At 41.0% G+C, this 144,179-nt stretch overlaps 1 protein-coding gene across 1 annotated transcript; it reads left to right on the top strand.

Moving 5' to 3' along the window:
• Positions 1 to 47,481: 47,481 nt before the first annotated feature.
• On the top strand, positions 47,482 to 100,953 carry LOC136882639 (uncharacterized). The gene is made up of 3 exons (XM_067155141.2): positions 47,482 to 47,580; positions 75,450 to 75,549; positions 100,480 to 100,953. The coding sequence occupies exons 1-3, from the start codon at positions 47,509 to 47,511 to the stop codon at positions 100,659 to 100,661; spliced, it is 354 nt and encodes a 117-aa protein (XP_067011242.1). The 5' UTR covers positions 47,482 to 47,508; the 3' UTR covers positions 100,662 to 100,953.
• The last annotated feature ends 43,226 nt before the right edge of the window (positions 100,954 to 144,179 follow it).

Raw genomic sequence — 144,179 nt, 5'->3', positions numbered from 1 at the left:
TTTGGGAGATGGAGAGGTAATTTTATTATGGAGTGTTATGGCGGATTGAAATGATATGAAGCAATGTTAACGCTGATTGGTAAAAGCTGTGGTATGATGGATTGGAATGTTATGACGGAATATTGTTGTTATTATTTAGACTTGTACTATAGGAGGTGGAATCTGAAAGATTGAATGCAGTGTTAGTGTCATGGCTGGTTTGGTATGCAATAGTGTAATGTTGCTGGTGTAGCTTATTTTGGAGTAGGTCAGGGAACAATAGAGGTGATGGAATTGCTGAAGCAAGAAGGTCGCGTGATGAGTGGGTACGTGTGAGTGATAACAAGCAGCAAGTTGCAACACCAGCAGCAGATTGTAAACATAGAACAGGCTGATGAGGTGTTCATTTCATTTTATTTTGTATGTGGTGGAGGGTGGTGGCTTGGGTTGGACTGCGTTTATTATTAGTTATTTATTTATTTATTTATTATTATTGTGAACGTGTATTCGGGGCTGAACGCCTGTTTTGTTCATTAATAAATACTAATACTAATACTAGCAATCCACGTATGTAAATAGTGGTCTCGTTTCCAGGTCGGCTATCTCCTGGCAGTCCAGGTTGGGCGGAAACTGGGATGAGATATCCTTGAGACTAACGATAAAGAATCCATATTTATCTTTGGTTTATTGTCCTACAATCACAGTCATAAATCTCCATGGCTAAATGCTTAGCGTGCTGGCCTTTGGTCACAGGGGTCCCGGGTTCGTTTCCCGGTGGGGTCAGGAATTTTAGCCATAATTGGTTAATTTCCCTGGCACGGGGTCTGGGTGTATGTGTTGTCTTCTTCATCATTTCATCCTCATTACGACGCGCAAGTCGCCTACCGGAGTCAAATCAAAAGACCTGCACCTGGCGAGCCGAACCCGTCCTGGTATCCCCTGGCACTAAAAGCCATACGCCATTTCATTTACAGCCATAAATGAGGCTGAAAAGTCAGAGAGAGCTGAATCTTTCTCCGCCGTCTTCTTTTACTCTGCTAAATGGTCGCTTAGGAGTACGCGGAATCAGCTTTTGTTGGGATTTCCTCCACCTCGCTATCCTTCCATACACAAGAAGTGGGTGCGTTTCTGGACATCAGACCATGTAAGTCCTATAATATTTCCTCGAAACCTCATGTTTATATGATTCTTCTTGTTAGGTAATTGTTTTAGCCAGCTATGGACTACAACTACAATTATTTTCTTGAGTTACTTTTCCTTTTCTTCCTTTTTCTCCTATATCCCTTCATTCTCTGGCTCACCTTACCTCGTTCCCCTTCTGATAATATTTGTTGTTTTTGATTTCTCCTCGTACCGATCCTTCGCTTCCGCCATTTTCTTTATCAACACTTTTAACCCCTGCGGGTGGGAGTTGTAGAATAACACCTGCGGCACCCCCCTTCCTGTCATAAGAGGGCACTAAAAGCGGCCCCAGAGGCTCTTAACTTGGGAGCGTTGGTTGGTGACCACGGGACCTTTAGCTGAGTTCTGGCATTGCTTCCACTTACGTGTGCCAGGCTCCTCACTTTCATCTATTCTATCTGACCTCCCTTAGTTAACTCTTGTTCATTCCTGACACCGACCATATTGGGTTACGAGGCCTAGGGAGTCTTACATTTTCAAGTCCTTCGTGGCCCTTGTCTTCTTTTGGCCGATACCTTCATTTTTCGAAGTGTCGGATACCTCTCTTTTTCCTCCTCTGACTAGTGTTAATAGAGGATGGCTACCTAGTTGTACTCTTGCATTCGGGAGATAGTAGATTCGAACCCCACTGTAGGCAGCCCTGTAGGTGGTTTTTCGTGGTTTCCCATTTTCGCACAAGACCAATGCCGGGGCTATACTTTAATTAAGACCACGGTCGCTTCCTTCCCACTCTTAGCCCTTTCCTATCCCATCGTCGCCATAAGACCTATATCTGCCAGTGTGACGTAAAGCAGATTGTAATAAATAATAATAAAATAGTTGACTTCCTCTTAAAATAAAAATCACCACCACCACTTATCAACACTTTTCTATTTTCTGTCTTTTGCTTTAAGCTCACATTTCTTGTAAGGCTTTGTCGACTTCTTTCATCCACGTGACTTGGATTTTCCTGTTCTAGAATATAAAGATCATTTTTGCAATTCTTTCTAGGTTCATATTTTAATGCGCCCATAAAAGAACCCGGCCCGCGGTGTAGGGGTAGCGTGCTTGCCTCTTACCCGGAGGTTAACTTTTCCACAAGGACACACACGAAATGCTGTCAGTTGGTACAGTTATTTATTTACAACTATTTATAAATTAACACACACATAACTTTAATCACAGTACAACAAACCAAACACTTCACTCCGAGAACATTAACAGCCGCCATTTTAACAATTGCGTATCACAGCACATAGAGATTACGACCTTAAACCACAGTTGAAACACATGAGCACCGACTGCTTATCTCGGCATGTCAGTTAACACGTGTTCACCAGTGAAACTTACTACACGATAAGATTACTAAACAATAGCTCGTCGTCACCTCCTTATATACGCGCCTTGCCAGGCTTCTAGAAAGCTACACAACGAAAAATACCTTCTCGAAAATTCTAGAGTGCCTAATACGTAGATTATAACGTACAGAATGTTCTACCATCATCTAGTGCATTTCTGGGAGTTACAGTGTGTTTCAAAATACCGTAGTGGATTACAAATTATATATACAGGTAAGAATAAATTATACAGTATTAATTTACAGGTATTTACATTAACTGAACTCATAGAAATATGTATATACAACACATGTTTCAAGACATAACCTCACACACAATACGATCATTCGACTACGTAAATAACAATAATACTAGTACTAAGTGGATGTATGTACATCACAAATAATAATAATAATAATAATAATAATAATAATAATAATAATAATAATAATAATAATTGTTACGGAGTTATCCGTGGAAGGCCGAGGTGAAAGAAGGTGCGGGCTGGAATGGGTCTAAGTACAAAGATGAAAGATGAATTAAAATTTCAATAAAGGCTATATTTTCAATAGTAGAAAAACTTAACAAATTTCACATAGAATTTAAACAAATAACAACAACTCGACCACTATCCACTAATCAGGTACAAGGTATAATTTTACAAACGAACGCCCGAGTTTCGGGGTCTTTACAAGTTCTGAGCTTCGAGCCCCAATTACACAATCCTTGAGCTATTAGCCCAACTTTACCAAGGGACACTCATTTGATCAAAGGGCAGAAAATCCTTTCATTCAAGGAGCACTTGCTCCCACCTAGTAATGTCAAGCCTCCTAGAGGCACCTTTCAAAACACCAGAAGGAGCTGACCCGCTCTCAATCTTTCAAGCCTATTCAAGGCAATACCATACCTTACAATCACTTGCCATCAAGGCACGACTTACAAGAATTAAACAGGGGTATCTCGTACCCATCTTACAGGGCCTTAAAAGAAAAGAACAGAATAATTAAATGGCCCAAAATACCAAGATGAAAGGAGGCGTTGCTTGCACTCCTACATGAAACCTTATAACATCTAAGGGGCACTAGGCCGATGACACAGGGGCTATTCCCAAACTAGGGAGGTGGCTCGTATAAGAAAACATTTTAACACATTAAGAAGAGAAGAAAATCGGTTATGAAAACGTAGTCACCTCAAATCAAAAAGGAAGGGGAGCTCGAGAGGTAAAGCACTCTCTAACCCCAATTTACAGTTAAAGTAATAAGAAAATTTTACATTAGCCGGCACTAAGTTACATTTTTAGACAAGTAGGTTACATTGAAAATGTTTCGGACCTTTCCCGAGGGTTACACTGCTGAGCTAGCAAGAAATAAAGATGTTAAACGGCCATTACCTTTGTTGAAGAGCTACTGCCCGAAGGAAGAGGCGCTACTCGCCCCCTGCTACACTTCCATACACTAGGCTAGATGTTGTTCGAGTGGCGAATAGCCTTGAAAATCAGCAGTTTTATACCCTCGTGGAAGATTCGAGACCTTTCATGAATAATTAAGACACACCCACAGGCGTTTATTGGCTGACTAAAATTTACACACCATAATTGGAGAAGAAAGACACGATTGGCTGAAAATTAATGACAGAAATTATTGATTGGCTAACTTCAAAACTGGCGGAAAGAAAAGATTTATATTGCCAACCCACAAATGAAAGAACGAAATTTAGTAAGGAACAAGCTTATGAATACAAAATTTCTTCAAATAAAGTTCTACCACTTCGCACCAGGGTGCATGGTCATAGTTTTGTAGAGACATCTATCAGAGAATGTCTACACTTCTTGATAATTAGCAAAAAAAGCAGTTCGAAGTTAACGCAGTGACATCTTCTGAAAAGCTGTTGAGATAATTCAGTTTTTAAAGTTCCGAATTTCTGCTGTAGGGGAGTACTTTAAGGCGGAAAATTCAAAAGTGCGGCGTAGAGGTGTACCAACCGGTACAATAATAATAATTCGAGCTTGATACTTGTATTATTTACCCATGGGTGAGGGAATATTGTTTTCAAGTTATATCTGTTTATCACACATGCGTTAAGGTCCTGAGTTCTATTCCGAGCTGGATCAGCGTTTTTACCTGGTTTTGAGAGTTGGTTTGTGGTCTACTCAGCCTATGTGATTACAATTGAAGGGCTATATGACGGTGAGATAGCCGCTACGATCTAGTAATTCACGAATAACAGCCGAGGGGATTCGTCGTGACGACCACACGAATCGTCGTAATATGCAGGCCTTCGGGCTGAGCAGCGGTCGCTTGGTAGGCCAAGGCCCTTCAGAGTTGTTGTGCCATTGGAGGGGGAGATTAAAACGAGTTCACTGTAGTTTAGATATTTTCGAATTTTTCGTACGTGTGTTTGTTTGATCTCAGTCAGAATATAAACTCATTCTCCTAGTATATACTTGGTTCCAGTGATCTTCCTTTTAATAAATTGTATTTCCGACGGTCCCTTTGTAGATATTGTTTCTGACGCGTAGGCCAGTTTGACCACCGTACTGTAGTGCCCGAATTTGGCCTGATAAGATGAGGATATTCATTTATAAGTCTCCTGACAAAGTCTGAACACCAGCTCTATCTACCTCACCCGTCTCTTCTTCGATGTTCGGGGTCAAAATCAAAATAACCTCATTTTCAAAAGGTCGAATTCTTTCTCCGGTTTAGTATTTGGACTTTTCAGTTCGTCTCATTTAATAAAGTTACAAATTAATTTGGCCAATAATCATTTAGCACATGTTCGGCTCGTCTGATACAGGTTACCTGTGCACCTGGGTGTGAGATTATGATAATGAGTTGGTAAGAGAGTGTGACCCAGTGACGGCTCATAGTCGACTCCTGTTGAATAACATAAAGGGGTCTGCTCGAGGCTTAACTTCTCCATCCGACGGACGAACCACCATCAACAGTGTCATATGTCCTCACTCCATATGAACTCCACGGAGAAGTTTGGAATTGAATCCAGGCTTTTGGTACGCAATCTAGTGATTAGAAAGTGTATACCACCATATCTCCTACCCTACCACCCACATTCAGATGGGGATTTTTTCCACCATTGCAACTTGCATCAGCTAACCTGACGCTTTACCAGTCAAGGCCACCAGGCGGGATAGTAATCAAATAAAGCTAGTAAATATGCCCGTCGGATAACTGAAAAAAACCCTAATGCGTAATAGACAAGAAAATAATTTTATGGCTGCAGAAGGAATAACTACAACCATGCACGGATGCGGATATCCGCGAAGTTAGTGTTGATCCACACCCCCGCCCTTACCGACAACACACCTATGCTTAAACGCACACGTTGGAGATTCGAGGTGTGGACCTCGACTAGGAAAAGCCAAACACAGCCCTGAACTGGAAACGGTGCTCATATCAAAATCATAACAGGGAAAACACAAAGCTACAAGCAATAAAATACCAAGAAAATTTAAATTAGGGTTTATTATAATAATAAAATCAATTGGAAACAAGAAATGAAGCCAGCAATAAAATAAAATAAATAAATAAATCAATAAATAATAATAAATAATACGTACATGTACACAGCCCATCCAGTTGAAGTCATGACGCTAATGCGTGAGCATAAACTTATCAAATAGCAACCTCAAATTATTCATAACACTGGCTCGCCGTTATATTCTCAATCTCACAGCATAATCTGGTAATGCAAATACAATACGTACGGCTTATTTCGGTCACTCTTTCCGCGAGATTGATAAAATTCATTATTAACCCGTCTATTTAACTTCCACATCCACAACAATTACAACACAGATCAAAGCTTCCACGCAGCATGGAGGGCAAAAGTACAGAAAAATGCGAGAGATCGCGACATAACAATAGAGAAACATCTCTGGACCACGGAAGTAAAGTTTAAACTCAAGGAGCATCACAGGCACGCGCATGGCCTGAATAAGAAAAGAAAATGGCGGCCTCCTAGGCAAACAACGGCCGCGATAAAAACCAAGGCAAAACAAATATTATCGTGCCGGAAACAAACATGAGGCACAGAAACAAGGTTAAAATACAAAATAAGCAGATCTATATGTCATCCCTTCTCCCCATTCAGTTGCAAGCACACTCCCAAACATTCAGACATCGCTGCAACGGCAAAACTCTGAGCATTAGCTCTCATAAATAAGTCGAACTCAATCACTGGTAGTATGACACACACGGTTACAAACCAGGGTTTCCCGTATGACAGAGCAGCGTCCATAGAGCGCACAATTACCAGCAGGATAATACATACTCAGTAGTCACACATTACACCATCATCTCACGCGCTGCGTACAACACGAATGGATCTTCGCGTCGACACGCAGGGTGTGTATGCATTGACGGCTAGACACAATACCATGAAGTGCACGAAAATAATCAATCAGAGACCCAGCTATTAATATATCGCAATCACATCAACCACAGACTCACGGCCCATTCATGCAGTGGAGCACAAGGATGCATATGGCCATCATTACTAAAAGGCGAAGGGCACAATTTATGCATAGTAATAATATAAATACAAGATTTACTGTACCTGCCATATCAATACTCAAGACATCAAGAAGAAAGGTAGTACGGATCAAGTTTAAATCTGTTAAAGATCCATTTGTGGCACAAAAACGCCACTCCAATATGCATGGGGTCCATGTTTACATTTCACACACGTAACTATGCAAGGAAGAGCTGCAAAGAGATTAAACTACTCTCTCGCCGAAAGAATGATCTCCCGTGCTCACGACCGAGTGAGCTGCCCTCTCTGATACAAACACGGAAACACTTAAGTGAATTGAGGCGAGGCCGATACAAGTTCTTTGTAATACGGGAAACAGCATCTCAATGAACATGCTATATTAGCATGGTTCAGTGTCTTGGCGGATACACATTGTATGGCAGTGCGGATAATTTTGCTGATAATTCTAAATAATGACGTTTGTTGATTTTCACTCAGTTATACTTTTGTTCTTGCTTGTGGTTAGGCAACCCGTGATACTTGGTATGGGAGAATAGTGATATATAGAGCCTTGAGAACATACAGCCGAAAATCTGACCTAAGTCTAGCTGGCTCTGTCCTCAATTAATGGAAGTAAGAAACAAAGGTCAATACGTCGGTAGTTGTAGCAAGAGAAAGTCCCTCATAAACCTGTGACTGTAGGGATTCTGGTGCAAGGCGTCAGGTATTATCTTAACAGATCTATCCGTTTCAATATCTTGGGTGTAATATACTGTAGTTAAATAATTACAATATCTGCGGAAAATAATTTTGCGGATGCGGATATTATTTTGTATATCTGCGCCGAGCTTTAATAATAACATACATCATCATTTTAGACTATTATGTATTTCAGCGTTCAGTCTGCAAGCCTCTGTGAATTATGTGTCCGGCTCCATGGCTAAATGGTTACCGTGCTGGCCTTTTGGTCACAGGGGTCCCGGGTTCGATTCCCGGCAGGATCGGGAATTTTAACCATCATAGGTTAATTCGCTGGCACAGGGACAGGGTGTATGCGTCGTCTTGATCACCATTTCATCCTCATCACGACGCGCAGGTCGCCTACGGGAAACAAATCTTAAGACCTACACCTGGCGAGCCGAACATGTCCTCGGACACTTCCGCCACTAAAAGCCATACGCCATTTAATTTGTGAATTATATGAGTGTCTCTACTATTTTATGTTTGCAACTAGCTCTGTGACCTGCTTTAGCTCCACACATATTATATTCAAGTTATTGAAAACTGTGTGTAACCATTGTCAGCTTGGTCTCGCTCTTCTTCCCTTACCCTCCATGGGGGAGTTCATTCTTCTTCTTCTTCTAGGTAACCCATCCCCCTCCATTCACCTCTCATGACCCTATCATCTAAGCCGATGCATACGCACATATAACCCACCACCACCTCCTACCCCTCCTATTTCATTCCTAACATAACCTTCATCTGCTAATTACGAGTATCCTCCTGCACAATACTGATATAACGCGAAATGTTTATAATGGCTTGCATTTTCTATTTTCAGTTTTTGTGACTTGCAAACCACTTTTTAATGTGTTTTGAAGAAGTGATAAAATGCGAAATTGACTCAAAGGTGCAAAATTTGTGCTAAAATACTATATAAATGCGAAACCAACGATTTTTGAAGAAAAACTATATAATTGTTATGAAGTGAGGGAATATGACGTTGTTGACAGTGATTCGTCTCTAGAATGGAAATGTAAAGCCTTGACCAGACAGGAGTAGGCTATGTTCCGGTACGGGGTTTCACCCTCTCCCTTCCTACTATTATATATCAAGTCATTCATTTCATCTCATTAACTCCTCTGGTGAGGTTGTGGTCAGGAAGGACATCCGGGCGTAAACAATTGCTACGAAGATTCATCTCACTTCATAGCTGATCCCAATAGAGAAAAGGGACAAGGGTTGGAGAAACACACTATTTTTCTCGAACATCCGAGGAGTTTTGAACTGAGAGGAAAAGCTAAGCTACAAATACACTTTTTAAAGAACATTAAACTTCGTTACTCTATTGTATGAATAATTTCAAAAAAACTGTACTCTGGCAGTACTTTACTAGAATGCAGTAGATACATCATAATGTGCAAAATACATACAAACATTCAGTAGTTCATGGTTTTGAAAATGATTCATTTGGATGTGTCTGGTTTGGAAACAAATTGAATGGATGTTTCCCGTTAAACATATTAACTCTCGAGGGTGACCCATATTTGAAGTCAAAATATATTCAAAACATAAAAAAACACTGGGCAATAGTGTAAAATATAAATCGTATGGACCAAGCAAGTAGCTGTCATCTTGCTTTCAGGAGATAGTGGGTTCGGACCCCACTGTCGGCAGCCTTGAAGATGCTTTTCTGTGGATTCCCATTTTCACACCAGGCATATTAAGAAAAGGACGTAACATAAGTCAAAATGATTATTTGATAAACTGCATACGGCCGAATGGGAAATATTTTCACATTGTCATTGAATTAACAACGTCGTTGCAACGGAAGCTGTTATCCTGTGTTATCATTTCCGAAACATTCCTTAGTCATTGAGGTGAAATCATGCTTGACGTCACGAAAGTACAAGGCTACATGGAAGCCGCTCGGTCTGCAGTGTATGTTTTCATTCAGAAGCCGGATGAATATGTTACGACATCTGTAAATCCACTGACCGCAAGATGATCCGTCTCTTTCGGTCCAGTCATTATTACCGGAATCTCTCAGGCAGCCCAGTGGGCTACGTGACGGGATGGGTTCAATGATTCTTATTTGTCATCCTTCTCTTGAATATACACAGTTATGACCAGAGCTTCAATTTCTCTGGAGAAAAAGGTGATGAAACTCACAGATCTACCGTAATGCTGAACGAGGGGTTTTTACGTCCATTGCTGGGGAATATTCTTGTGTTAGACCTATGAATAATTTTTCCAAGGCATGTTGTTGTTGTTGCTATTTTTGTTTGTGTCTTCACCCCATAGACTGGTTTCATGCATCTCTCCACACCACCCAAGCCTGCCCTAACCTTTTCATTTCTTCTTATCTACCATATCCTACATATATTCTAATTCGTCTATCATATTCATGCCTTGGCGCACCCTTGCCGTTCTTACCTTCTACACTTCCCTCAGAAATTAACAGAACGAACCCGGATGTCTTAAGACGTGTCTAATTACGACCAATCGTTTTCTCTCTCTTTTTTGTTTTTTTACAATTTGCTTTATGTCGCACGGACACAAGTAGGTATTATTGCAACGATGTGACAGGAGTGGGAAATACGTAACCGTGGCCTTAATTAAGATACAACCCCAGCGTTTACATGGTGTGAGAATGGGAAACCACGTAAAATCATCTTCTGGGCTGCCGACAGTGGGGTTCGAACCCACTATCTCCCGGCTGTAAGCTCAAAGCTACGCGCCAACTCGCTCGATTCTCCTCTCACCAATTCGATTCAGTATCTCATCCTTCATGATTCGATCTACTTATTTCCCTTCAGCATTCTTCTGTAACACCACATTTCAAAAGCTTCTATTCTCTTTCTTTCTGTGCTAGTTATTGTCCATGTTTCACTTCCATACAATGCCTCACTCCGGACGAAAGTCTTCAAAAACATATTTCTAATTTTTGTATCAATGTTCGAAGTGAGTAAATTTATTTTCTAAGAACAGGCCGTGCTTACTTGTACTAGTCTGCATTTTATGTCCCCCTTCTGACATCGTCAGTTATTCTACTACTGAAGTAACAATATTCATCTACTTCCTTGAAATCTTCATTTCTTCTTCTTAATCTGCTTATCCTCCACGGCCAGCTTTTCCCTCAGACTCGGCGAGGGATCCCACCTCTACCGCCTCAAGGGCAGTGTCTTAGAGCTTCAGACTCTGGGTCGGGGGATACAACTTCGGAGGATGACTAGTACCTCTCCCAGGCAGCCTCACCTGCTGTGTTGAACAGGGGCCTTGCAGGGGGATGGGAAGATTGGAAGGAATAGACAAGGAAGAGGGAAGGAAGCGGCCGTGGCCTTGAATCAGGTAGCATCCCGGCATTTGCCTAGAGGAGAAGTGGGAAACCACGGAAAACCACATCCAGGATGGCTGAGGTGGGAATCGAACCCGCCTCCACTCAGTTGACCTCCCAAGGCTGAGTGGACCCCGTTCCAGCCCTTGTACCACTTTTCAAATTTCGTGGCAGAGCCGGGAGTCGAACCCGTCCCTCCGGGAGTGGCAGCTAATCACACTAACCACTACACCACAGAGGCGGTCGAAATCATTTCTTAATCTAATATTTCCTGCGGCACCTGACTTCATTCGTCTGCACTCCGTTACTTTTGTATTTATTTATTTATTTATTTATTTATTTATTTATTTATTTATTTATTTATTTATTTATTTATTTATTTATTTCCATATTGTACTCCTTCTCCATGCCTGTGTCCTTACCAATCAGCAATTTTTCTTGATAATCTGAAGACTCAGATAAAATAACGATATCATCGGCAAATCTCATAGTTTTGATTTCCACTTAGATTGTGATTTCCTTTCCAAATTATTCTTTGATTTTCTTAAACATCTGTTCTATATAAACATTGAAAAGGAGAGAGGACACATTGCAGCCTTGCCTCAGTCCTTTCTAGATTGCCGCTTCCTTTTCATAGCTCTCGAGTCTTATCACTGAAGACTGATAATTGTGCAGGTTGTTGATATAATATTTTCTCGGTGTCTGGTCCCGTTCACCTTCAGGATCTAAAAATAACTTGGTCCAAACAACATTATCAAATGCCTTTTCTGGATCTACAAATTCCATATACGTGGGCTTGACTTTCTTAAATCGATCCTCTGACATAAATAAATAAATAAATAAATAAATAAATAAATAAATAAATAAATAAATAAATAAATAAATAAATAAATAAATAAATAAATGTTATTTCTGGCCCTTTTTCCCTATTTACTTGGGTCGACTCTAAAAGTGGATTTAAGGCCGATGCCCTCGATGGCCAATTTTATACGGAAGAATGTATTCACTATCACATGCTCATTGGTGATGGTGGTGATGGTGGAACATTGTGCTGTTTCTAAATAAAGATAAGCGTATTAAGATGAGCATAAATACCCAGTCCCCGAGTCAGACGAGTTAACAAGACGCGATAAAAACCCTCGACCCGGCCTGGAATTGAACCCAGTTACTTCCGAACGGAAGACCACGACGTTGATTATTCAGACAAGAAGCCGGCATTTGTAATAGTTACTTTGCATTTTAAGCTCCTGAACAGATATTTTACTGCAATATTGGAAGTTCCAGGAGAGCCCCCGTGGCTCAGGCGGCAGCGCGCCAGCCTCTCTCCGGTGGGTTCCGTGGTTCAAATCCCGAGGACTCCATGTGAGATTTGTGCTGGACAAAGCGGAGGTGGGACAGGGTTTTCTCCGGGTACTCCAATTTTCCCTGTCATCTTTCATTCCAGCAACACCCTCCACTATCATTTCATTTCATCTGTCAGTCATTAGTCGTTGCCCCAGAGGAGTGCGACAGGCTCAGGCTGCCAGTACACTTCCTATCCTCGCCGCTAGATGGCGCTTCATTCATTCCATTCCTGACCCGGTCGAATGCCTGGAAACAGGCTGTGGATTTTCATTGGAAGTTCCAGTTTGTTACTTAATTTTGTAAAGGCAGAACGAAACTTTACTGAAACTACTGAAACAGTCAAAATTATAATAGATGATTCTACTGTATTGTTTTTTGTTAACTTGCCCAGTACTTAGCAGTAAAAGTAGCACTTAGCACAATTAATAAATGAAGAAAAGCACTTTTCGTTGAAACTAATAAAGAGACAAAGTCACCTCCGTACAGGCCATGAAGGCCCTTGGGGGAGTGGAAGATAAAGTCTTCCACCATTGTTAACCGCGGCATGTGATGGGGTAGAGTGGTTAGCTCTACGCCCGGCCGCCTTTGCCCCCAGGAATTAATCTGGTACTCATTTTTGGTGTAGGCTGAGTGAACCTCAGGGCCATATGCACCTCCGGAAGTGGAACTCTCGTTTCTTAAATTTTACGACTTCCTGACGGGGATTCGAACCCACGTCCTTCCGGGCGAACCGAGCATGCCTTTGCCGCCTCGGCCAGACAGCCCCTTGAAACTAATAAGGCAAAGAAAAATATTCAGACTACCTAACTTCAAGGTCGTGCCATCCCTGCTACTATTATGACTCGGAAATATTACCCCGACCCTTTGTAATTCTGTATTACTGTAACTCCTAACACTCGTGCATTTTTAGTGTTTTTGGTATCGCGGTTAAGCCGCAACGCGGTTGATCCGATTACGGTAAATCGAGAGTTGAGTGTAGAGAGAAAATGACCTCTCAACCTGCCCGGGTCCCTGTCTAAATGGTTAGCATGCGGGCCTTTCATCTAAGTGGTCCCTGGTTTGATTCCTGGCCGGGTCAGGGATTTTAACATTCATTGGTTAATTCTTATGGCTCGGGGGACGGGTGTTTGTGCTTTCTTCATCATTAGAAATCATCTCAGGTAGGGCCCCACAACCCTCAGGGACGCACAGGTCGACAACGGAATGTCATCTCGAAAGATTTTCAACAGGCATCTGCGGAGGCCACACGTCATTATTATTATTATTATTATTATTATTATTATTATTATTATTATTATTATTATTATTATTATTATTTCTTAATCCGTTTACCCTCCAGGGTTGGTTTTTTCTCGGACTCAGGGAGGGATCCCACCTATACCACCTCAAGGGCAGTGTCCTGGAGTGTGAAACTTTGGGTCGGGAAAAACAACTTGAGAGGAGGACCAGTACCTCGCCCAGGCGGTCTCACCTGCTATGATGAACGTGGAGCTTTTGAGGGGGGATGGGAAGATCTTAAGTGATAGACAAAGAAGAGGGAAGGAAGCGGCCGTAGCCTTAAGTTAGGTACTATCCCGGCATTTGCCTGGAGGAGAAGTGGGAAAACACGGAATCGAACGCCCCTCTACTCAGTTGACCTCCCGACCCGCTCCAGTCCTCGTACCACGTTTTGTTTTTCAAATTTCGTTGCAGAGTCGGGAACCGAACTCGGGCCTCCGTGGGTGGCAGCTAATCATACTAACCACTACAGCATAGACCTCTCAACTTCACATGATATAAACTCTCAAGGAGATATATAGAAAAAAGCCATTAAAACGAAATGTAAGAAATAAGGATAACGTTTTGGGCACTTAACATTTTCTAAAAATTTATTTTACGTCTCACCGACACAGATAGTATGCCTGGTATGATAATAGGAAACCACGGAAAACCATCTTCAGGGCTGCCGACAGTGGGGCTCGAATCTATTATCTCCGGGATGCCAGCTCACAGCTGCGCGCCCCTAACCGCACGGCCAACTCGGCCAATAGGCACTTAACTAGTCAATTATCGCAAGATAGGCGCTATCGGTCGAAATGGGTATTTAGAGACACTAATAAGTACCTTTCATTCGTCATTATTTGCCCTCGAACGGATTTTTAACTTTCTTCTGCTCATTCTTATATTGTACGCAAACAGCTGTCGTCCATCTGTAAATAATAATTATTGCTAATTTAACTGTAGCTTAATACGCCGTGACATATTGCTCTTAGCCTTTCCTTCACGCAGGTGTGCGATGCAAATAATCTATCTGCCCCTGTGTAGTGAGAGGGAATGAAAGTACTGTATCGAGTGGAGAATCTACTTCAGTGTACAAGTACTGTATATCTAATAAGCAAGCAAACTTGTAGTGTTAGGTGACTGTTGATATCTTGATCATAACCACGGGACGTCCTGTTTTAGGTGCAATCCGAGCCACTGGGACGTGACCTTTCATATCAAAAATCTCACATGAATATTGATCGGGATTGGTTGGTGACTACAGGTTTCCTATCTGCCGCCATTTACATCCATCAGGCGCCTCACTTTCATGTTTCATATTTAACTTTCCTTGGTCATCTCTTGATCTCTCCTGACCCCGACGGTATTAGGTTTATGAGTCCTCGGGTATCATTCGTTTTCAAGCCCTTCGTGACACATCCTTTCCTCCTGCCGGGACCCTTATTCCTCAAAGGGTCCGACTTCTTCCATTTCTACCTCTAATTAATGTTAAGAGAATACGGTTGACAGGTACCCACTTGTACTTCGTTTTAAAAATAATTGCCACCACACACATTATTATTATTATTATTATTATTATTATTATTATTATTATTATTATTATTATTATTATTATCATCTGTTTACCCTCCAGGGTCGGCTTTTCCCTCGGACACAGCGAGGGATCCCACCTCTACCGCCTCAAGGGCAGTGTCCTGGAGCTTCAGAACCTTGGTCGGGGATACAACTGGGGAGAATGACCAGTACCTCGCCCAGGCGGCCTCACCTGCTATGCTGAACAGGGGCCTTGTGGAGGGATGGGAAGATTGGAAGGGATAGGCAAGGAAGAGGGAAGGAAGCGGCCGTGGCCTTATGTTAGGTACCATCCCGGCATTCGCCTGGAGGAGAAGTGGGAAACCATGGAAAACCACTTCCAGGATGGCTGAGGTGATAATCGAACCCATCTCTACTCAGTTGACCTCCCGAGGCTGAGTGGACCCCGTTCCAGCCCTCATACCACGTTTCAAATTTCGTGGCAGAGCCGGGAATCGAAACCGGGCCTCCGGGGGTGGCAGCTAATCACCCTAGCCACTACACCACAGAGGCGGACTATTATTATTATTATTATTATTATTATTATTATTATTATTATTATTATTATTATTATTATTATTATTAAAAATTCATTGCAAATGGGCAATATCCCGGTGCCAATGGTCACTTACATTACTGTAAAATAAAGTTAACATAATTATCCAACAACAACTACACCAACAAGAGTAGAACAAGCAATTCCATGGAAAGCACATATTACAAGAAATACTGCTAGTTTAACATTCTAAAGCCGGCATCATCACATACAAATTCACACACAACTTAAGTATTTCCAGTACTTAACACTACGGCTTACAATACTATAGGTTGAGCTTACTACTAGCTTAACATTACAAGTGCTAATAAAGTTAAGTTAAAATATCATACCCCACAACAACAACAACAACAGCGACAACAATAAAAACAAGTGTACAACAAGCAATTCCATGGAAAGAAAATATGACAAGAAATTTGCAAATTCATGACCGGTCTTCAAATCGCAACTGCGTAGTTGAGAAGCCAGTGACTATGTTACTGCGCTATGAACACCTTCCCAAACTCTACCTTTCCTCCCGTTTGCACAACCAATGTTCTTCAATGTATAAACTAGTGTGCAGAAATTCAGAACAATATATACAAATGGGCATGTCATAAGTAGCCATTAATTCCATGTTCTTGGTAGTGAACACTTCTCTGTACAGAGATGTGGGGGCGGATAATAGTAGAGAGTGACTTCGACTCTGAAGAGATGATAGGGTGGCAGAGATGGTGATGATTATTATTTTAAAGGAAAATGCAACGAGATAACCAGCTTCTGTGCTGCAGGGAAGGTAAGTGATGGTGGGCACTACGAATGACTTAGGTAGGGAAGGGAGATTATTATGGACATGGGACCGATGACCTCCATTAAAATGATCATTACAGCTATAGATTACTGACTGCTCTAGAACTTCGTTATTGTCGCTGTAAGACCTGTATTGTATTGGCGACGTAAAGCAAATAGCAAAAGGACATTACTTAGTTACCATAAGCTGTACATATTTCTCCACAAAAACTGGAATTGTACAGAACTTTATTTTTAACTCTTGACCGATGACAGCGTTTTCCTTCTCCGTTGACAGTCACGCGATAGTACCGGTTCTGTCCTTGCAAGCCGGTCGGGTGAGTGCTCAATCGAAGGTCGAAGCCCTGCATTGTTCATTTGAAAAGATGATTTAATTACAGCAGCACATCTTCGTGTGTAAAAAGTATTTTAAATACGAGTCAGCTCGTCGCGTACTTGCTAAATTTTTTTCGGAAATTTTCTGGTGAAGTGTCATCTTCTAGAGCAGCATTTCACAATACTGTAAATAAATTTGACAGCACTGACTCAGTGGAAAACAAGAAACACACTCACAAACGAACAGTTATAACAGGCGAAAAACTAGATGAAATTCGTGCAAATCTTGAAAAATCACCGAATAAATCTCTCCCGAAATTAGCACAACAAATGCAGGTTTCGGTTTTTTCTAAACACAAAGGAACAAAGGTGTTAAAACTCAAACCGTACAGATTTACACAGGCTTATTGTTTACTCTGAAGATAGCACAGAAATTCGGAAGGGGCTGTGCCAGTATCACAGCCACAAATTTTGACGTAGAATACGATTGTTAAAAGTAAAATACAGCTAGTCAGTTTAAAGTTTTATTGTTGAAGTTTTACTTATTAATTACGAGGGGTTGTAAATTAAGTAGTGGCAATATTGATAGAACGCAATATGTAATGACCTAACAAGTAAAATTGAATCACATTCCTTCAATGTAGCCACCCATTGTAGTCACGTATTGCCAAATGTCGGGAAGCCTCTGGGGGCCGTTGACAAGGCATTCTCTGTTGATGACAGTGACGGAACGCCCTACTATGCTGAGTACACATGCCACGGCAGAAAATCGGTGGCCTCGGAGGGTTTCCTTCAACTTATGAAACAGGTCGAAGTTAAAAGGACCCATGTCTGGTGAGTACGGAGGGTGTTCTAATACGTGCGTTGTCATACAACACGATAGGGCGATGTTTGTTGATGTTTGCGCCGCATATTCGGACGCAGATCTCGCACCAGAAGTCGGCAATAGTAGTCACTGTCTGTCAAGCACAAGTTGCTTAAGAATAACACCCTCGTAGTCGAATGCTACAATAAGTATAATGTTCAGCCGACTGGATTCCTGTCGAAATTTCTGTGGACGTAGCGAACATGGGCGACGCCATTCATTCGATTGATGCTCTAATTCAGGCTCGTAGGCTGGTGCCCACGTCTCATCAATGACGACAATACGCTGCAGAAACGCGTCTCCTTCGTTGCGGTATCTGTCGAGGTGGATGCCAGCCAGTGCATACCGGTGCCATTTCTGAACGTCGGTGAGTTGATGTGGAACCCAACGGGACGCAATTTTCCTCATGTTAAGACGTGCCACGCCGTTTGATGACTGAGACCAGCCTCTACGGATAATTCCCGCACAGTCCATCGAGGGTTTACGGAAACGAGACCTCTTACGATGTCAATCTGTGCGGTGCAAATCCGTGGTCTCACTCCGACCCACACGAAACGCCTTGACCCATCGTGCAACCTCCTATACCGTAATGCATTCTCGCCACAAGCTTCACGTAATCTTCGACAACATTCTGATGCATTTTTGCCCCGGGCAACCTCGATTTTAATCCACGAACGCTGAACACCTATTGAAAACGGGCTTTAGAGCGATGAAATCGACATTCTTCACTTTAGCACCATGCAGGAACAACACTCTCGACTGGATTCCCGGAAAATACACACTACACAACGATAACAGCGCCGCCTGACTGTCCCCATATCATAGAAGCCATTCACCACGAGGGAGTGAAGACATAAGTCTATGCGAAAGATATGGTTGTTGCATCGCCATCAAAGGAAACCTTACAAAATCGTCCGTTGATAAACTTGCCACATGGGCTCAGCAAAACGAGATGACGATAAACTGCACCAAGACAGTAATGCTGGCATTCCGTAAAGGTGGGAAGCTATCCACAAATGATCACATACTAATGGAAGGTCGTATGGCTTTTTTTAGTGTCGGGATATCCCAGGACGGGTTTTGCTCGCCAGGTGCAGGAATTTTTATTTGACACCCGTAAGCGACCTGCTCGTCATGATGAGGATGAAATGATGATGAAGACAACACATACATCCAGTCCCCGTGCCATTGGAATTAACCAATTAAGGTTAAAATCCCCGACCCGGCCGGGAATCGAACCCGGGACCCTCTGAATCAAAGGCTAGTACGCTTACCGTTCAGCCAACGAGTCGGACACTAATGGAAGGTAAACCCTTGCCTATCGTAAATCATTTCAATCACCTAGAAATAATACCACAGACGCAAGGGAACATCTTCATACGACATGTCAGGGAAAGAACAACATCATCCATAAAAGCCATGCACGATATAGGGCCTAATGCAATTTGGAAACCTATCCGTACGAACAGGAATGAAACTATTCAGAACAAAAATAACCCCAATAGCGACATGTGGCATACAGATAATTTGGGATCATTTGACACAAAATAACCTTAGAGAAATAGACAAAGTTAAGTCTTATTTCCTAAAGAAAATCCTACACATACTCAGACCATCTCGTCTAACGTACATAGTACCAAGGGAGACATTCTTCACAGAAGACCTGCCATTCCAGAACTCGCTGCCCTCAACAGTGCAGTACGAGAGTCTGATCCAAGAACTAAACACCAAGCGAAGTGAATTATGGCCCGATTTCTATTCCACAGAAGCTGTTATGTCATCAGACTGGATGAATGCCAACTTTGGCCTGCGACACACGATCACCCGCTTTTCAGTCCACGGTTTCCACTTCAAGATCTGCACAGGAAAAGGATATCACGAACCAGACTACAAGTGCGCTTGCGCTGTGTGTGGCGTTGTTTGTGATAGATACCACGCTACTTCTTGTGCCCACCGACACGCTTCTGCTCCGATTAACTGTAAAGTAAAGGACTCGCCAGGCGTATAGGAAATGCATATATTGACACTGTGGTGGAAAGATATGTCAGATATTCCAATATGTGTACTATTTATTTTATTTATTGGTTTTAGATCTCTGGTATGGCTATTAGCTGCTGTAAATAAATTATTATTATTATTATTATTATTATTATTATTATTATTATTATTATTATTATTATTGTATCGGGAGGTACACCTCAACGCCGCGAATTCAAATTCAGCGCCTAAAGAACTCCTCTATCGGTAAAACAGTGAAACTGAAACTACACCTACTTACAAATTTAATCAGAAGTCACCACTAAAATATCGAGTAATTTTGTTATTGTGCAGTTGCCTACACTGACTGAATTTATCAGTGTCTTGTTTGCCATTCATCAAGAAGTTTGGACATTTTCCCACAGAAGTCACTACAAAACTATGATCATGCACCCTGGCGCGAAGTGAAAGAACTTATGATTTAAAGAAGTTTTGTATCCATAAGGTTTTTTTATTGATTGATGTTCATTTATTTTTGGGTTGGCAATATTTACCTTTTCTTTCCGCCAGTTTTGAGTCCAACCAATCACTAATTACAGAAATTAGTGTTACTTTTGAAATCTACCAATAAAATTCTGTGGGTGTGTCTTGATTATTCATGAAAGATCTCAAACCTTCCCTGAGGGTTTATAAACTGCGGCCTTGCACGTCTCTTGGCCAATTGATCGTTATCTTACTAAGTGTGTGTGTCAAAGCAGGAGGCGGGCGGCTTCTTTCATCAGGCAGCAATACATCTACCAGCTAATGGCCACATAATATCTTTCTTTCTTGATAGCTCCGCATTTTAACCCGAGGGAAAGGTCCGAATCGTTAACTATGTAACCTTCTTTTCTAAAATGTATCTTCTGCCGGCTAATGTAAAAAGGTTCATAAAATCTTCGACTGTAAATCGAGGATAGAGAGTGATGTACCCTCTCGAGCTCCCCTTCATTTTGGTTTGAGGTGACTACGTTTTGTAACTTTTTTCTCCCTTTCCGTAAGGCATTAATTTATCCTTATACGAGTCACCTCAGTAGTTTGGGAATAGCCCCTGTTTCATCGGCCTAGTGCCCTTTAGGTTTTAAGAGTTCATATCTAGGAGCGCAAGAATACGCCTCCATTCATTTTGTGTTCGGGCCATTTATTTAACCGTTATTCTTTTTACATGAAGGCCCAGTAGATTGGGTATTAAATACCCCTGTATAATCATTTTCCAATTGTAAGTTGTGCCTTGAGAGGCCAGGAATTGTAAGTTGATGTTGCCTTGAGTAGGCGTGGAAAACTGAGAGCCTGTTAGCTCTTTTTCAAAGTAAGATTACTGAATGCCTCTTGAAGGCTAGATGTTGTAATTTTGGGAGCAAGTGCTCTTTGAATTAGGGAATTTCTGCCCTTGTATAAATTTGTGCTCTTTTATAAATTTGAGCTAGGAGCTCAGGAAAAGCAAAGCGAGGGCTGGGAGCCCACGATCTGTTAAAACCACTAATCTTGTCATTCCTAGACCTGTTTTATGATTACTACTTGTACCTGTAATATTGTCATGAAAAAATAGTTAAGTTTGAAGTTCTAAAAGAAATATAACCTTTGTTAAAGTTTTAAATCTACTCTTGACATTGTAGTTAGACCCATTCACTCCAGCACATTCTTTAACCTCTTTCTGCTCCACGGGTAACCCCGTAAAAATTATTATTATTATTATTATTATTATTATTATTGTATCCTATTTGGGCATGCCCGTACTGGACTACGTCGCCTCTAATTTATTTGCAGCCTCCGTATCAATGTACACATCTTCAAGACCAAGTCAACATGGAATGAGTTTGTGATGTGAGAAGTAACATACACATGGAAAGCGATCAATGTCAATATTGCGGACAAAAGTTAAATCTATAGTTGAACCACGCAGATATCTGGGAGCTTAAATGGTTACATCAGGTTTATCAGCATCGACATCCATGAGTTGCAAATCATTTTCTACCCCTGAGGCAGTAGTTGTGCTCGGCTGGAACTGCGGTAACGCCGAACTCGCTTCCCGACGCTCAGTTGTCTTAACTTTGCGACGTACCTGATAATTCTGTTGATGCTCGACATATTTTTGGACTTTTCGGAATTCTAAGAAGACCCTCTATTCTATCGAATGCATTTATGATAATTTCGAAGTCATATATCTACCTTTTTCGTGATATTTTTGAAAGAAGAAACCTTTCGCACTTATTCGCACCACATACAGTATAATAATAATAATAATAATAATAATAATAATAATAATAATAATAATAATAATAATAATAATAATAATAATAATAATAATAATTTTTCCGGGGTATCTGTGGAACGCAGAGGTGAAAGAAGGTGCCGGGGTGAATGGGTCTAACTACAATGTCAGAATTAAAAACTTAAACTGAAGGTTATATTTTCAGAACACAAATTTTAACAATTTTTACAGGTGCAAGTAGCAAACATTAAACAAGATTGGGAAAAATCCAAGATTAGTAGTTTTAACAGATCATGGGCTTCAAGCCCTCGCTTTACTTTTCCTGAGCTCCTAGCTCAAATTTAAGGGCAGAAATGGAAATAACTTTAATACATTACAGGAACAAAAGGTTACAAAAACGTGGCACCTCAAAAACCAAGATGAAGGGGAGCTCGAGAGGGTAATTCACTCTCTATCCCCGATTTACAGTTAAAGATTTTATGAAATTTTTACATTAGCCGGCAGAAGTTACATTTTAGAAAAGAAGGTTACATAGTTAACGATTCGGACCTTTACCTCGGGTTAAACTGCGGAGTTAGCAACAAAGAGAGATGATATGTGGCCATTACCTTGTAGACTTTCTAGCAGCTGACGAAGAGGCCGCCCGCCTCCTGCTTAACACACACACTCAGAACGATGACGATCAATTGGCCACGGGATGTGAAAAACCGCAGTTTATAAACCCTCAGGGAAGGTTCGAGATCATTCAGGAATCAATCAGCCACACCCTCACATTGTAATTGGTCAATTTCAAAGTTACACTCAGAGTCGAAGAAGAAGGCTGTGATAGGTTGAAAAATAATTACAGAAATTTGGGATTGGCTAGATTCAAAACCGGTGGAAATAAAAAGGAAATATTGCCAACCCAAGAATAAATGAACATCAATCAGTAAAAAAGAAACTATGAATACAAAACTTCTTTGAATTATAACTTCTTATACCTCCCACCAGGGTGCTTGAACATAGCTTTTAGTGGTGTCCTCTGTGGAAGACTGTCCAAACTTCTTGATGGATGTTAAACAAAACACGTAGAATTTTCATTCAGGTTAGGAAACAGTACAATAACAAAATTACTCAATATTTTAGTGGTGACCTGTTCTGATTAAATTTCTAAGTAGGTGTAGTTTCAGTTTCACTGTTTTGTCGATAGAGGAGTTCTTTAGGCGCTGAATTTGAATGTGCGGCGTTGAGGTGTAGCCCCGGTACAATAATAATAATAATAATAATAATAATAATAATAATAATAATAATAATAATAATAATAATTGTACCAAGGATTGGCAGCGATATGGAAAGGAAGGTGCGGGCTTAAAGATCGAAGCTGAATACCAGTTACGTAAAAGAGGGGCAGTAGTATAGCCAGCGAAAACCGAGGCGTATCTTATGCTAAACATTTATTACAGCAGACGATTCAAACAAGAATAAGGTTCGTATCCTTGGGGGACCTGCCCTTCTCACATTTCAAACTCTACTATTCTCAACTTCTTAACAATTTCAGGGGCCTCGGGCCACATATCAATTCGAGTCTAATGAGGGCAACTCTAATTTATCAAGAAACCGAGGCTCAGCCTCGTGAACAATGTCCATTAAATACAACATACCGAATTACATTAAAACCAGGCTCACACATTAACATTTTCAGAAGGAAACCCTCTTTCTAATTGCCGAGGCCCATAGCCTCTACTAATAGCACAACCAATATATCACATTCATAAGATTAAATTACTCCCTCCCTAGGCCAGAAGATAGTTCACAAACATCCTTCCTACCTCCACACTCACGGCTTGGTGACCAAGCGGCTTGCTCGCTCCGAGCGATCTCAAGGTTCTTAAACACTACTAAAGGTTGGGCCCAACGCGAGCCGAGCTGCTATTGGTTAACGAAATGACGTCACAATAAGAGCAAAGCAGCCGAGAGCAGAGCGCGCAAATCAGTAGGAACCTCGTAATATCAGCAAACATTACAGTTTCTCAGAACTAATTGCACACCAGACTTAAAGATTACTGCTGTTATAAGATTGAAAAAGAGTACAGCATAGTAACTTTTCATTATTTCCATTACGAATAAGGCGTAAATGTAACGTGACGGCACACTGACCAACGCTTGAAATTTATTAACATTTCCAAGTTCCTCTATTTAGTTTGAGGACGGTTACGCGCTTTCAAATCTGTAAACATAAATATTTAGAGATATGAAATCTTTGTCATATTAAATCTTTACAGCAGAAATTCCACGATGGAACTGCCGTATGTTAACATACGATATACTGACTCACTTCCGCAGGTATCGAGTTTAAAGCTTAACACATATTATAACAGCAACAGAAGTAAGTTTATATTCGAAACCATGCATAGATAGTCCTGGAAAACCTACAACCTGTTTTCCAGTCTTTGACCGGGTCAGGGATGTAATGAATGAACCATATATAAGCTATCATTACAATGGGGTCGCCACTCCCAAAGTGATTTATTAATGACTGATAAATGCTATGAAATTATAATGGAGAGTGTTGCTAGAATGAAAGATGACAGGGAAAACCGGAATAACCGGAGAAAAACCTGCCCCGACTCCACTTTGACCAGCACAAATCTCACATGGAGTGACCGGGATTTGAACCACGGTATCCAGTGGTGAGAAGCCGACGCGCTGCCGTCTGAGCCACGGAGGCTCCGCATAGATAGTCTACTTTTTTAAAAATTAAACAATAAGAAAGAACAGGAAAAAAACTTCATTAGAACACAGTCCTACCTGTGAGATTAGATGTCATGAAGTGGTTGCTTTTGAAGATGAAATCCACTGTCGTGCCTTTCGCCGATGAGCTGCTATGGATTTTTCAGTTCTTGTCCGAATGTTCATTTGTCGTATGCGTATAAATATTCTTAAATATTCACGTTCTAACATACATTTTTAATATTTCTGGTGGTACAGCTGGGAATTTACTGCTAATTATTTGACACACTTTGCGTATAATATTAGGTATGCGTCACAGTTCAGCTCGTCCGTGAGTGTCCCTGAAAGTTAACTCAAATTCCTTTATTTGGTTTACCATTCTAACGATGGAACGAGTAGACCTCCCCGAAGATAACATTTCTATCCATCCCACAGGAGCTGTACCTGGAGAAATGGAAAGCATTTCCTCAGTGGGACTTCGCATTGAACTGTCATATTTTCTTTCACGGTCGGCGATGTAGCCGGCGATGTACCGTAACGAAATCTCTTTGCTGAACAATCAGATGTCGCTGTAGATTGCGGTGAATCTTTTTGTTTTGTTATTTATTTACGTCGCACTGACACAGATAGGTCTTATGGCGACGATGGGACGGGGAAGGCCTAGGAGTGAGAAGGAAGCGTCCATGGCCTTAATTAAGGTACAGCCCCAGAATTTTCCTGGTGTGAAAATGGAAAACCACGGAAAACCATCTTCAGGGCTGCCGACAGTGGGGTTCGAACCCACTATCTCCCGAATACTGGATACTGGCCGCATTTAAGCGGCTGCAGCTATCGAGCTCGGTCAGTGAATCATTAACAGCACAGTTTTCTATTGCAATGATAATGTACTATGAACACATAAATTTCACTCCAGCTACTATTACACTGTTCACGTAACTAACGAAAGGAAAATAAGTGCACCTCACTGCACGAAACACAGCAACTTAACAGAGATCTCACAGAAACGAACTACGACACACACTACGCAAAATACAATAGGCCACTATATAAACCAACAGCAATATGCGGAAATAAATTACGTATAGTTATTACGTGGAAATCCTTTCTTTATAAGACAGACATATATAAACAACGAAATGAGATACACATACTATTATATGCTACACAGTCACGGTGCTCCTGTGATGATGTCACGAGCAGGACGAGGGAAAACTAACATCTACTGCGCAATCAATCTGGGCCACCCGTGGAGCGATCTGAACAACCTTCCCTAAGCAGCCGACAGCACCGTGCCCTCCCTCTCCACTCGGCGAAGAGGGGCGAGGCGGGGAAGTAACAAGACAAGTGTGGAGGCCGGAAGAAGGCCTGCCAACGTAAGGTGGAAATAATATCCATTTTCCCCGGGGCCATAAGGGGGATGGGATGACGTAAGTATATATTTTATTAAGGGGAAAATATGCTAGGTTCAAAATATACAATACATACACAGATCGATCTGGGTAAATAAAAGATGTAAGCAAATACGGCGGGGGAGAATAACTCTTGGTACAATAATAATAATAATAATAATAATAATTCTGGCAGATTACTTCAAGAATTTACTTAATTGCACTAAACCACAAAGCGCCATTGTGACCAAGGAACCCTTATTCAGTTACCCAGATTCCAGACCACCCGACAGAGCTGAAATCAAGCGCCACATTGCCCGTCTCAAAAATAACAAAGCGCCGGGGGAAGACTCAGTAGTAGCAGAACTATGGAAATATGCCCCAGAGGAATCACTTGATATCTTGCAAAAGCAAATAGAAGAAATTTGGAACAAGGAGACCCTACCCGAAGATTGGAAAATAGCTTTGATCCATCCATTACACAAAAAAGGCAGCATGAAGAACATCAACAACTACAGAGGAATGCTACCCGTGACGTACAGAATTCTATCACTTGCCACCCTGGAGCGTTTGGAAGCACAAGTCGAACATCAAATAGGTGAATACCAAGGAGGGTTCAGAAAAGATCGCTCAACAGTTGAACAGATCCAAAATCTCAAAACGATCATCAGATATTGTACACTAAGGTCCAAGCAGTATGTGTCTGTCTTTGTGGACTTTAAGAAAGCGTACGACTACATTGACCGGGAAGTCCTGCTAAACATCTTAAATGAATTTGGAATTGATTTGAAACTGCTGGCATTAATTAGAGCCACCATGACCGATACAAAATCCAAGGTGAAGTTCCACGGATGTCTCTCGCATTCCTTTGACATCAAAACAGGAGTCCGACAAGGTGATGGGCTATCCCCGATACTCTTCAACTGTGTTCTTGAAAAGATCATCAGAACCTGGCGGGTGAGATTACAGGAAACCAACTACAGTCCATTGAGAATGGGAACCAAATCCAAGGGGATCGCAACAGGTCATCTGAAAAGAATGGACGGAAGAAAGTTAACTAAAGAAATATTTCACTTTTTTTATTCAAACCCCAAAACCACAATTCCCTGGTTTAGAAATACCAAAGAAGACCTGCAAATGCTACATATATCAGCTGAAGACGCCCTTAACAGAGATCTCTTCCGCAAGAAAATATTGACGAACGGGCTAAACCGAGACGAGCAACCGAAGAGAAGAAACGGTGCCCCTTGGACAGAGGAGCGTAAGCAGGCCCACTCACAAAGAATGAGGGAAATTTGGGCTCTAAAGAAGGCCAAGTTCAGTGTCAAATGCAACAAGACTTAACGTGGTCCTTGATGGCCCCAGCGAATTATATATAATAATAATAATAATAATAATAATAATAATTGTACCGGGCGGTACACCTCTACACCGTTTATTTAAAAGTTGCGCCAGTTGAAACTCCTCTTCTGGAGGAAGGTTGAACTTTATCTATTCTATTAATTCTCTACTTACTCAGAAGATGTCACCACATGGAAAATTTTGAGTTTTTGAACTGTGTCACTTTTGATGTGTTTTTGTTCCGCTTGAAGTAAGAAGTGCGAACTTTCTCTTCTAGAGGACACTACTGAAGATCAACAATAGTGCGACCTAGTGCGAAATCAAAGAACTATTTTGTTGGAGAAATTTTTATTTCAAGAGTTTGTTCTTTGTTAAATTTCTTTCTGTCATGGTTTAAGTTGGCTGTATACCCCTCCTTTTCCCCTTATTTTGGATCTAGCCAATCCCGAATTTCTTTAATTAATTTTCCACCAATAATGTGTTTCTTTTCCTCTATGTAGGGGTTTCTTTTCCCGAACCAATAAAAACTTTGAGGGAGGGTGTTTTATTTCCCCTAACGCCTAGAATCTTCCGCGAGAGGTTATAAACTGCTGATTTTGGGGTCTCCGGGCCACTTCTGTTCCATCTTTCAGTGTATTAAGTACATAGCAGGAGGCGGGAAGCGCCTCTTTCCTCGGCAGCGATCTACTACCAGGTAATGGCCTATTAATATCTTCTTTTCTTGCTAGGTCGGCAGTTTGACTCTCGCGGCGGGTTCGAAGCGTTTTCCATCATGTAACCTTTTCCTAAAATGTAACTACTCTTTTCTTCTATTCTCTTGTAAAGATACATTATGGGATAGAGAGTGCTAACCCTCTCGAGTTCCCACTCACATCGTCTTGAGGTGAACTTATTTTTCTCAACCAATTCTCCCGTAATGTAATGTAAATTGCCATTAAGTCACCTCTGTAGTATGGGATTAGCCCTTGTATTAACGGCCTAGTGCCAAGTAGGTCTTAAGCAAAGTGTATTAGGAGTGCAAGTTCGCCTCCTCTCAAGTTGTATTTTGAGGTCATGTATTAATCTTTTCTCACCTAATAGACCTCAGTAGGTTGGGTATTTTACCCCTGTGTATATGTCCTTTGAGGACAACTTGAAAGTTGAGTTTGGTGTGGCCTGGGAGAGGCTTAACTTTAAGAGCGAGTGGCTCTTTTCTAAGACTGAGAGTTGTATGCCTCGAGGAGGCTTTGCTGTGTAATTTGGAGCAAGGGCTCCAGGGTTTGATTGGGGTCTTCTGCCCCTTTTGTTGAAATTGGTATATCGTAAAGTTGAGCTAGTTGCTCAAGAATTGTGTTTTCAGGGCTCGAAGCCCAAATTCTTTAATCCCTGTAATTGTACATTTCAAGTTGTATTTCGGCTACTAAGTACCTGTTCTATTTGTTGTTACCTAATTTTGAAAAGAAAATATAACCTAATTAAATTTTAAAATTTAATTTCTCTTTAGTAGCTTGAGACCTATTCACCACCCAGCACCTTCTTTCATGCTTAACTACCACAAAAACCCGGTAACAAGTGGTAGCAGAGCGTGGTTGAATGGGTCTCAATTTAGCCCCTTTTGACGGCTAAACATTGCTTTGATTCGAACTCTAATAATTGTCTCAGTTGCTGGAATTTTTTGAGTTTTTCAAAATTGTTCTGTCATCATGCCCGGCCCTCGCGATGTTCTCCTACTTAACTATTTGCGCAAAGAGGAGTTGATATACGAGTTAACTATCAGAAATGTGCAATCTGGAGGCACGGTTGCAATCGACACCAACAAGCTTAGAGAGTCCCTTGATTTGCCCATTTCCATCCCCAATTTGGGAGAGAAAGAAATTGATGATTCTCTTTCCACGATCGTCGAGAATATTACTGGGCTAGCATCTGTAGTCAGCTTTTTTGATGAAAACGATCCGTCTCCTAATCAAATTAAGCGTGTGCAAGGCAGGCTATATCACTTTTCAAATAGAGTTAATGATCTGTTGTCTCTGAAGGTGAATGACGTTCAGAGGAAGCAAGCTAATACGCTCCTTGAAACTATCTCTGAATTGTCTAGTAAAGTCACTCAATTGTTAACTGGGGAAGTTCCTCCCAAATCTGATCAGCCCACCGTTGTGAATGTAAGTAGTGAGGAAGATCCTGCTAAGGGAGAAGGCAATAGGATAACCGTTGCTGCTCAAACTATCTCTGCCCCATTGGACAACGAGTCTGAACGCCGCACATCGTTGAACAATGTACGTGCTGAATTAACTTCCTTGCCATTGAAACCTTTACCTACTATGTCGCCCGGGTTTAGCAGCTTGCCTCATCCATTGGCAATGTTGCTCAGAGGTATATCCAAGTTTTCCGTTAATACCACCAGTGACGTAATTTCATTTTTAAGATTTCTAGTGGAATTTCAGGATCATGCTCTTGTTTTTTCTCTTTCGCCATGTCAAATTTTGCAAATTATCTATCCGTATGCTATTGGTATTCTCTCTGATAAAATCGTAAGAGCCATTGCCGAGCAATCATCTATTGAGGATTTCCATGCCCATTTGCTAGCTAACTTCATCCCGGCTAGGGCCAGGTCCTCCCTGATTCAGAAGTACTATTACCGTGTACAGCGCTTGGATGAAAACTTGGCTGACTTCATCCAAGACATTAAGTTTTATACTAGGGTGTTTGCTCTTCACTTCCCTGAGGATCAAATTGTACAAGCTATTGTGGAAGGTATTTCACCATCCTATAGGTCATATTTGTGTTTCGCGGCGTGCCCGCAAACGTTCTCGGAACTTGAAGCATTGGCAGTCTCAGCGGAAGGAGTTAGATACGCCGATTCTTTGCGTGTCGCGAAAGAACCCCCGCCTTCCTTTAGTAACACTCGGCCTCCACCTCGCCGACCAGTCAATCCCCGTAAATGTTATGCTTGCGGGTCGCCTGACCATCTGCGGAATAAGTGTCCTCTGATCAAGTCAAGTGGGACAAGGAATGGAGCAGGGTCATCACAAGGCTGTTTTAAGTGTGGGGCCTTCTCACATATCGCCAAGAATTGCCCAAACTCAAATAGCACCCCCTCCTGCTCAACTTCTGGTGCAAATTCCAGCTATGCCAATAATAAAAAGTGACTAGTGGCGTCGGCTGAGCCGACTAATCCATCTTCCCGAGACTCAGCCCCTAGTAAACAGGTTGTAAATGCAGAGAACGACCAGCCTTCAAATTCATCGTTTGAATGCCCTAAAGAGTGTCTTAGGATTGCGGCGGATACCCCCGCACCTGTTCCTTTTCTTAAGATTGAGTTAAATAACGAGCCTATTACAGCTCTCTTAGATTCAGGCAGTGTTTGTTCCATTATTTCGGCTGATTGGTATTCTAAATTGAAATCTGTTTGTAAACTCCCTGACTATGTCTCTTCTCCTGTTCAATACGTTTCGGCTAATTCATCTCCATTAGAAATTCTAGGTTCCTTACTGGTCAAAATTCGTGTTTTTAAGTTTACATGGAAAGTTAAATTGTTTGTGGCTAAGCAATTGTCTTGCCCCATTATATTGGGAGCTGACTTTATTTCTCACACTGGTCTTGTGCTCGATCTGCAGTCTAGGTCGTGCACATTCAAATTTGCTTCTAGTTGTAAAATCCCACTATTAAAGTGTAATTCTGTGTCATGTTCATCTATTTCGCCTACCCAGGATGAGATGTTGTTAGACCTTAGACATCTACCTGAGGAGCAGGCTGATAGTATTCGCAAACTGTGTCAGTCGTTTCCCGAGGTGTTCTCTGATACTCTTGGTGTTACTGACCTTATTGAATACAAAATTGAGGTCACGGATTCTATTCCTGTCCGTTTTCCACCGTATAGGCTATCTCCACCTAAAATGAAGGCTCTGAAAGAAATCATCGATCAGATGTTGAAGGATGGTATTATTAGGCCCTCTAAGTCAGCGTATTCTTCGCCTATTTTTCTAGTACCGAAACCTCAAGGAGGCTTCAGGCCTGTCATTGATTACAGGGCTCTCAATCGGAAGGTGGTGTTGCAATCTGTGCCCCTTCCCGACCTTCATTCTTGCTTTTCATGGTTTCGTAAGGCCAAGTTCTTCACCATCTTGGACTTGAATCAGGCCTATAATCAAATTCCCCTTGCCGAAGAGTCTAAACATCTTACAGCGTTTGCCACGGACTGGAATTTATATGAATACAACCGCGTGCCTTTCGGGCTCCCCACGGGGGCAGCTGTGCTCACTAGGCTACTAGATAGGGTCTTCTCCGACATCAAATTTGAGTACTTATATCACTACTTGGATGATGTCGTCGTATTTTCCGAAACCTTTGAAGAACATCTAGATCATTTGCGAGAAGTTCTCAATCGCCTTCGTAAGGCTGGGTTAACTGTTAAGTTGTCCAAGGTTGCCTTTGCTAAGCCCTCTATGTCATTCCTAGGGCATATTGTGTCACCTGATGGTGTAGCAGTCGATCATTCTAGAACACAGGCCATCCGTGATTTTAAACCTCCCAAGGACATTAAAGGTATCGCCAGGTTCATTGGCATGGTGAATTTCTTCAGGAAGTTCATTCCTAATTTTGCTAATAGAGCGGCGCCCTTAAACCTTCTTCGTAGGAAAGGCATCAAATTCGAGTGGGGACCTTCTCAACAAGCCGCTTTCGAAGATCTTAAATTAGCTCTCTGTAATGCCCCTGTACTTGCTATGCCTGATTTCTCGAAGAAATTCATCGTCCAAACGGACGCGTCGTCGTCAGCTGTAGCTGCAGTCCTTCTTCAAGAGACTGAACTAGGGAGGCGTCCCATCGCCTATGCATCTAGGACTCTATCGGTTCAAGAAGCAAAGTACTCCATATATGAGCTTGAAGGTTTGGCAGTCTTATTCGCCTTAGAAAAGTTCCGTCTCTATCTGGAACACGTCAAATTCGATCTGGAGACAGATAATCAAGCCTTAAGCTGGGTCTTAGGTAGGCCGCGTCGTACAGGTCGTATAGCCCGTTGGGCCATCCGTATTTCTGCCTTCCAATTCGATGTACGGCATATCAGAGGTACTGAAAATGTGGTTGCTGATGGACTCAGCCGTATGTTTTCAAACGACGTTGAGAACCATGAACCGGTCGACCGTTCATCTCCTCCCGAGTCCACACTATTTGATGTTAATGCCATTTTAACTGATGCCCCCATGCTCTTTAGGGATATCGAGAAATACCAACGTGAAGATCCGACGCTGGCTCCGATAATGGAAACCCTTTCTTCTGGGGAGCATGTCGTCCCTTATGTTCTGAGGAATGGTGTTTTATGTTGCCCTTCGAGGCATGACAAGATGATGAAAGTTGTCGTTCCAGCTGTTCTCGTGCCTATGATCTTCAAATACTATCATGAGACCCCATTGGGGGGGCATCTGGGTATCTTTAAAACTCGTGAAAAGATTCGTGAAATGTTCATCTGGAAAGGTATGGACGGTGAAATTCGGGAACTTGTAAAAGCTTGTAAATCTTGTTTGATCAGTAAACCCACCATGTCCACTAAAGTAGGCCTTTTGTCTTCTCATCAAGCGTCGCGCCCCATGGAACGCCTGTATATCGATTATGTGGGACCCTTCCCCCAGTCAAAGGGTAATGCCAACAAGTTTATCTTTGTATGTGTAGATGGTTTTACTAGATTTTCCTGGTTATTTCCGACTAAGCTGGCTACCGCTCAGTCCACCATTACCTGCTTAAATTCTATTTTTGCTTCTTTTGGTCCGTGTCAATATATCGTATCTGATAATGCTAAGGCTTTTACATCTAATTTATTTCGTAAATTCTGTTTTGACTTATCAATATCTCATGTAACTACTTCTGCTTATTACCCGCAACCATCTCTGGCTGAACGAGTTAACCGTAATCTCAGGTCCGCACTCATTGCCTATCATCATGAAGATCCTTCCAGGTGGGACACGTCCCTGCATTGGATAGCTTTTGCTTTGAATTCGGCGGTTCATGAATCTCACAAGTTTACTCCAGCTTCCTTGATGTTCAAGTTTGTTCCCAACTCGCCGCTCTCTAACCTCTGGTCTTTGAATGACATTCTACCCGAGACAATAGATCCGGATAACATTAAAGATCTTTGGAAGAAGGCTAAAGCCAATCTTAAAGTGTCTCATGAAAAGGTTAGGGAAAGGTATGATCGTGGACGGAGACCCACCACTTTGAAGGTAGGTGACCAGGTTATGGTCAAAAATTTTGTTCCCGCGGGCAAGCTTGCCCCCAGATTTCATGGGCCTTGTATCATTCTCGATTTTCTTACGCCGGTTACCTTATTGTTAAGTAATCCAGCCACCGAGAGGATATTTAGAGTTCACCTGTCCCAGGTGAAACCGGTGTAATTTCTGTGTTAACTTGCTTCATAGTATTTCGAAAGGATATGAAGGTTATATTTTTTTTTTTGAGTTTCACTTTTAAGGCATTCTGCCCCTTCTGTAATATTTTGGTTTTAGATGTAAGCCTTATGTAAAACCTGCCCCGACCCGTTAAACTGCCATCCTGTTCTTGCCACGGCCATTACCACGCTCCCGTCTCCTGCTCCACCTTACACTGTGGCTTCATAATAGTAAATGCCATAGATATCTACACGCCGCTGGCCCCTCAACCTCTCCACAAGCCTGTACCCTCAAAGAAGATGATTGTCCAACACAATTCTGCCGCCTAGCTTTAATGTTTCAGCGCCCCCGCAGCCGCGCAGCGCCGTGCAGCGACTGGGGAGGGGGATGGGCCCCCTCCTCTCCAGCGAGGACGACATGTGCACGGCGAGCCGGAGCTCACCTCCCGGCCAAGGCTGATGTGCGGCGCACGACCTGCTACATGCCCGCAGCCTGTATCTGTTCACCGCGGGCGCGGCGTACTTCAACACCTCTGCTCCCCTCATAGTGCGGGCGAGCGGTATCTCAGGGTACTTGAGGGGTCCGAGCGGCCCCCGTTGGACGCAAGCTGCAATGGCCGGTCCGGCCATTCGACTCAATCTACATCAACTACATGGACAGTCACCTTAAGCGATAACTACATATGGGAATTTAACAACAATATTTGGTGGACATTGCAAAACTTTTCTTCACTTTTAAGCATTAAAGGTTTATCTTCAGAGATTCAACTACTACAACAGAAAAACTTTACTGCACCTGCAACAACAAAATTTTGAAATTGCAACTAACCAAATTACTAAAATCTTATAAATGCTTCCGCAATTAATCTTAATATACACATCAAAACTTGGACCTTATTTTGGAAACAAAGCTTATGTTCTTCTGTGTTACCCCTTGGAGGAACTTTTGGGGGGGGAGGTCTGTACCGGGCGGTACACCTCTACACCGTTTATTTAAAAGTTGCGCCAGTTGAAACTCCTCTTCTGGAGGAAGGTTGAACTTTATCTATTCTATTAATTCTCTACTTACTCAGAAGATGTCACCACATGGAAAATTTTGAGTTTTTGAACTGTGTCACTTTTGATGTGTTTTTGTTCCGCTTGAAGTAAGAAGTGCGAACTTTCTCTTCTAGAGGACACTACTGAAGATCAACAATAGTGCGACCTAGTGCGAAATCAAAGAACTATTTTGTTGGAGAAATTTTTATTTCAAGAGTTTGTTCTTTGTTAAATTTCTTTCTGTCATGGTTTAAGTTGGCTGTATACCCCTCCTTTTCCCCTTATTTTGGATCTAGCCAATCCCGAATTTCTTTAATTAATTTTCCACCAATAATGTGTTTCTTTTCCTCTATGTAGGGGTTTCTTTTCCCGAACCAATAAAAACTTTGAGGGAGGGTGTTTTATTTCCCCTAACGCCTAGAATCTTCCGCGAGAGGTTATAAACTGCTGATTTTGGGGTCTCCGGGCCACTTCTGTTCCATCTTTCAGTGTATTAAGTACATAGCAGGAGGCGGGAAGCGCCTCTTTCCTCGGCAGCGATCTACTACCAGGTAATGGCCTATTAATATCTTCTTTTCTTGCTAGGTCGGCAGTTTGACTCTCGCGGCGGGTTCGAAGCGTTTTCCATCATGTAACCTTTTCCTAAAATGTAACTACTCTTTTCTTCTATTCTCTTGTAAAGATACATTATGGGATAGAGAGTGCTAACCCTCTCGAGTTCCCACTCACATCGTCTTGAGGTGAACTTATTTTTCTCAACCAATTCTCCCGTAATGTAATGTAAATTGCCATTAAGTCACCTCTGTAGTATGGGATTAGCCCTTGTATTAACGGCCTAGTGCCAAGTAGGTCTTAAGCAAAGTGTATTAGGAGTGCAAGTTCGCCTCCTCTCAAGTTGTATTTTGAGGTCATGTATTAATCTTTTCTCACCTAATAGACCTCAGTAGGTTGGGTATTTTACCCCTGTGTATATGTCCTTTGAGGACAACTTGAAAGTTGAGTTTGGTGTGGCCTGGGAGAGGCTTAACTTTAAGAGCGAGTGGCTCTTTTCTAAGACTGAGAGTTGTATGCCTCGAGGAGGCTTTGCTGTGTAATTTGGAGCAAGGGCTCCAGGGTTTGATTGGGGTCTTCTGCCCCTTTTGTTGAAATTGGTATATCGTAAAGTTGAGCTAGTTGCTCAAGAATTGTGTTTTCAGGGCTCGAAGCCCAAATTCTTTAATCCCTGTAATTGTACATTTCAAGTTGTATTTCGGCTACTAAGTACCTGTTCTATTTGTTGTTACCTAATTTTGAAAAGAAAATATAACCTAATTAAATTTTAAAATTTAATTTCTCTTTAGTAGCTTGAGACCTATTCACCACCCAGCACCTTCTTTCATGCTTAACTACCACAAAAACCCGGTAACAATAATAATAATAATAATAATAATAATAATAATAATAATAATAATAGTTACGGAGATTCCGTGGTTATTTATTTATCGTGTCAGAAGTACAAAGTAAGAGAGACAAAAATTAAACCAAAAAATTTTAAACATTGGTTGACCAAAAATTGGCCACGACAAGCGCATTTGGAGTTGCTCTCATTAGATCTTTAATGGTACAAGTGGCTGGAGAAGATGGACACAGTAGAAGATGTTCGTTAGTCTGCTTAGTACCACACTTGCAGTAAACTGTCTCCACAGGAAGGCCCCATTTCTGTAGGTTGGTCTTGCATCTCGTGGTACTGGAGCGTAATCGATTGAGAGCCTTCCATGTTGTCCACTTTTCAGAATGTCCAGGAGGAAGTTCTTCCTTTGGAACCATCCATTCTCTCAAATGTTGACATTTTTCCCGCCACATTGAGATTCTTGCTTGTTGTGGAGTTCCTTTAAGAGCTTCAGTGGTTGTCAAGAAGCTCTTTCTTGATTTCAACCTAGGATGTGCTGGTTGACAGGCATACAAAGGATGGGCTTCCATAGTCATAGCCTTGCTTTTCTCATGCCTAGCAGCAATCTCACGTCGGATTTCAGGTGGTGCTATACCAGCGAGACAGTGGAGTTTATCTATGGGAGTAGGTCTTAAACAACCTGTGATAATACGGCAGGTGTCATTTAGTGCTACATCTATGTTTTTGGCATGGCTGGACTTATGCCACACGGAGCAAGCATACTCAGCAGTGGAGTAGCACAGTGCTAGCGCGCTTGTTCTCACAGTGCAAGGGTGAGCTCCCCAGGTGGTGCCTCGAAGTTTCCGCACTATGTTGTTTCTGGCAGACACTTTTTGTTTCACGTTTAGGCAATGTTTCTTATACGTAAGCGTACGGTCCAGAATCACTCCCAGATATTTTGGAGTCGAACAGTGTTGAAGAGGGATTCCTTCCCAGGTGATTTGTAAGGTTTTAGCTGCTTTTTTGTTATTGAGATGAAATACACAGCTATGAGTTTTCGCAGGATTTGGCTTCAAATCATTTTCATTGTAGTAGTTGGTAAATTCTTTCAGAGCTTTGGATAAAGTCTGTTCTACCTTTTCAAAACAGTTGGCCTGAGCAGTGACTGCACAATCATCAGCATAGATAAAACTCTGGGTACCTTCAGGTAGAGGCTGATCATTAGTATAGATGTTGAATAACAGTGGTGCGAGCACACTGCCTTGCGGTAACCCATTCTTCTGTGTTCTCCATCTGCTTCTTTTTCCCTGAAATTCCACAAAGAATCTTCGGTTTTGGAGAATATTTTTAATGTTGCACATTAGATGGAAGTCTTTGGTGATGTCATACAATTTTGTTAGAAGAATCCGATGGTTGACTGTGTCATAAGCTGCAGAAAGATCAATGAAAACAGCGCCTGTAATGAGCCGATTCTCAAAGCCATCCTCAATATGCTGTGTCAAGTTTAATACCTGTGATGTGCAACTTTTTCCTTCTCGGAATCCAGCTTGCTGTGGTATCAGAGACGACTCCACCTTTCCTATCAGTCGCTCAAGAATGAGCCTCTCCAGGACCTTGTACAGGTGACAGAGCAAGGAAATAGGCCTATAGCTTTTAGGATCCAGCCGATCTTTGCCTGGTTTAGGGATAGCAATGACTCTAACCTTCCGCCAGATTTTGGGAATCTTGCATTCTTGGACACAGATATTCATTAATTCCAGTAGCCAACGCCTCGTAACAGGACCAAAATTTTTGATTTGCTCTACTCGAATGTCGTCTAGTCCAGCTGCTTTTCCCAATTTGCACTTCCTCAGTGCTGATTCCAGTTCATCTTCAGTAAATGGTGGAGATAGTATGTTGCTCTCTTGGTTTGGCTTCCGTGTTATTGGTTTCTTATCTAGCTTTCTAGATCGGGAGAAACCTCCCAGTAGGGTGTATTTGCATGCGATATTGTTATACATCCGGGTGTCTCCTGGGCAACGGACTAGGACTCTTCCTAGACGGCTGATTCTCTCACACCAGAAGTAACAGAGTTATCTAATATGAGATTCCGTGGTGGCCAGAGGTGAAAGAAGGTACGGGCATGAGTGGGTCTATCTACTACAATCAAAAGATTAATAAAAAGCTTCAAAATTAGATTTATATTTCGTTCGGGCTGGGGTTGTTTTCAGAAGCTTAATTTTAACAAAACAAGTCGCTCGGCGACAGAACAATATTTCAGGTACAGTAGTTTAAATACAAAGTAGGAGAAATCAGAAAATCAACAAAAGTGTCAATTAATCATCTGAGCTTGAAGCTCCCAATTTATCAAATGTTACTTGAGCACCATTGCTCCATCCACTCAAGAGTCAAGGAGACAGGGCTCCCAATTTCATTTACGAGTTTTACTAACACCTCTACAAAATAGAAAGAGCGTCAATGCACTATGAATTATCTAGGAGACTGCGGCGCTCCGAACCTCCTCAAGGCAACCTTCCACATTTACAACCCGAGCCCCTTTGCTCACGAAAATTTACACTTTTCAGGCCTCTCGAGGCACAACCTACATTTTACAATTCAGATAGAATCCACTGTGTTAAACACTCAACTGTCTAACCACTTACTATAAATGATAGAATTTTACAGGAGTATCGAATACTCATTCTACCGGGCCGTTGTGGGAAGAAAAAAAAACTCAGGTTAATGTTACTGGCCCAAAATCAAAATAATGCGGGGGCAGACACTTGCACTCCTTGAAACTTAAAGTTCAAAACCCTAGTTGGGCTCACTGCCCGACGTTACAGAGGCTAATCCCATACTACTGAGTTGACTAGAAGGAGAAAATTTAACTTACAGGCTGAAAACGGTTAAAAAATCATAGTCACCTCGAAGTCAAGTTGATAGGGAACTCGAGAGGGTGTCACACACTCTATTCCCGAATTTAAGCTAAGTGTTTTTAGGCTTGTTTGAAAATTACAGTACAAATTTACATTTTAGAAGATTGTAAATTTGAGGTTACATTATTAAAGATAGCAAACCTTACCCTGAACCTGGCTTTCAGAGGCTATCACCTAGTTATTAAATGGCTGCACTGGACTTCTCACTGAAGGGCGAGACGCACCCACCTCCACTATTAGCACACACTCAGTATACTGGACGATCAATAAGACAAGATAGCTTGAAAAATTGCCAGCTTTTATACCCGAGAGGAAGGTTCTAGAGAGTTCTGGGCTAAAGCCCGACGCACCCCCAATTTTTATTGGATAATCAAATATGTACAAGAAAACGATGATTGGTTGAAAATTAAATACACAAAATTATCTATTGGCCAACATCTTAAGTTGGCGGGAAGAGATCGAAGTGTTGTCAACTTCACCATACCAAAAACAAAAGATAATCAACCCAGTGTAGTAAACCTTAAAATAGCAAATTACTTTAGGATTTTAATAGTTCCTCTTCACACTAGAGGGCATAACATCAGTTTTTATGGTACAGACATCTGTAGAGAAAAGTCCTAATTTTTACACAAGTTGTAGCAAATTTATTTTGAAGATGGCGTTTTTCAAGGCACTTCATGTGAATGAACGGGGCGGGTGTACCCTCGCGGTACAATAATAATATGTAGAATGGACAGCGACAGACTCACCAAAAGATTATTTAAAGCAATCAATTCAAAGAAAATCAAAATAAACTGGCTAGAAGAAACTAAGGCCGTCCTCCAAGAAATTAACATCACGGGTGACGTTATGATGATGATGATGATGATGATGATGATGATGATGATGATGCTTGTTGTTTAAAGAGACCTAATATCTAAGGTCATCGGCCCCGGGCGACATTGTGTAAGACCGTGGAGCTTTTAGTACAATAGTAGCCAAGCACAAATTCGTGGAGAAATCTAAAAAGAAAACTGATAGGAAATGGTCCACAGAACGCAAGATGCAACACAGTGCATTCATGAAGAGATTTTTGGAGGACAAGAAGGCGAAAACCATCAGGCGAATAAACTAACTCAAACGCGCTCTTTGAATGGGCATAACGAAGAAATAATAATGTGCCATTTCACCGTTCTATAGTTGCAGTATTAGGAACAAAAATGGCGCTCCAGCCATTAAAGAATTAAAATAAAGCAATTAGCAGCGGTACGAGCCGAAGAGACAATAAATTCAACCGGCAATCACGGAAAGAACCACTTTTAGAAGGCGGTGCGAAAGAATGACGAGAGCGGATTATTTAAACCGATTATTGAAAAAAAAAATCTTCCTTTAGAACAAATCTCAATTCAGCACTGCATCGAAGAAAGGACGGAGTCGAGTAAAGAAACCAGTACTTATCAGATTCTTTAATCAATTATTGGAGAAAAGATCAAATCTACGATAACCCACTTAACATCAGCTGTGGTTGACACATATACGTGAGATTATAGACCAGCTGTTAGGAAACGTCAAGTTGGATCTGTACTACGTCACGGTTGGGCTCGGAACATTGTATTTGCCCGATACTGCACAACGTCAAGAGAGCTGAATTAAACGGAAAATAGAGTGCAATTCTAAAAGCACGTAAAATTCACACCGTTTCGGCGAGCAAGGCAGTTGAAATAAGACGATATTTAGAGCTGTTATAAGCAAATTAGACGGACCAAATTACATATATACTTTTCGCATTAGCACTACTAAGCAGATTACAGCATGTATAAATCAACTAATGCCTTGTGTTATTCTGTCCTTGACGCAATGAAGACCACTATGATGTTCTAAGAAGCTGAGGCAGAGACTACTCCGACTATGGTGACGCTTCACGAGATTGATGACCCAGGAGGGCGGTAATCAGCTGTGAGGACGAGATGGACCCGATTACCTAAGCCGAACCATGGAGCGAGGCTTACCATCCCATGACGATTAACAGCGAGATGGAAATCACTACCCAATAAGCAAAGTTAAGTCCCCATTTTGAGTCGTGTCGTAAGTAGAAACCTTTATTCTTTTGGTTAATATATAATGTGCATTATGACATTGTGTGTGCGTAGTTAATATACGAGTGTACTTACAAGGAAATAGGTATTCATCTGAAGTTACCATAAATCCCAAACATAGGTGTAAAATACCAGTGAATGCCGTTCGTAAGTTTGTCAATATGGTATTGGAGAAGTGATTGATATTTTTCTTAAATCGTTGTCAGTGAAGTGTTAGAATATTAAGTGGAAGCTATATACATGCGTGATGGCTTTAACAAAATAACAAGCGTAAAGATCGTATTTAGGGAATGTTTACAATAAAATATAGTGGCACAGTTTTAAGGTTACGATGTGCTGTTCTTTGATACTATGACAGTAATGATAATGATTTATATATGTGTAGGTTATGGCACATATGTTGCGCATTTTGATGAAACGAGTGCTTTGATTATGAATGCTACGCGATAATTGAAATGTTAAATGGTGAATGTAATAAGCATATGAGTTGATAGTATATTTTGATGGTGATAGTTATTGTTATTTAGGAAGTTGGTCATAGTATTCTTCGAGAGACGGTAGTATGTGTAGGTTGCACATGCTAAGGTATAGGTATTGAAACATACTGTTTTCAATCGCTATTTTATTCCCTAATATATATATAATACAGATTAGGATTCGATCTCAATGCCATCAGTATAGAATTAATTGAGTACGTAGGATCATCAGAAGAGCCGAGAGGCCACCTACATCAATATTTAGGCCTTCACTGACATACCTACGATTGTTTTCATGCATTCTCACATACGGCAACTTAACTTTTGATTTTATGAGAGCAATTTAACACATCACTGGTAACTTAGTCTTTCATATGTGGATTTTAGATGAAGATAGAGTCTTCCTATGTGTCAATTTTTCCACCTATGGTATTATTCGTTGGAAGGTTAATTAGATACACTTGGTAATGCTATATTAAGTTATATACGCACTTTAATTGAATTTCAACCATGAATTTAAATAATAATTGAATGATTTAGCCACATAAGCCTTACGATGGAATTAATTTGACATTACTTACGACTTAAAGTGGACTTAGATTTGCTTATATGGAGGTCAGTTGAAATGAAATATGAAACATACAAAAATTTGAAACCTCAACTAGAGAAAATCCCTAATGGACAGACATTATTTTCTCACACGATTTTTCTACTGTGCGTGGACATTGATGTGAAGTGTTCAGCCGAGAGGTATGCATTTCTTTTATTGCATGTGAATTTAGGTTCAGACGATTGAATTTTGGTAATTTTCAGGAGCAATTCAGCTTAATATGGAAAGATTCCAGATCTTAATTAATTAATTAATTAATTGATTAATTATTGGCCACCTTCTTTGCGTTTTCACATTTTCAATTGAAACTCAATTTGAACATTGTATATAGTAGGGAGTATAGCTTGTTTTACTTAAATCATTTGGATGCATCCAATTATTACAATTATGTTGAATGATTTTACTTGATTATATGATTTGCTTATTTTCTTTTCATTTAATTTCCTTGGATACTACTTAATTATGATACAATTCTTTGACAGGCCAGGATTAAGACATAGATAAATGAGGCCTGATTTCATTTCTTTTCTATGTTAGAGGTTTCCCTAAACCTGTTTTCTCCAATGCAACATAATTACATCATTTAGAGATGCTGATTGCGTATGAGGCCAGCCACATTATATTTATAATTTCTCAAGATAATCTACGTTTATTTCAAAACATACTTAGACCAATTTATTAATAAAAGCTGAGTAGTGAAAACATTAAATTCTTTCAATGTCTACTTAGAATAAGTACTAGATATAAGCTTATAATGACTAATTCTGATTGCGATTATGATGATGACATGTACGGAATTCTTGACAAGCCATGATAATCTGATTTTTTACGATAAATTCCGGTATCATACAAGTACGGTATCCGACTGATAGCGTGTTGAAGACGTTCATCTACGTAGGTTGGGATTTACCGTAGGCCATCGGTGTTCTTTCTCACGCGGAACTCACAACCCAGCAATAGTTGGCAGATGGAATTATTATTAAGAGCTAGTCTGGAACTCGTGTATCCCCACCTGGACGCGGGAGTGGTGCAATAATAATAATAATAATAATAATAATAATAATAATAATAATAATAATAATAATAATAATAATAATAATAATAATAATAATAATAATAATAATAATAATTGTACCGGGCGGTACACCTCCACGCCGCTTATTTAAAATGTGCGCCAGTTGAAACTCCTCTGCTGGAGGAAGTCTGAACTTTATCTACGGTATTAATTTTCAAGTTTCTCAGAAGATGTCACTACTTGGAAATTTTGAAGTTTCTGAACTGGGTCGTTTTCGACGCATTTTTGTTTTACCTGTAGTAAGAAGTGTAAACTTTCTCTTCTAGAGGACACTACTGAAAAACTACAAGGGTGCACCCTAGTGCGAAGTGAAAGAACTGTTTTTTTTTTTTTGGAGAAATTTTTATTTCAAAAGTTTGTTTCTTGTTAAATTTCTTTCTGTTATTGTTTAAGTTGGCTGTATACCCCTTTCTTTCCCCTTGTTTTGATTTAGCCAATCCTGAATTTCTTGAATTAATTTTCCACCAATAATATGTTTCTTCCTCGTATTGAGTAGGGGTTTTCTTGGTGAACCAATAAAATCCTTGTGGGAGGGTGTTCTCATTCCAAAAACGCTTCGAACTTTCCGCGAGAGTATATAAACTGCTGATTTTCGGGTCTCGGTGCCACTTCAGTACCATCTTTCAGTGTGTAAAGTACATAGCAGGGGGCGGGAAGCGCCTCTTTCTTCGGGCAGCAGTTCAAGAACCAGGTAATGGCCATTTAATAACTTCTTTTCTTGCTAGCTCAGCAGTTTAACTCTCGGGGCGGGTCCGAAGCGTTTCCACCATGTAACCTTTTCCTAAAATGTAACTACTCTTAGCATCTATTATCTTTTAAAGCTACATATTGGGATAGAGAGTGCTTAACCCTCTCGAGCTCCCACTCATATTGTTTTGAGGTGAACTTAATTCTCACAACCGATTCTTCCTTAATGTAATGTAAATTGCTCTTTTCTAAAGTCACCTCTGTAGTATGGGATTAGCCCTTGCATTAGCGGCCTAGAGCCAGATTAGGTTTTAAACAAAATGTATTAGGAGTGCGGATCGCCTCCTCTCAAATTGTCATTTTAGAGGTCATGTAATTAACCTTTTTCTCACTTAATAGGCCTCAGTGGGTTGGGTATTTTACCCCTGTGTCTATGTCCTTAGAGGACAACTTGAAGGTGGAGTTTGGTGTGGCCTTTGATAGGCTTAAAGTTGAGAGCGAGTGGCTCTTTCTCGAAAATTGTGTGTTGTATGCCTCGAGGAGGCTTTTCTGTGTAATTGGGAGCAAGTGCTCCTGGGCATGATTGGGGTCTTCTGACCCTTTGTTGAATTTCTCTATATCGTAAGATTGGGCTAATTGTTCAAGTATTGTGGGCTTGGCTCTCGGAGCCCATCCTGTAACTCTGTAATTGTATATTCTCGAATAGTGGCTTTGCTACTCTGTACCTGCCATGCTTGTTATTTCTTGATTGTACAAAGAAAATATAACCTTGTTAAATTTTAAATTAATTTTAATTTCGTAGCCTGAGACCTGTTCACCCCCGCACCTTCTTTCACCTCTAACTACCACGGAAATCTCCGTAACAATAATAATAATAATAATAATAATAATAATAATAATAATAATAATAATAAACGTCTTGGAAAGAATCGCCACCCAAACAGGACTGAGGATCTCAGCAGAAAAGATCAAATTTATGACGAATATCAAAATGGGCCAAAATATCTGGAAGCAGAAATAGGTCGGATGGAAAGTGTCAAGAAGTTCAAGTACCTTAACGAGACCATACAGGAGGGTGGACTGAAAACAGCTGCAATCAAAGATCAGATCTCAAAAATGGAGATAGTATATGGCTTGACAAAAAACATTGCAGTAAGACGTGCTTATCCTAGTACGCCAAAATAAAACATTACAACAACTTCTTCAAAACAGAAAGCCAGTGAATGCCTGTCCAGGAACTACAAGCTGAAGAAGATAGAGATCTTGGAAAGAAGAATCCCGAGAAAAATTATTTGAGCTGTTCAAACTGAAAGCGGATGGAAACTTCGGAACAATATGAAGTTTACCAGAAAGTCGAAAGAATCTCGGAGACCATGAAGAAAAGGAGACTGGCGTTTCTCGAACATCTTTACAGAATGAACGCAAACAGGTATTTGATTACTTCTGGAGAAAAAATAGCACTAGAGCATGGATTAAGGAAACGAAGGAGGATATGGAAAGGTTAAACATTTCAAAGGTCCAACTGTTAGAAAGGAATGCATTTATTAACACAGTGAAAAATCTGGAAGGGGTTCAAGCTTCAGGAAGAACTAAGCAGACTGGAAGAGCGTGGACAGATGAACAACAGAAGCAGGCCGAGGAATGCATGAAGGAGTATTGGACACAGAGAAAACTCCGCACGATGAGAAAGAAATAAAGTTGTAGCGTGATCCTGAGTGGTCCACTCGCTTGTCTGTGAGGATGGAACCCTACCGAAAATGATCTCTAATTATGAAGACGTCACACACTCAGCCAGCTCCCGAGTTAGACGAATAAACCAATGAACGTTACTATCCCCGATCCAGCTCCATTTATTCTCGGTGATTTCCGACAAAAGAGTAGCGTTACGAAAATGTTGCAAAAGCTTCGGCTTGGAAGACCTGGGAGAAAGGAGACGAGCTACTCGGCTAAGTGGTATGTTCCCAACTGTCAGTGGAGAGACCGCGTGGAATGACATTATTAGACGAATAATTTTGAGTGGTGTTTTAAAAGTAGGAATGATCACACAATATGAAGATAAAGTTGACATTTAAGAGGAAAAATTGGTGCAAATATCCGTTTATAGGAAGTGGAGTTAAGGATTGGAATAATTTACTAAGGGAGATGTTCAATAATTTCCAAATTCTTTGCAGTTATTTAAGAAATGATTGGGTAAACAACAGATAGGGAATCTGCAACCTGCCAACTGCCCTAAATGTACATCATTGGTGATTGATTGATTGATTGATTGATTGATTGATTGATTGATTGATTGATTGATTGATTGATTGATTGATTGATTGATTGATTGATTGATTGATTGATTGATTGATTGATTGATTGATTTAATCGAACCCAGGACTCTCTGGATCAAAGGACAGAACGCTAACCATTTAGCTATGGAGCCGGACACAACATACGGTAATACCTACTAACATTTCTCTCTTATTTTTTTCACCCTATATTTGTATAGCTCACGGATACCATCCCGGAGTCCACAACTACACTACTGGCGCACGTATTAGTGAACATGTCTGTTACGCTGTAAAGGTCTGCAGTTCTCCTCTGTGTCCAGACTCCATTTTCTTGTGTCAGGCTCTTTATTTTCCTGAGAATTATTATTATTAGCTGAAGTTGTACCTGAGTGGATTTGGGGCATTGGACTCATTTTAAATTTATTTATTTATTTATTTATTTATTTATTTATTTATTTATTTATTTATTTATTTATTTATTTATTTATTTATTTATTTATTTATTTATTTATTTATTTAAACCTCCAGGGTTGGTTTTTCCCTCCGGACACAGCCTCAAGGGCAGAGTCCTGCAGAGTAAGGCATTTCGTCGGGATACAGCTGGGGAGGAGGACCAGTACCTCGCCCAGTTGGCCTCAGCTACCTTTTGGAGAATGGGAAGATCGGAAGGGATAGGCAAGGAAGAGGAAAGGAAGCGGCCTTGGCCTTAAGTTATCATCCCGGCATTTGCCTGGAGGAGATGTAGGAAACACGGGAAAGCACTTCGAGGGTGGATGAGGCGGGAATCGAACCCCCTCTACTGAGTTAACCTCCTGAGGCTGAGTTGACTCCGTTGCAGTCCTCGTACAACTTATCAAATTTCGTGGGAAAGCCTTCTTGGGAGAGCTGGGAATCGAACCCGGGTCCCCAGGGTTGAAAACTAATCACACCAACCACTACACCACAGAGGCGGGCTTAGATTTAATTACAATATTTTATCACTTTGAAGCTACTGTCTCTCTCTAAAAGAAAGAATAGCTTCGAGGCGAACGTTGACTACCCCTGGCGTGAACTCAGAATTACATACCCCTGTACGGGATGTGATATCAGTATACCCTGAATAAAAGCAGAATACAAAGGTTTAATAAAATAAAACATCTCTTGTGTCACAAATATTCTATCCGGAAGAGATGTCGCAGTGATAATGATCATCCGTTTCACCGGAGGTTCCTGTTGTCAAGTTGACATTTGAGGAGTACCTGTTAGCATGATCACAACGTGGAGACTGAACGTGGCTCTGGCGATATGTCTGTGGCTGGTTCTTGCTGGACAAGCTCAGGTATGCTATTGTACTCTCCTCTTTGTTAAGGGCCAGAGTGGTGATTCGGAAGGTGGTAAGGAAGACAACCAAGTCAAGATTTACAGTCCAGTTCACTACGTACCGTTCTTGTACTACAACTGTATACTGCTAAGACAGCAATTATCAGTTATTATTATTATTATTATTATTATTATTATTATTATTATTATTATTATTATTATTATTATTATTATTATGCGTGAATGGTCCTTTTCGGAACAAAAGAAACTTTATTTATGATTTCGTTTGCGGAGGATCCAGGATGCTTTCATCTGTTGACTAAAGATCCTAATCCTTTCTTCCCTCCACTTGGTACCTGCTCTTTTTGGTGCTTCATTCTCTGGAGTAACTTAACACTTGTCAATTTTCTTTCTGTATGTATTTCGATTCAGAATTTCTTCAGGTTGAATTTGTGCGTTCTTCCTGTCCACTTTTGTTTGTTGTATCCAAGGAAAATTCTTCAGTTTATCAACTCTTTCAAGAACTTGGTGGGTTAGTCTGATTTCTGGAAGCCTCTTACCATGTCCATAAGATTTTAGCCTTCTTTTCCTGAGGTCTGCCGCAATATTAGGTAATTTTTCTGCGGATTTTCGGGTTAGGCGGTACCCTTCTTCCGTCAGTCTTCGTCCTAAAATTTTCTTCATGATTTTTCTCTCTTCTTTTAGGATATTTTCCAGCTCGCCCTTTCTATGAAGCGTTAGGGTTTCCCCTGCGTATAAAGCCACAGGTTTGATTACAGTATTGTAATGTTTAATTTTATTATTATTCATGAAAGTAGCGAGAATGATTGCTGCTACAAGCAGGTGGGAACAATGGTAGAGGGTATTCGGAATGAGGAGATAAACGCTAAGTTATGAATGAACTCGATGGATGTAGCTGTACGCATAAACCGGCTTCGGTGGTGATGTGATGTGAGGCAAATGGAGGAGGATAGATTACCTAGGAGAATAATGGACTCTGTCATGGAGGGTAAGATAAGTAGAGGGACACCAAGACGACGATGGTTAAACTCAGTTTCTAACGATTTAAAGATAATAGGTAATGAACTAAACGAGGCAACAGAAGTAGAGGATTGTGGCGGCGTTTAGCAAATTCACGGAGGCTTGCAGACTGAACGCTGAGAGGCATAACGGTCTATAATGATATATCTATGTATGCATTATTATTATTATTATTATTATTATTATTATTATTATTATTATTATTATTATTATTACCGGGCGAGAGGCGCGCGTCTGTGAGCTTGCATCCGGGAGGTAGTAGGTTCGAATCCCACTATCGGCAGCCCTGAAGATGGTTTTCCGTGGTTTCCCATTTTCACACCAGGCAAATGCTGGGGCTGTACCTTAATTAAGGCCACGGCCGCTTCCTTCCAACTCCTAGGCCTTTCCTATTCCATCGTCGCCATAAGACCTATCTGTGTCGGTGCGACGTAAAGCCCCTAGCAAAAAAAATTATTATTATTATTATTATTATTATTATTATTATTATTATTATTATTATTATTATTATTATTATTATTATTATTATTATTATTATATAATTCACAAGTTTACAAGTGAATTTATGTCCATCTTCGGTACAATGCACATGGAAGAAGTACTATTTAGTACATATACACTTATGTTCAAAAAAACAGAACACCTTGAAAGACTGGAGATAGGAAGTTCATATTTACAGGACATGTTCACTAGTATATTTTGAAGAAACGATTAGCATTTCAGTCACCTAGGTTTAGTAGGTGCCTAGTAGGCACTTGGTCGTTACTTGTTACTTGTTCCATGTGTGATGGCATCGAAGCGTATAAGGCGCGAATGGCGTCCTGGAGTATAGCCATCAATGCTGCATACACCTGGTTCCACAGTTCATCTTTGGTGGTTGGCAATGGGTCACAGCGCCGCACCCGGCGTTTCACCATATCCCACACATTTTCGATTGGTGACAAGTCCGGTGATCAGGTGGGTCAAGGCAACAGTCTGACATCCTGTGACAACTTGAAGGCACGTGTTCGTGCCGCAACATGTGGTCGCGCATTGTCCTGCTGAAATATGGCGTGTGTGGTGTCGTGCAGAAAGGGTATGGCTACGGGCCCTAGGATATCAGTAACGTAGGTCAAACTGGTCACAATGCCCTGGACACGCACCAACTGGGATTTGTGGTTGTACCCAATAGCACCCCACACCATATGGTCTTGAGTTGGCACTGTATGTCTTGTGCGAATGCAGTCAATTTGGTGCCTCTCCTCCTGTCTGCGGCGAACCAAATGCGGCCATCTTCTTCAAACAAACAGAATCTGGATTCGTCCGAAAACGCCAGCTGTTGCCATTCCTGTCCACAGTGACGCCGTTCCATACACCATTGCAGTCTAGCATGTTTATGCGGACGACGCGCCTATGCCTTCCAATCCACCCCTCCCCCCTCCCCCACCCGCTCCGCCACAAGGCTCCTGTTCAGCATAGCAGGTGAAATCACCTGGGCGAGGTACTGCTCGCCCTCAGCAGTTGTATTCCCCGACCCAAAGTCTCACGCTCCAGGACACTGCCGTGAGGCTGTAGAGGTGGGATCCCTCGCTGAGTCCGAGGAGAAAACCAACCCTGGAGGGCAACCAGATTAAGAAAGAAAGAAAAAAAGAAAGAAAGAACGATTATTACTATTATTTTCATTACTACTTGAATTGTCAGATGTTTTCAAACTTTTGCTGTCTTGGCTCCTCTCAGAGCTGCCATAATCTGCTCTCTCCTCCTCTATCGAAACTGAAATATGTTCATAAATGGAATACATATGACCTTGAATAAAAGACCACCATAAAATTTGTTTAATGTGAGTTATATAATATTATTTACTACTGATGTAGACACACGCAAGTAACGTAAATGCTATGTTTGATTAACGCAGTTAACAGGTATCCACTTAGTAACGTTTATTAGCTGAAGTGAATTCAACCAGTGATAAGATAGTCATGTAAACAGTATTTCGGATCTGTCTATACACACTTCACAAGATATGTTATATTTCACCTGATACCAATATCTACACTGAAAAAGATCGCATCATGGCTACGGCAATTCGAGAGAAGGCAATAGCAAAAATCTCCTTTTACTGAATGGCCGGTTCCTGTCAAAAGCATACGAAAAGAAATACGTAATCTCGAACGGTTTGTTTTGTACAAGTTGCTTTACGTCGCACCGACACAGACAGGTCTTATGACGACGATGGGACAGGAAAGAGCTAGGAGTGGGTAAGAAGCGGCCGTGGCCTATTAAGGTACAGCCTCAGCAATTGCATGGTGTGAAAATGGGAAAGCACGGAAAACCATTTTCAGGGCTGCCGACAATGGGGCTCGAACCCACTATCTCCCGAATACTGGATATTGGCCGCAATTAAGCGACTGCAGCTATCGAGCTCGATACGTTTTGTTTTGTAGATAAAGTTCTATTAATGCAATTTACGTCCACCAGCTTTAAGAATCCCTCTTGTTGACTCTCAAAATCGTTTTCATTGAGCTACAAACTCTAGAGACCTAAAGAAGCCGGACTGAATAACTCAGACGGTTGAGGCGCTGGCCTTCTGACCCCAACTTGGCAGGTTCGAACCTGGCTCAGTCCGGTGGTATTTGGAGGTGCTCAAATACGTCAGTCTCGTGTCGGTAGATTTACTGGCACGTAAAAGAACTCCTGCGGGACTAAATTCCGGCACCTCGGCGTCTCCGAAAATCGTAAAAGTAGTTAGTGGTATCTAAAGTAAACAGCATTATTAGAGACCTAAAGCCAAATTTATATATTTTAAAAATATTTTTTTGTGCTTAATGGGCTTTCAAAGAATAAAATATGATCAATGTGTAAAATTAGAGCAGCTTAAAATTTGGCAGGTGGGTCTTTGGGAGGTATGTAGTTTCGGTTGGTGGGGGGGGGGTCGACATTTACATTGTTTTCTGTTAAGTTTGGTGCTAAAGGGTGGAATAAAATATACCTGAAGAGTAAGTATGTTGGGAAAATAATTTTTTTTGGGGGGTGTCTATTTTTTTACATCATTTATGTGAAATAATATTATTTTGTTCTTTCTTTCTTAATATGTTCACCATCCAGGGTTGGTTTTTCTCTCGGACAGCGAGGAATCCCACCGCTACCGCTTCAAGGTCAGTGTCCTGAAGCGCGAGACTTTGGGTCGGGGACACAACTGCGGAGGATGACGGTACTTCAGCCAGGCGGCCTCACTTGCTATGCTGAACAGGGGCCTTGTGGAGGGATGGGAAGATTGGAAGGGATGGACTAGGAAGAAGGAAGGAAGTGGTCGTAGCCTTAAGTTAGGTACCATACCGGCATTTGCCTGGAGGAGAAGTGGGAAACCACGGAAAACTTCTTCGAGAATGGCTGAGGAGGGAATCGAATCCCCTCTACTATGTTGACCTCCCGAGGCTGAGTGGACTCCGTTCCAGCCCTCGTACCACTTTTTAAATTTCGTGGCAGAGCCGGGAATCTCTCCCGGGCCTCCGGGGGTGGCAGCTACACACTAACCACTGCACCACAGACGTGGTCTTTATGATATACATCGGGATTATACACAGTCAGGGCCTTTACATGGTGCTCCCACGTATACCTCTGAATAGAAAACAAAGAATGTTACAAATATAAAGCACAGAGTGTATCGAATAAGATACTTCAGGACCCCACAAGTTAAACTTATTGCCTGAACCACAAAAAAGATAAAAGAAAAAAGTAAAGAAGGCACCTAAATGTGTGATACATGGGTCGCTTTAAGATAAAGGGTAGGCAATAGCGGAGGTGGTAAAGGCGTGCTCGGTTCACCCAGATGAACGCGGGTTGGATTCTTCATCAGGAAGTCCAAAAATGTGTATGTGTATGTCTAGTCCTCAGCCCGAAGGCTGGTTGGATCTTCAACAGTTCTACCATCAGCTGTCATAGATGGCCTAGGCATCACTGAAGAGGCGTACTATGGAAATGAGGAGTAGGGTGGTTTCCCGTTGCTTTCCTCGCCGAGCCAGAAGTTGCTATTGCATATCAGTCTGCCAAGCCCAGTGAAATGCATGCACCAACCGACCCTATGAGCAACATTTTCACACCATTCATTTAACAGGGACTGGCTGCAGAAGGAATGGCATTACTAGCATCGCTCATACCTCAGTCACTTTCATATTGTCAAAGCCAAGGATAAGACTGAAACAGATCAATGGAAGTAACAAAATTGCTCTAAGCTATACCAGAAGATATAGTACACTGTAAACACTAGGTCTCGCCAACAAAGGTATTCCAAAAATGTAAGAAAAAGCATTTCAACATTCGGAGGTGCGCATCGCCCTGAGGTTCACTCCGCCTGCACCAAAAATGAGTACCAGATTAATTCCTGGAGACAACGGTGGCCGGGCGTAGAGCCAACCACTCTACCCCATGAAGTGCCGTTTACGGATAGTGGAAGCCTTAAACTTCCACCCCTCTGGGGCCTTCATGGCTTGTACGGAGATGACTTTTTTTGGTTGCAAACGAAAATAGGAGAATATTTCACAAAGTAATCACTAGAATTGTTAGAATATGTATCCCACTCAGTCACACATACCGTCGTCGAGTGCAGACTGTTGTTCATGAATGTCTTTCTTCGCTCAAGCATGGTCCCACAATCATTGGACAGAGCTATGAAGACACGTTGTAGAAATTGAGGTGCTCTATAAGTTCAAAACACTCGAGCATCGTATCCAACGACATTATGCTTATTCATGACGACGCCTGCTTTCATACTGCCAACCATGTGAGAAATAACTTCAGAGATTTGGATGGAAAATCTTGAACAGCCTCCCTACTGCCCAGATCTCTCATCATACAATTTTGACATCTGTGGAAAGCTGAAGAATCAGAATGATCTTAGAAATAACGCAGAGTAAACGTAGAATTATATCAGAGACTTAACTTAATAGTATCGTTGTAAACTGAACGCACACTGGCGTAGTAGAGTGTATCTAACAACACACATAGAATGAGAAAAGAACGAAGTCGAAAATGTATTCGACTGTCGTGGCACGTCCACAAGACTGTGTCTTTGAATCACTCAGAGTGACAGAACGTCTTCCTGCCCAACGTTTAGTACTAATCTGGCACTTCCGCGGGCCCTTTAGGAAAATTCATTCGAACATCAAACATCCACTGACAGAGCTTGTTCTCATCAGCAGAGGATCATTTAAAATTTCAAAAGTTATCACTGTTTTCATTCGTCATGAATAAAGTTAAAGTCTTCCACTACGGATCCTGTTACTCAAATTAGAGTGACACTTTCCTTTGGCATATTATTTTCTACTCGCGTGTAGCAATATTTTCCGAGAATCCTACTAATAGGTTTTTTGTTTTGCTAGGGGCTTTACGTCGCACCGACACAGATAGGTCTTATGGCGACGATGGGATAGGAAAGGCCTAGGAGTTGGAAGGAAGCGGCCGTGGCCTTAATTAAGGTACAGCCCCAGCATTTGTCTGGTGTGAAAATGGGAAACCACGGAAAACCATCTTCAGGGCTGCCGATAGTGGGATTCGAACCTACTATCTCCCGGATGCAAGCTCACAGCCGCGCGCCTCTACGCGCACGGCCAACTCGCCCGGTCTCTAATAGGTTTTAATCGTCTTTCTTATTTATCTGAAAACTTTCCTAGTTCATTACTGATAGTTATTTTTACATTCTAGGTTTCATACAGACCTCACGTAATATCTTAAATGTTCATAATATGCATTATTTACGCTGTAAAACTGATATATTTTATGAGTTATTGCTCAATTAATTCATGTTCATATTCAGTGTTTACACATATTAATTTTTTTTTTTGCTGGTGGCTTTACGTCGTACCGACACAGATAGGTCTTATGGCGTCGATGGGATAGGAAAAGCCTAGGAGTTGGAAGGAAGCGGCCATGGCCTTAACTAAGGTACAGCCCCAGCATTTGCCTGGTATGAAAATGGAAAACCAAGGAAAACCATCTTCAGGACTGCCTACAGTGGGATTCGAACCCAATATCTCCCGGATGCAAGCTCACAGCCACGCGGTCCTAACCGCACGGCCAACTCGCCCAGTACATATTAATTAATACAGCAGATACATATCATGACATATCCTAGGTACGGAGTTTTATTTCCTGTACGGTTACAAAACTTGTACAATGTGGAGCATTTCCGCTTCCAACTTCCGCTATAGTTGAATTATCTAGCCGGAAATTAAAACAAAACTGACCTCTGCAGAAACATTGGGAAGGTCAGCAGATGACATGAGTAATCGACTAGGGGGGAAGTATTAGTCCTGATCACTGTAGTATATAGCCTGCATGGCTGTCAGTTTAATAATAATAATGTTATTTGGTTTACGTCCCTCTAACTACATTTTCGGTTTTCTGAGACGCCGAGGTGCCGGAATTTAGTCCCGCAAGAGTTCTCTTACGTACCGGTAAATCTACCGACACGAGGCTTACGTATTTGAGCACCTTCAAATATCACCGGACTGAGCCAGGATCGAACCTGCCAAGTTGTGGTCAGAAGGCCAGCACCTCAACCGTCTGAGCCACTCAGCCCGACTGGCTGTCAGTTTAGTTTATGATATATTCTAAATCACTTTCTTCTTGAAGTCGGGTGTTGCGATAATCCTAATGTTCAACTGCTCCAAGTATGGTAACGTTAAAATAAAGTCCAAAACACAATTATAATCCTTTGAACGGGACTATGAACGCAAGGGGGAAAGGGCGGAGGGTCACGGCTGAAAGTTTTGACGTGTGATAGGTACACTATTGTCAAAATGAATTAAGTACCCAGTCAATGTGGGTTTCAAATTGTAGTGGTGAAATTTTATTTATTCCATTTCTTCATTTCTTTCTTAATCCGTTTATCTCCAGGGTTGGTTTTTCCCTCCGAGTCAGCGAGGGATCCCACCTCTACCGCCTCAAGGGTAATATCCTGGAACGTGAGACTTTGGGACGGGAGGATACAACTGGAAAGGAGGACCAATACATCGCTCAGGTGGCCTCGCCTGCTATGTCGAACAACGGCCTTGTGGGGGATGGGAAGATTGGAAAGGATCGACAAGAAAAGGAGAAGGAAGCGGCCGTGGCCTTAATTTAGGTACCATTCCGGCATTTGCCTGGAGGAGAAGTGGGAAACCACAGAAAACCACTTCGAGGATGGCTGAGGTGAGAATCGAACCCACCTCTACTCAGTGACCCCCCGAAGCTGAGTTGATGCCTTTCCAGCCCTCGTACCACTTTTCAAATTTTTTGGCAGAGCCGGGAATCGAACTAGGGCCTTTGGGGGTGGCAGCTAATCACACTAACCAGTACACCACAGAGGCGGACTATTTATTTTATACGATGATGTAATTACCTTCTTTCCGCACTCAAGAGTACGGAAAATGACACTTTACCGTACTGTAACTACTTTCTGCACCGTTTTTATTAGAAATCGCGTCTGATTGGTTGAACTACGCTTCACAGGAATGTAAACACGCACAGTCACAGAGATTATTAATCAGCGAACACCAAGCTTGTTGAATTTTTCCCCCGGCTGATTGCAATACCGTACCCATCAACAACAAAAATGTCACCTCTGTATTCTCAGCTGATGTAATCTGCCACCATCACAGTCGAGGATAAGCTGGATCAGAGTAGTGCACAGACAAACGAAGTAATGAACAGTATAAAGATACTTGAGAATGAATGTAAGCAGGGGCGTGCGAAAGTCAAAGAACAATTTAAAAATTTTGACGGCAAATTAACGAACTTTGAGGTTAAGTTGAAAGAAAACCGTACAGAGACAAATAACATGATTGAGGAGAAATGAAGCTAATTAGCTGAGAAAATTCAGGCGCTCCAGCAACAGTGCGAAAAGGGGGCGCAGGATTTAAGCGATAAAATAGATGCCCTTTCGGAGGTTAACGCCGTAGTCGAAACGAAAGTCGAGGAAATAGGTGAGTGATTAAATCAGAATGAGACCAGTATTGAACAAGATGTAACTCACATTAATGGTGAAATTGAGAGGGTCAAAGGCGAAATCGATAAGGTTAAAGATAATATTGAGCCGTATCATGCCGGCCCAAAAGAGATATTCAGAATATTATTTAATATAATATATAAATTCTATTCATATAAATATCAGTCATATATGGTAGAGTAATGAATCCCAAGATAGCTAAGACCGGAAGTCTATGGAGCCATCAAGTCGCTGGATATTGCCCAACATTTCTTCGGGACCGTGCGAATAGCTTAGCGTCACCAAGCGTTGGCACAGATCGACACGTGTACAAGGTGCTACCAAGTTAAATATTCAGCCAATGAGAACGTGAGGATATGGCAAACATGGAGTCTACGTCGCGCCAAGTCAATAACCCCAGGTTGACCAACGTGTACAATTGCTTGAGTTAAATTCTGTCATTTGTCGGATTTCCACAGGTCTATAAGTGAAATATAATCAGGAATACGATATAAAAATTATAGGAAGATATTTGATATGATTTGAACTGTGTTTTATTAATGTGTTATAATTAATATTGTGTCCTTATCAACGGCAAGCATTCTGATTGGTGGTTTGTCTAGACAAGCGGGAATCCCATAGTTGAAACGGCGTTACCTAAGCGTCCTGAGCACCCCAGTCTGATCGCGGTAGCCGAGGCGATGTGAAGTTGTTCGGTGTGCTCTGAAAATTATACTTAAAAGTTGCCACAAGTATATATCAATAACAGTATATGGTTTTAAACAGTGTTTCAGTCGTGCAGTTGGATAAAGTAACTGATGCAGAGTTAATTGCAGATCATATTATCGCAAAGTTCACTACCAATATATAGACGGTGAAAATTAGCCGCAGTGTAGAAAGTACAGGAGAGACGTACCATTGTCTCATATTTTCGTGTCGGTCACGTTTCGCGAGGAACTCTCGATCCGTACCGCGTGCCGCTCTCAATAACTGTGTACATAAACCCTTAAGTGTAAAATTTGTAGTGTATTTATTTTATGTCAGTGTATTGGCTGAGTGTGTAGCCAAGCAAGGGTTGTTCGGCACGTGCAGAATTGAGCGGTGAAGAGATATTCATCCAAAGCCTTCTGTGTTGCAATGTTAAATAACTTTAAGCAAGAAGATGGCTTCGTCTATGGAAGAAGGAAGTGTATTTCTACGTGTTGAAGCAGTGATCGACATGGAGTAGAAACCCAATAAGGCAGAGATGTGAGCTGCTGGCATGTATCCAGAGAGTCGTCCAAGTTAAGATAAGATGCATGTGTTAATTATGGAATGTTATATGGGTTATGTTAAAATACTAGTTCAGTTTAGAATAGGGATTTTATTTAACGTAAAGTAAGCATGACGGCATGTGTTTATTTCACTTTGATCTTGTTGTATATACGGATAAGAGAGAAATGCATTTTCTCTATATTTTTATTTTGATTCATGACTAGATAATTGGGATAATGAGGGATTTGTTAGGATTATTTGTTGTTCATTTATGCATGATAATTTAGTTTAGTATTATTCCGCTTTTTCCTTGTATATTAGTGCTAGGAGGATTAGATTGACGAGTTCATCCAAGTTCAAAGTTAAATACTTGCTACGTTATTTTATTTTGGTCATTTAGAGAGACAGTAATAGTTAATTGCGTGACGCATGGCATTTCAGAAGCTGTACGTAAGGAGCTGCATAACGACGTTGAAAGAATAGGATCTTCGAATTTAGGTTGGAATCTGTTTTTGCCCAATGATTTGCACAGGAAACGAACCGGGTCTCATAATGTAAAAGACTGATGTGATTTGTGAGAGATATGAGAAGTTATGATGCATGCGGAGTTATAAAGTGATTATGCAGGCCGATTGCATGCCTGATATGTGAAAGAATAATGTGCAGTGGATATGTACATGCTATTGTCTTCTGAGAGAATATTATTATCAGAATTGACGGAACTGATTCCAGACCAATGAGTCTGATGTGTGTTAAATTGTCAAAGCATGCTAGGAAGGAATACGATTATACGTGAGTTCCCGTGTAGCCGACGAAAGATGATGTCTCGTTGCAAGCTGATATATTGGCCGTGTTCCTTAGACGGCGCGAATGAGATGGTTTTTCCGTGTTACAATCTTGGGAGACAGAATCCAAGCCTTAGTACAGTGTTGAGTTCAATATTTCCTTTCAGCTCACAGCCCACCAGGAAATACTTGACGGATGACCGCGCTGTTGAGCGCTCAAATGCAGCAGAAGAAGGCAATGTTGCCAATTGCTTTCTACATGATATTGATGGAGAATTATATGTTTTTCCCTTACAGGAGGATGTTTTATGATGTTTCATGTTGTTTGAATATCTTGTCTCGTTGTTAATGGGGAACAGCCCGAGTGCTGAGTTATATTGATGGTCAGTCTAGTTCTCACTAGATCCTTTGTGGTGAACCGCGATTCACGTAGAATCTGTCTATTATGTAAGACACTTTCTCTTTATACGATGTAAATATTGTGCCCTTTTCAAGGCAACAACTGCGGTGAACTCTTCCTTCTTCTGTGCGCCGGCTGCTCCTGTAATAAATGACAGGTAAATGATACTCACCGCTGCATGTAGACTCTTCTTCCTCAGTCGTGACCGTCCGCTATCCCCGAAGAGAGGCCACCCGTCGATCAAGGAGTGAGGAAATGAAAAGATGGGGTAAACTAAACTATAAATGACGGTACCCAAAGACTAAATTAAAATTTAAATAAAAGACTGATTTATTGAATAAAATGCAAAGTGCCAAAATGAACGTAAACTGAACTGGTGAAAAATGTAACAAAAAGTGAAATAAATGAGATTAAGAAAAATTAAAGATTGAGGATCTGCCTTACAATAACACCATTATCTGCCTAATAAACTGACTGAAGGTCAATCACATTAATTAAAATATCCCAGACTATGTTGACACTGTCTTCAAGTTGTTAACGTGAATCAATCTAAAACTCTGGTCAGAAAGACCACCTTCTTTGAACTACAGAATTATATTACGTAGAAAAATATCTCTCAGATAAATTTAAAGTAGTTGAATCATAATAAAGTAATTAGTTACGTCATCAAATCCACTGTCTCAGAGGAGTTATCAAATATTAACACATGTGGCTCATTTGGGAAAACACCCAACTTTAAAATAATCATGGACTGCACTAACCAAGTGTATCACATAAGGAATAATTCGAAGAAAACAGCCATGAACATCACACTTCATTTACCACATAACCATTGTCTTATTCAAACACCTCATGATTAAACAAAATAAATTATTGAAACATAAATCTGAGTGTCATAACCACTCATCTAATTTTTAAACTTCACTTGCCTGCCTGTGATAGACTGGACTTCTTAAAAATAATCCAAAAGATTAGGCCAAGTGCCTCACGTTAACATTTCAAATGACAGCGATCCTTGTACATTAAAATTTCTATTGAATTTGCCGCTAACTGCATTTCATTATGAATTCATAATTTGTGGTACCACCACTAGATGGAGGCAGATGCCATCTTGTTTACCTCATTCATTGCGGCAGTTTTTATACAATTGGTTTATTAAAGATCGCTTCACTTTCTAAATAAAATGTAGTGGATTTTAAAAGGTTTGGTAATTACTAAATGCCTGGTATGAGCATACCACTACTAAGGTTTCGACTGTGACTTAATCGATGATCCATTAACCTAACATCTGAAATCTTATTTACATCATTAAATCTGTTAACGGAGAAACACTGCTCCGACAAAGAAAATACAGAAAACAAAACTAGCCTATCTACACCTATCTATTTACCTCAGATCAAATATAAATAATTCACATACGCTTACGTCCTACAACAAACGGTAACAAAGTACACTCAGAAAGAAAAACAAATAAGCAAAACTAGATCCCACCATCGCGGCCTACTGGAAATTAATAAGGATGGAATGCGCAAAATAAAATCGGAGTCTCCAGAAAAATATACCCCGCTGCGAGTAGCAAAAATATAAATATTGTGAATTTGACGGCAATCTCTAATCTCAGACGATAAATGTCTGGACATGATACTATTTAACCTTTATGGACAATAATTACTGTTATTTCATGTCATCCATGACTTTACATGACTATCGAAAAACACATCGACTCGTCGCTCTGCTCACATTGTACAATGGCTAGCATATTTGCCGAGCATCTACTTTCCCTGGAATTACTTAAACAAATTCAGGCTTCTGCCTACAATCATAACCCATGTCGTAACACATTTAACACTCTTGGTTAAATTATTCATTTCACAATTCTATTTACTCATTAATTCTCGACGTCATTATTATTCATTATTCTCACAATACGGCCTCGCTCGTATCCGGCGGGCGAAATATCTGTCGTGCATATTACGATTTCTTACGACAGTTCATGACATGGTCCAAATATCACATTTCCATTATCAACGTAGATCATCAGGGATATTATTCATCTAGCTCGATCTCTCGATCATTCTCTGCTTCACATATCACAACATATCAGAGCTGACTCATCAATGGCTTCCTGGCACTCACTGTTTCTTTAAAAAAAAGTGACGAGATTGCCTCTCAAAACACAGATGTTGAAACATGTGTAACCGCAACTACACAGAAATAAATACTCGCGTCTACCAAAAATCGTCGCAAAAATACACGGGATTGGTACTATCAGAAACGGTCATCTGAAGGATGATCCCACAACATAAACAAACTGAATGCGCATAAAAGCAAAAATAAGCATTAAAAACAACGAGGCGGCGTCTACAAGATCAAAATTCCAACAAAATATGACTCAAAACCAACGATATAATAACATGATGAATATAATAATTAAAATGAATAAATCGGCGTTACACTCATAGATGAAAATAACATAGCTTCCTAAACTGTCAAAGTGACATACTACAGAAATAATCCATGACAACACGCAAACAACATCTACCTACACGAAATGCACAAATAACCCTAGCTGAAAGTGCGACATTATTATTATTATTATTATTATTATTATTATTATTATTATTATTATTATTATTATTATTATTATTATTATTATTATTATTATAGTAGTATAATAAAACTGTGAATTATTTACAATCCTACCTAATACTCTAAGCTACATTTGATCATCGATTAGTCACGGTCCTACATATTTATTTACATTATTTATTGATGCTCATACCTGGTGATGGAGGCATGCTGGCTCACCCTCCGGACTCGGTCATGGTGAATTAGAATACCATCTTGATGCTGCTGTGGTATTCCAGATTTTCACACACGCAAATTTGACACATTTTCGTCATGCCGTAACACACGCTTACATTAGCATAAAACACTCGCATTTCTCGCACTCCAGTGAAGGTTAGACGATACCACTGCAGACTCCTGTCGAAAAGTTGGCCGGTCGTCTCCGCTATCTACCTGAAAATCACCTGTTGGTCTGCACTCTGGTCTCTCAGCTTTTGTTTACCTAGAGCTTACCGAACATTAACCCCAACGGGACATAGCTGTTTGCTCAAGGTCTACCACTGCGGCCTTCATTAAAGAAAAGTCATTCTCCTCCCTGTCTGCCTTTACTAGTCTCTCCCCGTAAACATCTCGCTTGCCAAACAGTTTATTAAGTGGTAAAAGCAAGCTAAAATAAAGTTTCAAATGTTGTGGAGAAGTTTATGCTGATAACAAAATGTGAAACTACCCGTGGGTTAGAGAGGCTTTATGTAATTGTGCTGAAAACACGGACTTGTTCCTCTCGACTCGTGATGTGAGCTCATTTAAGCCAAGTGTTGAAAGTGTAGCTCTTGCCTGTTATTTCTGCATAAATAGTAAAAGTTCGTTGAAGTGTTCATTTCTGAAATGTTACTCTCCCAAGTAAAATAATACAAGGCTTTCCCAAAATGCCTACAAGTGTCTCTAATCGCTTTCTTACCAGCCAAAAGTAAAGCTGACTAACTCAATTAGCTGTCACACTGTCGCTCTGATTCACACTGTCAATCTGAAGTTTCACTGAGAATACTGAAGAATCACTGCGACTACTAAAGAATCACTGAGAATCTGAAGAAACACTGAGAATTCAACCCCCTGGTCGCTGGGTTTTGTAAAGAGTTCTCCCCCCACCTTGAAAATAGTTCAGTGGAAGGGATGTGGCGTAGTGATCTAGCCCTCGGGAGCGCTTTATCGTACATCCGTAGGTTCAAGTTTTCAAAATTTATGTACAAAACTTCCTAATTTTTGTCTGACTTACATGTAATATTGCGTCGTGGGAAATGATCACAGGATAATCCACACGACGGCGCGCGTCACTGGTGTTATTTTCTTCCGGTGAATGGCTCCATCCCGCCATGACAGTTCATTCTCCTGGAGACTACTACCCCTCCGTGTGGAGTTAAATTTTATTAATTAGGCACTAATTAACCACAGATTTGCACTGATAAATTTCCAAATATTATAAAGACGTCAGGACACTGTTTTTCACCACCACACCGGGCTTCAGATAGCGAAATACTGACTGTAGATTCCCGCTATGACAGTTCATTCAAATTTAGAATTTTGTGATTGGCTGAGACTTTCGCGCTCTTCGTAGCGTGGATGCTTCCATTTCCTCCCAAGGATTGGCGGGTATTGTCGTTGTCCCTTTGTCCTAGCTAAGTAGGTCAGGCCTCAACGCGTGATTTTCTCGTGAGAACCAGATAGAAAGTCGCCACTCCTAGGCGGTATCATAAAATTTATTGGAAGGAGTACTTAGGGCGGTTTACAAGTTGGTCGTGCTCTAAGAAAAGTTTCGAGGATTCTACTCGCCGTCACACTGGCGCCAGAAAGTTCCTTTGTGACTGCTAGTTTCCTAGCCAACTGTAGTATCCCATATGCGAAATATTCAACTTTTAATTTGTAAATTAATTAGGTAAATTCGCTTATGGGTGCAATATATGTGTTATTTTGCTCATTTTGTTCATTGTAAATATAGCGTAGGTGAATGCCATTGCGTCTTAGTTTTTCTTTTCATCGTAACTTTTCTTTATACTGTAATTTTTCCTTTTAACGTTTAATTTTGTGACGGCTCTCACTCTAAATTAAATTCGTATCCCGTATCGTTGTGATGATTTCAAGGGTGACTCCATTCGAAATAACTACGTATCTGTGTATGAGTACATATGTTACCATATATCATGAACAATGGACAAACAGAAGAAGATTATTTTTGAAAGTATGCAAGTATTCAATGTTGTGCTTGATACTTCATTTCACTTTCGTTTAACGTTGTTAATGTCCAGTTATTTCTTTAATTTTGAGATTTTTGTAATGACATTTTATTATTTGATTTATTTGATTTTTGAGTAGTATGATTCGGGGATATTTATGAATAAACTCATCCTACCCCGTATTATTGTTTCTCATTCGAGTTATACCTCCATTTTCCTGTCATTTACTTATATTAAAGTGTAGAACTTCGACTTTTAGCCTGCCCCAATTTACGACCAACCCACTCTCTGCCCAACCCTGAGTTAGTCGGATGTTCATGCAGGAATGGAGGCATCGTCCTAGAGGGTATTTACCCCTGGGTACGGTGCAATATGAAGCAGGTCAAGATCCACGCAGATAACCATAAAGCTAGAATTGTGGATATCAAGGAACAAATCGAGGACATAAATGTTGTTCGAGGGAGCAAAGATAGGACTCGGGGGGATGAAGGGAAGATACAAGTTGTTATGGAACGAACAGAAAAGGCATTGGTGGTAACTGATGAGTTAGACGAGAAAATTACGTCGGTGTTGGAAGCAATTACGTCCGACGTAAAATTGAACTTCGCGAAAGTACGGAAGGAGATTTCAGGACAAATAGTAGGAGAGACGGCCAAGCAGATAAATGAATAGGAAGAAGACAAGGGTGTTAAGATGAAGGTGAGATTGGAGATTCATGAGGACCAAATGAAGCAACTTCGGGAAGAAATTGATGGTTTGAAGAAATTAGATATTCAGGGAGAACCAGATATCAAAATGCAAGCGGATGGAATGAATAATATGGAACCAGGTAGCGAACAAAACCAATTAGGGTATAGTGTGTTCAACTACCAGGAAACGAGGGGTATAAGGTACCAGCAACTGACGAAGGACTTCGACCCTCATAGGTCCGAGTTTCATACCCATGTACTGTCTATTACGATCAGAGGACAATAAGCCAAAGAAGTACAAGCAAGGGGCATGGACTATGTCCAAAAGTTTCCTTCGCGATGTAGATGATTATATGACGGATCATCGAATACCATCAGACCGTTATTACGCGTAATGGAGAAGTTTTGGAAGACCAGGCTCTGGAATGGTTTAAGGCATTTCGTTGTTGTTTTGATAGCTACAAGGGACTTCAGAATCTATTCCTGGAGAAGTATTGGGGATTGGAGACACAGCAAGGACTAAGGCTGGAGCCCTATTCCAGAGGATATGCTTCTGGAGGACCAACCAGGTTCTGCGAATATTTTACTTCACAATTAGTGAAAATGCTCGAACTAGACAGTCCACCGTCTGAAAGTAAATTAATTTCGGTCATTACTAAGCAATTTCTGGTCGAAGTTCAGCGTATATTGATTGCCGCGAACGTTCGTACGGCAGTGGAAGCCAAGCACGTTCTGAGACATCTCGATCAGACGTCTCATGTCGGACATGCTCGAATAAGGAATATCGAAGCCGTGAATACCATAAAAGTAAGAGAGGAATATCAGTCGCCAAGCAGGAATATGCAAGGGACGGAAACCCAGACTGATACTTACCTGAGAAACCAAAAATAGGAGGAATGCAGACTGCCAGCCTCAAAGATGGGAAAAACTACAGATGGAAGTACAGAGACAGCCATGGCAGAACCAATCGGTGCCAACCCGGAAGATACAGTCAGGGACAAAACAATCAACGAGGGCAGCGGCCATACGAGCGGATGAACAATCCCAATTGGGGAAATAGAGGCCAACAAAGTTCCAGACCTCGAGAGTATTATCGGGGAGATTTAAATTATCGGAGAAATGAGTCACACCGTTATGTAAAGGACCTCCGTTATACCCAGGCCGGTAATGACGTATGGAAAGATCTGATACGGAGATTCGCGAAGACGGACGAATGCCGAGGGGCGGAATGTTTATAGTTGCAGGCTCACAATGCTGCAAATCGAGTCCTTGATTCTCACGCTCCAACATATCAGACTGGAGGCGTGGGCCAGCTAAACATAAATTAGGACCAAGAGTATATGTAACTTAGCGACGATCATACTATGTGTGTAAATATTTGTCAATAGAATCACCCAAGCGAATACCGTGTATAATATTTCATCGGAACAAAACAACATATCCCAGAAGGAGAAGAAGAAGTACCTTGATGGCACATTACGGAAGAAGGATAAGAAGACGGAGAAGAAGATCGTCACGACGCGCCGGATGACGAACCAGAACGAAGAAGAAGTGAACCATTTGGGTCAGCTGTTTTCACCAGAGGTGAGGGAGGGTGAAGAATGTCCAGAATGCCAGTATATGGAGAAATGGAGAGACACGCTGCAACAGTTGATCTATTATTTGGAGAGAAACATCATGAACTACTTCTGAGAGCCAGGAGTTGGAAGAAGTCATAAAAAGTCCTCACCAGTTGAAAATAAGATGACGAAATGTGTCCAGTGCCTGCACCTATTTCTACCCGGAGAGGGGGAATATGAACCCGACAGGGACGTGAACCAAGGGCTGGTAATCAAGGTAGCGAGTTCTCGGCACCTCCAAGAATGGAACGCCACAGGTGTGGCTGAGCTAGGGAGTCTCGGAACTGAAAATGAGGGAGAAGTCATCCCCACCATGTGTTGTTGCCGAATAGGAGAGGAACACTTTTTAGCATCGAAATATGGGAGCCATCGTTAAATCAGCACGACCAACTTCGTCTTCTATAATGAAGGAATTAACAAAATTTGTAATACTGGACTGCACTATGATTCAAAAGAGCTGTTCGTGATTTGAGAATTTATTTAGAATGTGTGTCGTCCTTTTTTGGTAATAATCCTATGCTAAAAGAAGGAATAGATGATTACGTAACAGCGGAAAGTTACAGAGGCGATGTGTTATATGCCTTCACACTCTCTTGACAAGAGGAATCCTGTAAGCGAGGGGTAAGTTGAAATAAGATATTTATTTATTACAAGAGATTCCACAATCGGATTTCGTACGAGTATGCCTTATCTATATTATAAGATTACTGGTCACCTGGTTGTCGTACTATCATGCCTCAAATACACCGAGAACAGGGCGTATACGAATTTTGAGAGGTGTGGTTTCCCATTTTCACACCAGGCAAATGCTGGGGCTGTACCTTAATTACGGCCACGGCCGCTTCCTTTCCACTCCGTGACCTTTCCTGTCCCATCGTCGCCATAAGACCTATCTGTGTCGGTGCGAAGTAAAGCCAATAGAAAAAATGAGAGGGGAAGCTTCTCAGTTAATATAAGGCTTTAGAAGCGTCACCCCAAGGCAGTCGGTGTTTTCTTCTCGCGAGGGACAGATGTACGTCCAGATCGAGCTCCAAGTTCTTTTGTCTTGTGTACCGTTAAAACAGCGAACAGGTAAAACGGCTTAATTCGGGTGGAATATAAAGTGAACTAAGAAGCGAAATACAATTAAGTGCGCAGTTAAATTTGGACGAGTGTCGAACAATAAATTCAACTCGCAGACTTATTATTATTACGCCCGTCACCCGAGACAAAGAAGGGAGGCATGTGATAGTATGAGTATTAGTACGAGCAATGATACAGGGTTTAACTCAGAGTCGAGCAATCAATAAGCTATACGATACGTGTAGAAATACCCTGTACTAATTTTCTTTGATTCCGGGACAATATAATCAGAGATCAGGTCGATTAATGTGCGGTGACGCAGACGAACCGAGCGGATACTAACTGTGTGTGTATCTGTGCCTAGATACTGAAGATTTCCAGTGTCAAGTAGGATGGAAATTAGCAGTCGCAGCCAGCAGATGGACTCGACTATCATCATTGTGGACATGAACCAGCACTAAACCCACAGGAACGTCCCATAGCTGACCAAGGTGTTATCCAGGGATAATAAGGCTGAGTAATACCATTCTATTATGCATGACGTAAGGGGTACGGAAAATTTATTTTATAATGTTGTAGCTATTAAATTAAGGGGATTTTAGTTTATTAAATTGTAAATATGCAAAGGCATGGCACAGAGTTATTTAGTAAAAAGTCTGAGTGACTTAAGTTGTAGATATGGGTAAATTTGTTTGTGGGGAGGTTTACTTTTCTTTACATTTTATATGAGGTTACGTTTCTGTGTTGTTGTTGTTGTTGTTTCGAATATAATGGTTAGTTTTATTAGTTTGGGGATGGATTGTGTAAGAGGGGCTGGTATTCAACCGGCGGACCTATCATGCATGCCGAGTAATATTAGTGTATATTAAGCTGTGTGAAAGAAGAAGTGTAGCTGTGAAGTCGTTCAGAGAGCCGAACTATGACCTCCAATGAAATATTTAGCTAGGGCCCATATTCATTTTTATGTGTTCATTTTTTCACGTGTGTTTCAATAACTTTGTTTTACAAGTTGCCTTACGTCGCAGCGACACAGATAGATCTTATGGCGACGACGGGGCAGGAAGTGGCTAGGAGTGGAAGGAAATGACCGTGGCCTTAATTGAGGTACAGCCCCAGCAATTGCCTGGTGTGAAAATGGGAAACCACGGAAAACCATCTTCAGACTGTGGAGTTCGAAGCCACTATCTCCCGAATACTGGATATTGCAGCTATCGATCTCGGTTCGATAACTGTAGGTGCCTAATTACACTATGAATCGTGTGAAATTAGTATTGTACTTGTTTTAATTAACGTGTGTGTTTCTGTTGTCATGATGTAAGGTTGAAGTGACGAATTAGTAACCATGTAAGTCACGTAGGCTCATCAAGTTGAGATTAGACCCATTTTAAAATAACCATGATAATAATAACAATAGCAATAAAAATAGAAGCCGGTGTTTTGTTATTTAGATTTCAGTATTTGATGGATTACTATCGGGCCACCTGTGTGAAAGTTTGTGTGTGTTGATAAGGAAATAGTTTGCTGACAAATGCGTCAGGCGACAAAGTTAGGATGGATTTGAAGTCAGGACCCACGGTGTGAAATTTTTGAAGTCAGGTAGCGTTTGTACACATGTGGAGGCATATGAATTGAGAGATGAATTATGAATCATCTCACAATACTGAGGGATTTATTTTATGTTACGATTTGATGTGAATGATATTTTAAGGGGACGAAATTGTTCTCCCTTGACAGCCGTAGGTTGTCCCTCTCTCACCCTCTCCCCCTCAGCCTAGAGGGTGGCAGACCGGGGAACCCGTATTTACGAGCCAGCCTCCTTCTAGTTTTTTGGTTTAGAACTTGGACTGAGAAATTATAATCCATCGTGTATTTGTCCCTGCGGGGTGTCCCATTGATTTATTTCCACAGCTGATTTAAATAGACTTCGGGAATCAGTGGCCCGGTTATCTTTTTCTTTATTGTTTTCTTGCATATAAAATCATTAGTAGGGCTTTCAGGTTCCCTGCGGACGTCGTGGACCCAGGTTTGGATCTAGGCGTGTGAACAGCAGTCTCACAACTTTGGAACAGATGACTAGTGTTTCACCTGTATTGTGTGTATAAAGTTTGTATTTCTCGTGAGAGTTTATGTGTTTATTGTGTTGTGATATTATTCAGCGTCAGCAATGGTGTCTCCCATTGGTGAGGTTAATCTGTGTATACGTGTGGGGGTTCGATCGGAACCCAAGACCTCTGAAGCTTGTGGTGGTTGTATTATATTATTTAAGGTTATTTCAATGGTAAATAAATTTGTCTTAGATTAGGTGTCACTCAGATTTGTTTACATTTGAGTATTATGATTTTGTTTGCCCAGTAAAATTGGGAATAGCTTCAGTGATTCATGCTCAATATTCCGTACACGTGAAGTCACGATATAATTCCTTAATGAATGGTAGTACTCGGTCTTATCCCTCAAACATAATATTGATCAACAGTCCGAAACGATGTGAAAATCGATTCATGTACTCACCTTGTATACTTGCATCATTCTTCTTTATTATCAGGATCCCATAAAGCCCCTTTGATTTGCTTAAAATTTAAAATATTGTTCTCATTATATCGTAGTTATAACTGACCGCACTTAAGCGACTGCAGTTATCGAACACCGAGCTCGATAGCTGCAGTCGCTTAAGTACGGTCAGTATCCAGTATTCGGGAGATAGTATGTTCGAACCCCATTGTCGGCAGCCCTGAAAATGGTTTTCCGTGGTTTCCCATTTTCACACCAGGCAAATGCTGGGGCTGTACCTTAATTAAGGCCACGGCTGCTTCCTTCCCACTCCTAGCCCTTCCCTGTCCCATCGTCGCCATAAGACCTATCTGTGTCGGTGCGACGTAAAGCAACTAGCAAAAAAAAGTAGTTATAACACCCGTATTTTAATACCCTTTATGCCGCTAAGTTATTTATATATATTTGATGCCCACCTGATTTCAACTCGGTCAACGACCCTGTAGATGTATCGTCGGAGACCCTATGGATAGGGGGCATGTACACTTCTTCTTGTTTCGTATAGGCCAGCTAAGGACCATGACCACGACTTTCAACTATTAAAATTTGGAATGGGCTTTGATATTTGCCCAGTAGTTGCGCATCCTCAGGCTGTGTTGCTCCTTACTCTCCTTTGTCCAAAGGGCGCCAGTCTTCTTTGTTGGTAGTCTGTCCTGGAACTCCTTATGTTTAAGTATCTTCCTGATTGTTGTCCGATCCTTTAAGTTTCCGTCTGTTATTCCCAGTTCCTGTAGATCTTTATCCACTTCCGTCAACCATGGTGACTTGGTCTTCCTATTTTGCCAGTAGCTGAGAATCCGGTTGGTCAACTTGGTCGGATGCATCCTATAGATGTGCCCATTGAAAGTTAGGCGTCTCTTCCTTGCTACATTCGTTATTCTTTCACAGTACTTGTAGAGCTCTTGGTTAGGTCGTCTTCTATAACTGTCACCTTCCTTGACTGGCCCCAGACTCTTCCTCATTATATTTCTTTTCCGGATTTCTAGTTTTACCATAAGTCCCTTCCTATTGAGTGTCAAACATCCCGTGTGCACTATTCTCTCGTCCTCTTTTTTTTTTTTTTTTTTTGCAACAGGTAGCTCACTCTTTTATCTGTCAATTGAGACATTGAACATAATCGTAAGTTACATACTCTTGCCGATATACGCGTTCTATCCACTAAAAGTGTCCTAAAATTTTTCTTTCTTTCCGTGTACCCGTTGTTGAGGAACGTAATTTTTTACAAGTTGTTTTACGTCGCACCGCATCTTACGACGATCAGAGAGGAAAGTGTTAGGAGTGCGAAGGAAGCTGTCTTGGCTTTAATTAAGGTACAGTCCCAGAATTTTCTTGGTGTGAAAATGGGAGACCGCATAAAACCATCTTCAAAACTAATAACAGTGGGGCTCGAACCAACCATCTCCCGATTACTGGATACAGGCCGCACTTAAGCGACTGCAGCTATCGAGTTCGGTGAACGAAAATCTACGTAAAAACGTCGCTGCGTGAGTCAAACATGGATGATTTGTGTTGCTACGAATTACATGTACTTATAATGAAGTATTTAATTTAAAATAAGTAAATTCACCACAGTCCTTCTCTGTGGTGTAGTTGTTAGTGTGATTAGGTGCCATCCCCGGAGGTCCGGGTTGGTTTACCGCCTCTTCCACGAAATTTGAAAAGTGGTACGAATGCTGGAACGGGGTCCACTCAGCCTCGGGAGGTCAACTGAGTAGAGGGGGTTCGATTCTCACGTCAGCCATTCTCCAAGTGGTTCTCCGTGGTTCCCCACTTCTCCTCCAGGCAAATGCCGGGATGGTACCTAACTTAAGGCCATGGCCGCTTCCTTTCCTCTTCCTTGCTTATCCGTTCCAATCTTCCCACAACCGCACAAAGCCCCTGTCCAGCATAGAAGGTGAGGCCGCCTGGGAGAGATACTGGTGCTCCTTCCCGGTTGTATCCCTCGACCCAAAGACTCACGCTCCAGAACACTGCCATTAAGGCGGTAGAGGTGTGATCCCTCGCTAAGCCCAAGGGAGAAACCAACCCCGGATTGTAAACGCATTAAGGAGGAAAGAAAGAAAGAAAGAAAGAAAGAAAGAAAGAAAGAAAGAAAGAAAGAAAGAAAGAAAGTATGAAATAAAATGTCACAACAGTCACTAAAGTGATTAGTAGAGTAAATATTTTTAGGCAAATATATCTGGACAAGGCGCAAGTAGCATCTAACGCAGGAGTTCCCAAATGGCGTCTAGCTAAGTGTTTAAAAAATATTTTACGAAATGTGAAGAAAATTTACAAAAAAGAAATCATAGATCATTCAAAAATGTATTAATTTGTATGCCCTTTATAGACCCAAGTCATAACTAATTCATCTTTAATATCATTTCTTGGTTTTAAGCATTCAATTTGTCTGAAGATATTATTTTTTATTTCAATGATTTAAACCCAAACTTCGGGGGGAAATGAGCCCTCACAAATGCCAGTGCTACGTCTTAATCATGATTAAAATGGCTCTGGGATCCATTCCAACCTCACTATGGACATTTCATACAACGTAGCATGCATTGAATAACAAGAAATACTTCAATTGCCATTGGTGTAAGAAGCGGTTTCAATTCTTCGTTTTCCTCTTGTTGGTAGGACTGGCTGGTACACAGAGCCGCACACCCGAAGAAATGTTCAGGAAAGTGCTTCTAGAAGTACGTTGTTGGGATTTTAGGTTCTTACAACTATACATCATTGTTCCTTTCACCCTACTCTGACTAAATCGGCCTTCTTTAACTTTTGTTTAGATTAATTTATTAATTTCAGTTTGTCTTTTTACTTTTTTCTTTTTTGTCATTTCTCAAATATTAATTTAAATGAACTGACATTATTGGGGGCTCTTCTTTCAGATTCAATTGACCTGAGTACAATAGTGTTTATTTTTTATTTCGCTATTTTATGAAACTGTAAAATAGTGTTTTAAGAAATAAAAAAATTAAGCATTCGTTTCAATTGAACTATGCACATTATTCCATACTGATACCTCTGTTCTATTTGTGGGATTTTACGAAAATTGGCCTATTGTTAAAGTGCGGCCCGTGACCATACCTAAGATTTGCAATGTGGCCCTCGAGCACTTACAAATTTGGAAACCACTGATCTAGTTGCTCTCTAGTTGTGTAAGTGAGCTGGATAACTTTTAGGAGTTCTGATAGTTCAGACCGCTAATGTTTATGCAAATCTCACTGCGGAACTGTTGTGCGGGCTAGCATACTCTTACGCCTTGGTTAAATGTGTTGGCATTTTAACCTTTCTCTACTGGTTAGTTTACATTTTAGATTCGAAATGTCTGTTCAAGCTGGAGGGCCGGCAGTCAGTGTAGCAACTACCACCATATCAGGAGCATTAGGTGGTCTTATTCCTGGGGTAAATAATAAGAAAAAATAAGGCTATCAAAGAGAAGAAAACCAAGACCAAAGTTCGGTGAAATTTGTCTTACTGCAGCTTTGGATGGTTCCAAATATTATTTTTGTCCAGACATGAGTTACAAGATGTGAGCAGCTGCAATATGACCCCAATAATGTTGTCAGATGGACAGCAGGCAATGTATGGTGATAAACGGGGTAAAAGGTCATGTTGTGAGTTTTACAGATAGTAGAGGTCCTCTCAGTTTTAATTACTGCTATGAAGGGATGAAAGTTCCTCATATGGATCACTGTAAGTATCTAGGTGTTAATAACAGGAAAGATCTTCATTGGTGTATCACATAAATATCATTGTAAATAAAAGTTACAAAACTCTTTACATAGTAGTGATAGTATTTAGGGGTTGTAGTAAGGATGTAAACGAGAGGGGATATACGTCTCCGGTAAGACCGCAATTGGAGTACGGTTCTAGTGTATGAGACCATCACGACGATTACTTAATTCTAGAAATGGAAAAATAAATTTCCGATAGAAGAGTAGCGTTTCAAAAAAGTTGTTAAACTTTGGCCTGGGAAAACTTGGGAGATAGAAGACGAGCTGCTCAACTAAGTGGTCAGTGGAGAAATGGCGTGGAATGACATTAGTACGAAATATTTGAAAGGTATTTTTTTAAGTAGGAGAGATCACAATATGAAGATCAAGTTGGAATGCAAGAGAACGAATTGGAGAAAATTAGTTTATATTTTTTTTTATATTAACAGGAGTTGGGGATCGGAATAATTTATCAAGAGAGATGTTTAATAAATTTCCAAAAGTATTTAATAATAGGGTAGATAACAGATAGAGTCTGCCACCTGGGCGACTGCCTTAAATTGAGATCAATGTTGATTGATTGATTGATTGATTGATTGATTGATTGATTGATTGATTGATTGATTGATTGATTGATTGATTGATTGATTGATTGATTGATTGATTGATTGATTGATTGATTGATTGATTGATTGATTGATTGATTGATTGATTGATTGATTGATTGATTGATTGATTGATTGATTGATTGATTGATTGATTGATTGATTGATTGATTGAACAACTCACTCGTAACGTAAAAGATTAATTCCCGTGGCTGTTGCGTAAATTATTCTTCTTAATTTAGAACACATTTACACATATTCTTCACTAATAGTTACAGATCATCTTCCTCCACTCGAACAGGTGCGCTCTACCCGGCGCTTCACCAGCTAGGAACTCCGGGTGTACGGGAACGATACGACGGGTATCGCGCTCTTGTTTACCGACAACCAGCATATACAGAGGACGGCAACCTTTACGTGACTCACCTTGGACCTAAGATGCCAGCACTACTGCATCACATGAAGACTTCATATTATGGTCGCACGTTTCTTGCTAGATACATATCTGCTTAAACGGAAACACTGAACACTGTCTTCGCACCTGTTTTGTAGAAATTATTTCGATTTCATACTTCCATGTTGTTTGTTTGTTTAAAGGGGCCTAACAGCTAGGTCATCGTCCCACTGTCATGTTTTTGTAACGCTCACCGACTAAAGTATAGTTCTGAAACGATAGACGTGTTATATGTCAAAATAACAGAGGTCATACCGGTATACAATATTAAATATTAGAAAAACATAATTCTACTCAAGAACTGGGAGCTCTGCCGTCCGAGGAAATTCCAGGGACCTACACTCGCATGACCACGTAACAATGCTTTGGATTAAGTAAGAGACATGTTCATGAACGACCGCTTCCTTCCCTCTTCCACAATCTTTCCATCCTCCTACAAGGCCCCTGACCTGCTCCCCAGTTGTATCCCCCAGACCCTTGAGGCGGTAGAGGTGGGATCCTCGCTGAGTCCGATAGAGAAACCAAACCTGGAGACTAAGCAGATTAAGAAAAAACAAACAAAAGAAAGAATATAGGGTGTGAATACTAAAGTGGCTTAGCCGCTGGCTTTCCACTCGGATGGCGGAGGTTCGATTCCCGGCCAGTTTTGGGTTGAAATTTTCATCTGAAAAATCTCCTTGTATCAGAAAGTGAATCTGGCCTTAAAACTCCACCCAAAACTAAAATGAGAGAGGTAGCTCCAGTGAGCGAGAAATTTTCTCGGATGAGCTGAAAAAAGTGTTAATAATTATAATTTTATCAGTCATACAAACTCCTCGAATGTGGCGTAGCTAGTTACTGATTATTCTCGATGTATTCAACAAAATGGCTGACTGAGTGTTTTACACTTTGAATAAAATCATTTATTCTATGCTGCTGTCGATGTTGTACCTTTGAAACTTATTTTGTTAACAGTCACCATGCATGTTACAGTGGAGATTTTATTGCTTTCAGAGTGGCGGAGCGGCATCAAGAGGTTTGGTGTCACAAGGTGATTTGAGCAAAGAGGCTGCTGATGGAGAAAAAGATATTCCTGAAGGAGGCTTCAATATAGGTAATGTATTCAAGGTTTAAACCCTTATAATTTTTTTTTTAATAATCTGTTTGCAAACGAATAAGGGTAGAAAATCTCCAGGACGAGGAAATTAGACAGAAGTTCATGGATATGATTAGTGAGAAGTTTCGAACAGTAGACAGTAAGCAGGTTCAGGATATAGAAAGTGAATGGGTGGCATACAGGGATGCTGTAGTAGAAACAGCAAGGGAATGCCTAGGAACAACTGTGTGTAAAGATGGGAAAAGGCGAACATCTTGGTGGAATGATGAAGTGAGAGCAGCCTGTAAACGTAAAAAGAAGGCTTATCAGAAATGGCTCCAAACAAGGGCCGAGGCAGACAGGGATTGGTACGTAGATGAAAGAAACAGAGCGAAACAAATCGTTCTTGAATCCAAAAAGAAGTCATGGGAAGATTTTGGTAATAACCTGGAAAGGCTAGGTCAAGCAGCAGGGAAACCTTTCTGGACAGTAATAAAGAATCTTAGGAAGGGGGGGAAAAGGAAATGAACAGTGTTTTGAGTAATTTAGGTGAACTCATAATAGATCGCAGGGAATCACTGGAGAGGTGGAGGGAATATTTTGAACATCGTCTCAATGTAAAAGGAAATCATCATGGTGGTGTAACGTTCCAGACGTTACAGTGTAATTATGTTAATTTTATTATGTGTAATTAATTCAGGAATTTAACGTCATGATATTTATTTGGTATGTAATTGTATTATAATTCATGTTTAATCATTTGCTCACTATCATTTCATTACTTTGTAACTACGACTTGTAAACGAGGGCTGAATATCCTAATATTCACTTAGATTCTTGCGACAGTTGGTTAAAATTAACTTGCAGTAGATTTCAGTTATCTTGCCACATCACCGAGGAGGAAGGAAGGACAAATTTAGATACCAAGTTCTGAGAAAAGCGAGCACGTGTTCACGCGTCCTAACGTAAGCTACCGTATTTCGACCAGAATTATTCGAACTGATCAACGCCTATATTTTCAAAGGAGCGTCATGTTGCCATGGATACTGAGTGAAAGGACGAATAGAAGAACAGTTGATATCATGGATATGGCCCGTCAACTCTAATTTCTAGAGTGGGGAGAGAAGTGTCATCTGATTGGACCACGTGTAGCGGCCTGTAATTAGCGCGAGAGAAAGTTATAAGAGGGCGTGTTGGAGCTCCTAGAGGGTCTCTCTACAACGTCTTATTCGCTTCTGCGAGTCTCTCTACATTATTCTACGATCTTCTACGAGGCTTCTACTTGATTTTCTACTTGATTCTGCGTCTCGATACTTAGAAATTCTGAATGAGGGGTGTATAGCCACTCTCATCAGGAAGTACGTACAGCACGGCTATAAGACCGGTTTGAACCAGTCTAAGTCAATAGATAGTTTTAATCTAGATAGAAATGAAACTTCAGAGAACATTATCAGTAAAGTTGGAAGGATTCTTAATTGAGTATCCTCTCCATATAACCCAAGGTGGTTCTTCTAACTGTGACATAGGGCTTATCTCCAATCTATGGGATAAAGCATAATAGGGAGTGTTAGTTTTGAAGTCATCTTCCAATTAGTGGTGGGTGCAATTTGTAAGGCAGGAATGGTACTGAGCTGCAGATGAAGAGATACCCAAGACGACCGTTGATGTTCCCGCTACAAGGATGGAAGCTTTCCAAGGACCAGCAGAACAAGACGACATGGTGAGCAAGCGAGTTAAAGATATTGCAAGTTTTCGCGAAGTAGAGTCATTCAATTTTTTTGTTAAATTCATTTTCGATGTTAAATTCAGTTCTCGTTAAACCGTCGTCATTCATATTAAATATAATAAATAGTATTTTTCTAGTTTACTTTAATCAATTTGCCTTAATTAGCCTTTTGATTTCTAATTCTCCTGCTTAATGATTAGTGTACTATCACCCCACCCCTGTGATAAGAGTCTGTCCAAGCTTGATTATAAATTTTTATCTTTAAGTCCTCAACTTAAAGATTGGCGCCCTTTGCTTGCTTGGTTGCATTTCTCGTTTGATGATTGTTCTCCGAGAGGGGAAGTCACATAAATGCCGCTCCAACGTGTGGCGAGAAAATCATTAAGTACGGAGCAGTTAATAACAGTAACGATATCAGAATTCGTATTATGGGCAAAATTTGAATATCCACGTTTCATTAAGAGTGTTTGATTGTGGGAAGGGTCATGGCTGATCAGACGAAAGAGGAGAGGATGTTGCGCAGTGGACGGGCGATAAAAGGCAATAACGTATTGAGTTCAGAGGAAGAGTTGTGTAGTCTTGTAGAGGAAATTGAAGATAGAAGTGTAAGTAGTATGGAGAGTGAAGGCAAACAGAAAGAAGTCAGTATGGAGTCAGATGATAGTAGGATGGGGGCGAAGCGGAAGTCAACACTAACAATGAAAGTAATAATAATGATCAGTTAATGGGAATGATGCAGTTAATGTTAAGTAAGATAGAGGACAGTAAAACTGAAATAAAAAATGAATTGGAACAAACTAAATCTGAGCTTAAAAGTGAATTAGAACAAACTAACACTAAAATTGAGAATATTAAATATGAACTTAAAGAACAGTTAGAGCAAACTAAAGCTGAATTAAGTAGGGAGATGAGGGAAAATAAGGAGGAAGCGAATCGGAGAATGGACGAACACAGTAGGCAGTTACGCGATCTGGTGGTAAAAAATGAACATTTTAATAAGCGATTAGAGGACCAGGAAAGTGAATATGTACGGCAAGGGAAAAAGGTAGAAGAAAAGTTTGCGGAACAGAGAAGTGAATTCCTGGAATTAATGGGGAAGGAAAACAACTCTACTAGGGAGGAAGTAATGAGGCAGGTCACTAGTATTGATAAGAGAGTTGAGACTCAAAGAGGGGAAATACGGGTATTTAAAGACCACGTCCAACAAGAGATTGACACGGTAAAGCTTAGAATAGAAGATGAGACCCGGGCAAGTGAAGAAAGGTTTGCGATAGCTGAAGAGAATAAGATTGAAATTAGGACATTGAAAGAGAAGCAGGTTAATTTGGAGAGAGAAATTGATAGGAGAGACAGAGATGTAGAATGCCGGATGGAGAAAGCAGAAAATCAGTTAAAACAGGTGGCAAAGGATAAACAGGTTTTCACGGGAAGGCAATGTCTAGGAAATAGCTACATTAGGGAAATTGAACTACCTAAATTCAATGGGAAACAAACGAACCCGCTAGATTTCCTTAAGATGATAGAGAAACGGTTTGAAAAGCGTCTAGAGGAAGGGTCTATGGACTGGGAAGACGTTATGGAAAATATTGACCATGCTTTTGTAGGAGAAACACGGTCTTGGTTCATGGTATATAGGCAGACGATGACGAACCTGAAAGAATTCAGAAATAAATTTAGAGAGAAATTCTGGAATGAAGCGATACAAGCTAGGGAGAGAGAAAGGGTGGTATTTGGGAGGTACAAACAGCATGAGGGAGTTACTATGACCGAGTACTTCCTGGCACATGTCATGATTTGTCAGAACTTAGATGGTATAACCGAGGGGTCTGATGTAGTAAGACTACTTTTGAGACATTTTCCGGACAGGGTGAGAGAAGCGGCCTGTATGCAAAAAGTTGGAACTATTCAGGAGATGGAGAACCTACTAGGCAGTTTTGATGCTTTAGGTAACCTTAGGAGTAGAACGGAGAATATTCAGAACTTTAGTCATCACAACGGAATGAGACATAACGGTAGTACACAGAATCACGAAACTCGCAATCAGTTCAGACCTCAGCAGAACAGCAGGAGAGGAGCATCTGAATATAGGACAGGAAATTCCCAACGGAGGCCAGAGCAATGTACTAATGAGTCCAACGTCAATACACAAAGGGAACCTTTAAACTAACGAGAGGCTGTAATGTTAGGTCAGAATTCCAGCCTAGTAAGAAGGTAGCGAAGTGTCTTGCCATGAAAGTGTTACCATATGACCTCGATGTTAGAGACGATTTGTTGTATGAACCCGAGCAGAATAATGGAGATTCAAGTAATAAAGTAGTCAATCCCGTTGTTAAATTGAAAGTCTGGGGGGCGTGGGTTAAAGTTTTGATTGATTCTGGTAGCCAAATATCATGTATTAGTTCTCAGTGGTATGAGTCATTAGTGAAACAGGGTATTCAGTTGGAGGAAATGCCTGTTAAGTCTACTTTCATCATTACGGCTGTTGGAAAGAGGTCTAAGCAAATTTGTAAACAAGTAGCTGTCCCGATCTGTATTAATAATTTTATTAGCGTTCAGATATGTTTGGTAATTCCGCATTTAATATTTGATCTTATCTTGGAATCTGACTGGTTAACGTTAAAATTGGCTCAGTTAAATTACAATGATCTAGTGCTAAATTTGAGGTGGAATAATGAGGATATTAAGGTCAAGTTTGAGGAGGAAATTCAGAGGAAAACGGAAGTTAGTACAGTGTGGAGAATGAGAGAGGTTTCTAAAGTTAATGAAGAGGCTAGTGAGGGCCTGAAGTTGTGTCAGTTGTGGATTCATGAGGATAAAATATGTGGCTTGAAAGAAGCCGTAAGTAGAAATGAGTTGAATGAAGTCCAGAAGGACAAGTTATTTGAAGTGTTATGTGAACACGTGGAGATTTTCTCCGAGAAACCTGGTGTTACCCATCTGTATGAACATTCTTTTTCTGTGCTGGATAAGACTCCATTCAGCGGACCGCGATATCCGATACCACACAAATATGCAAAAGCCATAGAGGATCAAATTCAAGCTATGTTAGCAGACGATGTGATTGAATTATCAAACAGTCAATATGTTAATCCCTTAATTGTCGTGCCTAAGTCTGATGGATCAATACGTTTGTGTATTGATGGCAGGGAGATGAACCGACGTATTGGTGCTGATCAGTTGAGATCACAAACCATTGAAGAGTTGATACAGAATTTTCAGGGTAAGAGTTGGTTTTCTACGTTAGATCTTAGGAGTAGTTTTTGGCAGATACCTTTGAGATCAGAAGACAGGCCTCTTACTGCTTTCAGCTATAAGCATAGTTTGTACCAATTTAGGCGTGTTCCTTTTGGGACCCGTACGAGTTCGGCAGCTTTAATTCGCGCACTGAGTATTGCCTTGGGAGATGATACGGGAGATTATGCTACTATTTATATCGATGATTTGGTTATAGGATCTAGTACCTTTGAAGAGCACTTGGACCACTTGGAGAGGGTTTTTTCTAAATTAGAGTATGCTGGTTTTACTCTGAAACTTGACAAATGTGTTTTCAGTAGACGAGAGGTGACTTTTTTGGGGCACCGTGTATCGGCAATGGGAGTGACGCCTGAGAGCACAAGAATTGAAAAAATATTGAATACTACGACACCTAGAAATATTAAGGAGCTCAGATCGTATATTGGTGTATGTAATTTTTTCAGACGATTTGTAGTGAGATTTGGTAACTTACTAGAGCCATTTAGAGAACTATTGAAAGCTGGCAGTAAGTGGGAATGGACACAAGATCATGATATAGCTTTCCTAAAATTAAAAGAAGGATTCAGGCAGGCGGTTGTTTTGAGATACCCCATGCCCGATAGGAAGTATGTGTTGCTGACGGACGCATCTCACTGTGGTATCGCTGGTGCTCTATGTCAAGTAGATGATGATGGTAATTTAGGGATTGTGTCTTTAGCTTCCAGAGGTTTAAGTGCTGCTGAAAAGCGTTATACTATAACGGAACTAGAATTCCTAGCTATCGTATACTCCCTCAGTAAATTTAGGATGTATGTTTTAGGTACCGAATTTGAAGTTAGGACGGATCATCATGCTCTTTCTTTTGTATCCAAGTGTAAATTATCATCTAACAGAGTTAGTAGATGGATACTCGCCCTACAAGAGTATGATTTTAAGGTAACTCACATTAAGGGAAAAAATAATGTCCTTGCTGATTTATTGTCACGTGATCCGAAGTTGTGCGAAGAAGGTAGCCTTCTAGAGCCACGTGAGGGCATTATTATATGTACATGTTTGTCTAAGGAAAATGAAACTGCTCTAAATAGACTACGTAACCTATTGGTTGAACAGTCGGTAGACGAAGAATGTCGGGAACCTTTGTCTGTACTTCAGGGAGGAGAGCAGCTCACGGTGTCGCATGGTAGGCACACGTACAAACTGGTTAACGGGTTTCTAGCCAGGAAATGTGGCGAGGATCTCTGGGGGATTTGTGTACCCAAAGCGCTACGTGTGGAATTGATTTGGTTTATCCACAAGGAATTAGGACATTTTGGAGCTAATAAAGTTCTGTATGAGATCCGACAGAATTTTATATGGGACAAGATGGGAAGAGATATAAGAAAAATTCTTTCCACTTGCGATCTGTGTCAGCGTAGCAAAGTTCCTAACCGCTATTTAGAAGGACCTCGTCAGGCAGTAATCTCAGAAAGACCTGGTGACTTGGTGTGTACTGATTTATTTGGACCTGTGGTTAAGGGACAGTTCGGCTTCCAATATATTTTAGTTATTATTGATGCCTTCTCGAAATTGGTCAGATTATACGGTATGAGAAAAGCCACTGGAAAATCTTGTAGTCGTATAATCAAAGAGAAGTATATCCCTGAATTAGGTACTCCTCTTAGAATATTATCAGACAGTGGACCGCAATTTATTTCGAGAAAATGGAAGTCCATAATTAGAGAGCTAGGTATTACACAGGTTCATTCATCTATTAGATACCCTCAGGGCAATATGTGTGAGCGCGTTATGAAAGAGTTATCTCGCATGTTTAGATGCTTAGTGTTCGATAAGCATACAGCCTGGGTGGCTCATTTATCCCGCATAGAGACATGGATCAATGCAGTTCAACATGAAAGCACGAGTTTGACGCCGTCACAAGTTCATTTTGGTTGTAAGCCTCAGAATGAACTAGTGAGAGTGTTAGGTTTGCCTGAGGAACCACCTCGTAATGCTGAATTTTACGTCCGACTGGCACGGGAGAACCTGATTAAATCTGGAGATAAACGTAAAAGGCAACAGAAACGTAAGGTACTGGATAACTTTGAGGTAGGTGATATGGTTTTGGTGAGAGTTCCCATGTTGTCAAATAGTGAGGATAAGGTAACGAAGAAATTTTTTCTTTTATATCAAGGCCCTTATAAAGTACATAGAAAACTAGGACCCTGTGCTTACAAGTTAGCGGATGGCGAGAGCGTAATGAATGGTTCATACAACATTAGTAGTTTAAGGAGATGTTTGTGTGACGGTAGATTTACGCTCGTTCATTAACGATAGATCATCTGTTTTCCGTATGTGAGGCCATGAAATTTTTATATATTTGTTTTATGAGATGTTACAGAAGGCTAATTAAAGCTGACGACGGCAAATAATTAATTTTCCCGTATGTGCATTTCTAACTTGCAATAATTTTACCGTGAGCTTAAATCACGTGTGTATTTGTGTGAAGTGTCTTACATCATGCTTCAAGATAAGGCTGAAACATTCGAAAGAGTGATAAAAGTGTAAATTGTTTGTATCATTGGTTTTCCATTTTTTTAATGTAAAAGATTGGAAGAGAACGTGTTACTGCTATCTAGCAAAGAATGTCGGAGAGATGGGGAGGAAAAGGACATATAGACACTCGGCAGAGTTTGTAATTTGAATTGTATATATTATGTTATATTCTCTAGGATAATCTTTTTTTTTTTTTTTTTTACAAAAGTGAAAAGTTGCTTATGATGGGCATAATTTAGCATCTAAACCTCAAGATGAACTGAAATAACAGACAGTCGCAATGGGAAGCAGTCTAAGAGAGATATGGAAAGAGTGAGATATAATTAAGTGTATGAAAATAATGTCGCTCGTTATGGGCAGGTAATAGAGGTATTTCAAGTCAATGTGGGAGTAAGTGTGTGAGTTCTCAAACTCATGTGATATTTGTTAAGAACTCATGGGGGCGTATGTAACATTCCAGACGTTACAGTGTAATTATGTTAATTTTATTATGTGTAATTAATTCAGGAATTTAACGTCATGATATTTATTTGGTATGTAATTGTATTATAATTCATGTTTAATCATTTGCTCACTATCATTTCATTACTTTGTAACTACGACTTGTAAACGAGGGCTGAATATCCTAATATTCACTTAGATTCTTGCGACAGTTGGTTAAAATTAACTTGCAGTAGATTTCAGTTATCTTGCCACATCACCGAGGAGGAAGGAAGGACAAATTTAGATACCAAGTTCTGAGAAAAGCGAGCACGTGTTCACGCGTCCTAACGTAAGCTACCGTATTTCGACCAGAATTATTCGAACTGATCAACGCCTATATTTTCAAAGGAGCGTCATGTTGCCATGGATACTGAGTGAAAGGACGAATAGAAGAACAGTTGATATCATGGATATGGCCCGTCAACTCTAATTTCTAGAGTGGGGAGAGAAGTGTCATCTGATTGGACCACGTGTAGCGGCCTGTAATTAGCGCGAGAGAAAGTTATAAGAGGGCGTGTTGGAGCTCCTAGAGGGTCTCTCTACAACGTCTTATTCGCTTCTGCGAGTCTCTCTACATTATTCTACGATCTTCTACGAGGCTTCTACTTGATTTTCTACTTGATTCTGCGTCTCGATACTTAGAAATTCTGAATGAGGGGTGTATAGCCACTCTCATCAGGAAGTACGTACAGCACGGCTATAAGACCGGTTTGAACCAGTCTAAGTCAATAGATAGTTTTAATCTAGATAGAAATGAAACTTCAGAGAACATTATCAGTAAAGTTGGAAGGATTCTTAATTGAGTATCCTCTCCATATAACCCAAGGTGGTTCTTCTAACTGTGACATAGGGCTTATCTCCAATCTATGGGATAAAGCATAATAGGGAGTGTTAGTTTTGAAGTCATCTTCCAATTAGTGGTGGGTGCAATTTGTAAGGCAGGAATGGTACTGAGCTGCAGATGAAGAGATACCCAAGACGACCGTTGATGTTCCCGCTACAAGGATGGAAGCTTTCCAAGGACCAGCAGAACAAGACGACATGGTGAGCAAGCGAGTTAAAGATATTGCAAGTTTTCGCGAAGTAGAGTCATTCAATTTTTTTGTTAAATTCATTTTCGATGTTAAATTCAGTTCTCGTTAAACCGTCGTCATTCATATTAAATATAATAAATAGTATTTTTCTAGTTTACTTTAATCAATTTGCCTTAATTAGCCTTTTGATTTCTAATTCTCCTGCTTAATGATTAGTGTACTATCACCCCACCCCTGTGATAAGAGTCTGTCCAAGCTTGATTATAAATTTTTATCTTTAAGTCCTCAACTTAAAGATTGGCGCCCTTTGCTTGCTTGGTTGCATTTCTCGTTTGATGATTGTTCTCCGAGAGGGGAAGTCACAGTGGTGTTGCAAAAAGCCAAGCTCATGGGGAGGAGGAAAATGATGTTGGTGAAATTATGCTTGAGGAAGTTGAAAGGATAGTAAAAAAAACTCCATGGTCATAAGGCAGCAGGAATAGATGAAATTCGACCTGAAATGGTGAAGTATAGCGGGAAGGCAGGGATGAAATGGCTTCATAGAGTAGTAAAATTAGCATGGAGTGTTGGTAAGGTACCTTCAGATTGGACAAAAGCAGTAATTGCACCTATCTACAGGCAAGGAAACAGGAAGGATTGCAACAACTATCGAGGTATCTCACTGATTAGTATGCCAGGCAAAGTATTCACTGGCATCTTGGAAGGGAGGGTGCGATCAGTCGTTGAGAGGAAGTTGGATGAAAACCAGTGTGGTTTCAGACCACAGAAAGGCTGTCAGGATCAGATTTTCAGTATGCGCCAGGTAATTGAAAAATGCTACGAGAGGAATAGGCAGTTGTGTTTATGTTTCGTAGATCTAGAGAAAGCATATGACAGGGTACCGAGGGAAAAGATGTTCGCCATACTGGGGGACTATGGAATTAAAGGTAGATTATTAAAATCAATCAAAGGCATTTATGTTGACAATTGGGCTTCAGTGAGAATTGATGGTAGAATGAAATCTTGGTTCAGGGTACTTACAGGAGTTAGACAAGGCTGTAATCTTTCACCTTTGCTGTTCATAGTTTACATGGATCATCTGCTGAAAGGTATAAAATAGCAGGGAGGGATTCAGTTAGGTGGAAATGTAGTAAGCAGTTTGGCCTATGCTGACGACTTGGTCTTAATGGCAGATTGTGCCGAAAGCCTGCAGTCTAATATCTTGGAACTTGAAAATAGGTGCAATGAGTATGGTATGAAAATTAGCCTCTCGAAGACTAAATTGATGTCAGTAGGTAAGAAATTCAACAGAATTGAATGTCAGATTGGTGATACAAAGCTAGAACAGGTCGATAATTTCAAGTATTTAGGTTGTGTGTTCTCCCAGAATGGTAATATAGTAAGTGAGATTGAATCAAGGTGTAGTAAAGCTAATGCAGTGAGCTCGCAGTTGCGATCAGCAGTATTCTGTAAGAAGGAAGTCAGCTCCCAGACGAAACTATCTTTACATCGGTCTGTTTTCAGACCAACTTTGCTTTACGGGAGCGAAAGCTGGGTGGACTCAGGATATCTTATTCATAAGTTCGAAGTAACAGACATGAAAGTAGCAAGAATGATTGCTGGTACAAACAGGTGGGAACAATGGCAGGAGGGTACTCGAAATGAGGAGATAAAGGCTAATTTAAGAATGAACTCGATGGATGAAGCTGTATGCATAAACCGGCTTCGGTGGTGGGGTCATGTGAGACGAATGGAGGAGGATAGGTTACCTAGGAGAATAATGGACTCTGTTATGGAGGGTAAGAGAAGTAGAGGGAGACCAAGACGACGATGGTTAGACTCTGTTTCTAACGATTTAAAGATAAGAGGTGTAGAACTAAATGAGGCCACAACACTAGTTGCAAATCGAGGATTGTGGCGACGTTTAGTAAATTCTCAGAGGCTTGCAGACTGAACGCTGAAAGGCATAACAGTCTATAATGATAATGTATGTATGTATGTCTGATCTCTCTCTTCATTTTCCTTGGGTCATTATTCTCACTCGTATTACTCAAGTAGAAGTAACGATCAATTTCTTTCTCTGTTATGGTGCGTCCACGTCAAGATGTTTTCGTTAACTCCGTTAATAAACACGGTTAAATTCTTCTTCTTCTTCTTCTTCTTCTTCTTCTTCTTCTTCTTCTTCTTCTTAGTCTGATTACTCTCCAAGGTCAGTTTTTTCCTCGGACTCTGCGAGGGATCCCAATTCCACCTCAACCTCCTCAAGGGCAGTGTCCTGGAGCTTCAGACATTGGGTCGGCAGATACAACTGGGGAGGATGACCAGTATCTCGCCTAGGCGGCCTCACCTGCTATGCTGAACAGGGGCATTGCGGGGGAATAGAAGATTGGAAGGGATAGACAAGGAAGAGGGAAGGAAGCGGCCGTGGGCTTATGTTAGGTACCATCCCGGCATTTGCCTGGAGGAGAAGTGGGAAACCACGGAAAACCACTTTGAGGATGGCTGACGTGGGAATCGAACCCACCTCTACTCAGTTGACCTCCCGAGGCTGAGTGGACCCCGTTCCAACCCTCGTACCACTACAAATTTAGTGGCAGAGCCGGGAATCGAATCCGGGCCTCCGGAGGTGGCAGCTAATCACACGAACCACTACACCACAGAGGCGGACGTCATAACATTATCAAAGGTTTATTATCTTACATATTTCCCCCTATTATATTTGTGGAACTCAGTGAAACGAATCAAATGACGTAATAACCAGAGAGAGTACAGATCGACGCTAATTATTAGCTGCGCGGCACGGCAATTTTAACGCACAAGATGGCGGTGCTATTGCATCTCCCGACTCTGACATATTGAGGTCACACTCTTGTTGCTAGCTGCAGTCGTAATATTGAAAGATGAGTCATGAGAGTTCTTAGAGGGATGTCTGTTTACTGCCTGCCTGGATAGTTGAGGAGAAGGGAGTAGGGGTATGGTTGCCATGGAAACGAGGGCGGATCCACTGTGGTTGCCATAGAGAAAAGCTCGCTCGCCGGCTCGTGTTGCTTGGAGTTCACAAACCTCTCACTTCTGACTTGTGTACAACAGAACAGAGCGGTCTGAACGAACGAACGAGTGTGGCGGAAGCGAGGGGAAGGAAAAAGAAATGCTGATATGTGGCAACACCGTACAATGCTCCTCCCTCCAGCCCTATCTGTCAAAACGCTTCTTTTGTGAGTACACTGGTCCTTCTTCTTTACAATGAGGTATTGAACACTGACGTCGTTACGTGCTTTCTAGAAGTTATTTCGATTTTAAACTGTTCATGTTTTTATACCACTCGCCGGTCCAAGTTCGGTTCCGAAACCATAGACCTATTTTACGTCAATAACTAAAACCATATTTGTACAAAAGAATACTTGAAATGTAACGATTTTTAAACACAATGTAAACGTACGCTACATTATCACTGTCGTAAATAATATTTAACCTCTTTGAAGCATATTTGCTGTAAAGAACAGGAGAGGGCATATAAGTCTCTGGTAAGACCCCAACTAGAGTATGGTTCCAGTGTATGGGACCCTCACCAGGATTACCTGATTCAAGAACTGGAAAAAATCCAAAGAAAAGCAGCTCGATTTGTTCTGGGTGATTTCCGACAAAAGAGTAGCGTTACAAAAATGTTGCAATGTTTGGGTTGGGAAGAACTGAGAGAAAGAAGACGAGCTGTTCGACTAAGTGGTATGTTCCGAGCTGTCAGCGGAGAGATGGCGTGGAATGACATTAGTAGACTAATAGGTTTGAATGGCGTTTATAAAAGTAGGAAAGATCACAATATGAAGATAAAGTTGGAATTCAAGAGGACAAACTGGGGCAAATATTCATTTATAGGAAGGGGAGTTAGGGATTGGAATAACTTACCAAGGGAGATGTTCAATAAATTTCCAATTTCTTTGAAATCATTTCGGAAAAGGCTAGGAAAGCAACAGATAGGGAATCTGCCACCTGGGCGACTGCCCTAAATGCAGATCAGTATTGATTGATTGATCCGTCTTGAAGGAAAAGGGTACATAGTTTTCCGCCAAAGAATGTCGAAACGAGATATGAACGACTTCAAATCATCCTTCAAAAAGCATCCACTAGATTTCACTGAATGTCATACATGACTCATGCGCTCTCTGACTGAAAGTCTTTCTCTTCCGTCAGGCAGTACAGAGCAACCAGGACTGTCCAAAATATCGACCTTGGGCAGTAATTGGTTTAAAATGTCACCGAGTTTTAAAAAATTGAATTCCCGAAAGCAAAACGTATTGAATACTCATTTGTGTTTTAATTGTTGGGAAAATGATTGACTTTTCTGTAGTACGATTGTCACCTGCCGAAACAAAGTTGGAGCTGCCGGAGTCTACATAGTTCAATGTCATGCGCAGAAATAACATTATTTATCCGCTAATCAACAGACTTTTTTAAGTAAATGATTGCTGGCCGTGCGGTTAGGGGCGTGCAGCTGTGAGCTTGCATCCGGCAGATAGTGGGTTCGAGCCCCAATGTCGGGGAAAATGGTTTTCTGTTGTTTCCCATTTTCACACCAGGCAAATGCTGGAGCTATTCCTTAATTAATGCCGTGGCTACTTCCTTCCGACTCCTGGTCTTTCCTGTCCCATCACAGCCATAAGTCATACCTGTGTCGGTACGATGTAAATGTAAATTGCAGAAATGAATAAATGATTGAAATAACGATTAGACGTGTTAGCTGAAAGATACGTAATGTTCCTGCTCAGGAAACATCAGTATGGTGTAGTGAATAAACATGCACCTAGTTTAAAAGGACACCAGATTATTTTTTAATTTTATTTTTTAAATAGGTTTTATGTCACACCGACCGTCTTATGGTCTTATGTTCCACAATATTTCATTTAAAACTGTTGGCCATCTTGACAGATGAAGACATATGACGAGAAAAAACGATGGTAGACTCAAGGAACGTAGGTCTACTTTCGCGGAAGTATAGTTCCTTCCTTCCCCTGAAAAATGAGGTCAAGGGATTTAGTTACTTTTTCCACCGTCCGATTCGTTTGTACTCTTTTCTCTTCACTTTGTGATATCGTCTGAGTGAGGTCACGTTCTGCTAGCGAACAAGGTCGGGTTAATACGGGTAGCCTGTGGTACTCTGATAATTAATACCAAGGATGTTTTCACTTTTACATACTCCGATGTTATGAATACAATTATATTCTCTTATTGTAATGATCATGGGCTGCCTACTCGATACAGTAATGGTGTGCTCGGTTCGATTTCCCGTCAGAAAGTGGAAAACTTTAGAAACGACATTTCCACTTCAGGAGAGGTACATAGCTTGAGGTTCACTAATTCTATAGTCGTAATACTGAAAGATGTATCCTGACAGTTCTTAGAGGGAGGTCCGTGAACTACCTGCCTGGGTGGGGAGAAGAGAGTAGGTTGTATGGTTACCATGGAAACGAGGGCGGACTCACTGCTGTTGCCATAGAGATAAGCCTGCGGTCCGGCTCGTGTTAATTGGAGTTGCCAAACCTCTCAATTTGGAGTTACGTACAATAGAACACAGCGGTCTGAACGAACGAAAAAGTTATCCGAAATTGAAGGGAAGGGGAAAGAAATTCAAGAATGTGGCAACACTGTGCAATTACACATGCAATGCTCCTTTTAATATTGCAGGTATACCAAAAATGAGTACCAGGTTAATTCCTGGGAGAAAAGTTCGCACAAGCATGGAACTAAAAACTCTAGACCACTTACAAGAGGAGGTTTACTAGAAACGGATATTCCCTTGGGCCGTTCCCGCGTCCAGGTCGAGTCGCAATTGGATCCAGACTAGCTTGAAGTATCGTCAATTTCCAATCGGGGTTGAATTAGAGTCATGAGTTCAATACCGAGAGTGGAACATCGGGGTAAACGTTTGCATAAACATAACCTGCGCATTGGACGTCTCCAGTTCGCGATCCGGTTTGTTTCCGTAAAATGTTTCATTGATTCTTAACCTACGTTTACTTACGACTACATACTTACTTAGCCTAATAAGTCATTGAAAGAGTGAATAAGTTTTCCTAACGTTATTTTATTAAATAAAGAGAAAATCTTGAGAAATAAATTAAATAATCTGATATCAAGTAAAAAAGGAATCTAACTATTATCAGCTGACTTCGAAGTTCATCTATTATTCTTAAAATATTTTAAAAGAGAAGCCTCCAATTAAATTGAAAAAACAAGTTCAAATTATATACAAGTTTTGATTGGGAGGTGGAAAATGTCTCTGATGCAGATTATACCGGGTGGAATCAACTATAAAAATCACGTTTCTTTCTTTCACCTATCTTTACATAATCTGGTTTCTTAAATTTTTCATGTGATTTACACACATATCACCTTTACTAATCAATTCACAGTAAGTTAGCTTCACCTGTAAGTAGCTGTCCATATTTCATTATCAGCATAACTGTTTGTTAACTGTCCTAAAAATAAAAACATTGGTCTTCTTTTTTATTTAAAAAATTCTTGCGTATTTCAAAGTTCTCATCTTTGTCATTCACTTTATATGGAAGAAAAGATAATTCATTAAGTCATCACTCCACTCTAGAAAAATAATCGAAATATCATTACTGTTATTTACTCAAGTTGTTCATCAAAAATAAATATTAATTTCAAAAATCAATTTAAGTGCCAACACATTAATCATACGTGATCTATCATCATGCTATCATTTACATCTGACAACTATTCAATGAAATTCTTCTAGATATTCCGTAGTCTGACTTGTAAGAAGACTCTGTCAGTCATTGTCAACTTTCAATTACAGATAATATTACCAATGATTTCAATGTAACAAAATAAGCTTCCTAACTTTTCTTGTTTGAGTGAAAATATTTGTGGTTAGAAATTCGTACTAATATAAGCTACGTTTGTATTATCCTCCCTATGTGGATTTATTTTTTATGATATACAGGTATTTAATTAACATATGCATGTTATATAGATCGTATTCGGTACTATATGTGGATTACTGAAGAACTAACATGCACTAGGGAATCAAGTATAACTATCCTCAACTTTAAAATTGCGTCAATTGAGCTAACACCGTCGATAAAATTATATATATCTTCACTCCCGACGAAACAATTACCATCATCATCATCATTACTCTTCATAATACTCGACCATTCTTCACATATATATAATCTACTTCATATTAGACATCTCATGTGTCACTTTACATTACGGTACACTAAGCATAATAATCAATTTTAATTTGACGCATGTTATTACACTGACTGACAGTGACAATGCAACACCAAGGAGGAGTGGTTCGAAAGGGATGAAAGTTGGGGAAAAAACAGAGACGGCACGGATGAATAATTGATGTTTATTTCAAACCGATATGCAGGTTACACAATGCGCACGGCATCGACTCAGTAGGATGTAGGACCACCGCGAGCGGCGATGCACGCAGAAACACGTCGAGGTACAGAGTCAATAAGAGTGCGGATGGTGTCCTGAGGGATGGTTCTCCACTCTCTGTCAACCATTTGCCACAGTTGGTCGTCCGTACGAGGCTGGGGCAGAGTTTGCAAACGGCGTCCAATGAGATCCCACACGTGTTCGATTGGTGAGAGATCCGGAGAGTACGCTGGCCATGGAAGCATCTGTACACCTCGTAGAGCCTGTTGGGAGATGCGAGCAGTGTGTGGGCGGGCATTATCCTGCTGAAACAGAGCATTGGGCAGCCCCTGAAGGTACGGGAGTGCCACCGGCCGCAGCACATGCTGCACGTAGCGGTGGGCATTTAACGTGCCTTGAATACGCACTAGAGGTGACGTGGAATCATACGCAATAGCGCCCCAAACCATGATGCCGCGTTGTCTAGCGGTAGGGCGCTCCACAGTTACTGCCGGATTTGACCTTTCTCCACGCCGACGGCACACTCGTCTGCGGTGACTATCACTGACAGAACAGAAGCGTGACTCATCGGAGAACACGACGTTCCGCCATTCCCTCATCCAATTCGCTCTAGCCCGGCACCACGCCAGGCGTGCACGTCTATGCTGTGGAGTCAATGGTAGTCTTCTGAGCGGACGCCGGGAGTGCAGGCCTCCTTCAACCAATCGACGGGAAATTGTTCTGGTCGATATTGGAACAGCCAGGGTGTCTTGGACATGCTGAAGAATGGCGGTTGACGTGGCGTGCGGGGCTCCCACCGCTTGGCGGCGGATGCGCCGATCCTCGCGTGCTGACGTCACTCGGGCTGCGCCTGTACCCCTCGCACGTGCCACATGTCCCTGCGCCAACCATCTTCGCCACAGGCGCTGCACCGTGGATACATCCCTATGGGTATCGGCTGCGATTTGACGAAGCGACCAACCTGCCCTTCTCAGTCCGATCACCATACCCCTCGTAAAGTCGTCTGTCTGCTGGAAATGCCTCCGTTGACGGCGGTCTGGCATTCTTAGCTATACACGTGTCCTGTGGCACACGACAACACGTTCTACAATGACTGTCGGCTGAGAAATCACGGTACGAAGTGGGCCATTCGCCAACGCCGTGTACCATTTATCGTTCGCTACGTGCGCAGCACAGCGGCGCATTTCACATCATCAGCATACCTCAGTGACGTCAGTCTACCCTGCAATTGGCATAAAGTTCTGACCACTCCTTCTTGGTGCTGCATTTGCTCTGTCAGTCAGTGTATATAATCATTATTCATCCACTTAATTATCCCATTCTATTTCAATTTTCTTCAGATTCCATTCATTATCTTCATATGTCTTCCTAAGACGTTGCTATAACCTGTATACGATTTTATTTCAACTCCACTTCGTAGTACTATGTCCTATTGTAGACCTAATATTAACCACAATGTCGTATCATAACTGCGTTTAAGTTAAGTTAACCTTTTCATTCATCAATGACAACATTACGAACGCAAGGTTTGATTATCACTGGTTAAATACTTCCTAATCCAATGCATTTGTCATTCTGGTCAGATGACTACCTAATAACCTCTAATGTTATTAATTTGGTTGGCTTTCCGCGTACCATCACTTCTTCGGATAACTCAAGATAGCACTTCACATGTATATATCACGAGAATAGAAAATGGCACTTCTCAAACAAAACATTATTTGAATTACTCACAGATGAGATACTTTAATGACTTATCTTTTCTTCCTGTTTCCCTCGTTGCTGTAACATGTCCAGCTGCCTAGGACATGCTATATTTGCGATTACGACATCGCATCAGCCTCTGGGAACATCTGGGAATGTCTTTGATCTTCTACGGTCATCAGGGAATAGATTTGTCAGCTCGAGTCCCCATAATCCAGGTAGTCTCCGCCTCAGCCTTCTTAGCACATGACGTAGCTGGTTTCTTGCGCAGTTGAAACAGAAATACACATTGATATGGTCATTTTCGTCATCTTATAATTACAAGGCCTGCTATGATCTAGTAATATGCTGCGACTAATGCTTCTTATAATGGTATCTTATTAGAATTCTGCAGTATGTCAATATGTTTAGTAAAGCTTAAATCGTAATGTTATTTAATTTCCTATACCTTGCTTTACTGGATAATATTTCTCTCTAATTTCTTCAGATTGAATTATGTCGCTGGGTACGTCACCTTCTCGGTATGTCGTGACGTAGTAATTACGTACTCTGTTGATCCAGCTGTTCTGTTTTATTTTATGAAACTATATAAATGCTGTAACGCCGATGTTCTAGGGTTCTTGCGGACGACTACTCTTATTTATCTTTTAATTTAAACCTTCTTTTACACGTTCAGTCTCCTTCTTGAATTAATTTGCCGTAGCGATCTGCTTGTAGCTCTTCTCGAGTCGAATTATATTTTTTTTTTTCAGTAATAAATTTTTAACAATATTCCGTCTTCTTTTTTTCACCGCCTTCTATATTTCATTCCCTTACCTGTACCTGGTGAAAGTATCACTTTTTTACATTTATGATTATGTTAGGATGTTATTTCCGACATTTTCGCGGAATAGCGACCACTTTGCTCCAGAAATCTTCCCTGCTAACAGTGAAATGGCACACCCTTCATTAAAACATATTTTAGCCTTTTTCCAACGTTTTTGCCAATGGGTAGGGGCATGAATTTTTCGCAATAATTTATGTTCGATTTCGCGAAATGGAAACAAGTTTTCGCGTTATTTCGCGAAATAGGACTGACGCCATCGCTTTAATTTCGCGTTAATAATGTCCTAAACTTATTCATAAAAAGTTAAATTCGTGAGTTTTGTAAATTATTTTAGTGAAAAATAGATAAATAGAGAGAAAAAAAAATTGGTAATAATTCGTTATTCCTTATGTAATTTTGATCAGAAATATAATAAAAAGTATAGCCCTAATCCCTTCACACACGTGATATTGGAATACAGTTTCAAGGTCGTTAATTTCCATGAATTACGGTGTATTTTTGCACTTATTACAAAATAAGTAAATTTCGCTTAAATTGGCTGTAATTCGCGGAAACTAAATCACTAATTTCTAAACCAGAATATATTATTCGTTAAGATATCTCAAAATCGCTTCAAAATATTTCTTGTCGCGCTTATCCTTAATGCGTAAGAATCATGTCTCTACTAGTTGCCATATTTTGTTCAAAATTTAACGTTTAAAAACTATCCTCAAACTTTTGTTCTTATTCCTGCAGATATTTTTGACTTGTATTCGTGGTTAAAATAGTTTCTAATGAAGGACAAATCCTCAAAATTTGAGCACGTTTCTAGAAAACCACATAGCGACCTCTCCTTATTAGTACAGAGGTTACGGGATAGTGGGATCCATTGCCCTCCACTCCTCTAAGGGCTTAGTGTCCTGCCCGGAGATGGCTTTGCTTTTTAATGTGGTAATAATAATATTCTGTGTCCGACTCCTTGACTGAATAGTCTTATCGAGATTTTACTGTACGTATTCACTAATAATGCAAGACAGCGTGGAATGATATCAGTAGACGAACACTCACACACCACACACAACACTATCCTCCACCACAATAACACGCAGTTACCTACCGACATGGCAGATGCCTCCCACCGTCATATGAGGGTCTGCCTTACAAGGGCTGCACTCGGCTAGAAATTGCCACACTAAATGAAATTAAATTAGTAGACGAATAATTTTGAATGGTGTCTTTAAAAGTAGGAAAGATCACAATATGAAGATTGAGTTGAAATTCAAGAGGACAAATTGAGGCAAATATTAGATTTTAGGAAGGGGGAGTTAAGGATTGGAATAACTTACCAAGGGAGCTGCCCAATAAATTTCCAATTTCTTTGAAATCATTTAAGAAGAGGCTAGGAAAACAACAGGCAGGGAATCCGCCACCTGGGCAACTGCTCTAAATGCAGATCAGTATTGATTGATTGATTGATTGATTGATTGATTGATTGATTGATTGATTGATTGATTGATTGATTGATTGATTGATTGATTGATTGATTGATTGATTGATTGATTGATTGATTGATTGATTGATTGATTGATTGATTGATTGATTGATTGATTGATTGATTGATTGATTGATTGATTGATTGATTGATTCAATAAATTTCCAATTTCTTTTAAATCATTTAAGAAAAGGCTAGGAAAACAAGACATAAGGAATCTGCCACCCGAGAGACTGCCCTAAATGCAGATCAGTAGTGACTTATTGAAGCTTTTTATCTTGGTTTAAAGCCAAGAAAACCTAGATAAGAGTTACATTTGTATTCACCAGCACCATTATCTCAGATAACGCTTATTATCTCAGTTTAAAATGTTTCGGAGGAAGGTTGGCCTATAAAACAGGAAATCTAAGATGCCATTGAAGATGGCAGCTCGTAGACGACTGGAGTATTTAACTGAAAGAGAAAATCACGACGACAAAAGAATGTGACCAAGAAACGTCCAAGTGGATAGAAAGACTGCGCTACGTACTTTGAGGGACTACGATGACACTGATTTTGAAACACATTTTAGGTTATCTATAGTCGGTCCCACGAGAGTTGGAGTCTGACATTTGAGCGGCGAAATCAGTAACTACGAAGTACGCTGCGTTGTCAGACTTACCTCCATCTGCGGCATATCACGCTTTCATACAAGCTGAGTTTTTAATAAATCATGTTGGCCTAATGCATTTCAATAAACTTTGACCCATTCCTAAGCTCGTGCTAACAATTCCAGCATCTAAGACAGAACACGTCATTGCCGATAAATATGAGCTTTTATAACTACTAACAACATCATCTGTTTCTGACAAGAACCTCAACAAATAGAAATGTTAAGTACAGAACATAATTGTACAACTAGCCATATTAATATTCAGAAAATAAACACTTAAGTACATAAAGCAGCATCAACCAACACAGAACCACTCCGAATAATATCACAAATGTGAGTGCGAGCAAACCAACCCACGTGGAGATAGCTTCCTTAAATCTGGCATCGCTGTTATCGTTGCCATAGTAACAGACCAAATTCGAGCAGCGTTAGTCAATTTTTTCTCGCCGGTGGCGCTAAACGTCAGACCCCAACGCTCGTGGGCCTTAGTATAAAAAGCTTCGACATTGTCAGTGTTATCCATGATCGAACATTATACAACCTGTTACAATAAAGTTCGGTGAATAGTCCTGTACTATCAACATAGATCAACAATGCCCGACAGTGACCTTACTGCCCTTCGAAATAGTCCCCTCCCATAACTATGCACTGCTGAGATCGGCGATACATGTCCTGGAAACTTTGCAGGAAGGCTTCCTCTGGGATGGTGTTCAAAAGCCTCGTCACGTTTCGGTGGATGCCAGGAATTTCGTCAAATCTCTTTCCTTTCAAAGCGAGTTTGATGCGTGACTTACGGCTCTGACCTTTTTCCGACGAGGGGATCCCGAAGAACGCCATCCCATGCTTTGCCGTTTCGTTTCAGACACCAGGTTTCATCCTCAGTGACAATCCAGTTCAAGACATTTGGTGTCGCATCCGCCGTTTCGACAAAATCCTGTGAAACCTCTAAACGTGCCTGCTCTGATCGTCAGTCAAGTGATGTGGCACAAGACGAGAACACGTTTTCTTCTTCTTTCTTAACTTCTGGGTAACGATTTGTCGCACGGATTTACGGTTAATCTGCAGGTCATCCGCTATCATGCGCACAGTTAATCGCCGATCGTTCGTGATTAATGTCCTCAATGTTCTCAATGTTTTCGTCACTGACGGCGGTCGCCGGTCTTCCGCTGTGGGGGTTGTCAGAAACACTTTCCCGGCCTGCTCGAAAACGGGCGAACAACTCTTACACATACTTCAAGGACAGTGCTTGATCGTCATAAACACGTACCAGCATCACATGCGTTTCTTTCGGTGTCTTGCCAAGCTTAAAACAAAACTGTACATTGATCTTTTGGTCGCTCATGTTTCTGTTCGCAGTTCAGAACCAACGCACTAACCACGCACTGTGCCAAACAGGTCTTACACCCACACACACGATGCTCAACTGAACAACGTTGGGAGCAGGTGGTCAAAACCTGCTGCTACGCAGGTGCAGCGTTGTGTGTCACCAGTGTTGCCGGATCGACCTTTCTGACTTCATTCACCTAACCTAATTGTCACAGGTTGTACATAAGTAGGCCTACGATGAATTCTCGATTATAACATATCTTGTACGGTACACAACTGGATGACTTTTTAATTAAGAATTGTGGAATACTGCTTTATCCTTTGAGTGGAATATACTGGTACAACGTGTAGACATAATTTGTTTTCTTATTCTATATTATGTTAATGCTTTTTGCCACCAAATTCAGTAACAATTCATTCACTTGGAAAGTCATATTAGGCTTCCTCCTAAGTTTCTGGTCAATAGCGGACTTAATTTACGATACATTATTATTTGCGAGCCCTGAATGAACTCAAAACTTGTGTACATTTCGATAGCGGCTGCAGAACGTAGTCATTTGTTTTCCGTGCGTCAGTGTGAACAATTTAAGGTTCAAATTCTGATTGAAACTAAAACGTAGTTTTGGTAAACTGGAATAATACATTCTACGGTGAATACAGAACTGAGCGTTATCTGAGAAAATTGTATTATTCGAGTGTTGGAAATCTAAGATAACAGCAAAAGTAACTGACGTTGGTGAGAAATGAACACTCCTGTCTATATCGTTTCTTGCTATCACACAACAAGAAATACTGTGAAGTACACACACACACATCGAGAATACAAACATCAGTTCCTCAATGTTGTCATCCCCATTCTACTGTTTGTGTATTACGAACTTTCGAAAGAAGATCCCAGTTGTCCGCCAGTTACATTTACACGATATGGACAAATCGAAATATTGTCTTAGTCCTCTAGGGGTTATGTAGACCAAAGGTATCGACGAAATGTCACTGTAATATTTGTCCCAAATGGAACATAATAATTGCTTTTACACCAATAAAGTGAAAAATCCGCGGTAAATTAAGAAATACCGTCGTTACTAGAGAAATATGTAGAAAAATATGTATACGTACTTACGGGCCGTAGACAGGAATCCTTTATGTTGTATTCCGTTGCTCGTACCGTCTTTTGTTTCTTTCTTGATGTCCAGGGCTTGCACCGACGAATGGGAGTGCTATGTCTGTGAATTCTCATTATCTTTGTCCATATGACGAGCGCGGGCAGTTCAAACAGCAAAATAGCATGATCCCTGGACCAATAAATATGTCATTTAATGAACGAGTTAGGGCACAAAACGAATGAGCAACATGAATAAAACGACACCTAATTAATCCAAACAACTTCAGTGAGCAAAAACATCACACACGAAAGTGTTAGACAAACAAAACACATACGGAAACGCTGCGACGTAGCAGAAAAAATAGTTGTAAGGTAGTAAAGTGTGTATCCATATTATTCCCTGAAATTAAATTATTTCGTACTATTTCTTAATTTACCGCAGCTTTTACATTTTATTTGAGTAAAATGAATTATTATATTCCATTTGGGACAAATATTGCAGTGACATTTTGTCGATACCTGTCGTCTGTGTAACCTCCTTTAGGAATCTAATCCCAAAACGTTAGTCCATCTAAACCAATGCTTCTCAAAATTTTCCAGCTAGCACCCTCCCTTGCATGCTCTGCACTTATATTGGCCAGTAATATAGAATATAGAATTCCAAATAATTCACAATAGTAGAGTAACCAGTTTAAGAAACCTACAACGCGTGACTGAAACAGGAATGTAAATTGAAATATACAAACTAATCGTACGCTATGTCAACAAAGTGTTATTATCAAGGTGTTGCTTCAAATCCGAAGTGCGACGTAAAGCCCCTAGAAAAAAAAAATCCGAAGTATTGACTCGAAGAGAAGTTTAATCACTGTAATAGTGCGAAAAGCCGGCTCTGGAGCTGGAGCGGGGTCCACTCTGCCTCGGGAGGTCAACTGAGTAGAGGGTGGTTAGTTTCCCAGCTCAGCCGTCCTCGAAGAGGTTTTCCTGATTTACCCAATTCTCCTCCAGGCAAGTGCCAGGATGATACCAAATAGTAACTTAAGGCCACGGCCGCTTCTTTCCCTCTTCCTTGTCTATCCCTTCCAATTTTCCCATCCCCCACAAGGCCCCTGTTCAGCACAGCAGGTGAGGCCGCCAGGCAAGGTACTGGTCCTCCTCCCCGGCTGAATCCCCCCGACCCAATGTATCACGCTTCGGGACACTGCACTTTAGGCGGTAGAGGTCGAATTCCTCGCTGAGTGCGAGGGAAAAACCAACCCTGGAGGGAAAACGGACTAAGTAAGAAAGAACCATTTACGACGAGTATACTCGTATTTTGGTGATTCAACATGCATTCTCAACCTAATCGTCTTGAATGGTGTGCATTTCCTAAGGTAAATGAAGTGGAATGCAAACTTACAAAAATGATTGAAATCCCGTTATGCTTAGACTTCAAGTTTATTTTTCTCTTTGCTTTTGTGTTTCAGGTGGAATCGAAATAAAGGGAGGCAGAGACTGGGGTGTGCGTATCGGAAACTGGTTATGGGTGAGACGCGGTGAGAAGGGAGGAGTGGACTTTGACTTGAAGCCACCGAAGCCTAAAACTACATCTCAGCCTCAGGGTAATAACAATGACACCGAGGTCATGAAACCTGATCGGATAAACTAGACCTTTATTTGAGGTCCACAACACTGTTTCTTATGAAGATAATCCTATGTAGGCCTTACTTCTCATCATTGTGTGTAATTAATATCCTCATTTTCTTATGTACAAGTGAATGAAGTTTAAGGTGAAAAGATTTCTTGAGTTCACGCTCATTTGCCTTGTCAAACAACATTTCCTGATAAACGAACTCTAGAGTAATATAGTAATCAATGCAGTAACATACATAAAATGAGGCTAAATGAAAATATTGACTATAAAAGTACCTAATTTGATCATTATTGTAGTGATATAAGGACACGCTTTATAATAAATAATAAATAAAAGCAATTAGAACATCATCTTGAAAATAATATTTTTCTCGGCATTGATTTGTAAACTCTCATGAACTCAGAACTAAATATATTTCTCTCTATAAATCATGTATTGCTTCATCATATATTAATTAAATTCTTGTATTTTTACGGACACAAAATTAAACATTACAAAACAGTGATTAAACTGGAAGCACTATACGCAGCAGAAACAATGAACATAAATTTAAAAGGGCGGGTGGAGAAACTCAGCTAAAAGAAAGGAATATTTGAGGAAAAATCACAGGAACAAAATTTCAGGATAATAAGATAAAATACATCAAGAATGAAACACTCCACAAGAAAACTGAAGAACTCTCAGATACTATGCCAAACACATCTTTGACTTCTTCCGTAACCGGAAAACAAAACTCAACGGGTTTAAATAAACTGAAGAATAGCTAGTAGAAGTAAAAATTACAGAAAATTCACTATTCGATCGAACAGCTAAAGTAATAACTAAATTCGAAAATATAAGGTTCGAAGACAAATCTACATTAAGAGCCAAACCTATTATCTCGGAAGACGAGAAGAAACGAAGATCAGAAATAATGAAGAAATAATGGGCACTAAGAAAAGAACAACATACAGAGAAATGATTGATTAGACATAGGGGAAAGTCGGGAGGTATCGGACAGTTTAACTTTTCTGCCATAATTTGTTAATGGAATAGGAAAAAATTCATGTAATGCATTTTATAAGCATCTATATTCTTGTATCAACGTACTCACTAGAATATATTTAATCACAATTAAAAACACGGACAATATTAACAAATTAAGGAGGTCATTACACTTTCGTAGGTTTGAAAAATGGAGGGTGGTATCGGACGGTCAATCTTTTCTTAACAATAATGTATTTTTTTCACATTCAAAATAAAACAAATTAACGTTAAGCCATTCTGCAAATGTCACACTCATTATCGTTGAAGATTCTTAATGGACTAAACAAATATTTAGTCATAAGATAATTTAATTTATCAAAAATATGTCCACTTGCTCCTTGTTGAAGCCTACTGCTCGCTGCAAGCTGAGAGACTCAGCCGTCCTCAAACGGAGGTCTTCATAAAATCATAAAAAGGGTCTTTCCTGCCATAATTTTAGTTCTATTAAACCTATGTTCAGCTCTCAATTCCTCAGCAAATTGATACCCAAGTTTTAAAAATTCTGTTTTGATGAGTGGCATGAGCTGACTGTCGGGGCCTTGATATGCATTTAGAGGTCATTCTCTTCTTCATCTGAGAATGTTCTCTGATAAGTCTCACTGTTCGCCGTGCACGCTTTTAATGGAACCTCTTTACCAGCATCAAGAGCTTTAATTCCATCATCTAACGTGCTTTTATGGAACAGAGGAACATTGACTGGCCTCTCTAATACTCATTCTATTGTCCCTGACACTATTCACGGCTAATATTATATTGCTTTCTTCCAGTTATCCTCGTATCTTCCCTATGCTTACCTAAAACAAAGGATAGTACTATTAGTAACCCGGATGGAATTGCAACCTATGTGTCCGATACCGCACGCCAGTTTCGTGTCCGATACCGCCCGAATGACTCCCTTAAGAAACAACTGAAACTGAACGAGAACGTCCGAAAAGAAACTGATTCTAAACCCACGATATTACAGAGTAAGGAATACTGCTTCTGCTAATGTATTTAAAGTTCAATGCAACTTATCCTTGTTGCTGCTACTTCTTGGTAAAAATAAATCCGTGCCGGCCGAAAATCACACAAAGGATAAAAATACACCACCACTCATAAACGACTCTGCCTTTCGACAGAATAGGATGTACCCACCCTTCAAACATGAAGGCGGACCTGTGAGTAGCTAAACAGGTTCTGCCACATCCTGCTAACAAAGACATCTGTGAATTGTCCGATACCAGCCGCCGTCCGATACCTCCCGACCTTCCCCTACCCCAAAGAGGATGAAACGAAAGAAGAAGAAGATAGTAGTATAGTTGTGTTTGTATGTTTAGTCCTCAGCCCGAAGGCTGGTTGGATCCTCAACAGCTCCGCCATCAGCTGTCATAAATGGCCTAGGCATCACTGAAGAGGTGTACTAGGGAAATGGAGTGAGGTAGTTTCCCGTTGCTTTCCTCACTGAGTCAGAAGTTGCTATTACATATCAGTCTACCAAGCCCACTGAAATGCATGCACCAAATGACCCTATGAGCAACATTTTCACACCATTCATAGCAGGGACTGGCTGCATAAGGAATGGCATTACTAGCATCACTCATACCTCAGTCACTTTCATCTTGTCAAAGCCAAGGATAAAGCTGAGACAGATCAATGAAAGTAACAATATTGCTCTAGCCCATACCAGAAGACATAGTGCACTGTAAACACTACGTCCTGCCAGCAAAGTCATAGTAGTATAGTTACGTTTCATAAAATACATTCTACTTTAGGGAAAGTCCCTAGTGAAATTTATGTTTTCTGTAATTTTAGTCTATCTACACAAAATGTTAGTTGTTGATTGCCGTGGCTCTAATACAGTAATAATGTTATTGGAGTCTACGTCCCATTAACTACTTTTACGGTTTTTGGAGACGCCAAGGTGCCGGAATTTTGTCCCGCAGGAAATTTTTACGTCCCAACACAAGACTGACGTAATTAAGCACCTTCAATTACCACCAGACTGAACCAAGATCAAACATGCCAAGTTGGGCTCATCATCATCATCATCATCATCATCTGTTTACCCTCCAGGTTCGGTTTTTCCCTCGGACTTAGCGAGGGATCCCACCTCTACCGCCTCAAGGGCAGTGTCCTGGAGCTTCAGACTCTTGGTCGGGGGATACAACTGGGGAGTATGACCAGTACCTCGCCCAGGCGGCCTCACCTGCTATGACCGGGCGAGTTGGCCGTGCGCGTAGAGGTGCGCGGCTGTGAGCTTGCATCCGGGAGATAGTAGGTTCGAACCCCACTATCGGCAGCCCTGAAAATGGTTTTCCGTGGTTTCCCATTTTCACACCAGGCAAATGCTGGGGCTGTACCTTAATTAAGGCCACGGCCGCTTCCTTCCAACTCCTAAGCCTTTCCTATCCCATCGTCGCCATAAGACCTATCTGTGTCGGTGCGACGTAAAGCAAATAGCAAAAAAAAAAAAAAAAAGAAATCACCTGCTATGCTGAACAGGGGCCTTGTGGAGGGATGGGAAGATTGGAAGGGATAGGCAAGGAAGAGGGAAGGATGCGGCCGTGGCCTTAAGTTAGGTACCATCCCGGCATTCGCCTGGAGGAGAAGTGGGAAACCACGGAAAACCACTTCCAGGATGGCTGAGGTGGGAATCGAACCCACCTCTACTCATTTGACCTCCCGAGGCTGAGTGGACCCCGTTCCAGCCCTCGTACCACTTGTCAAATTTCGTGGCAGAGCCGGGAATCGAACCCGGACCTCCGGGGTGTGGCAGCTAATCACGCTAACCACTACACCACAGAGGCGGACTAGCGCTCTAATTAAGATAGTTAAACATGTAGCCTCTTACACGGAGGCCCCGGGTTCGATTCCCGGCAAGGTCAGGGATTTTTACCTGGACCTCAGGGCTGGTTCGAGGTCCACTCAACCCACGTGATTAGAATTGAGGAGCTATCTGACGGTGAGATAGCGGCCCCGGTCTAGAAAGCCAAGAATAACGGCCGAGAGGATTCGTTGTGCTGACCACACGACACCTCGTAATCTGCAGCCCTTCGGGCTGAGCAGCGGTCGCTTGGTAGGCTAAGGCCCTTCAAGGGCTGTAGTGCAATGGGAAAAAGAACATGTAGCTTACATACAGTAGAACAAATATTTCCCAGTTTATGGAATTTGAAAGAAATCAATCCCTTTTCAAAATATGAAATGAATGAATTGTATTTTAATTTTTTTGTTTACACTTTGCTTTACGTTGTACCGACATGGTGACGATGGTGACGATGGAAGAGAAAAGACCTAGAAGTGGGGAGGATGCGGGCATGGCCTTAATTAAGGTACAGCCCAGCATTTGCCTGGTGTCACAATGGGAAACCACGGAAGACCATCTTCAGACCTGCCGACAGAGAGCTTCGAACCCACTATCTCCCGGATGTATGCTCACAGCTGCGCGCCCATAACCGCACGGACAACTCGTCCGGTTTTTCTGGTTTCAGTGCATTACTTGTGTTTTAACAACACTTTTATTAACACGTTGACCTTACATAGCGTTATATCAGGAGTCCACGTGTATATGATACATACATCCTGCTCTTTTCTTTTGGTTACGAGAAAAAAAGATACATTGTTATACTGGTAAATATGCAGCCAGTCCCTGTTACGAATGGTGTGAAAATATCGCTCGTAGGGCCAGTTGGTGCATGCATTTTAGTTGGCTTGGCAGACTGATATGCAAGCAACTTCTGGCTTGGTGAGGAAAGCAACGGGAAACTATCTCACTCTTCATTTCCCTAGTACGCCTCTTCAGTGACGCTAGGTTATTTATGTCAGCTGTTGGCGGAGCTGTAGAGGATCAAACCAGCCTTCAGCTGAATACCCAACATACTGGTAATTAAATACTTATTACAAGAAAAATAGGAGAATTTAATGTCACTTACGAAATCTATATACAGTATATAAAATAAAAGTTTTGTCTGTACATTGCTCAGAATTTGAAATGGTATTTCTGTGTCGGTCATGTCCACAGTAACAAGGAAAGGCACTTTTTACTTTTCCGTAATGTCTGTCTGTCTGTCTGTCTGTCTGTCTGTCTGTCTGTCTGTCTGTCTGTCTGTCTGTCTGTCTGTCTGTCTGTCTGTCTGTCTGTCTGTCTGTCTGTCTGTCTGTCTGTCTGTCTGATGCCGTTCCGAAAGAAGCCTCCGAAGAAGAAGCAACCGAAGACTCCGAAGAAACCAAAGCAGCACACTGTTTCGAGCAGCCATTCCACTACATCAAGAACAACTACATCTTCCCTATTTCCCACAGGTGTACGTTCATAATCGCTCCTCTCATCAATCCCGGCCCCGTACCTCTCACCCGGCAAGCAGTTATCCTGGCCATAGAACCCATCATTCAAGACCACATTTACATAATCGAAGAAACGCACAACAACCACCTGATCATCACTCCCTCCTGTAACCGCTCAGTACCCATCATTCTCATCATCATCATCATCATCATCATCATCATCATCATCATCATCATCATCACCTGTTTACCCTCCAGGTTCGGTTTTTCCCTCGGACTCAGCGAGGGATCCCACCTCTACCGCCTCAAGGGCAGTGTCCTGGAGCTTCAGACTCTTGGTCGGTGGATACAACTGGGGAGAATGACCAGTACCTCGCCCAGACCCATCATTCTCAATAATCTAAAATTTGCGGACATTCCCCGCCCTATCCTCATGAACCCTCTGCCAACTCAAAGATCCAAAGATCCACTTCTGATGCCTTCACCCAAACCACCAATAGACGTACCCATACCAGGGATAAAGAAAACCAAACCGACCCACCCAAACTCCCGAACAAAGAAAACCAAACCGACCCACCCAAACTCTCGAGCAAAGGAAACCAAACCGACCCACCCAAACTTCCGTACAAAGAAGTTCAAACCATCTCTACTCTGTTACCACCGTTATCCCCCCCCCCACCTCAGATTCTTCCCCCCGCCCCCAACACGTCTGAACCATCACTTGACATGCCTACATCTAACACCTCAAATTACCCGGACCAGACCAAGAGCAAACCCAAATCCAAAAGCTAAAAAAGTAAACCTAAGCCTGCACCTAAGTCTCATTTCTCCACCAACTCACTTACTCGGCATCGAACCCACACTCCCCTGAATCCATCACTTGTAATCCAATGTTTCAACTGTCTCAAACTAAACCATACTGCTGCTACCTGCAAAGATGCTGCACGTTGTAATAGATGTGGAGGTCCACACCGCCTCGCAGGCTGCACGGTCCCCAGAGATCTAGCCAAGTGCGCCAACTGCAACGCTAACCACGCTGCCTCGTTCCCTGGCTGTCCTTACATCAAAAAGGCGATCAAATCCCACTACAAACACTTCAAGCACATCAGACCCCATAAACCACCGCCCCCGCTCCTAAACAGTAATATTCCCCCACCCCCTGGCCTATTCCAGCCCTGCAGCCCGCCCCAGTACACAAATCTCGACCCCTCCTCCCTCCTTCAATTAATACTACAATTAATTTCTTTCCAAGCAACCCCTGTAACTCCAACCATGCCTGCCAAGCAATTAATCATAAACTAACCCCGCCATGATACCATAGCAAGTTATCTCCCGGCCAAGCCCTATCAATCCTTCCTTCCAACCCCTCCCTTTCCGAGAAAGTTCTTCATTCCGCTATCTCACAGAGTTAAGCATAGTTAAGCAACACTGGTCATGGTCAGCACTTGGATGGGTGACCACTCGCCCTCCATTTGCCCTACCTACAACCCAAAATATTTCAGAACTCAAAATGATAAAGCCCTATAGGGGAAATTATGAATACCTGGGGCTCGTCCCTAGGCCACTCTTTCAACCCTTCGGGGTGCAGGTCACATTCTAACCAGTTATGACATTATCCTTGGTACCACATACCACATAACCAAAACCATTCTGTTCCACACCCAACATGTCGAAAGTAGCACTCAAGGCCGAAATAGGCCGAAGGGCTTTAATGCTCAAATGGACTTGGGCCCCGCTCAAATATGTCCGTTGAGGCACGTGGTCTACCTACTAGTAGTAGTCGTATGGCCTGGTATAGAATTACAATTTAGGCCTATTTCAAATTATAGCTCCACAATTCACTAAATACCGTAACTCAAAATTCGACCCGGAAAAGAGCTGTTTCTTAATTAAAGCTTCTTCCTCTTTACTTTTATTAAATTCTACATTCATTTTATTCAAAATTAGCAGTGAAGAGTGGGTTTCTCCTCTTGTTTGAGGGAAAAATTTGTCTCCAAGTCAGATAGATTTTTCTGCCACCAGTGTAGTGAATTAAGATTTTCCGACTCATCGGGTACTCCTATGAAACAGATTAGTAGAAGGGCATAGTATCCACTATTCGATCCCCTCCCTGCCGAAAAAAGTCGAAGGGTGGTCACGGATCACGGCTATCTGCGGCTTTGATCATTCCAGCTCTGGAACTTTGGACTGTTAGATCGGCAGTGTGAGAAAAGTGAGAAAATGTGCGGTTTTTCATTTGATCGAGTATTTTATATGATATCATTGCTTTTAATCGCTACTTTCCTACAGACGTTTTTGTAATGACCTATGTTGACCAGTTAGGAAAACCACAAGGTCAGTCTCTCTGAGAATCCAATCCCGTAGCGAATCACGTGTACATCAGCTAGTTGTCAATATACATAGATTCATTAATTTTTAAGGCGAGGAACAATCAGAGATGAACAGAAAACAGTTTTCATCCTTTCCTCACATCTCCTTCATAAATGGAGCAGAACAAAATCCACTCTACAATCTTCAAAATTGTGAACAAGCCATGTGACGCCGAAACTCGAGGTGAAGAATGAAGGGACGAAATATGTTTTTCTCTAAAAATTAAGTCAGCGCTTTATAACATAATTATTATCCTCCAAAGCCTGATATTTTAAAGTCCCCCATAAACTCTTGGCGACAGGGAGGTGGGTTGTAACTAGAGCTCTGCGCGGATATACAAAATAATATCCGCATCCGCAAATGGTTTCACGCGGATATTGAAAATATTTAACTACAGTATATTACACACAAGGTACTGAAATGGATAGATCTGTTAACCTAATACCTGACACCTGGCACCAGAACCCTTACAGTCACAGGTTTATGAGGGATTTTCTTTTGCGACAGCTACCGATATATTGACATTTGTTCCACCGGACGAGTTGGTCGTGCCGTTTGAGGCGCGCGGCTGTGAGCTTGCATCCGGGAGATAGAGGGTTCGAATCCCATTGTCGGCAGCCCTGAAGATGGTTTTCCGTGGTTTCCCATTTTCACACCAGGCAAATACTGGGGCTGTGCCTTAATTAAGGCCATGGCCGCTTCCTACCAAGTCCTAGGCCTTTCCTATCCCATCGTCGCCATAAAACCTATCTGTGTCGGTGCGACGTAAAGCCACTACCAAAAAAAAGGCATTTGTTCCTTCCTTCCACTGATTGCCGACAGGAGCCAGTTAGACGTCAGATTCAAGGCTTTATGGTCTCAAGGCTCTTTATATATATTCTCCCATACCAATGTCAAGAAAAAATAAGAGTGTACCTGAGTGAAAATCAATAAACGTCATTATTTCGAAATATGAACTTTTCCGCACTGTCATACATTCTGTATCCGCCAGGACACTAAATTCACGGATAAATCCGCGGGTATCCGCATCCGTGCAAGGCTTTAGTTATAATTGACCAAAGTAGAACGTCTGTTCAACTTAGTGTCCCACGTGTATCAAAATTATACACATGATCGCACATTGTACAGTAGAAATGCATCAAACAAGAACACGCGGCAGCCGAAGTGTTCATATTTGGTACTTTTTTTAAGTTCCGTTTGGGCCTGCTTTGGACCTCGTGGTTCTTATCTCTAGCAGCTTTCATCTTTGACCAGTACTCCTTCATTCTTGCACTGTGAATGTCTTTTCGCTCCTGAGTCCATTTCACACCTCCTCCCAGACGTACTGTTTTTTCCGTTAGTGACTGGAGAGAGTTTGATGTTCTGATCAACGTTCTGAACCTATTCCTTGAAGGTCTTTTCGGACAAGTCTTGCCCACTTGGCATTAGTCGCTTTCCCTCTAGAGATGGTGTGGAAGATTCTGGAGTTGAGCCTCTGATTGTCCATTCTCATGACATGACCATAGAAGTTCAATCTCCTCTTCCTCATAGATGTTGTCATGCTCTCCAATTGTTGGTACAGCTCGTTGTTGTGCCTGATTCTTTACTTGCCTTCTTCTTTAATAGGGTCCATGATTTTTCCCAGGATCTTCCTTTCCTTCAGCTCCAGTTTTCTAAGTTGCCCTTTTCTTACCATGTTTAGGCATTCTGAGGCGTATAGTATTGACGGTCTCGCTACAGTAGTGTAATACCTGATTTTGAGGTGAAGGGAGAGGTATTGTATATTCCTTTTTCTCTTTTTCCTCGTTTTAATATTTTAACCCAGAATATTTTTGAAAGTTACAAAGTGTTCTTAAAATGGATAATATAATCTACTGTATGAATGTTCTATGATACTATGGTCGTCTCACGAGAAGTCGCACGGACGCACGGTAAGCATAGCTGTTGCGCATGCGCCGATCACAAGTCTCAAGGCCTGACAGTGAACATCTGTTTCGACCGCGGTGATTCTTGAAAACTGAGGCACTCTTGTGAAGTTTCAAAGTTGTAATGCAATTGTGCTTTAGTTACACATTTAATGTAAGTACTGCACAATGAACAGTTTAATAATGAACACGCATCTCTTTCAGAGAGCTCGCACTGATTTATCAAGACTGATGTTTGTAACTAAGAGTATAGTATCTGTCACTCGTGCCGTACCTACAAGCTGCCGCGACTACTCGTTAGACACAGATGGCAGCACATGTGCGCCAAATTTGAAGGCAATCAGGTTAAAACTGTTACGTAGGGAACATTTTTAATTCTAGAAAAATGTTGCTTTCGAGTACTTTGCACCGAAAGGAGACGCCGCAATAACATTACTTTGTGACTCAGATTTAATATACTCGAATCGAGTTGGCTGCGCTGTTTGGGTGGGGTAGCAGTGGGCTTGCATTAGGAAGATGGTGGGTTCAAATCCAACAATTGGTAGCCGTGAAAACGGTACTCCGTAGTTTTCCATTTTCGCATCAGGGAAATGTGTGGTCTGTACCTTTATAAATAAATAAGAATAGAACACAGGTAATGAAATATACCACAGACGGAGCAGGAAAGGTAGTAGTTAGGTTGGCTGGGAAAAGCTGCCAGAGGTGAATAATTTCCCTTACCTTGGCAGCTTAATTTTGTCTGATGGAGGGGGCGAAAAGGAGATAAGAAGTCAAGGAAACCTTCTGTAAGAAAAGATCATTGCTGACATCTAAGGCAACTAGCATTGAAATACATCAAAATATTTGCATGGAGTGATGGACAGTATGGGTCAGAAAGCTGGACTCTCATGGAGAGGGATAACACGAAAATCCAGGCCTTCGAAATGTGATGCTGGCACTGCATGCTAAAAAACACCCTGGATCAGTAAGGTAAGCAATGAAGAAGTGCTCAAAAGTTTGAATGAAAATTAGCAGCTGGTAAAAAAGATTAGAAAGTAGAAGGAGTAGATTTGTAGGTATTTATTTATGTATCATATATTATAAAACTTTCTTCAGCTTATCCTAGGTATTTCTGGGGTCGCTGGACCCACCTAGGCTCATTTTGGTTTTGGCCGGGGTTTTGAGACAGGATCCCCTTCCTGACGTCATTTGTTTCTTCAGATGAAGATCTCGACCCGGATTCGAACCTCAGTCTTCCGTGTGGGAAGCCAGCAGCTAAGCCACTGAGCTAATCACGCCCCGCGTTCACCACATCTTTTATCTACATATAAATACAAACTGTACAACCAAAAGACAAATAGGCCTATAATGTATAACAAAAACAGCCATAACAAATAAAACAAAAAATGGCCCAACATGATAGATTTGGACTCTATACGTGACTTCCTGTCAGCACAGTGCTTGGAAAAGTAGATGCTGCGTTGGCAGAAGATGAAACTTACGAGGTATATGGTTGCTGACCAATAGTTAGCCACTTTCAGGGACTCAGGTGTTGCTTGCTTAAGGTCTTCCATAGTACATGAAGTTGGACACAGTTTACATAGGAGAAGATGAGGCTTTGTCTGTGGAGAATCTCGATCACATAACGGCTAGTCTACTTGAAAACCCCACTTCAACAGCTTATATTTGCATCTTGTAACACTTGATCGCAATCTATTGAGAAATTTCTACGGTAGCCAACCTTCTGTATGACCAGGAGGGAGTTCTTCGATTGAGTCGGCCATTCTTCTGAGCATTTGAACCTCCCTCACCATTTACAAAGTGGGGCTTGGTGTGCTCTCCATACGAGAGCGTCCGTTGTTCTGAGGAAATTTTTCCTTGAAGTCAAACGTGGACAAGCCGGCTAGTAATCATACAGAGGGTAAGATTCAGATGTATCAACATTTTTCTTCTCGCTCTTTGCCGCGATCTTCTGATGAATGTCAGGAGGTGCATTCCCAGCATGGCAGAACAATTTTTCCAAAGACGTAGGCCGTAGACAACCAGTGATTCGTAAGTCACCTGCTAAGACATTCAACCTGTTGCACCAATCTGATGGAGGGAAGGATGGAGGACAAAAGGAGAAGGGGAAGACGAAGAAAATTATTTATGGCGGACATCAAGAATGGACGACCTTAATGAAAAAGGTAGAACTTTAGAGAATACCTCTGCCGTGAGGATGATAATGCTACCCACCAACCATGTAAGGTTCAGGAGATTAAGAAGAAGAAATGCCATAATTAAGACCATGGGCGCTTTACGCTACCTTCCAAATTCTAGCCAGTTCACTTCCTTGCATCTACGAAAACCTTCTATGTGTTAGGCAGTGTGACTAAGTTACTAGAAGAAAAATATAGATACCTCATTTCATCGTTTATCAGTATCTAAACTAGCAAGTTCACTTCTTCCGATTTTCCTACTCTTAGGCATTCTCTGGTTATTCTTACTAGAAGTCATTTCACCTAGATTTTAGGCTTACTTGGACTATGGAATTTTCAAACCCACAGGTATGGTTTAATCGTCTCCGCGGGATAATTAAAATGGTCACACATGAAAAAGGGAAATGTATCACCATTTGCCCATTTCAGGTCCAATATTTGAGAAGGGTCTGCAATGTTGGCAGTAAGTTTGTTTCTATCTTGGGCCTCCCGACGGTGGGCAATATTTGAATATTTGAATTATTTTATGAATTATCATTAAAGGCTGGAATATTGCAAATTTTGGAGCTCAGTCTCCTAGATTGTAATTGATTGGAGCAATAGTGCTCTTGGTAATAGTGAAACATTTGAGCTACAAACTTATCTCTTTGAAATCACTTTGTCGTTAGTACCTGACTGTTTTAGGTTTTTCAAACCACTATTCCTATAACAGCGGACGAGCTCACCATTTTTCTATCCACTGTTACTGGTTTAACAGGTTACGTCAACGAATTGGATCAAAAAAAGTCACTGTATTATTTATCCCAAATGGAAGATAATAATTGCTTTTACTCAAATAAAGTGTAAAATCTGTGGTAAATTAAGAAAGTGTACGAAATATTTTACTTGTAGAGAATAATATGGATTCATACTTAACTACCTTACAACTATATTTTCGCTACGTCGCAGCGCTTCCGTATGTGTATCGTTTGTCTAACACTTTCGTGTGTGATGTCTTTGCTCGCTGAAGGTGTTTGAATTAATTAGGTGTCCTTTTCTTCATGCTGCTCATTCGTTTTGTTCCCTAACTCATTCATTATTATTGGTCCAGGGATCATGCTATTTTACTGTTTGAACTGTCCGCGTTTGTCATATGGACAAAGATAATGACAATTGACAGACCTCAAGAAAGAAACAAAAGACGGGACGAGCAGCGGAATACAACATAAGGGAGTCCTGTCTACAGCCCGTAAGTACGTATACATATTTCTCTAGATATTTCTCTAGTAACGACGGTATTTATTAATTTACCGCAGATTTGGGACAAATATTACAGTGAAATTTCGTGGATCGGATTCATTCACTTAACCGGTTTGTCAAGTTTAAAGTCAGAGAAAGAAAAGAAGAAAGGAAAGTAATAACATTTTAATTTTAGTGTTTTAAATGATGCTTTGATATTTCCTCCGTCCAACCATTCAACCCGGCACCTTCTTACACCTCTGCGTTCCACAGAATCTATGTAATAATAATAATAATAATAATAATAATAATAATAATAATAATAATAATAATAATAATAATAATATGGCGTAGGGACGTGGCGCCCCCATCGCTCAGTGGGAAACCACTGCAATCAGCCACACGAGTACCGGCGGGAGAACCGAAGCATGGGGTATGGAGGAAATGCCATCCTGAGTCGAACATCAGACTCTCTCCAAGGCTTACAACCTTGGAAGTAACTTGGTCGATGTAAAACTACACCGACCCCAAACTACAAGTTTTCAACTGCAAAGCATGGAGGAAAATTCAACAGGAAATTGTACCCCAGGTGGTAACCAATCCACCGTCGCCTTGAGTGACGCAAACAGGCCTTCGGATTCTGGGGAGCCTGCACCTACATGCAAGGAGGTATCGGAGACTCCTAGGAACAAAATCAGCCACAAACACCGACAATTTTTTTGCTACCTTCAATGCCAACTCCCTCTTGAAAGTTGGTAAACTCAAACATCTTACGGATGTCCTCTCCCATCATGAAATCCTAATTACAGCAATTCAAGAGTCAAGGTTTACTGATAAACGTGCGTTTGAATCACAAGGTTATAGAATCTTCAAAGGGAAAACTGGCAAACATGTGATGAAAACTGTTCCACACCTTGGCACAGGATTTATTGTCAGCAGGAAAATTATTGATTCAGTCACTGATTTCAGCTCTCCTAACAGCAGGGTGTCGATGCTTAGCTTTCGGAGTATGAACAACGTACACACGCTTGTGAACGTACATCAGTGGCGGTTTCTGGTATAGCGCAATGGAGCAATGAACCTCCAGTTTATATCAAATTGTACTCAACTACGTAATTTTCACAACTCCCTTGTCAATCTCGAAGCTCTTGCTAAATCCCTCTATCCGTAATATACTCGTACTGGCTTTCAATTCATGTGAGCTGCGCAAGGTCTGTGGCTGGATACTTGTCTGGAATGAACCCCCTTGCAAAGGCGATCTCTCCGTCCGTACATAGGCGAAGGGAGTGGCGAGGTGCTGGGGGGACGAAAGCCAGCACTAAGGCAAGACCAGGATATCGCAGAAACGGATCTCTGTCCTTTACGCATGCGCAATAGGCCACTGTCTCAAGACTAGCTAGTTGTGTTGTTGGGGTTGGGGTATGTGTCTGCCATCTGTTGGCCTTACGGGAATTTGACTAGGCAACGGAGAATAGTGCACGTAGCTAGCGCTAGTGTTGAAAAGCATCGTTACTACCAAAAGTCACATTAAACTGTCAAATTCCAATTAATATCTTGTCCCAAATATATCATTACTTACTAAACATCTATTAATTTGCCTTATTTGGAATAATTACCTTTTGGAGAGAAACTTAACTCAAAAATCATTGAGGCAAAGAATAGCGGCAAGGCAATACCAATGAAAACTTTTAAATATAGTTGTTACTATTCCCATGATATCGGAAGCAGAAAGGTGTTTCTCTACCCTGAAGAGAATAAAGACTTTCTAGCGCAGCACAATGACCGAGGATAGATTTATTGCTCTTGCTATGTTGTCAATTGAAAGGAACTTTGTTCGAGACTCTGCGGACTTCAATGAAGCAGTTATTTCTTATTTTGCATGTGGTAAAACTCGGCATGTAGGCCTACCGTATTTTCTGCTCCTCTCGTATTTGATCACATTTCTAGAACGTATGTCATCTTAGTTTAGGAGGTTACGGCCCACGACGGAAGAGAAGCTGGCGGAGATGGGGAGAGGAGAGGTTGGGGGGGGAGGCAATTTTTTCTTCTTTTGAACCCCCAGTGATGAAAGTCACGCTCCGCCATTGACGTACATGCACCAATCAACCAGGCAAACAAGAAAGATCCAGAAGGAACAGACAAATTCTTGGAGGACCTGGAAGATGTTATATCAAAAATTCCTGACAAACACACAATCATATTGCTTGGAGACTTCAATGCCCAGATTGGCAAAGAAAGGAAATTCCAAAATATCGTTGGAAACTATCCAGCCCAAAGACAAACCAACCGAAATGGGGAAAGGCTTACAGAGCTTTGTAAGGCATTCAATCTTGTTCTTAAGTCAACAGCTTTCAAACATCTACCGAGAAAACAAAAGGCATGGATATCACCAAATCCTCACTTGGGAGAATTTCAAATAGATCATGTTGCCATTGCACGAAAAGCAACACAAGAGATCCAAAATGTTTAAGTCCTGAGAAGTGCTAACCTTGACTCAGACCATTATCTATCCAAGATCAAAATTAAGCTTCATCCAAGAAACACCAAAAGAGTTAAGATAAAGAAAACTAGCAAATTTGATACAGAAAAGCTGAAAACCAGCGAAGAATTCACTCAGAAACTTCAGTCTTTGGACACAGAAAATTGGGAACAACTGAAAAATGCCATTGTTGAAACGGCTGAGGAGACAGTATTGCTAAAGAACCAAAAGAAGAATCCGTGGTGGACTCAAGAATGTGATGAAGCCATAACACAAAGACTAATCGCTTGGCAAAGATGGAATTCCCTGAAGAATCCAGAAAGATACGAAGACTTTCTGGAGGCTAGGAAACATGCAGCGAAAGTGATCCGCCAAGTAGGGCGCGCATTTAACAAAAACCAACTGACACAGATCGAGCAGGACTTCAATAAGAATAATACTAGGGATTTCTATAGAACCTTCAAACGCAACCTCACCAAGTACACCCCACCATGTCTACATTTCCGAGATCACAATGGAAAAGTTGCCTACAACGACAAGGATAACTGCCAAATCTTGGCAAAATATTTCGAATCTCTTCTTAACTGCGAAGAACCAGAATCAGAACTCACCTTCGAAGAATCCAGACATCCCAACTCAGACTCTTCTCCCCCCACAAAAGAGGAAATCAAACAGATAATTACATCATTAAAGAACAACAAAGCACCTGGAGAAGATGCGATAATTGCTGAACTCTGGAAGTCTGCAGATGAAACGGCGATCGATAAACTAACTGAGATCATTTGCGAGATTTGGGAAACAGAGAAGATCCCAAATGATTGGACAGCAGCCCTGATTCATCCCCTATATAAGAAAGGTGACAAAACAGATGTAAACAACTATCGCGGCATCTCCCTTCTCTCAGTAACATACAAAACTCTCCCCAAAGCCCTTCAAACTCTGGCAGAAGGGCAACTTGATTCACAGTTGGGTGAATACCAAGAAGGCTTTAGAAAAGAACGATCTTGTGCAGAGCAGATCATAAACCTTAAGTCTGTCCTGTCGTACCTAAAATCCAGGAATAAGAATTTTGTACTTACTTTTGTTGACTTCCAAACAGCCTACGACTCCATAGATCGACACACAATCCTCCGCATTCTGAAGGAAATGGCTAAGACAACAAAACGAGAGCTATCATTCAACAGACATTAAGCAACACTACGTCCAGGGTGAAATTCAGGGGAGAAATCGTCTTCGAAATCAAGACTGGTGCTAGGCAAGGGGATGAACTATCACCACTTCTCTTCAACTGCGTTCTGGAGAAAGTCATTCGGGAATGGCGCAAGGAGATGTGCAAGGAAGAGGTTGAGAATGGCCTTAGAACAGGATATAAGAAAGATGATCTTATCATAGACTGCCTAGCTTTTGCAGATAACCTAGCGATCTTTTCTCATTCCCTAGATACTGCTGAAAAACAAAATAACCAACTGAGAATCCAAGCAGCAAAAGCTGGCTTCCAAATCTCTTTCCAAAAAACAGCGTTTATAACCAACACCAAGCCAGCTCCCAGAGAGCTCATTGTGGAACAGGGAAAAATCAAGCAGGTGGAAAAGTTTTCCTTAGGCGAGTGGATAGTTCCTAACAACTCTGAGAAAAAAGCAATCATGTGCAGAATAACAAGATGGAGGTGGCGTATCAGCTGTCTAGGAATGTCTACAACAAAAGATCAGTGTCCATCAACGCCAAGCTTAGGCATTATTGTTCGGTTGTAGGCCCGGAAGCACTGTACGCAGCAGAATGCCTTGCAATGAACAGAAAAGGTCTGATGGAGAAGCTAGAAGCTAAAGAAAGAAAAATCCTGAGAAAATTCTTGGACCAATCAAACAAAATGGTGAGTACAGGAGACGACACAACAGCGATCTGTACCAGCATATGGAGAGGATAATGGACACGATTCGGAAAAGGAGGATTAATCTTTATGGCCATATAGCACGCATGAGCACACAGAGACAGACCAATAGGATCTTTTCCTACTTTCTTAACAAGAAAACCAAAGGAGCCTGGTTTATCGAAGTTGAAAAAGACCTTCAAGAAATAGGAATCACACTCGAAGACATCCAGAAACGTGCTCCTCTCCAGAAAAAGCTCCAGGGATACAAGAGGTTCCAAGAATGGCCAAAGTTGAAAACAGGCAAGAAGTGGACTGATGAAAGGAATGAGGCTCACAGAACGAGAATGCGTGAGTACTGGGGAAGAATTAAAGCTCAAGGATGCAAACGGTTGAAATAACGCGGTCCACAGCAGGCCGAAACGAAGAAATAATAATAATAATAATAATAATAATAATAATAATAATAATAATAATAATAATAATAATAATAATGCGACATTAGGACTAATGATATATTCTCATTCGCTATTCCCTGAGGCAGAGATTATCTGCTTTCAGTGCTTACAGCTGGGCCGGTCTGGGCCCTCAACCACGACTTCACCGTAACGACCTTAATAACAATGGGCCGAAGTTACCTGGTAGAGGTTGCCTGGCCGAGGCGGTAAAGGTGTGCTCGGTTCACCTGCAAGGATGTGGTGTTCGAATCCCCGTCAGGAAGTCGTAAAATTTAAGAAACAAGAATTCCACTTCCGGAGGTGCATATAGCCCTGAGGTTCACTCAGCCTACACCAAAATGAGTACCAGGTTAATTCCTGTGGGCAAAGGCGGCCGGGAGTAAAGCTAATCACTCTACCCCATCACGTGCCGAGGTTAACAATGGTGGAAGCCTTTACCTTCAACTCCTCCAAGGGCCTTCATGGCCTGTACGGTGGTGACTTTGCTTTGCTTTGAAGTGGCCTGGTGCAGGCCTTTCTTCTAGTAGACGGCCTATGGATGACCTGCATATTTGTGAGGATGGAACCTTTCTAATGATAAAATGGCGTATGGTTTTTAGTACCGGGAGTGTCCGATGACATGTTCGGCTCGCCAGATGCAGGTCTTTTGATTTGACTCCCGTAGGCGATCAGCGCGTCGTGATGAGGACGAAATTATGATGAAGACGACACATACACCCAGCCCCCGTGCCAGAGAAATTAATCAATGATGATTAAAATTCCCGACTCTGCCGAGAATCGAACCCGGGACCCATGTGACCAAAGGCCAGCACGCTAACCATTTAGCCATGAAACTGGGCACTAGGATGGTTTACTCAACATGATATGGCCGCTAAATTACTCACTTTTTGCACTTTCTCCTGAAACAATAATCACTGATACTGCCTTCCATGTGAGCGATGCTAGTAATGTGTGCAGCCAGTCTCCGTTATGAATGGTGTGAAAATTTTGCTCATAGGGTCGGTTGGTGTATGCATTTCAGTGGGCTTGGCGAAGCAACTTCTGGCTCGGTGAGGAAAGCAATTGGAAGCTACCCCACTCCTCATTTCCCAAGGTCATGTATGACAGCTAATGGTGGAACTGTTAGGGATCCAACCAGCTTTCGGGCTGAGGGCTGAACATACAAAGGATAATATTAGCATTCCTGTATTTTTATTTTTCATAACCTGTAAACCACTTTTAATGTGTCTTGATTGATTTTTTTTTTTTGCTAGTTGATTTACGTCGCACTGACTCAGATAGGTCTTATGGCGACGATGGGACAGGGAAGGGCTAGGAGTCGGAAGGAAGCGGTCGTGGCCTTAATTAAGGTACAGCCCCAGCATTTGCCTGGTGTGAAAATGGGAAACCACGGAAAACCATTTTCAGGGCTGCCGACAGTGGGGTTCGAACCTACTATCTCCCGAATACTGGATACTGGCCGCACTTAAGCGACTGCAGCTATCGAGCTCTTGATTGATTGATTGATTGATTGATTGATTGATTGATTGATTGATTGATTGATTGATTGATTGATTGATTGATTGATTGATTGATTGATTGATTGATTGATTGATTGATTGATTGATTGATTGATTGATTGATTGATTGATTGATTGATTGATTGATTGATTGATTGATTGATTGATTGATTGATTGATTGATTGATATTGAATGCTACCTCCCAACGGTATTACGTTCTTGAGGCTTGGGGAATCTTTCATTTTCATGCCTGTCGTATACAGCCCGTTTCTTATTTGATACTTCGTTGTTCGAAGGGACCAGTTCACATTTTTGTTCCTACGATTTATATCAAGAGGGTCTGATAATTCCGTTGCTTTCACCTTGGAAACAAGTTACTTCCAGTATCATTACCAGCATTTCCAAATGATGGATAATTATTTTCTTTGAACACACTGCCGGAGGATAGACGACCGAAGACAGAAGAAACAAACATTGGCTTATTCCCTCATCTCACTACACAGAAAAATGAAAACATATCCGTCTGTCTGTCTACTTTCCGAAACGACATCACGTTTAAAACGCTGGGAGGACTTTCATGCTCGTTGTTCGTGTTTGTTGTTTAAAGGGACCTACCATCTAGGTCGTCGGCCTAGACGGAATTTCATTACATACGTACATCTTCGTTATAGACCATTATGCCCTTCAGTGTTCAGTCTACGAGCCTCTGCGAATTTACTAAACGCCGCTACAATCCCCTGTTATTCTTTGAGTCATCAGTCCATAGACTGGTTTGATGCACAAGTCCTGGGTGTCTTAAGATGTATCCTATCATTCTATCTCTTCTCGTCAAATTTAGCCAAATCGATCTCCTCTCACCAATTCGATTCAGTATCCCTTCATTCGTGATTCGATCTATTCATCTCACCGTCCGCATTATTCTGTAACACCACAATTCAAAAGCTTATATTATCTTTCCTTCTGAGCTAGTTATCGTCCACGTTTCACTTCCATACAATGCCACGCTCCACACGAAAGACTTCAAAAACATCTTTCTAATTCCTATATCAATGTTTGAAGTGAGCAAATTTATTTTCTTAAGTAAGCTCTTCCTTGCTTGTGCTAATCTGCATTTTATGCCCTCCTTACTTCTGCCATCGTTAATTATTTTACTACCCAAGTAACAATATTCATCTACTTCCTGTAAGACTTCGTTTCCTAATCTAATATTTCCTACATCACCTGCCTTCGTTCGACTACAATCCATTACTTTTGTTTTGGACTTATTTATTTTCATCTTGTACTCCTTACCCAATACTTCATCCATACCATTCAGCAGCTTCTCGAGATCTTCTGCAGTCTCAGATAAAATAACAATATCTCAAAGTTTTGATTTCCTCTCCTTGGATTGTGATTCCCTTTCCAAATTCCTCTTTGATTTCCTTTACTGCCTGTTCTATGTAAACATTAAAGAGGAGGGGGGACAAACTGCAGCCTTGCCTCACTCCTTTCTGGATTGCTGCTTCTTTTTCAAAGCCCTCGATTCTTATCACTGCAGACTGATTTTTATAAGGATTGTAGATAATTCTTCGTTCTCGGTATCTGATCCTTATCATCTTCAGAATCATAAATAGCTTGTTCCAATCAACATTATCGAATGGCTTTTCTAGATCTACGAATGCCATGTACGTGGGCTTGTCCTTCTTGATTCGATCCTCTAAGATCAGACGTAAAGTCAGGATTGCTTCACGTGCTCCTACATTTCTTCTGAAGCCAAATTGATCTTCTCCCAACTCAGCTTCAACTTGTTTTTCCATTCTTCTGTAAATAATACGTGTTAAAATTTTGCAGGCATGAGATACTAAACCAATGGTGTGGTAGTTTTCACAACTGTCAGCACCGGCTTTCTTGGGAATAAGTATAACAACATTCTGCCGAAAATCGGATGGGACTTCTCCTGTCTCGTACATCTTACACACTAAATGGAATAACCTTGCCATGCTGGTTTCTCCTAAGGCAGTCAGCAATTCAGAAGGAATGTCATCAATTCCAGGTGCCTTGTTCTTATTTAGGTCTCTCACAGCTCTGTAAAACTCTGACCTCAAAATTGGGTTTCCCATTTCATCAGCATCAACAGCCTCTTCTTGTTCCAGAACCAAATTATCTACATCTTTACCTTGACACAACTGTTGGATATGATCTTGCCATCTCTCTGCTTTCTCTTTTTCCCTAGAAGTGACTTTCCGTCTGAGTTCTTAATATTCATACACCTAGATTTCCTTTCTCCAAAGGTTTCCTTGATTTTCCTGTATGCAGCATCTACCTTTCCCAGGACCATACAACCTTCGACATCCTTGCGCTTCTCCTTCAGCCATTCTTCCTTAGCTACCTTGCACTTTCTATCCACTTCATTCTTTAATCGCCTGTATACTTTTCTGCCCTCTTCATTTCTAGCATTCTTGTATTTTCGTCGTTCATCAATCAGGTCTAGTATCTCCTGAGTTATCCACTGATTGTTAGTTGATCTTTTTTTTTTCCTTAAGAATCCCCCATTTGTAACTTATTCTGTTACCACGTTTAGTTCTATATCTCCTACCTTTAAATCGTTAGAAACTGAGTCTAACCATCGTCGTCTCGGTCTCCCTCTACTTCTCCTACCTAACCTATCCTCTTCTATTCACCACACATGACCCCACCACCGAAGCCGGTTTATGCGTACAACTACATCCATCAAGTTAATTCCTAACTGAGAATGTATCTCCTCATTTCCAGTACCCTACTGCCACTGTTCCCACCTGTTTGTACTAGCAATCATTCTCGCTACTTTCTTGTCTGTTACTTCTAACTTATGAATAAGATACCCTGAGTTCACCCAGCTTTCACTCCCGTAAAGCGAAGTTGGTCTGAAAACAGACCGATGTAAAGAATGTTTCGTCCGCAAACTGACTTTCTTCTAACAGAATACTGTTGATCGCAAGTGCGAGCCCACTGCATTAGCTATACTACACCTTGATTTAATCTCACTTACTATTATTACCATCCTGAGAGAACATACATCCTAAATACTTGAAATTATCTACTTGTTCCAGCTTTGTATCACCAATCTGACATTCAACTGTCGTGGACTTCTTACCTACTGACATCAGTTTAGTCTCAGAAAGGGTAATTTTCATACCATACTCATTGTCCCAATTTTCAAGTTCCAATATATTAGACTGCAGGCTTTCGGCACAATCTGCCATTAAGACCAAGTCGTCAGCATAGGCCAGACTGCTTACTACATTTCCACCTAACTGAATCCCTCCCTGCCACAGTATACCTTTCAGCAGATGATCCATCTAAACAAAAAACAGCAAAGGTAAAAGATTACGACCTTGTCTAACCCCTGTTTACAGCCTTGTCTAACCCCTGTTAAGTACCCTGAACCAATAACTCAATCTACCATCAATTCTCACTGCAGCCCAATTGTCAACATAAATACCTTTGATCGATTTTAATAATCTACCCTTAATCCCATAGTTCCCCAGTATGGTGAACAGCTTTTCCCCCGGTACCCTGTCATATGCTTTCTCTAGATCTACGAAACATAAACACAACTGTCTATTCCTCTCGTAGCATTTTTCAGTTACCTGGCGCATACCGAAAATCTGATCCTGACAGCCCCTCTGTGGTCTGAAACCACACTGGTTTTCATCCAACTTCCTCTCAACAACTGATCGCACCCTCCCTTCCAAGATGCCAGTGAATACTTTGGTTAGCGTGATTAGCTGTCACCCCCGGAGGCGCGGGTTCGATTCCCGGCTCTGCCACAAAATTTTGAAAAGTGGTACGAGGGCTCGAACGGGGTCCACTCAGCCTCGTGAGGTCAAGTGAGTGGAGGTGGGTTCGGTTCCCACCTCAGCTATCCTCGATGTGGTTTTTCGTGGTTTCCAACTTCTCATCCAGACAATTGCCGGGATGGTACCTAACTGAAGGCCACGCCGCTTACTTTCTTCTTCTTTGCCTATCCCTTCCAATCGTCCGATCTCTGGGCGAGGTACTGGTCCTCCTTCCCAGTTGTATTCCTCGACCAAAATTCTCACGCTCCAGGTCACTGCGGTAGAGGTGGGATCCCTCGCCGATTCCGAGGGAAAAACCAACCCTTGAGGATAAACGGATTAAGAAAGAAAGAAGAAAGAACGAAATGTAAAATTCGACACGGCTGGTAACAATGTAGGGACACTGAAATAACCAGGAAGTCTATTAACAAGGTCTCGCTATCGCTGATAACGGCTGGCAGGTAAACAAAGTCATTTAAACGCTCGCCACGCGACAAGTATTTAATTTTTAAAGGCCAGCTGCGGGGAGGTGGGAGTTACCCCTATGTTGTGCCCGTAGCTTTACAGATAGAGGAGCAGTTCTCCCGCATGAACGGAAGTGCGGGTCTGCCACCATGATTTCCGCCTTCGTGTGTTCTGCCAATTAGTGGTAATCAGTAGATATGGGATTTATATGCTGTGACCAGTAGTGAAAGTATTTTAAAATATTTCCAAAAATACAGCGATTTTCATACAGATAGGTCAATATATGAATTTGGGGACATGAAATGAAGCAAAATAAAACATAATTCAGTGTACCTTTTACAACTTTTTGTGATATTCATCATCATCATCATCATCATCATCAGTTTACCCTCCAGGTTCGGTTTTTCCCTCGGACTTAGCGAGGGATCCCACCTTTACCGCCTCAAGGGCAGTGTCCTGGAGCTTCAGACTCTTGGTCGGGGGATACAACTGGGGAGTATGACCAGTACCTCGCCCAGGCGGCCTCACCTGCTATGCTGAACAGGGGCCTTGTGGAGGGATGGGATGATTGGAAGAGATAGGCAAGGAAGAAGGAAGAAAGCGGCCGTGGCCTTAAGTTAGGTACCATCCCGGCATTCGCCTGGAGGAGAAGTGGGAAACCACGGAAAACCACTTCCAGGATGGCTGAGGTGGGAATCGAACCCACCTCTACTCAGTTAACCTCCCGAGGCTGAGTGGACCCCGTTCCAGCCCTCGTACCACTTTTCAAATTTCGTGGCAGAGCCGGGAATCGAACCCGGGCCTCCGGGGGTGGCAGCTAATCACGCTAACCACTACACCACAGAGGCGGACTTTTGTGATATTGCCTGTAATGTGTCAGCCAGTGGCGGTTCGTGCATGAAGGGCTTTTTGGGTGTCACCCCGCCGCCTTTTCAAAATCGTTTATCGTTATTTCAGTTAATTTATTACATAAAGAGATGGAAAAATGTAGCGAGATCGCTTTTTTTTTTTTTGCTAGAGGCTTTACGTCGCGCCGACACAGATAGGTCTTATGGCGACGATGGGATAGGAAAGGCCTAGGAGTTGGAAGGAAGCGGCCGTGGCCTTAATTAAGGTACAGCCCCAGCATTTGCCTGGTGTGAAAATGGGAAACCACGGAAAACCATTTTCAGGGCTGCCGATAGTGGGATTCGAACCTACTATCTCCCGGATGCAAGCTCACAGCCGCGCGCCTCTACGCGCACGGCCAACTCGCCCGGTGTAGCGAGATCGAACTTATGTCGTGTGATATACAGTTATACAATGTTATCTTATTATTTCAGCTCTAAACATTTTACTTTTCCATTTCCATGGAAATGGCAAGGACTTTCAGCCCGTGGATGCTGTCCAGCAAACACGATGTTTTCTCTTTAGTATTGAAGCACTCGGGCTGTGGCAGTAGAGCCCTCAGTAAATCCCTAGACTTTGCAACTTTGCGGGGTGCGGGAGGAGCCTGGAAGGACGATCTAGGCTTGTCAGAGGAAGGAAGAGTGCAGGCGGGTGTATGGTCTGTCCAGCAGAACATTCAGTAACATCGCCTACCACTTTTCAACGTACCTACGCTTTACCCTCACGTCTTACATTAAATTGTTGTTAGCGATTGATTCTAAAACATTGTACAAAACAATGAATTCCATTATACTGACTATTTAAACAATTCAGTTCTATAAAGAAGCTAAAATAAAGATTCAAAATATAATCATTACGTGACGTTACAATTTGTAATGTGGTCAAATTGTTAAATTCGTTTTCACACTTTGAAAATCGAGCAAGGAGAGAGAAATTCGGGAGTGCGCTGTTTATTTCTTTTCATGAGTGTCGTTATTATCACTTGTGATTGTGATATATCAGTGGAGAGATGGAGTGGGAGGACATCAGTAGACGAATAAATTTGAGTGGTGTCTTTAAAAGAGTAGGAAAGATCACAATATGAAGATGAAGTTGAAATTCAAGAGGACAAATTGGGGCAAATATTCGTGCCAGCCAGTGTCATCGTATTATTATTATTATATTATTATTATTATTATCAATCGATACGGCCACCTGTGGGCCACGTTTACACAATCTTCCTTCTGTCACGCAGACTGATACCCTTCTCTTTACACTCTCGCCAAAGATTCTTGAGTCTTTGACTTCTTCTTGCTCGTTCTTCCACCGAGATGTTCCGTGGCTTCGCATGTTGCTCTTCAGACGCATCCCTCAATCCCGCAACCTTCTTCCTAAATGATGTCCTTTCTTTTATATCCTCCTCCTTGATACCCATTTCTGCCAAGTCATTGTGCACGTGTGTAAGCCATCCCGGTTGTTTTTTCCACCTTTCCTGCAGAAGAAGTATCCTGTTGGTCAATTATTATTATTATTATTATTATTATTATTATTATTATTATTATTATTATTATTATTATTATTATTATCTATCGTTAGGGCCACTAAGGACCGTGAGATCTCAACTGTTTTTCTTCTTGCGGGCCCACCAGGTTTTCATCCTTTCGGAGTGTGCTTTCTTCCATGCATCAGAATGGACATGCTTCAGTCGAGTTGGGACTTCTTCTTGGTGAGCCTCTCTAAGTTTGTGTTTGAGTGGTGTTCGGAGTTGAATGTCTGTTTCTGTGATTCCATACTTAAAATTATACTTATCGATCTCCACCAAACAAGGGGGAATCGTTTTGAGACTTCTGAAGTAGGATAGCAAAGGTTTACAGGTTCTTTCAGCTGACAGTCTGCAGAAGTGAGCATAAATTGGTATCCTTCTTCTCCGGATTAAGCTTGATATCTTTTCGGTGTGGGTGTATATTTCCAACTTCCTCCCAAGCCTGTAAACACCATCTTTGAGGTTGGAACCAAGAACTGTTCAGAAAATCCTCCCTTCCTTAACTGATCTTCGAAGTGTTAAATATTCTTATTCTTATTCTTATTCTTATTCTTATTATTCTTATTATTATTATTATTATTATTATTATTATTATTATTATTATTGTTACCGTATTTTTGTGGTAGGTAGAGGTGAAAGAAGGTGCGGGTGTGAACGGGTCTCAAACTACGAAATTAAAGTTAATGTAAAATTTAACAAGGTTATATTCTCTTTCCAAAATCCAGAAATAACACGAAAGACAGGTACAGAGTAGCAAGGCAATAAAAGTACAATTACAATATTTACAGGATTTGGGCTTCGAGCCCCGACCTCACAATTCTTGAGCAATTAGCCCAGTTTTACCCCAACACAAGTTTCAACAGAGGGGCGGAAAACCCCATTCATACCCAGGAGCACTTGCTCCAAATTACACAGTAAAGCCTCCTTGAGGCGCGCAGAAAACAAAATTTTCAAGAAAGAGCAACCCGCTCTCAAATTTTAAGCCTGTCAAAGGCCACACCAAATTCCACCTTCAAGCTGTCCTCTAAGGACATAAACACAGGGGTAAAATACCCAACCTACTGAGAAAAGGTTAATTACATGGCCTCTAAAATACCAACTTGAGAGGAGGCGATCTGCACTCGTAATGCATTTGTTTTAAAACCTAATCTGGCTCTAGGCCACAAATGCAAGGGCTAATCCCATACTACAGAGGTGACTTTAGAAAAGAACAATTTACATTACATTAAGGAAGAATCGGTTGTGAGAAATAAGTTCACCTCGAAACAATATGAGTGGGAGCTCGAGAGGGTTAAGCACTCTCTATCCCAATATGTAGCTTAAAAGATAGAATAAATACAAAGTGTCTTTACATTTTAGGGAAAGTTACATGGTGGAAACGCTTCGGACCCGCCCCGAGAGTTAAACTGCTGAGCTAGCAAGAAAAGAGGTTATTAAGTGGCCATTACCTGGTTGTTGAACTGCTGCCCGAAGAAAGAGGCGCTTCCCGCCCCCTGCTATGTACTTTACACACTGAAAGATGGTACTGAAGTGGCACCGAGACCCGAAAATCAGCAGTGTATATACTCTCGCGGAAAGTTCGAGGCGTTTTTGGAATGAGAACACCCTCCCACAAGGATTTTATTGGTTCACCAAGAAAACCCCTACACAATACGAAGAAGAAACATATTATTGGTGGAAAATTAATTCGAGAAATTCAGGATTGGCTAAATTCAAAACAAGGGGAAATAAAGGGGTATACAGCCAACTTAAACAATAACAGAAAGAAATTTAACAAGAAACAAACTTTTGAAATAAAAAATTTCTCCAAAAAACAGTTCTTTCACTTCGCACTAGGGTGCACCATTGTAGTTTTTCAGTAGTGTCCTCTAGAAGAGAAAGTTCACACTTCTTACTACAGGTAAAACAAAAATACATCAAAAATGACCCAGTTCAAAAACTCCAAAATTTCCAAGTAGTGACATCTTCTGAGAAACTTGAAAATTAATACCGTAGATAAAGTTCAGACTTCCTCCAGCAGAGGAGTTTCAATTGGCGCAAATTTTAAATAAGCGGCGTGGAGGTGTACCACCCGGTACAATTATTATTATTATTATTATTATTATTATTATTATTATTATTATTATTATTATTATTATTATTATTATTATTATTATTATTATTCACTTCGAATCACCTATCTTTGGGGTACGTCAGTTCGGTCACTCTTAGATGCTTGTGCTCTTTTTTCTCTCAATAGTTCTCATTCTATCTGATCTCGTCCTTCTTTCCTCCTCTGATATCTGAATCGGTTTCCTGGTGTTGATCTTAACTTGGAACCTCTTAGTTCTGTCTTTGGTCACGGACTTGGCTGTACCATTTTTTTTTTTAATTTTTTTTTTTTTTGCTAGTTGCTTTACGTCGCACCGACACAGATAGGTCTTGTGGCGACGATGGGACAGGAAAGGGCTAGGAGTTGGAAGGAAGCGGCCGTGGCCTTAATTAAGGTACAGCCCCAGCATTTGCCTGGTGAAAATGGGAAACCACGGAAAACCATTTTCAGGGCTGCCGACAGTGTGGTTCGAACCTACTATCTCCCGAATACTGGATACTGGCCGCATTTAAGCGACTGCAGCTATCGAGCTCGGTATTACCATTCTTTAACATGACTTCGGTAATCATAAGATCTATTATTATTATTATTATTATTATTATTATTATTATTATTATTATTATTATTATTATTATTATTATTATTATTATTAATCTAAAAATGGCAAAGCGGAAATACAAGGAATTATATTATTGACATATGTTTTAGCAGAAGAAGAAATCTGCTCATCATGGCGTACGAAAACAACTTGAAGTTAGTGGGTGGTTAAGTTTAGGAAACGAAAGTTACCTACTAGACGCGCATTCCAACATTCCTTCCTGTGTAACTGGTCATAACTATCTCCGGTGTTATGTAATAGTCACTCCCGCTCCGTTGCACACTTTCACGACTAGACTGTCATCCTGTCCGGTAAGGTCTTACAGCATGCGTGTCCTTTGGTAGCTCATAAAATATTATACTTGACATTTAGACCCAACAAATTGCTGGGAAGCGATCCAAAACTTTCCCAGGGATAAAACATGAAATCCTCTGACGGACATGGAATGTTAACAACGGAGTCGTTGATCATGTGATGGGAGTCAACTCGAGTCCTGAAGAAAATATGCGAATACTTTCTTCCACTGGTCAGTTCTCAGCCATTGTGTTCGAAATTTTCTCGCAACGACAATCCAGAACAGGGAGGTCTCGGTGGTGGTGGTGTGGTGGTGGTGGAAATTATTGTTTTAAGAGGAAGTACAACTAGGCAACCAGCCTCTACATAAAACTAATCACAGAGAAATAAATCGAAGGTGTCACACAATTTGAAGAATGAAAGTACCGGCCAAAGTGCGACAAGGACTACGAAGGGCGTGAAAATTAAAGACTTCCTGGACTTCGGAGATCTAATACCATCGAGGTCGAAAAAGAATAAGAGTTGACCAAGAGAGGTCGAATAGGATAGAGGAAAACGAGAAGCCTGGCGCACGTAAGTGAAAAAAAGATGCCAGGACACAGCTAAGGACCCCAGGGTGGAGTGAGGTCTGGAGAGATAGTACAGAATGTTTTGTGCTACCCTCTTCATGGAGGGTGTGAACGTGGTAGGTTATGAACCTGGAATTTACTAATATCACGACGATGGTGATGATTATTTTTATGGGGTCTAACACCAAAGTTCATTGGCCATTTAGTAGTGTTCTGCAGTTTATAACTTAAAGTACATCCGAAACTAAAGCAGTCAATACGAGGGTTAAATACCGTCGAATATTTGTCCCCCCTCCCCAAACCCCATGGCACTACAGTCCTCGAAGGGCCTTGGTCTACCAAGCGACCGCTGCTCAGTCCGAAGCCTGCAGATTACGAGGTGCCGTGTGGTCAGCGCGACGAATCCTCTCGGCCGTTATTCTTGGCTTTCTAGACCGGGAGAATATTTATCACGCCTTGTTATTTGATTCCTGTGTAGAAAGCCAAGAATAACGGCCGAGAGTATTCGTTGTGCTGACGACACGACACCTCGTAATCTACAGGTCTTCGAGTTGAGCAGCGGTCGCTTGATAAGCCGTGGCCCTTCGGGGCTGTTTCGCCATGGGTTTAGCTATCTTTTAGTTTTTCATGAATTATGTGATTGCAATTGGCCACTTTCTGTAAGTCTTGTTCGGAAAAAATTATATTAATGCATGCTATCGTCCCCCTAATAAGTGAGTAAATATACCTAAAAAAAAATAGGAAAGAACTCTCTGTATAGATCAATAGTGTTATTGGTATTTACGTCATTAAGTACACATTACCGAGCTCGATAGCTGCAGTCGCTTAAATGCGGCCATTGCCCAGTTTTCGGGAGATAGTCGGTTCGAACCGCACCGTCGGCAGCCCTTAAGATGGTTTTCAGTGGTTTCCCATGTTTACACCAAGCAAATGGTGCCTTAATTAAGGCCACGGCTGCTCCCTTCCCACTCCTAGTCCCTTCGAGTCCCGTCATCGCCGTAAGACCTATTTGTGTCGGTGCGACTTAAAGCAACTTGTAAAAAAAAACCTACAAATGTTTACTGTTTTCAGAGACTTCGATATGCCAGAATTTTTTACCCGCGGGAGTTCTTTTACGTGCTGGTAAATTCACCGACACGGGGATGACGTATTTCAGGATCCTTCAAATACCACCGGACTGAGCCAGGATCGACCCTGCCAAATTGGGGTCAGAAGGCCTGCGCCTCAACTATCTGAGCCACTCAGCCCGGCCGTATAGGTCATGGAGGCTCCTGGAGCAGGGGGAAGCGGATGCTTCCACAATTGAGTATCGTTGTTTCAAAATCCGGTAACTACAACTTTTTTGGAAATTGAGGTTTTAAATCTTTCTTTCTAGTGATGCTCGCTGCTTTTCTGGCTGCTAGAGTGGTTCCTTCATACAATGTTACTTCACACACTTAGTCTATAGGATATGCAAAATGGGAGTTTTCGCAAACTATGATTTCTACGAAGAAAGTTACAACACAGTCCGATATCTGATGCATTTATGGTGATTTGGTGCTGTTTCCTTCGGTGAAAACACTGATTTCTTGTCTTTTGTTTCCGCGTCATGCTAGAACGTTAGTAACAAACAGAGTGGAGGCACAGTAAACGAAAGTATAGTTTGGGATGGGCAACCAATCCTCAGTCGGCGGCAGAGAAAATGGTATAACTTTTGATCTCCTGGCCCCTCCCTTGACCAGCAGGGCGTGATTTGTGGCGGAAATGGAAGTTCTCATTCGCCAACATAAATCCTCACAGCTCTGTTGCCAATGCACCTCTTATTAAATGGACGTCAGTCTCTTTTTTTTTTTTTTTCCAGCTCAGACCATTCGCACGTACTTTATTCACTGTTTGAAAGTCTTGTACTATTTGCTTCATTAATTAATATTTATGAAGTGTATTGCTTTTCACTTAGCTTCATGCAATAATTTGGAGGCGGCAAACCATGACAGAGCTCACTTGCGTTTTGAACAACACGCACCCCTTGTGTCAGAGGAAAGAAACCGACTGACAACTCTCATTATCACTAGGGTGGGCCACGTTTTAGGATGAGAGGCTGCCGCCTGGGCATACGTTCACCGTCGTAACTTTAATATCATATCCCGACAGAGGAGGTTTCAGGAGGTAGAACATGTTTGAAAGAGTGGTGACTTTAAGGGATACTTGGAGACAAAATATGACGACCTCGCCTCACACCACTACTCTCCAGCTGCAGCCCGGTGTCTATTAGCGGCTCATAGGATTTACTACGGCTAGTATAGCCGGAGTTGCCAAATCGTCCACTGCACTCGACACGAAGGAATTGTAAAGACTGAAGAAAGTGATTTGGCCATCTCTCAACACCAAACAAGATCACTTAGAACTCGGTAACTCAGCAGGTTGCAGGGTGTGATTGACTGCTCGCTTCCAGCCCACTTCCAGGTAATGAGACCGTCATGTTTTGTCCATAAATATAACAGAGTGTGAGAAAGAAACGTCATACAATAGTTTGAAAGGGTTGGTTACAGTTCCAACATAGAATGTGAAAATGATGCTGGTATCCACTAGACACAAACTGAGTATTGGTGCATTCGAGCTTTATGCTGGCGCAGAATGCTACTCTTAAAACAGATCGAAGAAAGAACTAATGCCTCCATTATCAAAGAACTTAATATCTCCAAACGCCTTCCTCCCCATGTCAACCAAAAAACCTCCAGTTCTTTGGGCGTATTGTGAGAAGAGGTGGTGGTATATATTATGTTTTAACTAGTGTTTTCGACAGACCGAAAAGATGTTAAGTTACATTCACTTCTTAATAAACAAAACAAAACAAAAAAGAAGGGCTGAAATGTTATTGTCTCAGGTATTTCTGTATCTTCTATTATTATTATTAATGGTAGTTGTATTTGATGAAACATTAACTGTATTCACTCCATTACGAGTTAAAGGTAATGTGGATGAAAATGAAATCCACAGCCTGTTTCCAGTCATTCAACCGGGCAGGAATGTAATGAATGAATCCTCCATCTATTGGCGAGGATAGGAATTGTGCCGGCAGCCGAACTCTGTCCCACTCCTCTGGGGCTAAGATTAATGACTGAGAGATGAAATGAAATGATATTGGAGAGTGTTGCTGGAACGGAAAGGTGACAGGGGAAACCGGAGTACCCGGAGAAATAACTGTCCCGCCTCCGCTTTGTCCAGCACAAATCACACATGGAGTCACTGGGATTTGAACCACGGAACCCAGCGCCTGAGCCAACGGAGGCTCGTAATGTGGATAACACATAAATTTACTATTTTTGGTAAATATACATTTTCCTTCAAATTTTTGGGTTATTTAGGCCAATTTTAGAGGAGTTTAGGTCACTTCATAGCTATCATTCGTCATTTATTACCGACCCTGAAGATGAGTGATACCTGGAAAATATCAGAATTAACATTTGAAATGCGGAAACGTCATAGAGAAGAAGTCCTGTTTCTGGTGGAAAGAAAAGAGAAGTAAATTCCTAAAATCTACCTGTCGTGTCTTGTAGTTACCGGCTTTTGGAAAAAACGTTCCTCAGTTCATTACCTCGCCGCTAAGTGGAACAGAGTCGTTTGCTCTGGGCCCAGCCACTTTCACCTACAAGAACTAACCTGGTTCTCATTTTTAGTGTAGGCTGGGTGAACCACAGGATCATGTGACTTTCCGCTATTGAAAATCTCATTTATAAATTTGTCGACTCCCTGACGTGGGCTCGAACCCACGTCCTTCCAGGTGAACCGAACACCTACTTCCCGCTTCGGCTAGTCAGCCTCTGGTAAAAGTAAAGGACAGTTAATATGATAGAACGTTGAGTTATCCACTTGTATCACTGACTCTCAGCATCTTCTCAATCACTATTTATGGAATGTGAAATGGTCTGTCAATCAATCAATCAATCAATCAATCAATCAATCAATCAATCAATCAATCAATCAATCAATCAATCTGTGGGCAGATGACTTAGATGTTAGGCCCCCTTACACAATAAGCAACAACAAACTAGCAATTAATCTACATTTTGAGCAGTCGCCCAGGTGGCAGATTCCTATCTGCTTTTTAGTATTTTCTTGAATAATTTCATAGAATTTGGAAATTTTGAACATCTCCCTTCGTAAATTATTTCAATCCTTAACTCCTCTTCCTATAAATAATATTTGTCCCAATTTTTCCTCCTGAAATCCAACTTTATCTCCATATTGTAATCTTTCCTACTTTTATAAACACCCGTCAAACTTATTCCTCTATAATGTAATTCCACGCCATGCCTCCACTGACAGCTCAGAACATACCAATTAGTCGAGCAGCTCGTCTGATTTCTCCCAATTCTTCCTAGTCCAAATTTTGCAACATTTTTGTAACGCTACTCTTTCTTTTCGGAAATTATGCAGAACAAATCGAGCTGCTTTTCGTTGGATTGTTCCCGTTCTTGAATCAAGAAATCCTGGTGAGGGTCTCATACAGTGGAACCAGTGGGGTCTTACCGGAGACGTATATGCCCTCTCATTTACATCCTTACAACAACCCCTAAACACCCTCATAACCATGAGCAGATATCTGTACCCTTTATTTACAGTCCCGTTTATGTGATTTCTCCAAAGAAGATCTTTCCTTATACTGCACTAACATCCAGGTACTTACAGTGACCCCTATGAGGAACTTTCACCCTATCAACGCAGTAATTAAAACTGAGAGGACTTTTTCTATTTGTGAAACTCACAATCTGACTTTTAACCCCGTTTATCACCGCCTGCTGTCCATCTCACAACATTATCGAGTCCATTTTGCAGTTGCTCACAATCTTGTAACTTATTTATTTTTCTATACAGAAGAACATCATCCGCAAAAAACCTTATCTCTGATTCCACTCCTTCACTCATGAAAATGAAAACCTACAACCTGTTTTCCAGTCTTTGACCGGGTCAGGGATGTAATGAATGAATCATATATAGGCTGTTATTACGATGTGGTCGCCACTCCCAAAGTGATTTAAATTAATGAGTGATAGATGCTATGAAATGAGAATGGAGAGTGTTGCTGGAATGAAAGATGACAGGGAAACCCGGAGTACCCGGAGAAAAACCTGTCCTGCCTCCGCTTTGTCCAGCACAAATCTCACATGGAGTGACCGGGATTTGAACCACGGTATCCAGCGGTGAGAGGCCGACGCGCTGCCGTCTGAGCCACGGAGGCTCTCCTTTACTCATATCATTTATATTATAACCTTCCAATGTATGTCAGGATGAGGTTGGTGAACACATTGGAAGTTTATGTTGAGAAATAATGTCAATGAAATCTTATGTCCGGTTATCACACCTCCAGGAGAATTTGAATTCAATTGGCTTGTCTAATTATGTGAACGGCATCGCTGAATTGAAGATATTGGCGGATTGATAACAAGCTCTAAACCTCGTGGTGTCTCGGAAATATTGGTAGACAATAAAACATCGTGAAACATAGGGCAGGATTAAATGAATAATACACATTCCTCAAGTAAAGTTACTGAAATGCGTAGGAACGGCAGAATATATCAATGACAGAATGTTACTGAGGGCCATGGAATGTGTGAATGATTTGGAATAAGCAAAGTTTATATGCCATGCCTTGTACATCTAACCTCGCACGATTCAACGATCGAGATGAAGAATGAAACTGTCGATTACCAACCAAAATACGAGGCACCAATTATTAAATAAGTTCCTTTACCAGCACAGCTGATTTATACGAGATCGTTACGCATTATGTGTCAAATGTTTCCAATTGTCAAGAACACATGGGAGCAGGAAGCATAGAAGAGTTCTAAAAAGCAAACCGTCTGCGATGATTATGTTGTTGTAGAATTTGCTTTGTCTCTGAAGAAGTTGACTTTCAATCTGTGCTTAGAGGGATCGAAAGCGAAAATTCGTGGGGAGAAAGATTGTATTGAGGAGATATATTAACGAGATATTGGCATATTATAAACACATATTATATTGTAAAACAAGATATCTTGTTATCGAAAACGAAAAGGCAAGTGTGTTAGTTGAACTGTAAAAATTGTATCAAGGTGTATGATTCTGTCCTAATAGACATTTCTGAGTTTCAGGTAACATGGAACCAACGTTTATGGAATATAGACACGAGATGACAACACGTATTAACATGAACAACTAAAATAAAGGGACCTCGAAGGATCTGACCAGGAATGTGATGGACACTAATGGATAATATTAATAGTTGAGAGCTGAACATGGAAGGTGACACCGTCGTGGAGCAACAACCCAGGATGAGTACTTAAATATCGTCTATATATTCCGCCATGTAGTTGCTTATTTTAGATGTAGAGTAGTATTCATTTTAAATGTCGATTTGACATGTATATTTTCAACTTGAAGGCGACCGTTATTTGTTAATCATTGCGTTGTATTAATTATGATCGTTGCGTCTAGTGCGATGATTCAAACTATGTTGTGATAATAGGCGATGGGTCGTGTGAGTTTTCTTTTAATGTCTTCTAGCAAGGTTTTACGGAATGATTTTTTGACATCGATGGTACTGGTGCCGTAATAATGTTATTGTGATGTACGTTAACCCAACTCGTGGCTCAAAATACCTCGGAGGAGCTCGGTATTTGCGACGTGCGATTCTATGGTCTTCAAATATCATGTGCTTGTGTAGAAATATGGTGTTTGATAATGAAATGGCGATATTATTGTGGTGATATAGTGTTAATGCGGCAACATATTTGGTAGTCTTTGACGTGAAATGCCTGAATAGATTGTTCCTAGGTGTTGTGAATTCGCCGTGCATGACGTTTTATGTGACGTGATAAGGTGTTTGATACGGTAGGATCTTTGAAAATATGTATGTGGATAATGAAATGTGGATAGTTATAGACGTGTCATTAGGATTGCGTATTTTATGATGATGCTATGTGAAGGTCCTGATGATGGTCTTGGCGATAGGAATTGTATTGGTCATGCGTGAATTTTAATGTCGTTGTGATGAATGATTTATTTAGGCACGAGGCCGTATTTAAGATAGTGTTATAGGATTTTTGCACTCATGAACACTAATAGATGGTCGTCTCATTTATCCTATTTAAATACAAGATTGACCAGAGCGCACGGTATTAAGGGAATGTTTAGGATCTTCACAAAATAAACGGTAACGTAAAGATATTGAGACATGTCGTAAAGGGAATATGATCTCCTATGGTAAGTAAATCATTTTCTTTGCTAGTTGGATGTTTTGTAGATCATTTGAGTTGATGCCTAGTGCTGATGTAGTTATTTCAGGCCAAACTTCGCAGTGGAATCCGGAGGCGCAGAATCAACGTAGTTAGAGAAGGTTATTGTAGATGTTGCAGTGTCTATTGATGTTCTTTATCTAGATGCAGTCTTCGATGAATGTCCGAGAGGATCGAGTCTGTCTTTAAGTGCATGGTATTGATGGGTGACATATTATGCTACGATCCTGTATCTTTCAAACATTTCTCTTGCATTTATGATGATTTATGAATTTAGAATAACGGTGTTTTCAAGTTGTTAGGCAGATAATTTACCGATAAACAGTGCGATGGTTTAAATGAGAATGACGGAATACTATGACATATTTGAGTAGGAACAGCATTCTGACGTGGACGATTCAATAATTCCCAGTTATTTATTTCGAAATGTGTGATGGATAATAGATCTTTCACTGTAAGCCTTCAGCAGTGGGACACTTTGTCTCTTTTGTTTTCGATTTTTTCTTGATTGACGATGTTATAATTTCTTTGTAACAAGAGCAAGAAGTTAGGTGTTTATTTCAATTTAACGTAATATTCATTTTTCCTTTCTATATCCGTTTGTGTTGCTATTAATTTGCTCATTGTGTAACTATTATTTGAATTCATTTTTTTTTGAAGTCATTAAACGGAAAATCCTTCCATAAATGAAACTTTTCACAGAGTTCTCATTTGATGTAGCGTAGGAATACTAGGATAGTTAATTAATTTAGGATAAAATGAAATAATTATCAATGTATCTTGATGAATATGCCAATATCCTAGATCTCTTGACAGTCTGTTATGGAATATTTACGTATTTTTTAGGCAGGAAATGATGATTACTTTCTACGTTAAACTATACTGTTACCAGTCCACTATATAAACCTGTGACCCGACTCGTCGGACTTGCACGTCCCTAGAGTGGAGGCTTCATGGATCTTCGACTGTTTTGCTTTGCCGTGGCGTAACCCAACACTGAGATTTAGAATTGAGATGTGCAAAATGGTCACAGGGATTGCTGTCAGGGCTCAATATATATAAGAAAACATAAAGGTCCAATAATACTACCTTGAGGAATTCCCCTCTTAATGATTACAAGATCATATAATGCTTCACCTACCCTAATTATCTTAGTTCTATTATCTAGAAATATAGCCACTCATTCAGTCACTCTTTTGTCTACTCCAACCGCACTCATTTTTCCCAGTAGTCTCCGATAATTTACCCTATCAAACGCCGGTGTGGACGATGGCCGAGTGTTATGCAAGCAGAGGTTTTGTTTCCTCCGTAAGCCAGTTAGAGTATTTATGTAAGAAAGCCCTAGGAAGCTGAAGCCAACAAGTGGGCTCATAAAGATAGTGAGTTACCCAATCCACTGTACGGGAAGAGGCCGACAGCTTTCATCCCGCAGTTCCTGATCCTAAGGCTCTCTCTATCTCTATCTCACTCCCCCTTATAATAAACGGTAATGCGCCAAAAAGAAAAGTGTGCCTTCATACTCCGTTGATGGAATCTTTCTGCCCCGGTTTTAATGACGGGCGCGTGACGCGGTAGTGCAAATAAAGTGGAACCTTCATATCTCGAATCACCTCGGGACCTAAATTTTATTTCGAATTATCGAAATTTGGAGATATAGAGAATACAGATTTGAATAATTGAATCATGTGTATCTACGGGCTTATACTGAATACATTAATTATTACACTATTTAAAAATTTACGGCATCGCTTTATATTATGGCCCTTATTAAAGTAACATCTTAGAACACAGGTACAGTACATACAGTAGTGAAACAAGAAACATACCTCGGTTAACACCTTTGGAAAAATATCGTTAGTCTCTTCTGTTTTTAGTGTTAGCATTATTTTCTTCCACATACTTTTCAATAACATTTATTGCTGTGACAAACACTGTTATTTATATTGGACTGACTCGGTTCGGAACGACACAGCCAAGATTCGTAAGTGGAGTCTGTTATCCACGACTTCCGGGGTTGCTTTCGTACGTGACCGGTAACTTCACACTCGTAAGGCAACGAGGCTTCGCCGATTTTCCGATCGCTAGAAGTTTGGTTTTCGGTTCCCGTCATATTAGCTCCTAGCATCACTGTAACTCTTTCTTTAACTTGTTACCTGTTCCTCACGAAGTACAAGTGCTATATTGCAGAGTCAATGTTGTACAAAATTCGAGTTACAGAGTATTTTTTGCCTCAAGAGAGGAAACGTTTGCTTCAAGAAATCGAGAAATTCATGTAACCGAATTCCGACTAATAGAGAAATAAATACAAGTGAAGAATAGGGCAAACGGCCGGGAAATTGAAGTTACTTCGAGATACTCAAAATTCGAGGTATTGAGGTTCGAGGTATTGAGATTCGAGTGTAAATAACAAATAGCCGAAACTCATCAAGACATGGCGGTCAATAGGGGAATATTTATTGAATGATTTCCTTAGATACGACATTTCTTGTACTTTATGTTTTACATTTTTTTTTAATTTTACCGATACAGATAGGTCTTACGGCGACGATATGAGGGGAAATGGTTATAAATAGGAAGGAAGGGACCGTGGCCTTACTTAAGTTCCATTCCCCAGAATTTTCCCCAGAATTTTCCCCAGAATTTTCCCGGCTTCATGGCTGCCGATAGTAGGGTTCGAACCCACTCTCTCCCGAATGCAAGCTGATAGCTATGTGACCCAAACCACGCAGCCAATTACTCGGTGTTCAATTACTATTTATTTATTTATTTATTTATTTATTTATTTATTTATTTATTTATTTATTTATTTATTTATTTATTTATTTATTTATTTATTTATTTATTTATTTATTTATTTATTTATTTATTTATTTATTGAGAATGAAACCATACTTTCCAGTGTCGACTTAGTACAATGTAACTTAAAAGCTTTTCAGTCCGTCAAACCCACAGCAATTTCGATATAAATTATAACACTATAAACATACCTGTAAAAATAATTAATGTTATTTGCTTTACGTCCCACTAACTACTTTTTTCGGCTTCGGAGACGCCGAGGTGCCGGAATTTAGTCCTGCTGGAGTTCTTTTACGTGCCAGTAAATCTACCGACACGAGGCTGACGTATTTGAGCATCTTCAAATACCACCGGACTGAAACAGGATCGAACCTGCCAAGTTGGGGTCAGAAGGCCAGCGCCTTAACCGTCTGAGCCTCTCAGTCCGGCTACCTGTAAAAATACACACTATTATACACAATTGTTATTTTTCTTTTATTTTCCTTTCTTTGTATAATAGTGCGTATTTTTACAGGTATGTTTATAGTGTTATAATTTATATCGAAATTGCTGTGTTTTTGACAGACTGGGAAGTTTTTATGTTACAGTTACCTTTTAGCACTACTGTACTGAAACTTTAAAGTATCGATGTCTTGACATTGCAATATTTAACCGGCGATGGCAGAAAAAATAGAGACCTTCACGACCCCCTGAATTTATTGGTCGTGATACAAAATGCCAAGCGAATTAAAAATTCATGCCTCTTGAAAATAAAATGGAAGTGTTTTATCCAATGTTAAATCAATTCGAGGGATTAGAGCTCTCTGTCGAGATTTATCTCCACTTATTATTTCCAAATCTAAACAATTTTCGTACATACTTCTTTCAATTAGGCTCCAATAGGGTTCCGTTTAAGAGCCGTTGGGAAACGTTCCAATTTCAAAGGAACATTACTATGGCTCCATTTTTTAGAATAAAAATATGTGTTCGAAAACCATTAATTCCAAGGATTTCAAGAATTATGTAGGAAATTGAAGTAACTAGCTTTCATCTTCAGTATGAATCTGTTGATGCTAGTGTACGGTTTTGAACTACCCGGTATAAGCCCAATGACTTTCAAATTAATTAAGAATGGCAACTTTCGAGGAACGAAGACATCTTTCGCAGAAGTAAACGTTTTGCTATAAATTGTAATTACGATATAGTCATGTGCTAAAATTCTGGTTGGTAGTTACGTAACATTTGATCCGTCACCATCTACAGCGGAGTAGTCGCCGTTAGCGATTTATTACAAAAAATTAGTGAATTTCAGGGGAGCGCGGAAGAAACCTCCACGTGTGCAGCCACAGAATAAATTGTGCAGTTAATTTTGATTAAACAGACTGTGACTGACGGTGCTCCCTGGAAACGGTAGAGAGTGCACATATCTACCGGCTAATTCTTCCATTCCAGAAGTGTTGAAAGATGATTTTAAAAAGGTCCTTTTCAGGACCACAGTTGTCGATTATGTCTATAAACATCGAAGGAATGTCCCTTGTAAAAGAAGAACTCTTGCAGTATTTATGTAAGGAACATGGCTGTGATGTCCTTTGTGTACAAGAAACCCATCGAGACAATAATCAGAGCAGGCCAAGAATTTCTGGCATGCGTTTAGTGGTAGAGAGACCAAGTCAACAGCATGGAAGTGCAATATTTGTCAAACCTGGTATAGCAGTCCTATCCACTGATATATCTGACTGTGCTGACGTAGAACTCCTTACAGTTGAGTTAAATCATTGCACTGTTTCCTCTATATATAAACCACCAAATTCTGCATTCCATTTCCAGAAACCAAGGAATTTCGACAATCAAGCCGTCCACATTGTAATTGGTGACTTTAACAGCCAAAGCAACGTCTGGGGATATGAACATGAGAATGAAGATGGAGAGGCTGTGCTGGAATGGGCTGAGACTCACCAGATGCTACTGTTACACGATGTTAAACTTCCTCCTTCTTTTAACAGCGGGCGTTGGCAACGAGGTTATAACCCTGATCTAATCTTTGTTAGCGAAGGAATTGCTCAGCAGTGTATAAAGAACATCGGCACCCCAATACCACACACACAGCATAGACCCATCATGTGTCAGGTATTTGCTGCGGTACGTCCTATGAGCGTACCTTTCCGCAGGCGATATAATTTTAAGAAAGCAGACTGGAACAAGTTTACTGCATATCTGGAAGATGGTGTATCTGATATAGGTATTTCTATGACTGACTACGATCTGTTTGTAGATGCAGTGAACAAGAGCTCCAGACAGTCAATTCCCAGAGGTTGTAGAATGAATTATGTTCCTGGACTCAATCAACATTCCTCAGCTCTGATGGCTGAATACATTGATCTATTTGAGACGAATCCCTTTGGCGAAGAGACTGTGCAGAAAGGTCTAGAGTTGACAACAATGTTAGCAGAAGATAAACGAAATCGTTGGATATCTACCCTCGAAGAGCTGGACATGTCTAAAAGTAGTCAGAAAGCCTGGCGACTTTTAAAGAGGCTTAATAATGACTTCACAAAAGCCCCTGTACACGTCAATTTGTCCCCAGATGCCATTGCTCATCAACTTTTGCTTAATGGAAAAATAGGGGGTTATATGAATAGAGTTAAAATAGAACGCCAAATAGATAAGGAGTCTAGCGACCTCACTAATAATATCACCCTAGTGGAATTAGAGAAAGCCATAAACAAATCCAAAATTGGCAAGGCTACAGGTCTGGATGATATGAGAGTGGAACAAATAAAACATTTTGGTTCCAGAGCAAGGAAGTGGGTTGTTGATTTTCTAAACAATTGCCTGCAGAGTAAACAGATACCTAAGGTATGGAGGAAGTCTAGAGTGATAGCTATTTTGAAGCCAGGTAAGGATCCATTAGATCCTAAGAGCTACAGGCAAATATCATTACTTTGTCACCTATATAAGATATTTGAGAGGATCCTACTTGAGCGCCTCACATCTAAAGTAGATCACCTTCTTATTCCAGAACAGGCGGGCTTTAGATCTGGAAGGAATTGTACTTCACAGGTGCTCAATTTAACTCAGCACATAGAGGATGGGTTTGAAAGACGTAAAATCACAGGTGTGGTATTTGTGGACCTTACAGCAGCATACGACACAGTGCACCATAGAACTTTGATCACCAAGCTCTATAACTTCACCAGAGACTATGGTTTCACGAAGATTGTTGAAACTCTCCTGCAGAATCGCCGGTTCTTTGTTGAGTTTCAAGGAAAGTGCAGTAGGTGGAGGGACCAACGGAACGGACTTCCTCAGGGCAGCGTCCTCTCGCCAATCCTCTTTAACATCTACACAAATGACCAGCCAAGGCCTTCCTATACAAGAAGCTTCATTTATGCCGATGACCTGGCTTTAGCTGTCCAGTGCGACGACTTTCAAACCACTGAAATGCAGCTCTCAAATGCACTTAAGGAACTTTCAGTGTACTATCAGAAGAACCGGCTACTGCAAAACCCGACTAAGACCCAGGTGTGTGCATTTCATCTTCGAAATCGAGAAGCTACTAGACAGCTGTGCGTGACGTGGGAGGGTAAGCAACTGGAGCATTGTTTTACACCTAGGTACCTGGGTGTCACTTTAGACCGGACCTTAACATACAAGAAACACTGTGTTAATTCTGGACAGAAAGTCTCAGCCCGAAATAACATCCTCCGTAAACTTGGCTCAAGCAAATGGGGAGCCCATCCAACTTTGTTAAGAACCTCAGCTCTTGCTCTGAGTTTTTCTGCAGCTGAGTATGCGTGTCCTGTATGGTTTAGGTCAGCCCATACGAAGCGGGTGGATGCAGCCCTTAATGAAACATGTAGAATAGTAACTGGGTGTCTGAAACCTACTCCCACTGACAAACTCTACTGCTTGGCTGGTATTTCTCCTCCAGACATTCGGCGAGAAGTGTTTGCAAGGCAAGAGAGGTCGAAGGTGGATCTCACAAGCAACCACCCGTTATTTGGACATCGACCTCCACCCAGAA

The sequence above is a fragment of the Anabrus simplex genome, chromosome 1 (assembly GCF_040414725.1).
Source record: "Anabrus simplex isolate iqAnaSimp1 chromosome 1, ASM4041472v1, whole genome shotgun sequence".
NCBI classification, from domain to species: domain Eukaryota; kingdom Metazoa; phylum Arthropoda; class Insecta; order Orthoptera; family Tettigoniidae; genus Anabrus; species Anabrus simplex.
This window is presented reverse-complemented; position numbering and strand designations above follow the sequence as displayed.

Excerpts from the sequence above, each read along its gene's own strand:
- LOC136882639 (XM_067155141.2), top strand. The coding sequence starts at position 47,509 with ATGATCACAACGTGGAGACTGAACGTGGCTCTGGCGATATGTCTGTGG. Across the intron at positions 47,581-75,449 it reads TTCTTGCTGGACAAGCTCAG|AGTGGCGGAGCGGCATCAAG; the intron begins GTATGCTATTGT and ends TATTGCTTTCAG. Across the intron at positions 75,550-100,479 it reads TGAAGGAGGCTTCAATATAG|GTGGAATCGAAATAAAGGGA; the intron begins GTAATGTATTCA and ends TTTGTGTTTCAG.